Source organism: Perna viridis, chromosome 9 (assembly GCF_037379345.1).
Source record: "Perna viridis isolate PV_CMFRI_1.1 ecotype Kerala chromosome 9, ASM3737934v1, whole genome shotgun sequence".
NCBI lineage: Eukaryota > Metazoa > Mollusca > Bivalvia > Mytilida > Mytilidae > Perna > Perna viridis.
This window is the reverse complement of record NC_142453.1, coordinates 33,317,596-33,461,774: the sequence shown is the minus strand read 5'-3', so window position 1 is coordinate 33,461,774 and position 144,179 is coordinate 33,317,596. Positions and strand designations below refer to the sequence as shown.

The 144,179-nt window shown below is 33.5% G+C and overlaps 7 protein-coding genes across 14 annotated transcripts in view; 3 read left to right on the top strand and 4 right to left on the bottom strand.

Annotated features, from left to right (window-relative positions):
• The window catches only part of LOC148607907 (carbonic anhydrase 1-like), an 18,434-nt gene extending 18,033 nt beyond the window's left edge, over window positions 1-401 (bottom strand). Inside the window, exon 1 of the mRNA XM_088545365.1 lies at window positions 279-401. Coding sequence (XP_088401491.1) covers window positions 279-351 — 73 coding nt within the window. The 5' untranslated portion in view covers window positions 352-401. The remainder of the gene's footprint in view (window positions 1-278) is intronic.
• Window positions 402-13,061: 12,660 nt separating this feature from the next.
• On the bottom strand, window positions 13,062-27,316 carry LOC148607906 (carbonic anhydrase 2-like). Of its 2 annotated transcripts, XM_088545364.1 has the most exons (10): window positions 27,184-27,316; window positions 24,482-24,546; window positions 20,891-20,920; window positions 20,489-20,659; window positions 19,012-19,169; window positions 18,018-18,113; window positions 16,879-16,942; window positions 16,254-16,411; window positions 13,957-14,091; window positions 13,062-13,763 (listed from the first exon to the last, which is right to left on the bottom strand). In XM_088545364.1, exons 2-10 carry the CDS (start codon window positions 24,534-24,536, stop codon window positions 13,158-13,160), a joined length of 1,473 nt encoding a protein of 490 aa, XP_088401490.1. In that variant the 5' UTR covers window positions 24,537-24,546; window positions 27,184-27,316; the 3' UTR covers window positions 13,062-13,157. The 2 variants fall into 2 exon arrangements, with proteins under 2 accessions (XP_088401490.1, XP_088401489.1); XM_088545363.1 differs by lacking the exons at window positions 24,482-24,546; window positions 27,184-27,316 and having other exon boundaries at window positions 20,891-21,017.
• A 13,884-nt stretch (window positions 27,317-41,200) lies between these two features.
• LOC148607905 (carbonic anhydrase-like) lies at window positions 41,201-53,371 on the bottom strand. The gene is made up of 9 exons (XM_088543570.1): window positions 53,296-53,371; window positions 48,192-48,221; window positions 47,251-47,421; window positions 46,938-47,083; window positions 46,136-46,228; window positions 44,728-44,794; window positions 44,167-44,324; window positions 42,006-42,584; window positions 41,201-41,317 (listed from the first exon to the last, which is right to left on the bottom strand). The coding sequence occupies exons 1-9, from the start codon at window positions 53,369-53,371 to the stop codon at window positions 41,201-41,203; spliced, it is 1,437 nt and encodes a 478-aa protein (XP_088399696.1).
• A 15,246-nt stretch (window positions 53,372-68,617) lies between these two features.
• On the top strand, window positions 68,618-76,846 carry LOC148607904 (uncharacterized). The gene is made up of 2 exons (XM_088546836.1): window positions 68,618-68,779; window positions 73,424-76,846. The coding sequence occupies exon 2, from the start codon at window positions 73,647-73,649 to the stop codon at window positions 75,303-75,305; it is 1,659 nt and encodes a 552-aa protein (XP_088402962.1). The 5' UTR covers window positions 68,618-68,779; window positions 73,424-73,646; the 3' UTR covers window positions 75,306-76,846.
• A 2,717-nt stretch (window positions 76,847-79,563) lies between these two features.
• Window positions 79,564-91,663, bottom strand: LOC148607903 (uncharacterized). 6 transcript variants are annotated; one of them, XM_088546837.1, is made up of 9 exons: window positions 91,192-91,663; window positions 89,839-89,972; window positions 86,227-86,460; window positions 85,419-85,718; window positions 84,617-84,757; window positions 84,187-84,285; window positions 83,279-83,353; window positions 80,977-81,012; window positions 79,564-79,699 (listed from the first exon to the last, which is right to left on the bottom strand). In XM_088546837.1, the coding sequence occupies exons 2-9, from the start codon at window positions 89,963-89,965 to the stop codon at window positions 79,656-79,658; spliced, it is 1,056 nt and encodes a 351-aa protein (XP_088402963.1). In that variant the 5' UTR covers window positions 89,966-89,972; window positions 91,192-91,663; the 3' UTR covers window positions 79,564-79,655. The 6 variants fall into 6 exon arrangements, with proteins under 6 accessions (XP_088402963.1, XP_088402965.1, XP_088402964.1 ...); XM_088546839.1 differs by having other exon boundaries at window positions 86,227-86,448; window positions 91,192-91,659; XM_088546838.1 differs by lacking the exon at window positions 91,192-91,663 and adding an exon at window positions 90,999-91,161.
• A 24-nt stretch (window positions 91,664-91,687) lies between these two features.
• Window positions 91,688-122,918, top strand: LOC148607902 (uncharacterized). 2 transcript variants are annotated; one of them, XM_088546834.1, is made up of 22 exons: window positions 91,688-91,949; window positions 99,073-99,127; window positions 99,442-99,471; window positions 100,585-100,727; window positions 101,750-101,891; window positions 103,499-103,624; window positions 105,503-105,625; window positions 105,809-106,084; window positions 106,490-106,604; window positions 107,581-108,730; window positions 108,991-110,182; window positions 110,838-112,165; window positions 112,729-113,401; window positions 114,370-114,486; window positions 114,895-115,196; window positions 115,459-115,569; window positions 116,278-116,434; window positions 116,991-117,174; window positions 117,759-119,362; window positions 119,669-120,919; window positions 121,339-121,851; window positions 122,571-122,918. In XM_088546834.1, the coding sequence occupies exons 1-22, from the start codon at window positions 91,884-91,886 to the stop codon at window positions 122,831-122,833; spliced, it is 9,921 nt and encodes a 3,306-aa protein (XP_088402960.1). In that variant the 5' UTR covers window positions 91,688-91,883; the 3' UTR covers window positions 122,834-122,918. The 2 variants fall into 2 exon arrangements, with proteins under 2 accessions (XP_088402960.1, XP_088402961.1); XM_088546835.1 differs by lacking the exon at window positions 91,688-91,949 and adding an exon at window positions 98,402-98,464.
• A 4,560-nt stretch (window positions 122,919-127,478) lies between these two features.
• LOC148607901 (cilia- and flagella-associated protein 251-like) lies at window positions 127,479-142,648 on the top strand. Its single transcript, XM_088544246.1, has 22 exons — window positions 127,479-128,161; window positions 128,857-129,003; window positions 129,370-129,473; window positions 130,459-130,567; window positions 131,150-131,308; window positions 131,953-132,121; window positions 132,509-132,599; window positions 133,182-133,250; window positions 133,560-133,628; window positions 133,971-134,100; window positions 134,770-134,825; window positions 135,292-135,351; window positions 135,676-135,755; window positions 135,970-136,109; window positions 136,645-136,818; window positions 137,932-138,158; window positions 138,546-138,779; window positions 139,472-139,600; window positions 140,012-140,117; window positions 140,391-140,481; window positions 140,948-141,082; window positions 142,095-142,648. Exons 1-22 carry the CDS (start codon window positions 127,604-127,606, stop codon window positions 142,316-142,318), a joined length of 3,261 nt encoding a protein of 1,086 aa, XP_088400372.1. The 5' UTR covers window positions 127,479-127,603; the 3' UTR covers window positions 142,319-142,648.
• Window positions 142,649-144,179: the final 1,531 nt, after the last annotated feature.

Below are 144,179 nucleotides of genomic sequence, written 5' to 3'. Positions count from 1 at the left end.
ATTACAAGTTGACTTCCTAAAAGACTGAAATACGTTTGGCTGTTGAATAATTTTCTCATGGAATAACGCATGTTTTCTTTTCTTTTTCATTTTCTTTTTATTTTATTCGCAAAATATCTTTATTAAAGAATAATTTAATGCGTCAATTTAGACGCTGCATTTAACTATATATGAAACATGAAAAACTGAGAGAAAAAAAAAGTGTTAATTATAAGACGTAACCCGCAAGGTGCATGGCCAGCACCCATGAAGTTACTGATAAGTAAATTTTACAGTACCTGCACCACCGTACACGACCGATGTCTCAGCGAACAGTATCAGAGCCACAGAAACCACTGTGCACACCACCATGCCTCAAAGATTGGATGGGAGATCTGAATGTTCTTTTACTTGTATATACAACATATATTACAGATATCATTATATAACAATGGCTGAAATAACACAACCACCAATACACTTGTGACATATATTATACATGCAGATATTCTATAAGAACATGTATATGTCTTTTTCGACATAATATATAATACTGATATTAATCATTTAAATTTATAGAAATATACCAATGAATATATTAATGTACTTGGAAGGTTTAAAATACATTAATAATGCAAAAATAAGTGATGAATTAATATAGTTTTGTAAACACGAATAACTAGATGATATATAACTTTCAAAAAAAGACAGTCAAGATAATGATGCAGCGTTTTTGCAATCATGATTCTCATCAGTTATATGAATTTAGGTAGAAGAGAATGTACTATGAGCTCTAAATAATACACGTTTCCTTTTAGTATGTGATTGAAAGATAATTCTCTTCCTCGATCAAAATCGCCATGATGAAAAAAATGACACACTTTCATGTTTCTACCTTATTTAAACTATTTTCAACCGATGGGTTAGTATTTTACTACCTTACAATTTATATGTCTAAATCTTAAAGTAACTTTTATTGAATGATTAGTAGTTCATGGGCTGAGAGGATTCAAATATGTAGGTACCATTATCGCATTGCATGTCCCATGGAGGATACAAATATATAGTGCATTTTCTTTTTGCCTCTTTACAAAATAATGTTTTGTCAAAAGATATGAACAATGGCATATGAAATAGACCAAAAATAACACTATTAGATGACAGACTTTTTGTTAAGAAAATCAAACAATATAACATAAAAATGTTCCACTGAAAAGGTTGGTTTGATGAGTGCAAAACGAAAGTGAAAGTAGAAAAAATGGCTATATAGTTCAAGACTACTTTTATGTCCGATGTTCATGGACTCACCTACACTTTTTAGCGGGAAATATTTTTTTTATGTGTCCTTAGAAAGGCTACATAGGTGAAAGTTTTATTTAATCAATTTACATATATTTTTTTAATCCTAAAAATATGTACTTCACTATAGAAGTATATGGGAATATTAATACGATACTGAGACTCGTAACTCTATTCGACCGAAAAATTGCTTAAATCGATATATATTAAAATTGTATGCTTCTGTGAAAAATGATTTATTTGATATTTTCTGTTAGTATTATTTCAATTGATACGCCTAGGGATCTTTTGATGACTTGAAGAGATTTTCATACTGTTATTTGTTTTATGGTCTCGAAATTACCATTTTCGTTGAAGCATAGATACTCCTTGGGTGGTTTGACATGAGAAAATGTGTCAATTAAAACGATTTTTCGGTGGGTAGGGGTAAATATATTGCACATAACTCAATAACTCAATAACTGGCATTGTTATCGCAACTGGCGTGATACCTTTGATAGAAAGATGAGACATTAGACTGTCTGATAAATTTACTTCTTTCTGCCTTTTTTTGCCTCCACGAAGTATAACAAGTTGCAAAAAGAAATACTAAAATGCTTCAGTTAAATCTTTGGCGACAAATTATTCGTGAATGGGAGGTATAAGGGAACCTGACAATCATATTGGCGTTGATGGGTGGGGGTGCAAAGGAAGTGAGTGGGGTGGTATCTTACCCCATATAATATAGGGTGAGACTGAAATTTGTATATAACGAGAATTAGGTATGGAATGAAAACCCATTGGTCTTCAATAAACGACGAGGAAACCTCACACCACAGGGCAGGCTGCAGCTGACCCAAAAACATCCTTATACACGGATACAGCGCAAGATTTGCCCCTATATACTCAAATAACATTAAAATAAACTAATGTGAGAACGAAACAAGACAAGCAGAGGTAAGAAATTCTCGACTTGGACAGGCGCAAATATGCAGCGGGGTCAAAGAACTTTGGTATGGTCACAACCCTCTCCCATTAATATATGTCCACTGGGGAAAAAAATTACAAATTTAAACACACATCAGTTCAAAAAAGCCTGAGTCCCTTGTTACAACGGAAATAAAGAAACAGAATATAAATTACACAAATATACAAACTAATGACTATTAGCATAATTAACTAAAATGTCAGCTCCATACCAGTTTAAATCTGCAATAAGTTATGTCCCCATCGTATGTAAAATCAATCCCAATTCTGAACCACGGAACATCATAAGCCGGACAATAAGGACACAACCCATGTCATATCATACTTACTTTGTTTATTTTTCATACTAGCACTTATTGATAAAGTTCACAATCCTTTCAATTAAATTTGACCATTTTTTTTTTCAAATATGCGTAGTATCATAGTTATTAAAATTGTTTTAACATCGAAAATGTTTTGCAATGAAATACTAGTAAAGGTTTGTTTCAGTTACTAGTAGTTTTAAGGGACGACCATTTGATATTACGAGGGCTTTACCGGTTATCAAAATAATTATACCATACTAACAGTTAAAATATTTATTTTTCAAGTACAGCTTATCAAATTATTTATCTTTATATGCGTATACTGAAGAATGTTCTTTCATCTTCAAGATTGAGATGATATTTACAATGCGTTTTTTAAAAAAAAATTAAGGTCGGAGTTAAAATAAAAAAGTTACATGTTACAACTACATATATAAACAACTGCAATGTTCGCAGTACATAATAAAATTAGGATTATACATTTTCACATGCATCAAGGTATATATATTTTTTTTCATCAAATTTGACTTATCAGTGATATGGAGAAAAAAATTGCGAAACGGGTGACTCGCCGGTGTACAATGTATGCCATATACGTAGATACCAAATTCGCCTTGTTATTTATATGATAGCGACACGATGTAAAATTTGCGGTGCTATCAGTTGAAAGCACTTTGGCCTGTCAAAGAAGTATTTGTTCTGGACAATTATATGATATCATATAAGAAACATGTTTTAGCTACAATATTCTTATTTTTCTATGTCTTGAACAATATTACATGTAGTGTACATGCAATAAACCAGGCAGATCCTGTCATATGGGCAAAACAGGATGAAATCAATCCCACCAATTTCTTTGTTCCAATGCAATGTTTAACTCCATGCAAAAGACATGCATTTTTATATTGAAAGTAGATATCCAAAGTTCTCTAACAAGTCAACTAAATAATGAACAGTTCATTTTAAAGAAATTGTACATTTGTATTTGTGCGTGTAAATTGTATGTAATCAACGTATTGCGTGTAAATTTGTTTTTTTATTCTAATAATAACTTTAAAATTGCTGTGATAGGACAGTGGTTAGACATTCTTGATTAAATAATGTTAGTCTTTGAGAAAGGAGGGAGAGTGTATGGACATTTTGCGATTTTATAACTGATATTTTGTCATGTGAACTTTTGATTCAATTAATATGTATAAGGGGTAAAACAACTATACAAAACACGAGAACAGGTACAAAATAACTCCCAATACATAATGAAATTGCAATGTGGACAACAGATAATAAAACAAATTATAACCAGTTACGTGTACATATCAAAAAGGTGTTACATGTACACATGACATACCCATATACATAAACAACCATTAAGATGACAAAGGTGCATGAGAAAAATGGTAGTTGTACAGGTTCATTTACAATTAAGAGCGTAATATCAATAAATAAATGACAAATTAAAAGGGTGGAAATAAACATAATGAATCAATGATAACATAGACATGAACACGGCCATGGAAGGTAACAGGAACAGATCTTCATACTGTTATATTGTAGGTATTCAACATGAACCGTAATTAAATATCAAAGTTACTTGTACCTTTTTAAAAGAACCTCCAATACTGCACTGATGATCAGCTAGACTATATTGGAGTGTATCACCTGATGACTTGTATATTGAAACTTAAGAAAAAGAGGTTGTAATACCGAACTAACAAAAAACTGTATACTGCTCCCCTTAAGAATCAAGTAATGATATAACTACACACATTTCTACAGATAATAGACATAAGTATCACCGCACCCAAATTAATAGACATAAGTATCACCGCACCCCAATTAATAGACATAAGTATCACCGCACCCCAATTAATAGACATAAGTATCACCGCACCCAAATTAATAGACATAAGTATCACCGCACCTCAATTAATAGACATAAGTATCACCGCACCCCAATTAATAGACATAAGTATCACCGCACCCAAATTAATAGACATAAGTATCACCGCACCCCAATTAACAGACATAAGTATCACCGCACCCCAATTAATAGACATAAGTATCACCGCACCCCAATTAATAGACATAAGTATCACCGCACCCAAATTAATAGACATAAGTATCACCGCACCCCAATTAACAGACATAAGTATCACCGCACCCCAATTAATAGACATAAGTATCACCGCACCCCAATTAATAGACATAAGTATCACCGCACCCAAATTAATAGACATAAGTATCACCGCACCCAAATTAATACAATCCATTTTAAAACAATGATTATGCATGTACAAATGTACATGTATGTATGGGGAAATTGTTGTTTATGTACTTTTAAAATTCGCATATCTTCATTTAGTAACTTGTGAAGTGTATTTTTAAAATTCGTTATTCGCGTAATATCAGTTTGTAAATTGTTGCTGACATGTGTAAAAATTGCAAATTTGAGACATTTACAATTTGTAATCGTGTGATTTTCTTTTCTTGCTATTTGAAGATCTGTAATTGAATACTAAATTAACAATATGCGTATTAGGAATAAACAATTTTAATCTGATGAGATTTTTATGTTGACCTTTGACCATGGATTCATAAAATTGCCTAATTGGAAGCTTGGGACAACGACAGACTGATTGTACCCGTGCGGTACTTCGTTCCCTTAATCCCTTAAAATAAACGTCTGCTGCTCTAGAATCACGAAATGCGCATGAGTTTATTCGCCAGCAAGCGTTTTCACATACACACACACGGTCCCCAGCATATGGTACTATCCACAGCCTTTTCTTAGTAAATAAGTAGAGTAGACCGCAAGAAGCTCTACGGATATGTAATCAAATTGATAGATGCGTAGTAATAAGAAAGAAGGGATATGGATTCCACAAGAATGCATATGAGACGCAGAATAAGTCAAAATTATCATATTAATTTAAGGTGGAAACACAGGTCCTTATATATTTGTAGTCCTCCATAATTCGATTAAGGACCTCCACAATTTTGATTTCAGGAACTTTTTAAATATTTCAGAACGTCCTGAAATCGAATTGGAGTGGTCCAGAAATACATAGTATTTGGAGAATTCCTGGAAATCGAATTGTGGAGGTCCAGAAATGCACTAGTAAGTAAGATTGTAAAGTTGTAACATCCTATTAGACCTCTGATATGTGGCTGTATTTGTATACCGTTGCAGATCCTCTACTATTTTAACCGATACCTCAGAGGTTGTCCTATCCAGTTACATCACGTGCTAACATTCGCATTTTATGTTGAAACGACCAAATTTAGTTACCTAACTCAAAATAGATGGTCAATTTGATAACTGTCTTCATTACAAATGTTTTTTAGGTGTTTAATAAAAAAATTAGATTTTTATCGCATGATTTCCGGTGGGTTGTACTTCTTTTATGTAAATAAAAGAGCTAAAATATTTTAAAACATATGTTTCGCTTATTCACACTTGCAGTGGCTTTCGACATGTCAGATGCTAGGGGTTAGGATGGCACCAAGTTAAAAAAACAGCTTGCCAGACAACCTCTAGCACTGCTTGAGTACTTAGACTGGTTGACATTGGTGCTTGATACTTAACTCTAGTGATATAAATGTATCATACAACTTTTTTTTTATAAGTAATTATAATTGATGTCAGGGCCATTCGATATTAACGATCAACAATAAAGAAACTGTCTATTTTTGACCTACTGTATAATAACGTTTGCAGGTGTTGTCAATCTAACTTTCGTTAAGGTCAGAATCTGGGACGCAACCTTTTTTTATTTTTTTAAATGAACAGTCAAGGTTAAAAGATATCTCCTTCCAATTTTTTTTACTTCCTGCAAAGTCATCTCAGTCTTTGTTTACGAATATGGGGTGCGGACGAATTTAAAGTAGTGAAATTACTAAAGATGCTTTTTTTTTTTTTTTTTTTGATTGATTTTGTTTGTTTGTATCGGTTTTGCATTTTTTTTTTATTTGTGTATGATTTTGTTTTGTTTTGTTTTGTTTTGTTTTGTTTTGTTTTTATATGAGTGCATTACTGTCCTTGTTTTTTTTAATCGCAAAATACATAGAAAAATCAAACTATTTCCTATTTACTCCAAAGATGCTTTATTCACCATGTGTTCAGTTGGGTAAGCCTTAAATCAGCAGTGATATACATAATAGGGGTATTAGGTATTACTTTTTTTGCCAAGATTTTCTGTGGTTTGTGAGTGAATGGTCCGGTTTTACATATCCATAAATTCTGGAAAATGATATTTAATCATTGTAAATCCAATCACTTACTATCTTAAATGTATGTATAGTTTTTATATTGTTTTTTTTTTTTTTTTTTTTTTTTTTGTTTGTTTGTTTGTTTGTTTTTTTTTTTGGAGGCTATAATTCAGGAAAATTGACACACGAAATTGACATTGCTAATGGCGGCATTCAACCGACAACGTGACATGATTGGCAATTTCAATATTCAAAGTATTTACGGGCTACTGATAACTGCAGAATATGAATGGAATAAAGCAGATAATACTGTTAAGCTTCTAAATGGCTTTATCTGTTGCCGAGGTGATGGTAGACATATACATGGAATTTACACTGAGGTCGTAAAAGGTGAACAGCCAATCATAATGCACGAAAAAGGCATAATATGGTAATTAGATTGGAATTATACTGTTGTAACAAAGCTCGTAAAAGGTGAACAGCCAATCAAATAGTAAGAAAAGGGCATATGCTAATTAGATTGGAAATATCTCAATAGCATGATAAAAATGGCGTAACATTTTTTTATCAATTCAATGGAGATAATTATATCTTTATTACTCAAACACCTTAATCCTCATCCTTCCAAGCACCAATGAAAATGGATTTATCATGTAAAGTCAGTGGACAGATAAACAATAACACGGGGTAATGGACGGTCCAATGTAATAACTGATAGTTGAAAGATGTCACAAATGATTCAATATGAGCAAAAATGATAACTGTAGATTATGTTTAGAGTCTTTACTGAAAAAAATAGAAGTTATGTGTAGCCAGTTTGTAAGATATACCGAAGAGTTTCTACTACGAGTGATTTGATTGGATATTTCATCCGGATTAAATTTAGGTAACTCACTAGATGGCTCTGGGCGATACCCGCTATATATGAACGGGCGATGTCAGGGGTTTAAGGGAACGATTGTGGAGTCAAAACCCTGACTTAGGAGGATGCATAATACCATGGTACTGAGAACAAATTCAATACAATTTACATAGATACATAATTTGCATAAGAAGTTGATTAGTGTTCATGTATTGAAAAGAATAATATTGAGTCACACTCATGCTGAGTTTCTATATACATACATTTAGAAAACTACCCTGGAGACAACATCTTTATAATTTGTTATATAAGTTTATTTAAATTGTTGAGAACAGAAGGTGAAGAGCTATTCATCAAAGCTTTAAATTTAATTATATGTTGTCTTTAACAAGTTTTTCAGCGAGAAGGATTTTTCTGTCAATATCAAACGATGTGCACTTAAACAAATAATGGAACTCATCCCCAATATCTCCCGAATTACATAATTAACATTATCTGTTTTTCCTTACTTACATGTATATTTTGCCAACGCCCACTTTCAATGGGAAGATTATTATTCAAGGTTCTAAATCTACAAAAGTAATTATATTTTTGTCATATAAAATTCTGACATACTATAAATAACATACTGTTAGAATTTGAATAAAAATATTTTCTACGACTTTATTGACACCTACCGTCGTTTTAAATTGTCTTAAATGACTTGCTCATTCGTTTAGCCAAACGGCTTCTCCCTAAACATTGAATCGTTAAATTCCGGTCAGATTTTAATTATCGGAGCCAATATTTACAATGTAAAAAGTCGGCCATGTTTACAGTGATCGGGTTGCTAGGAGATGTAGTTTACGTTTATATGGTTTGTCCAAAAACCGGAGAACCCAGAATGCATTTCGGCGTAATTTCGGATACCTCGGATTTATTTTATGCGAACAACTTACAGTACCGAGAAGTTGATCAAGCAGACGATTGTCACCGGAGTTCGACGGGAACTTACGAACTTCGTTTGTAAACAAATCGTCCCGTAGAAACCAACATGATATTAGTATGCCATTGGGATTTTCCCGTAAGGATTTGTTACGCATGATTTAAGCTAATAAGCGACTCGTTGGTACAAACACGTCATGCATATATGCGAACTATCTTCATATTAAATAAAAGAGAGACAACTCTAGCGGTAAGTCCCGACGGTTTAAAAGGTAGAGCTTCAATTCGAAAATGTGTTGTATGTGACGTCGAGTATAGTCAGAGTTATACTGTTCAAGTTGATGGGAACGGCATATTTCATTTGAAATCTTATTAATTATCAGCAATTGCAAATGGTAATCAGAATAGAACTTGGTTACGCTGATTACTTCATTCCCTCGAACATTTTACAAATCCACCCCGAAGTTATTTATTTCAGTCCTAACTTACAAGTTAAAACAAAAAGGGGTAACTAATTTTTCATTCACTAATACATTGTAGTAAGAATATAGAACAGTTTCAATAATAGTAGCATTCCAAACTAGTCGAGCGGGAGTTATCAAATGGTTGTTGCCAGTGGAGGTATTCAGCGGCTGGAAGCCCACCCCATGTTAAGTTAATTTCGTAAACACTTTTAGCAAAAAACCAGCATGCTATAGATTGGAACACCCTACCATTTTATTGTCTAGATTGGAAACTCTAAGTGTATAATGTAAATTCCTGAATACTCCCTGGCTGTTTTTAAAGTTTTATACCATTGTTGTGACGTCAATCTATTGTTGTAACAGTGGATTCTTTTTTACGAATCAACGGTTAACAAACAATGGACAAAACTTTCCAAAACAACTTATTGAGTAGTTTTCAGAAAGTGTAAGCCGTTGTTCGATTTATCAGTACGCCACTAATTACCATTAGTCCAAAAAAGAACTAACGAAAAAATTCAGTCATTTTATCAAAGTTTAATTCTGAATGTATAGCCGCGAATATAAGTTGGGTTTCCGAAAGTCCTTTCGCCAGTTTATCACGAACTTGCGTTAACTGTAAATTTCGCTTGCTTCGTTGTGATGACTTGCGATTTCAAGATCAATAATCCAGTAAGACCGTGCATGGTACATGTATGTGCGTTTCAGCTGTTGGACGGAAGAAAACCGATTTTTCAATCGCCCAGCGTGCTGGACTGAAATTCAAGAAAAAAAAAATAACCGAATACAATTTATTATTTTATAATTTGTTCTTGTCATGGCAGGTTGACTTTTTACCGCTGTCTTTCACAAAATCATTTTAAAATTCATTAACAGTATAAATGTCCTAAAAACATTTGTTTTCATACGATAATTAGGAAATTTTAAACTGCCGTCATTAAAATCAAAATGAAGCTGCCTTTATTATAGAAACTTGATCATTTGAAAGGGTATACATTTTTCGTATATCGGCCGTCTGTTTCGTGTAGAACATTATTACTTACTGCTGGTGTGTAATGTCCTTTGGGGTCGTTTGTCTATACAAATCGGCCATTCATGTTTTGTGTTGGTCTATAATTATTCAGTCATTTTTTTTTTTTCAATGTTTACTTCTGAATGTATTTCCGCGAATATAACTTGGGTTTCCGACAGTCCTTCCGCCAGTTTATCATGAACTGGTGTTTAACTGTACACTTCGCTTGCTTTGTTGTGATGACTTGCGATTTCAAGATCAATAATCCATTAAGACCGTGCATGGTACATGTATGTGCGTTGCAGCTGTTGATCGAAAAAAAAAAGATTTTTCAATCAACCAGCGTGCTGGACTGAAATTCAAGTAAAAATAATTGAATACAATTTATCATTTTATATGAGGCTGACTTTATAGCTGATCTGATCAGAAAGAAAGAACATTATTTGGCTAGATCCTTCAATCTCAGTTTCCGCTATATAGATGACGTGTTATCTTTAAACAATCCTAATTTCGGGGATTTGATACATCGCATCTACCCAAACGAACTTTAGATAAAAGATACTACAGACACTGTGAAGTCAGCCTCATATCTTGACCTACACTTAGAAATCGATGGTAAAGGAAAACTATTGACCAAACTTTACGACAAACGTGATGACTAATCATTCAGAATTGTCAACTTTCCTTTCATCTGTGGCAACATCCCTTCGGCTCCTGCGTATGGAGTGTTCATATCACAACTCATACATTATGCCAGAGCTTGCCGAAACTACGCAGACTTTTTGTATCGCGCTAGAACTCTAACAAATAGGCTTCTGGAACAGGGTTATGTTGCTACAAGATTGAAGTCATCACTACAGAAGTTTTATGGTCGCCATCATGAACTCGTGGATCGTTATGGTGTATCCATCAGCACCATGAAAACTGATTTATTCAACGGGTCAGTTTTCCTTTCCTCGTTTGTCTACCCCGGACTTGACTTTTTATGAGCAACTCGGCGGGTGTTTCTAATAAAGCAGAGGACGCTTACCCTACCGATGCACCTGGTCCGTGCTCCCAGTTTTTAGTGGAGTCCGAGTTGCTCATTTACTTTTGTTACTTTGTATGTATTATTTTAGTTACTTTATGTTCTTTGTTGTGTATGTCTGTTTTCCATGTCTGGTCTTTGTCCCTGAATTACATTCTTTTGATTACCGCTATAACCTTGGTTCCCTTGATTACTCTTACAGTTAATTTAATGATAAAAAGGGTAAACTTAAATTGAAGACTTTTTTTCGAGAGAAACGATATTTAAAAAAAAACTGCTACGAAAATGCCTTGGTTGTCTGTCTTCCGTTTTCGGTTTTTAAAATCCAACTGCAAAGGCAAAAAAAAGGAAAGCAAGAATGGTAGTTTCTTTTCATCAAAACAACTTTTAGACTTTGTGCATACTAATTCCATAAAACTTCTCGAATCCATGTTACCGGGCGAACATCCGGCCGACCAAACTTGTACCGTAATACTTTCATATGAAAAGGGCACAATACACTCATCCGCAAATGAATACCTAACGAAAATAATAATTTAAAATATGCATATAATGAAGAATAAGTCTTTGAGAAAGTCAGACAAAATGGGAAAAGTTTGAAACATGAAAGTCAAAACTCCGACGATCTGACAATATAGTTTCATTCACATAAATCTTCTCTGTTTGAAAGGAACATTTTGATCACTGCATTACAGCGTAATTGGTACTTTTTCAATAGAATATTAGGATATTGAGGTTTTTGAGAGCGCTTCGTGACCTTGAAATGTTCATTTGCAGTGCATTTTAATGACATTTAAATTCATTTTAAGAAGATAAAATAAAAAATGGCGTCTTTCTTTTTGATTCTGATGGTACACATTATCAAATTACAGTGTCTTTATGATGGGTTCTTGCATAACATGTTTCACACACAGACACTGTTTAATCCCTACATAAAGACTGATACTTACATGTAACCATATATCTATGATGTACCATAGTTCACGGAAAATTAGATGGACATTTTGCCAAAGTAATGCACGAGAAATTGCAAGCAGTCTCCTGTTTTCACATGCCCGGCTACAATACAAACCCTTTTCAGTGCGTCATATTTGTAAATAGGACTACACGTCAAAAAGAGTACATGCACTTGTTTTGTGTAATATGATAGCAACGTTTGAGGGTCACATATGTACCAATGATTTTTTTTCAAAATAAGAAAGAAATGAAGACAAACCTTTTAGCTTTTTCATTTGAAAACAATATGATAAAAATGCAGATCGCAAACTAAAAAACAAAGTCAAATTGGCGGTCTGGTTCTTGGGTCAGGTTTAGGCTAAAAACCACTAATTCCACTTCTCATAGGCTTCTATGCTAATTTCATAATATTCAATGGCTTCTCTAGACTTTACCTTAACTTTAACCTGCAGAGGACTATATATCAGCATGATTCTACATATGTCAGCTCACAATCCTCAGAATGGCATGTGGGGTAAGCAGACTTGCAGTGCAGTACTGGTCACCGGAAGTGAAGGGTCTATAAATAGCATGGGAAATCCCAGTGTTTTCACAAGATAGGGGTATATTTAAAAACCAATTATGGAGATTAGGCTTCACATCACAAGAAGCAAAATGCACCTATAAAATGTACAGAAATGTTTTTCCTTTCAGAAACTGTTTAAATTTTTTAAATAAGATGAGAACTTTTTTCACAGCACTATGAGGAACAGGGGTAATTTCTGTGTAGGACTATTTTTGTGCACGTTCCAAATGCTCATTGGTTGAATTGGTGGTCTGTAATCTGAAGCGAATTCAGCTCACTTGAGCATCACAGAAGACCTAATTGAAAGTCAAAACAGATTAACTCGGAGACCGTCAAAACAATAGTTCAAGCAACAGAACAATGAAATGCTGCTCGGGCTCGTGGTTACTTTTTTACGAATCAACAGCATTTCATTGTTTATCTCTATCATGGTTATTACATAGTCAACATTGAACAGGAGAGCGTGGTTGCAATTGACTTAGTAATGTAAGAAAGTTTTTTTTTTGGAAATGACCATTTTTATTATTATTCTTTTCACTACCAAAAAATGAGTATGATACGTTGAATATTTGTAAATTATTGAATTCTTTTCTACTTATTTCCTGGATTGCCACGATTTAATTTCTTAAGTAACGCTAGCACATACGTCCAACGTTTATCATTATTTAAGTTGGCACTGCTTGTCTTTTCTGTATCTTGATCTTTTGTTTTATCTTGTTTATTTTCAGTGTGATCAGATTTTGGCTTGGTGTTCTTAGCGTTTGGCTTTGTTTCGGTTTCCTTGGCGTTTGGCTTTATTTTGTGTTTCGAAGTATTTGGCTTTGTTTCGGTTTCCATGGCGTTTGGCTTTATTTTGTTTTTCGAAGTATTTGGCTTTGTTTCGGTTTTCTTGGCGTTTGGCTTTATTTTGTTTTTCGAAGTATTCGGCTTTGTGTTGGTGTCCTTAGCGTTTGGATATGTTTTGGTGCCCTTCGCTTCAGGCTTAGCTTTGGTGTGATGATTGGCACGTGTCAGTTTCTGCTTAGAGTTCTTAGAACTTTTTTTAGCTTCAGTTTTGTGAGAACCAGGTTTCGGCTGAGCATGTTCAGTACTTTGTTTAGCTGCACTCTTTGTTTTAGCATGCTGTTGGTGGTGAGTTTCATGCTTCGGTTTGTTCTTGTCATGACAGGTTGACTTTTTACCGCTGTCTTTCACATTCTACAACAAAATCATTTTAAATTCATAAAGAGAATGAATATCCTAAAAATATTTTTTTTATACAAAAATCAAGAAATTTTAAATTGCCCTCATTAAAAATAAAGCTGTCTTTATTATAGAAACTTGATTATTTGAAAGTGTATACATTTTTCTAATATCGGACTTCTGTTTCATGTAGAACATTATTACTTACTGCTGGTGTGTAATGTCCTTTGGGGTCGTTTGTCTGTACAAATCGGCCATTCATGTTTTGTGTTGGTCTATAATTATTCAGCAGGTGGTGAGATCCTTGAGCCTGTTCCTCGCATAGTTTTCGGTACTCATTTATCTGTAACGAAGAGCAAAAGTCATAAATTCTAAACACACATTAATTTATACAGTCCATAAAGCTTACTTTCTCATCTACTTCCTCGAGTTTACATTAAAATCAAAGAAGAAAAGAAATGTACTAAATATCTAAGCATCTCCACCAAAAAGCTGAAAAATGTTTGTTATAAGAAAGTGTAATGGATGGACGGATGGACAATATAAGGTGATTGCACTATGGGGTATAATGTCTAATGTTTTACACAGTAGGAAAGAAATAAGGGTTATTTCCCTTTGACTGAGTTTACAATAAAGAGTTGCAATAGTGTAATTGATTTGGAAGCTGATGGGGTGGTTTATGTATTTGATTGGTCATGCTCAATATAAATCAAAGTGCTCATGCACTAAATCACTTCATATCGATCGTTTGAATTTTTAAGTCTCAAATAATTGTCAAATTGCATTCTGATTACGAAGGACATTACAAAAAGCACACATCAATTTTATAATGCATTGTAGCAGTGCGTCAGTTTGCGTAATATTCAGGTTCGATGTCGGTTTACATGGAACACCAAGATAAATGAACACAAAACACTCCCAACATACTGCGTAATTGGACTACAAACTACTAGTTGACCTTTCCCGGTTTCTAATATTTTCAAGTCGAATTTCAATTTATCGACCTCCACGTCGAACTGTCTGTCAAATCATTCAAACAATCATTTAAATTGCCACAATCATAGAAATAAATCATATCTTTAGATACATGTCTCCCTCAACTAGCTACATTCTTCAGTTCATAAGCTTTATAGCTGAAGTGCTACACGTTATCGTATAGACACCTATGTGTCGTTTAAAGTGCTTAGTTTTTGGCTTCTAGTTCCAAACACACGTACATGTACATTAACATAAACCCCGAAGTCCTAGAATACAATTTCAACAATTATGTATGGTGCAGACAACTCTAGCCATGCACTTTAAGGCCCTGGAGTACATGCAGCTCTATTATCTTTACACATGGCCAAAATAGCTCAATAGAAGGATTATTACAGAAAGCAATATCATCAGACCAGACTGACACCATTCCCGATAAATGCATTACCGAAATTCCTATGCCATCGTCTAAGTCAAATTTTATTTGTATTTGGCATCTCCGGGCTTCCGATGTCGCTGGCGGTAACCGTAATGAAAATACACCATACAGTGAGTGATGGTTTCGGGGGTTATGCTACTCTTTTGTTAAACATTTGGCAGAAAATTGAATGGCAAATGGTTGCATGGAACCCCTTTCTTTATATAAGTTTCTTGATCGGATCCACTGCCCCTTTTTGTAAATATATTTGGATCCGCCAGGGCCTGCATGAAATATCAAAAGACAGATTCATCTGTCCGACTACTTATAGTTTCGCAGGGTGTTCGTTTCTATCTATATTATGCGTCTAAAAATAAGTAGACAACTTCAATATATCAACATTGAACGACCGATTGCATAGGAATAAACAGGTACTGATCACGTGGTACTGATAAGGGATTAGAGCTCAACTAATTTTAATTGGATCTCTGTTAATACAAACGTGCAATCCTAATTAATCAGTAAATTAAGTTCGCGGTAAAAAATATTTACTGAGATTGTTTATTGATGTAATTAACATAGAATTAAATTTGATATATAAGAAATACCTATAAAACGGACCTAACTATCCGCATTTGAACCTAAATAGGGTATGCCAGTGGGACTATTTTACTGCGGTAGTGTAAGATAATTGCAGATGATATCAGGTTTTGCAAATCTAAAGGTTCTGGCGACTGCTATATCAATTCTGATCTTCCATCTAAATTGATAAAAAGTAGATCTAGAGGTTCCCCAGAGATCAATATATTGGTCTTTGCCATCTTTTGTATTGTTACATGTAAATGTAGTAGTCTTTCAAGGACATTCTTCTGTCAAGCTCTTTGAAAAAAGTAGTCTTACATTTCATTGGCAATCGCATCACATCACATCTCATATTTTTATAGGTACTTGATTGTGAATATTAAAAAAAGATTGGCATTGAATTTCAGAAGATAGTCTTGGAGGTGCCATGTAACGTAAAAAGTACCATAATTCTTGCAGGTATAGATCCCCTATATATTTGTTTGCGAGAGTAAAATCAAACATTACTGATACTTGATAAATTACTTTACCTGCCTTTCTGATATTGTAATAGGATTCATAAACACATTCCAATCCACACTTTCAAAGCATCCTGGAGTGGTCAAACTTCCTGGATAAGTGTAGTATACATACGAGTCTTTTGGAAACAATGCCGCAAGAGAAAACGATGTTATATATGCAGCTTCATCTGCAAAAGTAAATTAACTAGAACATTTTCTTGTTATAATGTTTTTTTCATTGCTTTAGATAAGAACTTGAAAGGCAATGATGTCATTTAAATGAAAAAAAGGTCGAAATAACGTTAGTGGCAAAAGTTAGAAAAAAAACTCTCCAATGTAAGAGCCTCAAATTCAACAAAGTCGGAAAATAGCTTGCTAGACCACCTTTGGCATTGGTGTAGTGTCCAGTAGTTCTGGAGGAACAGGCCGTGTCAAAAATAAGGAATTTAGTGTATGTTTAAATACTACATACAATGCAATTGTATCCTTAATGTTTTTTTTTAAAGTTCTAGATACATATCATATATCATCTACAAGCAATGACGTCAACTCATGTAGAGTTTAACATCCCCCTATGTCTGTAACCTAGCCTAACTCCTAATACATCATGGGGCAATGAAATCAACAGTCACTATGAATTTTGTTAATATCCTACCTTTGTACACAATATTATGCATATGCTTGATGATTTCTTGGAAAGCAGGATTTTCTTGGCCAATCTATAAGTAAAATGTATAATAATTTTGTTATATTTATCTAATATTTATAGAAGAAAACATGGTCCTTGATATTCATGTGTATTTGAATGCCTTGATAATTGTTACGTTTTCCTCCTGTAACAGATGTTTTGGTAAACTTGATATCAACTAAGGATATTTCAAAACACACTATGGTAGTACACATTCACAATACTAAGTACTTCCCAAATTCAGAATATGTGGCCACTGTCTGGCTCATTTTTGGTAATGGTACGACTAAAACACATTTAGGGAATAATAATAAAGAATGGCTAGGACGACATTTTTTCCCCGAAATAAAAGGCAAAACGGACCTTAAGGAGATAAAAAAAACACAAGGAGGAGGGATCTCTTAATGGCCTTATATGCTAAAGGTTCATATTTCATAACGAATGACGCCAAGCAAAAAAACGCAGGACCTACAAACGCAGGATAAAGGAAATCATCTGTGCCCACCCCAACCCCGACAGAAAGAAAAAAAAGCTTCACATTATATGTCTAGTAATTCCCAGGTTGTAGACGGTGGTATGTTAGTATAGACTCCTAAATGGGACCTTTCTGTAAATGGGACCTTTCTGTAAAAAGTCAGTAACTCATTGCATGATTTAGTAGTGACCAGCTACAGCAGTACTGAGAGACATTGCTATTTCATTCTCTGGACCCGTCTCCAATATTTACCTGTATTGGTCCTCATTTGTAATTAATTGTAACAGATTCACAACTGAAATGATTATTTTACTTGCATATGGTCTGCTGGATTACATGCAAGTCCTGGCCAATGACTATGTGTTACCATATTGAGCTACATGTACTCATAAAAATAATTGGCATCTTCAATGTCATTGATATACGTTCTAAAAATAAACTTATTACATTTTTCTAAAATAGTCCCAAAATCGTAGTTCTTAAATGGGTTAATTTATTCAAACTTAAAGCTGGAAGGCTTTAAAAAGGATGACATGTGCCAATTTCTTTATCTATCTTACTCATTCCCAATGGATTAATAAATTTGTATGAAATACAAAATATCATGTAGAATGTTTATATTAATACTTACTTGAAACATGAAAGCAAGAACAGCAAGTCCTGACGGAGTCTTTTTATAGGCATCGTGAAATTTACTGTACTTAGATGAATACGTCACAACGTGCATCTGTAATATTATTCCATGTACAAAATAATTTAAATGTTGTAGAAAATCATTTCGATTCTTATATAGACATCAATTTTCTATCAAAACATTATTTTAAAAAGCGATACATTCACCAATGTAAAATTATATTACATATATGCCATTTACTTGGCCTGTCTAAATCTAAACTGATCACTTAAATTAATCAGAAATCAAGTCCCATCATACAGGTAACAGTTTCACTTCATTTTGAACCTGTGGAAACTAAATACCTTATTGTGCAGGCAAATTATTCAGTCCAGCTCTGTTTTGTTCAAAAAACGTTTCCCTCCATCAGATTTATTGCAGTATTTTTTTCTGGTATTTTCAAAAGGTATTTTCAAAAGTAATTTTTATTTCTTGCTTTTTTTATCTTTAATTGATAAGGCAAATAAATACAGGTGGAGGCATCAAAGCAAGAGGTACATGTACGATACGTTTGTTTTCATTTCCAAAAAGTATCACGCGGATGAACAAACGACTTTTCATTTTTGTTTAGTTTAAACATACTTTATAATTGCTCAATGCAAAAGGGATCAGACACAAGTGAATCACTTAAGATGTCCTCTCCAATATACAATATTACAAATAACTGAAACTGAGCATGCATCATAATATAATAATTGAAATATATAGATGTGTTATAGAGAAAGTGAGTGATGGCGAGTGACGACCATGTCAACATTCCGGTGAACAGATGGAAAATTATACAAAAAGAAATCCTTTTGAATGTTTTATGAATTCTTGGACATGTTTAAAACCACTGACATTTTCTTCATCAGAAAGGCCATGATTACCTCTGATTACGAGTTCAATAAATAAAGAACACTTTGCAACCCTCCTCATACAACTACCCTTCACAAAAAAAGGCTCAAGATACCTCCATGGGATAATGGTGACCGTTAATGCTGTGTTCTGAGCCATGACTATCATTAGAACCCCAGTGAAAGTGGAACTGCTGAACGATGTAGGGTCCTTTCAGGTCGCCTCCTCTCACGTTTATAATGCCTGGACTAGTATTGCCGATCTCAACTTTCGCTGCAGAAGTATGATAGAAGCCCCTAATCAGTTATAATAACACTTTTAACTGTTCCGATTAATCATTAAGAACGTGTCTCGAAAATATAGGGTTATCAATGTAGAACTATGTATTTATCAATGCCAAATATTTTTTTGAAATTGAACCATTTTACTTCTGTTAACGGAACTGATGACTGTATTTTCAATGTTCAGTCGTACCATACTGAATTATGTCGTTTTAAGGAACTTAAAATCAAAGGTAAAGATTAGGAAATACAAGCTTGTAGCCCAAACTATTTGAGTGTCATTTACAGAGTTATCTCCCTTAATTTTGAAATCTACAGTGCATTCTATATAATTTTTATCTCTTAAGAGCACAGGTTATATGAAAAACCACATGTTAATTTCTGTTTACTATGACATTTCAAACAAAATATCAAAAATAAAAATATGTAGGCTTTTTACCCATGAATCACATTTTGCATGATCCTTAGCTGGAGTGCTACTTAAATACAAATACATTTTTTTCATGTCTAGGGATACATAATGTTTTTGTCCTTGTGTATTTAAAAGAGATCCTCCCTGTTGAAACCAAGCTCTACATCTACCATCAATAAATAAAATGTGATTTATTCCATGTGAATTCTTCCTCTTTTTTTCTTTTTAAAACCATTTTTCTATTTCATTGACTTCTCATTTTAACAAAATAATAGATCTTCTAAATACCAACAGCTACAAATAACAAGTACAGTATTTTACTAGTTCTATAACATAAAATTTCGCATTTCTTTGTTTAATCGTTCATGTTTTCATTGCATATTTTCATTTTGTTTTGTTTATTATAAAGTCCCTACATAGTATTATGTTATAGAACTAAACATCTCATATGTACATATTGTTTGTACACCTATAACATTGCATGGGGTTATTTGTGTTATTTATGACCATAGTGTGTATGATCGTCCTTTCTGGGCTTGTTCATTGTTCTGCGTCTTTCATCACTTATCCTTGTATTGATTATACCACTTTGACATACATGTATTCTAAGATCTCTGTAATTTAAAACAGTCACATGTTTCAGGTCAGGAAATTGCCCTATGATTGTCTAGTCCATGTACCTTATTTTTGTATACTACATGTATTGTATATAGATAGTTGATTTGCCTTGGTACAACTAAGTGGACATTTTTGGTGCCCAAAACAGTTTTTTGCTTCAAGTCATACCAGTGTTGATAGCTAGTAAGTGCCATTTTGGTTTTTTTAAGTCATAATGCTGAGTGGTTGTCTCATTGACATCCACCCTTCCTCGTTTCTGTCCCACTATTAAAAAATATTACCCGTATGACCGTTGTTTTCAAGCAGGAGCCGGAGATTGTCGATCTTTTTCAGGCCACTGAAGTTGAATGGTTTAAGTTTTTTATTAACAATGACCTTGCCAGTGTCAATGTCAATTGGAGATTGGTGCTTTCCTCCACAATCTGGATATTTCTTTGACCATAAGTTAGGAGCTGTAACAATTAAAGATACAAATGTTACTTTGGCCATACAACTTGTTCTGGTGAATAGCAAACATGTAACGGAGATATGATTTTACATGTACTTGTAACTAAAATAATATTAGGTTACTGTATACTAGTACATTCATATCTATCACCACTTTAAATTGACAAAAAAGAAGTCCTGCGTGTATACAAGTATGTTTGATATTAAAATGTAAAGTACTGCAGTAGTATACTTACGAAGGTGGCCATGGTAACTCCAATGAGCACCTGAAATATGCAGAAAAGTATTATTGAGTAATACTACTAACCAATGAAGCAACCTGGGTAAAGGTATTTTAACTTTTAACATGTAGTGCTGAATTAAAATTGGAAGTCAGAAAATTTACTGAAAAATAAAAGGAAAGCTTTTGAATGTATATATTACTTTATTAGTATATTAAGTTTTTGTTCAATTATGTATCTTTTTATTAAGAGTTAGTCAGTCTTACTCCAAGCAATAGGCTAGGCAGTTATTGAATGATCATAATGCTCACAAATTCTTGTATTTCATTTGAACAATACTACTGATATGATGTCGTCTTACCTTCACCTCCACAATTTTTATGCTTTGGAAGTATTAGTATGTACTTAAAAACTGTGAGCAAAGTTCATTAAAAAATACCCCCCCCCCTAAAAAAAAACAAAAAAAAACTAACAAACAAACAAAAAACAAAACAAAACAAAACAAATAACAAGATTAATTTTTTAATCTTCAAACAGGAAGTTCAGTTTTGCTGACGTCGCTCGCTCTAATCACGCGATATGGCGGAGACATATATAAATAAAGCTTCTGTCAAAATGGCAATTGACTGTGATAAGTAGTTGCCGGAAAAAAACGCTGCAATTATTGTAGTAAAGCAACATGGTCAATATGTTTAGATTTGTCAACTGGAAGTTGACTTTGCTATTCAACGAAATGGCATTTCTTATATAAAGTGTCGGTCAAAATATCAAGTGGTTGCAAAGAAACATGTGGCGATACCGTAATCACAATATTATAGCTCAATGCTTAGAGTAAAATGAACACGTATGAAGTACCATTCAATGTAAGAATCAAGCAATTGGTGGCACATTATAATTCTCAATTTAGTCTTTTGTGCCTCAAATATATACATTTCATCTAAAAAAAAACAGCTGAAAAGATATTTAAGTTCATCCTGAGACATCTGTAATGTGGATATCTTTTGACTAATTATATAAAGAAAAAGTGCGAAAAAAGTTTCCCGCCATTTTTTCATAGCCATAGTGCATTTCAAGTAAATTCATCCTACAAATATCTTAAAATCGTAAACTTTAAACACGCTTTTAAAAAATTTTTATTTTTGGAGGTAATCAGTTATAAATAGTTGGTTTAATGCAATAAAATCTCTTTGTATTTTTTTCCTTTATATACCACACTTTATACACATTTTGCCCGATTCTTAGGCGGAGAAGTACTTATATAATCCATAAAAATAGCTTACTGCATTGTTGACTTATCTCTAATATATGATAAAATCACTCAAGAACATAGATTTAGGATAAAGGACGTTATTACAGTCAAAATATACATGGTAAACTGCTATGTCAAACATACTGGTCTTGACTCTTGAGTAATAATTGTTTAATTTGTACACATATACGTAACAAGCGCAAAAATTTTGACCCTGTCAGATTGTTTTGGGGAGAGATATCAAACTTGAATAATACAGTTGTAAGGACATTTGATTGCACAGGATAAATCAATGATAACCAGAATAATGCAGGTTCCTTTACTTAAATTTATAGAATTTGTGGAAGACCAATGCATTGGCTTAAGTTTACAACTATTACATTATAACTCGGAGTGTCTGAAAAAAAAAGTGGTATGTACACTAAGGCCTTCCATTATTAAATAAATTGTTCAGGACTACCAATAATATAAATACAGAATTGTGGAGCAATTTGCTAAAAAATCAATCTGAATTGAAAATCTTTCTCATTCACTTTTGAACATGATAAAAGTAAAGAGCTTTGCCTAGCGCGGCATGCGATCGCACCGTGTTGAACTCCGTTCACTGTTCACTTTTACCATCTGTTGTTTGGGGAACGAGAGGTATGAGGTATATGTTTATATTCTTTAATTGTCAAATCCCGAAAATGAAAAGCACGTGTACTTGTTACAGACGACACAAACACTACTCAAAAACTAATGAACAAAACGGATGACGGAAAAATGCCGTTTCCGGAAAATAATAAATTGAAGAGAAATCGAACTCAACTCGTGTATATAATATCACTTGCGGCAAGAGTGGACACAATATAACTTTTCAAAGACACTTGACATTGGAACTTACAGACACAACGACTGGTTTTGACATATTTTTTTCACAAAATTTGAACTTCAATTAATTTCCTTGAATCCATGTAACTCCAAAACCGTAGAGATATCTTTAATCAGATAGAAACACGTAGATAAGGGTCCTCATAAGGCCATACAAATTAAATGCCAGTTTTCTGTTACCCGAACGGTCCTTTTTTCCCTCGACCCTTAGCCATTTTATCAGCAAGATGAAAGTAAACAAAAGAAAATCTGTATTTTCCCTTTAAAAACTAAAGTACAGTTTATCTTAGTCAGTCCGGTGTTTGAGTTAACTGGGTGTTTTCACGTTTGTCAAAGCGTATCGGCAACCAACTCGTTAACATTAAGTCAGCACGACACGAGGCTATAAGTACGTTTATATGTTGTCATATGGAAAACAAGTCTGTTATTACAGCGATTCCTAATAGACAGATTTATATAGGAACCAGTAACAAGGGGAAGTGGACAGCAATATTTCACACGACTTACGATTTGGATGTATTAAAAACCTGCGCCGAAAAAATAAAAGGAAAAAAAGGAAATAAAAAAGAAAACGCCGACCTTTTTTGTTTAGAATGTTACCGTGAACAGGCTTAAAGAATCTAATGAGAAAAATATCTTAATCTGACCAAAAATGTAAACAAATTAATTATTTTCGCGTGGCCTACTTTGCCTAGTATTACTCGAAAAAACGTATTTGATAGCTGAAATCGTATTGAAAAACGTAGACATGAATTTTTATGAAGAATATAAACAAAATTTAGATCCCATAACGTTTCTAATATGTCTAATAGGAGACAGTAATCAATGGAACCAAGATTCTAGCAGAAATCAAAATGAATGCATTCCTGTGACAAAGACTAGACAGGGAAAACAACGGAAGAACATGGAATAAGCAAAAAGATACGTCCAAAGAAACAAATGTAATTGAGCAACTCGGAATCCACTTAAAACCCGAGAGCATGGATCAGGTACACTGGTAGGGTAAGCGTTCTCTGCTTTTATAGAAACACCAGCCGAGTTGCTCATAAAAAATCAAGTCCGGAGTAGATAAAGAGTAAAAAAGAACTCCTAATACAAACCTTTAAAAATATACACTGGCAACAAAATCATCAAAATCCAATAAACAAAAAACAACTGGTTTGGACACAGTATTTAACAAAATTTGAAATTCAATTAAGGTCTCTATCAATTCCATAATTACATCACCTTCATTTAAGTCCCTCATTTTCAAAAAATGGGACCAAAGTTATCGTTATAAACGAAAATTAACGGGCGTCAGTAACAACGAGGAAGACAGCAAAAAATAATTACTTTTTATGGTCGTATAACAACCTGATGTAACATATTTAGATCGTACCTTATATAAAAATGGATTTTGATTTTTAAATGCTATTTGTTTGGTTTTTCTTCTTATGTTTATTGTTATAATTTGTTTGTTTTTATTTTTTGTTATACAAAAGTCTTACCTGCATAAACAGTGGTGATCACAGATAATACGGCTACAGCCGCATAAACAATCATGTCCAAAGCACTACAATTGAAAGAAAATATGTCATTTGTTTATTAATTACCCCATCACATTGTCAAGCGAGTTAGATGCTTGCTTCCACGTTTTTTTTCCAGATTTGATCACTTGGGTACGGTCATCACGGATATACATGTACATGTAGCTGGTCATGCTTTGTTGTAACATCTACATGGATGTCTTATGTTAATTTGAATAAGTAAAGTGCAAAATACTTTTTAAGATTACAATCGACTGTATGGTTATCCATTATGTCTTCTTTCCTGATATTCGATGATTCTCCAATTCCGTGGAAATGACAGCCCATGACATGTTCAAATCACTTTGGACCAGTATATTCACACAATGATATAATCTAAATAAATAAAAATAACGGTTCCGCGGTTGTGTAAGCTTGTATGCTAATTCTACTGTATCTGTTGTACAATGCAAGAACGTTTTGAATAGATAGTTAAACAAAAAGAGAAAGGAACGTAAAATATGCCCACATTTAGTACCTAACCTATTATGCATAAATATGCTAAAATAATGGAGTTATGTACCTGCAAGGAAATTGCGAAAGAGCTCATAAGGGACTTCTTTATGTTGCATTATATTGCCATATATCGAATATGTGAGAAATGAAAGAGTATTTTCTATATCTACAGCGCCGTTTCAAAAAATGAGTCGTCATAGAATCTATACAAAATTGTTTCTTTTCAAAAGACAAATGAGATGCAATAATACAAGAATTATTCTCTTTATGAACGAGAAATTTCTAGAGACTGAACCATGGTTATGGTTTTTAGTCTTCATTGCCAAGTTCCAAAATACTAGTGATAAGATAATCAAATTCATGGGAATCTTTCAACTTTGTTATCTTTTTTTCAAACGAATTCAACTTATCGTAAAAATCATTCAATTAGGCCAAAATTAATTGTCTTGTTTCCTGCTACCAGCAAGAAAAAAATAGGGTAGGTCGGTAGGGAAGTTAATTTTCAAAAACATTTAGTTAATGGGGAAATAATTTAGACTTTAATGGTGCTTGGGTCAAAATGAAAAAAAAATACGGTAGTCAGAAAAGAAAAGTAGGCAGGGAAGCTGACTTCAATCAGGAAACCGACATGTCTTTTTGCCCTTTACTAATCTTTTTTTTATCTCCCTTTTGATGAATTTGAAACTTTTCATCCAGACTGATGATAGGACAGCTTCACAAATGTGTTTTTTTTTTCTTTTTAAGTGGCACGGTGTTGTTCTCTATTTCAGTTATAAGGAAATAATCTGTGTAGAGAATATGTTCAACTTCTTTCAAAATTTGAAGATTTAAGTGATACAGACCTTGTATGATATATATTTTTGAACTTGAGGTTATTTATGGTGTCTTCCTGGAATGCCAACATTTTATATGTTACCTATTCCTTGAATGCCAACAAAAATACTTCAATAGATGTTTATATTATAACAATATGTGTTTTTATAACAATTAAAATGTTTTTATATGTATTTAACTGTTGAGACTAAGTAGTGAAGTTGATAAATGGAACATTTTATACCTTATATCACATGGAAAACAGCAGATTAAAAAAAATATGTAAGAATATAATAAACTTGAATTATTAAAATTGTAAAAATAAAATGAATTTTAACATTTGTTTTACTTTTATTTTAAGAAATGTATGAATTATATACAAAAATATTAATGATATTCAGAAATTTAACATCAATAAATATTACCCTACCGGTGCACCTGGTCCATGCTCCCAGTTTTTAGTGGAGTCCGAGTTGCTCATTTGATTTTGTTACTTTGTATGTATGATTTTAGTTACTTTATATTCTTTGCTGTGTATGTCTGTTTTCCATGTCTAGTCTTTGTCCCTGTAATTTACCTATCTGTTAATTAGTATGACTGTTTTGATAAGCATGCACCATTGTTGTGAAAACCACTGGCACCTATTCCTTGAAGGCCAACAAAATTTTACAGGTAAATTGTGGGTAGATCAAAGAATGTTGGCATTCGAGGAATAAACCTTATTTATTACTCTTTTTTAATAATATTCATTCTATTTTAGAGAAAAATATTACCGGCATTACATGCAGTGTAGTAGTTTAAATAAGAAATGATTATGGTGGGGCTGAAAAAAGGTAAACACAATGAGCAAGGAGAATTCCATGCTGTGATGGTCAGAGAGTCGATTTCACCGTTTTCAAGGCAGAAGCAGTCATACCAGTCTTATTCCTCAATGAAAATCGATGCATGAAAGCTTATTTTTGAGGGCACAATATCTGCAATCTGCATGCAGCTGTTTTTCGTAAATTTTGAGAATGAACTTGTTTCACTTGAGATGACGAAAAATCGGTGGTGAGAATTACTTGCAGACGAGAACTACTCCTTGGGCAGTACATGCACATCTCTCACATATTTCGGAGATTTTTTTTGTTTTGGTTGGTCGATTTTCTCATGTTTCTGGACCAGCATAATAATAAGTTGGTATTTAAGTCTTCTTTTCTCCATTGTGGAGCGACGAGCCGAGCAGTGACTGACGTTGGTTAGCAAAAAATGATGTCCAAGAAAAATGGGGTCAAAGTTACTATAACTTTTTATAAATTTAACGTTAAAATCGTTCAATTGAATATTTAAGATTGACGAAAATATTCAAGACTTACGAGGCAATAACTTTAAAACTTCATAATGTGTTATCTTTTGACTTTGTTTTCAGAATTGTCTTCTCTATCTGTGCGGTCAAAACTAAGTACACCTCATCCCATAATAATTATGTAACACTAGTTATGATTGGATATGATAATTTTATGACGTTCTTATCAACGTCACAATTAAGAAATCGTTGAGGGGTTTCCCCATGTTCTAACAGACAAAAAAACTTTTGAGTGAAATGAAGTCTTGACTTCTCAATTTTCCATTTGTGGGATCAGAATATTTATTTTAGAAATTTTGCAGGTCAGAAAATTTATTTTCAACCACATCGAGGCAACCTTATTTATTTCAATTTCATATAACGGTGTACCGGTGGTGCATCGGGACAACGGTCAGAATATTGAATATTTTCTGTAGTCCTGAGGTGCATGCCAGAATGATTTATTTCCAAATTAGACAATGGAAGTCTAAATATTATCTTGAACAGTATTGTGTTCAAATACGTCTCCGAACATAATAATATCTTAAATGCTTCTATAATAAATGTATCATTTAAAGTGCTTTGTAGTAATCGAATAAAGTCTCTTGGCTTGTTACGAAAACCGAAATATTGCTATTAGAATGTGGAGTTATCAAATCAATATAGATATTAAAATGTTCGAAAATGGCTGTTGTTTTAGTATTACAATCATTAATCTTTGAAAGATGCCGTTGATTGTGGAGGGAAAGCATTATACGATCACAAAAACGTCCATTTTCTTATGTGGACGGGTAACATTAAGAAATGCTTGCTTCCCATTTCACCAATATATCTAAGTTGTTTCTTGGCGTATTTTGATAAAACAAACTTTTTTGGAACGAGAAGTTTGTGCTGCAGATGATGTTATGTTTTTCATGACGTAATGATAAGATCAAAGCGTATTACAATATCACAAAAATTCCCCTTTGATGTGGACATTGTAAAAATGGAAGGGAACCGATTTGAAGACAAAATGTTAGGCTTTTTTTTATTTAAAGTTATGCGAACAGCTTTTTTTAATCGGGACTTTCATTAACTATATTGACATTTTATGACATAACCCCAATGAAATTATACATAAAATGTTCAATCAGTCTTTTCGTTAAAAGCCTTTTTGTCCGTATTTCAATTATGTCACAAATCTTAATTTGTTCAACGTTGGCCATTGGCTACACTCTTGCTTACTGTTTTAAAATATAACTACGAAGAGTATTTTTACCAAAGTATAATATTCACGCTTAAAGGACTGTATAAGTATTCAGAATATCATTTTTATTCTAAAATTGATACAGGGAAGATAATGTAAACTTATAGAAGGGTATGAAAAATTCCCAACGATGTTAGAACTCAAATTTGCAAAGCAAATTTTTGTCGTTCCCTCCACGGGACTCGAACTCGTACCGCTGTGACATCTATGGCAACACCGCCTGCACTAAGTCCAGCGCCCTAGACCACTCGGCCAGCTAGGCTATATAAAAATTTAGCTTTCGCTGGTCGGCTGGCTGTATCAATTTGATCCGATGGAGCAGTGTAGAGAATATAGTCGTCACATTCTGAGACGTTGTATAATATTGATTTGTTGTGACATGCATCATTAATTTGATCCTCTATCCTACATAATAACACCTAGATGAACTGTCCCGTACTACCATACATCGTGTACTAAGTTACAGCCCTAGATTAATCCTACGAGGAGGAATCACCCGGCCAGCGAAAGCTATATTTTTATATAGCCTAGCTGGCCGAGTGGTCTAAGGCGCTGGACTTCGGGGTGGCGGTGTTGCCATAGATGTCACAGGAGTTCGAGTCCCGCGGAGGGAACGACAAAAATTTGCCTCGCAAATTTGACAGTTCTAACATCGTTGGGAATTTTTCAGACCCTTCTATAAGTTTACGTGATCTTCCCTGTATCAATTTGATCCGATGGAGCAGTGTAGAGAATAGAGTCGTCACATTCTGAGACGTTATATATATATATATATATATGTAAAACCGTGTCTAACAAAAATGTCACAAAGTGCATTTTTGACGTTTCCAAAGTAACGTTCTTTATTGCGACGTAAAAACTCTTCACGTAAAAATTTTAAAAATAATAAAAAGTATTGAAAAGTTACGATACTAGATTAAATTATTACAACAGTGGACGTAATGAATTAAAAAATACGATTTTAGCGAATCTGATAAAATAATGAAAGAATGTTGAAAAGAAAAAAGGAAAAAGAACGTGCGCGCACTACTGTCTGTTTATATGCAATGTTGTCCTGGTGAAATCGGGATCAGTGTGTTTGCATCAAAGTATTTTGAAATGTGTAAACACTCGCATGCACATTCGATAGTGAAATTTAATTTGATTTTTTTTTCAAATCAGACCAAAAACAAAACAAAAAAAAAGGATTTATTCTGGTGTCGCCTTTTTGACCCCTTATGACTCGAAAACCGTAAGAAAATCATGTGTAAAGAGACCAACTAACTATATATAGGTACATAAGTATCATCATCTAGCCCAATGTCTCAGCTTTCTAATGGTACCAAAAAAGTTGAGGTAACACTATGAGTTTATTGATGAGTAAAATGAAAATTATGTCCGCCTACCCCACCGAATATTGCTTAAAATGACGTATTTTTCAATGTCCAAACCCCTTGAGTATTCAAGTTATGCTTCAGTAAAAAATGGCCTATGGGGTATTTTCTATTAGTACGATATAATCACTATTGACACTTCTAGGGTTCTTTTAATGATTTGTGGAGATCTTCATAGTAAGAATTTAATAACAAAAATTGGATTTTCGATTTTCCCATATGATGTCGCATTGCTCAACAAAAACATTTCAAATTTTAGTTTTCTGTATAATAAAACCACGAAAACATAAATTTCATGTAAAAAATTCATAACAGTTGAAAAATATTACCCCCTACCCCTAGAAAACTGGTCTCAGTATTAAACAAAATTCTCCTTCGGAGCATACCAACAATGTATAAATGAATCTCGTGATATTTTAGGTCTCTGATTTTAGGCATACATAATTAACGGGTATTTTTTTTCTTCAAAATTTGAGTATGCATAGAGGTTACATTAGTTTTCAATGAAAACTAATTCATTTCTGCTAAAAAAAAATGCCAAGTTTTGACAAAAATGCGTATCTCGATTTTGAGGAGTAACGTGACTTTTACGCTTAAAGGCGATATGTATGATTACCATACTACAAATATCGCAGTAACCTACCATGACCTTTAATTGCCGACGTTTATTTGTGAATTTCTAAATTTAACTATTAGTGAGTTTGTTTGCCAAATGATTGTATGATGCGCACAATGTGTGTGTTGTTTCGCAATAACACCGTTGGACAGCAGCTTGCTGTGACAAGGAAACAATTTGTCAGTCTTCCCTTCCAATTATAGCCTCTCATACAGTAAGACCTATGTGAATCAGATATGGGATCCTCCACGAGGTGGAAGATGGTAACTGGGTACTTTGTGGCCCTAGGCTAAATCACAAGGTCTCGGAAGAGTCTAGGCCCCTAGATGCAAGGTATGCCAAGCCCACCGGCGTATGGGTATGCCCTGATACCTGCAAACCTTGACCCCAGCTATGGGTTAAATAGTTCTACTGCCTTGTAGATGACTTGGGAAAGTCATAGTCTATGGGAGCAAACCCAGACATAAAACCCGGACAGATGGAGTTCATCAGCGTCTGAGGGAAGGAAAACCCTGAAAGAAAACACGAGCCTGGAGGTACCTAGGTTGAGCGTAAGGCTAATAACCTCATCTCGGAAAAAAGATGATTACGGAAACCAAAAGCAAATCGAAATATACAGGAAGGGATGGATCAGATATCAAACACAATTCAGCTCAGCAAAGTGAAGATTCACAATGACGCGTGGGAATGAAAGCTCAACGGAAGTTCACACGCAGAAAGACACACTGGCTAATCCCAGGATCACCAGGAGAATTGGTACATGGAACGTCAGAACCATGTATGCCACTGGGAAGGAAATGAGAAGGTACCGCCTCGACATTTTGGATATAAGTGAATGCAGATGGACAGGATCAGGAAAGATCAACACCCAAACCGGAGAGACCATCATTTACTCTGGTAGATCCGATAACCATCACAGTAATGGAGTTGCCATCGCTATGACAAATGATGCATTCAAATCGCTTCTAGAATGGACGCCAATTAGTGACAGAATAGTAACAGCCCGATTCTGGTCAAAATACATTGAAACAACTGTTGTACAAGTATATGCACCAACCAACGAAGCAGAGGAAGATGATAAAGATGCATTTTACGAACAACTGCAAAAGGTCATTGACAAAACACCACGTCATGATATTATACTCCTTATAGGAGATCTCAATGCAATAGTTGAAAACAAGCTGGAAGGAGAAGACGGCATTGTAGGCAGACACGGAATACAATGTGAAAGGAACGACAATGGGGAAAAGTTTGTTTCACTCTGTGGCCTAAACAACTTTGCCATAACAAAAACAATGTTCCCTCAAAAGGATATCCATCTTCACACTTGGACATCACCAAACAGTTTGTACAAGAACCAAATCGACCATGTTGCCTTCAATTAAAAGTTCAAGAGATCAATAAACAATGTCAGAGTACAGAGAGGTGCAGATGTAGGAAGTGACCATAACCTACTAGTCATCAAGCTAAAACTGAAACTGCACAAAATTCAAAGAAAACCAATAGCATCTAAAAGATACGAATCATGCATGCTAAAGATATCTGAAATCAAAGAAAGATTAACCATAGAATTGAGAAACAGATTCGGTGCCCTAACTAAAGAACATGATGTACAGAATCACAGGGCAAAATTTAAGAGCATCTACAACGAAACAGCACAAAAGATCATCGGTCCAAGAAAGAAATCAAATCAGGAGTGTATAAGTGCAGAGAGTTGGTAACTTGTGGAGGAAAGAAAGGCATTTAAAAACCAGATAGATGGAACAAGATCGGAGAGGGTCAAAGAGAAGCTACAACAGCAATATAGCAATAAAGACAAAGAAGTGAAAAAGAATATGAAGAAAGACAAGAGACAATGGTTCGAAAACCTTGCAACTGAAGCTGAAACAGCAGCCAGCCAAGGAAACATGAAGGCAGTTTATGAGATCTCCAAAAAACTTGTCAAAAATAAGACAACACAAATTGAACATATAAAAGACAAAAATGGGACACTTCTAACTAAAGAAAGTCAAGTCAAGTCAAGATGGAGGGAGCATTTCAGTGAAGTTCTCAATAGACCAGAACCACCAAATACAGCTGATATAGTAGCAGATGAAATTGAAACACTTCCTATCAATAAAGAACATCCAACTTTGAACGAAATTAGATCTGTCATTAAAGAGCTAAAAAAAATGGGAAGGCACCTGGATATGACAACATCACAAGTGAATTGATACGAGAAGACACCGAAACATCTATAAAACACATTCACAAGTTCTGACAAAAATATGGGACGATGAAGTAATGCCAAATTACTGGACGAAAGGTTTAATAGTCAAATTGCCAAAGAAAGGGGACCTCACTTGCTGCGGAAACTGGAGAGGTATAACACTAATACCAACAACATCTAAAATTCTCGTAAAAAATATCATCAAAAGAATTGCTGAAGAAGTAAACAAACATCTAAGGGAAGAACAAACTGGATTTAGAGAAGAACGGGGGACAACAGAACAAATCTTTATCCTGAGGAACATAGTCAAACAAACTATTGAATGGAATTCCAACCGATACATTTGCTTTATTGATTTTGAGAAAGCGTTCGACAGTGTACATCAAGACACACTCTGGAAAATTATGAGACACTATGGCATTCCAGACAAACTGATACAACTAGTGAAATGCATGTACAATAACAATGAATGTGCTGTAGTAACATCCAGCGGCACTTCTGAATGGTTTAAAATCAAAGCTGGAGTCAAACAAGGCTGTAACATGTCCGGTTTGCTGTTCCTCTTAGTTATACATGTAGGTTGGGTAATGAGGAAATCAACATCAGAAAATAACACTGGAATCCGATGGAATTTTACCACCATATTAGACGAGTTAGATTATGCAGATGGCATCGCTCTACTATCAAGTACAAAAGAACAACTAAAGAGAAAATTTGATCATGTAAGCAAATTTGCCCACTCCACCGGTCTAAAGATCAATGCAGGAAACACAAAAGTGATGAGGTTTAATGCCAGTACAACTCAGCCTATCACTAGCACCAACGAATGGGTGATAGAAGATATCAATACTTTCACATACCTAGGAACCATTTAACCACCTCAGGAGGCGCCAACGAAGATATTAGACGAAGAATTGGCCTATCAAGGTCAACCTACAACAGATTATCTCCCATTTGGAACAACAGTCAAATCTCAAAAAGAACTAATTCTGTCTTTTCAATTCAAACATCTCATCTGTCCTTCTCTACGGAAGCGAAACGTGGAAAATGACCAAAAAACGATGAAAACTTGGTGGACACCTTTCTCCATAAAAGCCTAAGGAGAATCTTAAAGATCTAGCCAGCACTCCACAGTTTAGTTTAGTTTCGCACTTTTGCCAGCACTCCACAGTATTGTAGAACTGCCTGATTTTGGTCTTGTAATCTGATGCTTTGTAACATTTATCACTTTAAAAAATTGTCAAGCATCTGTAAATCTATATATCTAGAAATAGCTCAAGCCAAGGCCTTTAGGATGCAGTAAAAATTTTCTGGAAAAAAATTACCCACAGAATATAGGGTTACCATAGAAACCATGCAAAAATATGCGAAAATTTGCAAAAAAGTTCATAAAATCAGGTTTAAAAATATCAAATTTCCCGCAAAATATCTGAAATTTTTATTTCAATCCCTGAAACTGTTCAAACTTTTCCCTTCAAAAACCCCTTCCTCATATGGGCATCGCCGGTTAGATTTTGAGCTATTTCACTTTGTAATCCACTTATTAAATTTAGCATGGTAAAAAATTGACTTACTTTCACTTTCACAATGAAGTCAAATTGTCATTGAAAAAAAGCCCCTTCAACATTGAATATATATAAAACATTGCAAAATACTTTTAAAAGTCCCCTTTTTTCAGAAAATGTTTTATCAACAATAGATTCTTCATTTTTAATCACTATAGCAACTACCGGTTTCCATTCATGTCATTTTTCATCCCTAGCCAAAAGTGCGAAACTAAACTAAACTGTGGAGTGCTGGCTTAAGCAAAATGCAATATTAAATTTTGTAATCTTCTAGTTATTTCTTGAAAGCTTACCTTCTTACGAGTAAAATGATACCAAATTTATCATAATTGGACAATTGATAACAATTTTAGAGGCATTCTCATACTAGGCTATCTCCTCTTCATTAGTGGAGAACTTTCCTTATACCTAAGTACAGATATGCATTTCACTGTTTTGCTATAATCATCTTTTAGATGAAAATTTCCACTTAAAACATACAAAATCACAACCCATATTTACTTATAAACCCTAAGTTTGGGGTTTTGTAAGCTTTTAACACAGGTTTTATGCCAAAATAGTGCATTTGAAGCTCATCACATGAAAAATCACAGAAATCTGAATGAACTGAAAACCAAATACTAAAAAGCCCACTCCAGGTCTAAGGTTATTAAACCTTTGCTTATTGTGCACTTAAAAGTTGCCCGGTTAACTATTTTACATGTAACCTGCGCAAATATTTAGCTTTTAAAAATATATTTCATTCTTTGTGATGGCAAGAGCCATATTCACACATGAATTAGTTCAATGATTGTTCTGTTAACTTTGCAAAAAATCTGCATACTTGGTTGCTAGGGACTTATTAGCTAACAACAACATAGGTCCATACCATAAGTTACATTGTTTTAACCCTTGTATCAAAGCATAGCATAAAAACACTAGATTCTAAGGTGTAAAGCAATTTTTTAAATGTGTAGGGGTATAGGCAGTTCCCTTTAAGCCAGCACTCCACAGTATTGTAGAACTGCCTGATTTTGGTCTTGTAATCTGATGCTTTGTAACATTTATCACTTTAAAAAATTGTCAAGCATCTGTAAATCTATATATCTAGAAATAGCTCAAGCCAAGGCCTTTAGGATGCAGTAAAAATTTTCTGGAAAAAAATTACCCACAGCATATAGGGTTACCATAGAAACCATGCAAAAATATGCGAAAATTTGCAAAAAAGTTCATAAAATCAGGTTTAAAAATATCAAATTTCCCGCAAAATATCTGAAATTTTTATTTCAATCCCTGAAACTGTTCAAACTTTTCCCTTCAAAAACCCCTTCCTCATACGGGCATCGCCGGTTAGATTTTGAGCTATTTCACTTTGTAATCCACTTATTAAATTCAGCATGGTAAAAAATTGACTCACTTTCACAATGAAGTCAAATTGTCATTGAAAAAAAGCCCCTTCAACATTGAATATATATAAAACATTGCAAAATACTTTTAAAAGTCCCCTTTTTTCAGAAAATGTTTTATCAACAATAGATTCTTCATTTTTAATCACTATAGCAACTACCGGTTTCCATTCATGTCATTTTTCATCCCTAGCCAAAAGTGCGAAACTAAACTAAACTGTGGAGTGCTGGCTTAAGCAAAATGCAATATTAAATATTGTAATCTTCTAGTTATTTCTTGAAAGCTTACCTTCTTACGAGTAAAATGATACCAAATTTATCATAATTGGACAATTGATAACAATTTTAGAGGCATTCTCATACTAGGCTATCTCCTCTTCATTAGTGGAGAACTTTCCTTATACCTAAGTACAGATATGCATTTCACTGTTTTGCTATAATCATCTTTTAGATGAAAATTTCCACTTAAAACATACAAAATCACAACCCATATGTACTTATAAACCCTAAATTTGGGGTTTTGTAAGCTTTTAACACAGGTTTTATGCCAAAATAGTGCATTTGAAGCTCATCACATGAAAAATCACAGAAATCTGAATGAACTGAAAACCAAATACTAAAAAGCCCACTCCAGGTCTAAGGTTATTAAACCTTTGCTTATTGTGCACTTAAAAGTTGCCCGGTTAACTATTTTACATGTAACCTGCGCAAATATTTAGCTTTTAAAAATATATTTCATTCTTTGTGATGGCAAGAGCCATATTCACACATGAATTAGTTCAATGATTGTTCTGTTAACTTTGCAAAAAATCTGCATACTTGGTTGCTAGGGACTTATTAGCTAACAACAACATAGGTCCATACCATAAGTTACATTGTTTTAACCCTTGTATCAAAGCATAGCATAAAAACACTAGTTTCTAAGGTGTAAAGCAATTTTTTAAATGTGTAGGGGTATAGGCAGTTCCCTTTAAGCCAGCACTCCACAGTATTGTAGAACTGCCTGATTTTGGTCTTGTAATCTGATGCTTTGTAACATTTATCACTTTAAAAAATTGTCAAGCATCTGTAAATCTATATATCTAGAAATAGCTCAAGCCAAGGCCTTTAGGATGCAGTAAAAATTTTCTGGAAAAAAATTACCCACAGCATATAGGGTTACCATAGAAACCATGCAAAAATATGCGAAAATTTGCAAAAAAGTTCATAAAATCAGGTTTAAAAATATCAAATTTCCCGCAAAATATCTGAAATTTTTATTTCAATCCCTGAAACTGTTCAAACTTTTCCCTTCAAAAACCCCTTCCTCATATGGGCATCGCCGGTTAGATTTTGAGCTATTTCACTTTGTAATCCACTTATTAAATTTAGCATGGTAAAAAATTGACTTACTTTTCACTTTCACAATGAAGTCAAATTGTCATTGAAAAAAAGCCCCTTCAACATTGAATATATATAAAACATGGCAAAATACTTTTAAAAGTCCCCTTTTTTCAGAAAATGTTTTATCAACTAAGAAGGTAAGCTTTCAAGAAATAACTAGAAGATTACAATATTTAATATTGCATTTTGCTTAAGCCAGCACTCCACAGTTTAGTTTAGTTTCGCACTTTTGGCTAGGGATGAAAAATGACATGAATGGAAACCGGTAGTTGCTATAGTGATTAAAAATGAAGAATCTATTGTTGATAAAACATTTTCTGAAAAAAGGGGACTTTTAAAAGTATTTTGCAATGTTTTATATATATTCAATGTTGAAGGGGCTTTTTTTCAATGACAATTTGACTTCATTGTGAAAGTGAAAGTAAGTCAATTTTTTACCATGCTAAATTTAATAAGTGGATTACAAAGTGAAATAGCTCAAAATCTAACCGGCGATGCCCATATGAGGAAGGGGTTTTTGAAGGGAAAAGTTTGAACAGTTTCAGGGATTGAAATAAAAATTTCAGATATTTTGCGGGAAATTTGATATTTTTAAACCTGATTTTATGAACTTTTTTGCAAATTTTCGCATATTTTTGCATGGTTTCTATGGTAACCCTATATGCTGTGGGTAATTTTTTTCCAGAAAATTTTTACTGCATCCTAAAGGCCTTGGCTTGAGCTATTTCTAGATATATAGATTTACAGATGCTTGACAATTTTTTAAAGTGATAAATGTTACAAAGCATCAGATTACAAGACCAAAATCAGGCAGTTCTACAATACTGTGGAGTGCTGGCTTAAGCCAGCACTCCACAGTTTAGTTTAGTTTCGCACTTTTGGCTAGGGATGAAAAATGACATGAATGGAAACCGGTAGTTGCTATAGTGATTAAAAATGAAGAATCTATTGTTGATAAAACATTTTCTGAAAAAAGGGGACTTTTAAAAGTATTTTGCAATGTTTTATATATATTCAATGTTGAAGGGGCTTTTTTTCAATGACAATTTGACTTCATTGTGAAAGTGAAAGTAAGTCAATTTTTTACCATGCTAAATTTAATAAGTGGATTACAAAGTGAAATAGCTCAAAATCTAACCGGCGATGCCCATATGAGGAAGGGGTTTTTGAAGGAAAAAGTTTGAACAGTTTCAGGGATTGAAATAAAAATTTCAGATATTTTGCGGGAAATTTGATATTTTTAAACCTGATTTTATGAACTTTTTTGCAAATTTTCGCATATTTTTGCATGGTTTCTATGGTAACCCTATATGCTGTGGGTAATTTTTTTCCAGAAAATTTTTACTGCATCCTAAAGGCCTTGGCTTGAGCTATTTCTAGATATATAGATTTACAGATGCTTGATAATTTTTTTAAAGTGATAAATGTTACAAAGCATCAGATTACAAGACCAAAATCAGGCAGTTCTACAATACTGTGGAGTGCTGGCTTAAAGGGAACTGCCTATACCCCTACACATTTAAAAAATTGCTTTACACCTTAGAAACTTGTGTTTTTATGCTATGCTTTGATACAAGGGTTAAAACAATGTAACTTATGGTATGGACCTATGTTGTTGTTAGCTAATAAGTCCCTAGCAACCAAGTATGCAGATTTTTTGCAAAGTTAACAGAACAATCATTGAACTAATTCATGTGTGAATATGGCTCTTGCCATCACAAAGAATGAAATATATTTTTAAAAGCTAAATATTTGCGCAGGTTACATGTAAAATAGTTAACCGGGCAACTTTTAAGTGCACAATAAGCAAAGGTTTAATAACCTTAGACCTGGAGTGGGCTTTTTAGTATTTGGTTTTCAGTTCATTCAGATTTCTGTGATTTTTCATGTGATGAGCTTCAAATGCACTATTTTGGCATAAAACCTGTGTTAAAAGCTTACAAAACCCCAAATTTAGGGTTTATAAGTACATATGGGCTGTGATTTTGTATGTTTTAAGTGGAAATTTTCATCTAAAAGATGATTATAGCAAAACAGTGAAATGCATATCTGTACTTAGGTATAAGGAAAGTTCTCCACTAATGAAGAGGAGATAGCCTAGTATGAGAATGCCTCTAAAATTGTTATCAATTGTCCAATTATGATAAATTTGGTATCATTTTACTCGTAAGAAGGTAAGCTTTCAAGAAATAACTAGAAGATTACAAAATTTAATATTGCATTTTGCTTAAGCCAGCACTCCACAGTTTAGTTTAGTTTCGCACTTTTGGCTAGGGATGAAAAATGACATGAATGGAAACCGGTAGTTGCTATAGTGATTAAAAATGAAGAATCTATTGTTGATAAAACATTTTCTGAAAAAAGGGGACTTTTAAAAGTATTTTGCAATGTTTTATATATATTCAATGTTGAAGGGGCTTTTTTTCAATGACAATTGACTTCATTGTGAAAGTGAAAGTAAGTCAATTTTTTACCATGCTAAATTTAATAAGTGGATTACAAAGTGAAATAGCTCAAAATCTAACCGGCGATGCCCATATGAGGAAGGGGTTTTTGAAGGGAAAAGTTTGAACAGTTTCAGGGATTGAAATAAAAATTTCAGATATTTTGCGGGAAATTTGATATTTTTAAACCTGATTTTATGAACTTTTTTGCAAATTTTCGCATATTTTTGCATGGTTTCTATGGTAACCCTATATGCTGTGGGTAATTTTTTTCCAGAAAATTTTTACTGCATCCTAAAGGCCTTGGCTTGAGCTATTTCTAGATATATAGATTTACAGATGCTTGACAATTTTTTAAAGTGATAAATGTTACAAAGCATCAGATTACAAGACCAAAATCAGGCAGTTCTACAATACTGTGGAGTGCTGGCCTAGTGGCAACAGGTTGATTGATTGTTGGGGTTTAACGTCCGAGCAGCACTATTTCAGCTATATTCAGACGGTCTGGCCACAGAAGGTAACAAACGATGAGGTTAGAAGAAAAGCTGACATGGAAAAGATAAGAAATGGCTCGGACATGCAGTACGGATGGATAACACAAGGCACGCAAAGACAGCCATCTCATGGACACGAGATGGTAAAAGAAAGAGAGGCAGACCAAAGGAAACCTGGAGAAGAACGATCGAAAAAGAAAGACAAGATCTAGGATTTCAGTCATGGACCAAGCAACCAGGGTGGCGAACGAAAGAAACAGACAGAGAGGACTTGTTAACTCTGCTCAAGGGGAGACGGAAGTAAGTCAAGTAAGTCAAAGTGTTTAAGCAATGTTTGCATACATTAATATTTAACAGATTGTATTGGTCAATATGAACTTAAACTCTTATACGTAAGTCTTAATAAACCTTTAAATATTTCTGGGACTAATAAAACAACAACATATCAGTAATATTTAATCCAGGATATTTGCACGATTTTTGTCGTCGGAAAACTTGTCATATGACTTTTTCTGATTTATGCATGTTATAAAGAGTTCTGGAAACCTAAAGTGTTATACTAAACCCATGTACATGTATACAGTTAAATAATTCACATTACACAGACGTGTCAGCTACCACTTGTATATTGTCACCGTGCTATCACACCTTGGACCAGCACGCCAGTCATATCCTAGCTGTATATTTCGATTAACTACCGACTAAATCAAATTATTAAATTGATGACCAAGCTTATACACAAATAAACTTGTACAATTTTAAGAAGTTTTGAAATGAAACAAATACGAAAAATTATATAAAAGAAAAAAGAAAAGATTTTTATGTTCTCACAATTTCTTGTTATATCCTTTAATAGTTTTAACATATTTACATGTAATATATTAATTATTATGTATCCAACAGATCTGATCAATTAAGGCGCTATGATATAAATTTCCTTTTGGGTTTGCAGATATTATAAAATCGTAAAAAGAGGAATTTTCATAATTTCATATTTTCATTTATATCACTCGTCATTGTCATTTTTTCTTATAAAATTATATATACATGTATATATATAATAAGTCTAAGCTTTATCCCACCCTGGAATCGGTGCAAGCAAGGTTGCGAATTTGCGATGCAAATTTGATCGTTCCCTTAATGGGATTCGGGCCTTCTTCAGTGCAAGGCTTAAACTATGTAATTATATATTTGAATTTTGCCGCAACGAGGAATAAAAAGTGACAAAAATACAAAAATCAAACGCATGTGACTTTTATGCGAGTCCAAAGCTAGATCTATATCATTATAAATCACTTTATCAGTTCTTTATTCCCACAAATGGTTTGTTCTTCTATCTTTGATTTTGAACTCTCTGCACCTGGTTATTTGCTAGCAATCGCCCTCTTGTGATACCTCGAGAAGAAGGGCTCCACCGGATAAGTTTGTCCCCATATAGAAGAAGGAGAGGCTACAATTATAAAGCAAATAATTCGATAGTTTCTTACAAATATCTGACACCATGCAACTAATCTTTCTCTTGACTCATCTTGCAGTTTAAGTTATGCGTTACGTATACTGGATTCCATTATGGTATCTTGTCTATGCATATTTTGTCCAGTATATGTACAAGTACTCTATCTAAATATTTGCATTCAATTCACTACTTTCAAGTTATCTACTATGTATACGCTTACAACATGATACTTAGTTGAATGATAACACCCTAAATGTCAATAGTGTTTTACACGTGTCGCAGAATTCCATTATTGTTGCTAGATTATTACCGGATTGTACTCACGTACAATCTGGTGGGTGCCACTGGCGGAGCAGGACATGCTAACGTACTGGGGCACCTGGCGTGCTTCAGATTTTCGTGTGACGTCTTGTTTCCCTTATCTTCAGTTTTATGTGTAATTATCTTTGATCGGTTCGCTACATTGTGTATGTAGATCGCCTCTGTTACATGTGAGAACGTTTAGGCCACGTTTGTTTTGGATTTTGACATATTTGAACAATCCCATGTACTGTTGACGCTTTTTTTTGCCGATATTCATTGGAGATATAAACAAATGGCTATTTTATTTTTATACCACACCTAAATTTGTCCTACCTTTGAATTTAACAGTTTTATTTTCTGTTTATTAAAGAAATCTTACCTTATTTTCTGATGCTGCTATCCTCGTTCTCTGTGAATTATCAGTTCTTTGAATGACTGCCTGATCACCATTGTTAATACCGTTCACTTCAGTTTTTATTTGTTGACCAAGTCTTTGCATTAGTTTATTAAAATTTTGCAAATTTCTAGTATTTGGAGACCTCGCCCTTGAAGATCTCGCAGTAGTACGTCTTTGTTGGTTTGCGGTTCGTACATTATTATTTGGGATTCGACGAAACTGTGCTGCATTTATAATATTGTTTGAAGATGGTCTACGGTGAAGACGTGCCCTTGCAAGATTTCGGGTGTTTGCATTTGTTACAAGCCGTCGGGAAGTTTGAGGCATTTGTCTTTGTAGGATTTGACGTTCGTTCGGTTGCAGAAGTCTGATTCTACGTCGTGTTGATGTCACAGTCCTTGTAATTGTCCTTGGTTGATTGGCGGCAGTTCTCGGGTAAATACCATTGATGTTATTGGTGTATACTTTGCGTCCATGCAGCGCTTGTAACGGTCGGAAATTATCTTTAATATCTTGGTGCTGGTTGATATAACGGTTTCCAAGAACACGGAAAGCGTCTATCTAGCAAAAAAGACACAACATAAATGAGAAAAAACCGACGATTTTTAAAAATAAAATCTTTCTGAATTTTTAGCTCATTTGGGCGTAGGCCATGAGAGCTATTGACATCACTTGGCGTCCGTCTTCGTCGTCCTCGTTAACAATTTCTTCAAACATTTCCTCCTCAAAAACTACTGAATGGATTTGGATGAAACTTAAGATAATTGTTTTTAAGAGTATCCTGAACAAAATGACTGTTTGGATATTTGATCGGTTAAAAACATGACCGTTGTTACTAAAAAATAAAACATAGTGGTCAGAAAGCGGTAGATTTAACAAACTTTTGACACGAGTACAAGTATTAAGCATCATGAGATCTATCTGTGGTCAAATTTGGGTGAAAATATGTCAACCCATGTTGGAGTTAATGCCCTTTTTGCAAGATGTTTACTATTTTTGATGTTATCAATTTCAAAAATATTTTTCTCGGAAACTACTAAATGGATTTGAATGAAACCTAAGAATTCAATGAAAGTTGGTATTTTTATTTTCAGTATAACCTGAATAAAATGACCGTTTGGATTTTGAATTGGTGAAAAAAGATGGCCGCTATTACTAAAATAGAACATAGGGGGTCAGACAGTAGTTTTTTTTGCATATAACTCCAAAATTATAAGGCCTACAAAAGTCTCTAAAGATCAAAGTTGTCAGACGACTCCGTGAAATAGTTATTGTCCTTGAAATGCAAAAAAATACGCTTCTTGCAATTTTCAGCCAATATCTTGAAAACTATGATAGATAGAATGAAACTTTCAATTGAAGAAATGATCTTTATGACAAGTCCTACCAATGTCTTTTGGATTCAAAATTGTCGGACAACTCCTTGTTAGAGTTATTGCCCTTACAATGCAACTTTCAACAGGTGAGCGATTCAGGCTCCTGGGAGCCTCGTGTTAGACATCAACAAGAATTCATTAAGGTTACAAGAATATATTATTTACTGCAGTGTAACAAAAAGTAATGATTAAATTAAACATAAAAAAATCAGCTCTTTAAGCGTGCTTGAAAGTTACCCTGAGAAACCATAGAATATACCGATGAGGTCGAAAATCGCGTGTGAAAAGCGGAACTATGTCTAAAATTGTCAACGGCTCCATTGAAGTTCGTACAAGAAATTAAAAGTTGTCATTCTAGTTATGCGAGCATACGGCAACACAGAATAAAAAATCTTTCAATGAAAAGATAAAACATTTGATTTTCCCGTTTGATATCTTGGTAACTAAAAATTTTAATATTAATAGTAATATACCTTTTTTTCCTGTACTTTTATTTCTGACATGAATTAAAGGTATACAGTAGATGTACCAAACACTCTTCATCGAAATAAGGTTTAGAATGATTAATTAGAGATAACATTGGCAAAATGTTTCAATGCAATTCAAGCAATGCCTTTCTTCAATGTCTTAGCTAATATTGTATAGCATTTTCTAGACTCTTGCTTTTTTTCCCAATTTATTTTTGTGTATACTACATGTTTCTCACACGAATTTGTACTAAAATGTTTATATACAAATGCTATTGGTTAAACATCTTTGTTTTATACCTGTGACTTTGATATAATGATCGGATACCTGAACACAGTCCACATCACACTCTCGTGGCAAGGGGGCGTGGTCAAACTGCCATAGTAACGATAATATATACCCACATTTTGTGGAAACATCGCACCCAATTCAAAGTTCTCTATCGTCACATTTTGGTCTTCAATGTAGAAATACTAAATTAGATGTATTCATAAAACACACGCATTTACAGTTAAATGTATATTGTTATTGTCTTGCCTCCAACACCGTATATCCATCGAATTACATGTACGTCTTGATTTTGGGACAAGCTCTAGTTACTCTTTTTTTAGGCCGTACTAAAACTACATGAAAATTAACTTGAAAAAAGGGCAACACTAAATTTATATATGTATGTACATGCTGTGTTGGTCTGGAACAACATTATCGATCTCGGCCTTTGTCGGCGGTTCCATATCATTCATGATCAGTGCAATAAACGTTTTAATAGAAAATGCCGAGTGGAACCATGAAGCTGACACTGTTTTCTTGTGAAATTATGATACAATATGTTATTTCATATTTTACATACCACAACATACCTTCTCTGATTATCGTGGCAAAATTATGGCACACATCTTCAAACACTCTATTTTCATCATTGCCGATCTTTGGAAATATAAACAAAATTATTAAATACACATATTTAACTTACGACGATGTACAAATAACTCATGTATGTAATAACAGTCTCATGTATGTAATCGTATAACCACTGATGTTCATAAACTTGATAGTTCATGTTAGAAAAAGCTTCAATTTGACACCATATGATTCATTCCTCAACGTCCATGTGCTAGGTACTGTTTAAACTGAATTATTTTTCAAATTGAAGAAAGGCTTATATAATGAGCACTTTTGCCAGAGTACAGTTTATGTTGATAAGTTTTATTGTACGATTTTGCGTTGTGTTGAACACTTGTGATTGGATAAAACCATTCGTCCAAACAACAGACGCAGAAATATGCAAATTTTTTTTAAATGAAGAAATATCCATCCGCCATTGAGGAATGACCACAATATGCGTTTCTTAAAGACTGATGACACTTTTTAATAACTAATTATCGTGGTATTTGGTTACACGAATTACTTATTTACATTATAAGTTATAAGCTTCCAGGGACCGTCTGTGGTTATTTATACAGTTAGTATATTCTGTAGGACGGTGAGTCGTTAGCTGAGCCCCGCCAACAGATCTACTTACTGTCTAAATCATCATAGACGGTTACGGAAGGTTATAACATTTTTGTATGATTTTGATTATCTATATAATGGGAAAATAAATTAATCTTTGTATCGAACCATATTTCTTCGAAGTTTTCTGGAAATCATTGTGTGGTTACTACGTAAATCTATTTTTGTCTTGGCGTCCAGATCAAATGTACACACTGGCTAATGGCGTGATTGAACTGTCTTTGTGGCGACATTCAAGTCAAACTGATTGAAAGTGCTATATTAGTCTCAATGTTATTCTCATTGGTGGATGGATTTTTCTTTTATGGTCATTTGCATATTATTCATTCAAATATTATCATCAGTGGCGGATAGATTTTCTTTGTATCCTCCTCAATTTCATAGTGCCGCCTCGGTTATTTGGACGAATGGTTTTATCCAATCAAAATCGTACAATATTAGTTTTACATTGGCCTTTTCGACTTCTGTGTATTTATTCTTCTTGTCTATGCTTGGTCTCCTACTTTTAATATTGCTAGCTTTAATTGTGATTATTCACGATTTCACCTGGGTATACCTTCCATAATTAGGTGATTTTGATGCAAACTAGAACAGCATATCGGGAAGAGCTTTGACCTATAAATCAAAGAATTTCTAGAAACTTTTGACTATTTAAAACTACCCTCAAACATCAATATATTAAGCTTTATTTCTGTTTTTATAGCATGAAAATCCGAAAACAAAGGAGAAAAGACAACACAGAAAAAAAAACCAAACCTCGATGAGAAAAGACAACACAGAAATGCCACCTGTAGAATTAGCGGCGTCGTGAAAATTGGAATATCTGGTATTGTACGATACAATGTGCATCTGAAATAAACATGAAGAACTGTCATCAAACATGTAGAAGATAAAATAAATATACATTTCGCACTCATAACATACTATGACCTAAAGTTTTAATTGTTCTTATTCTGAAATTTCTTAATTTGTTTCGTGTGTTTCATTCTATTTATTACTACAATGTAAATGCGATATAACCTAAATATCTTACCGTTTAATCTGTGTTAAACTTTGATAATGATGTATCAGAGACAGACCATTTTCTTCTCGAGAGTAGGTGGGCGATGGAATTTTACGATGAATTACAAAAATTATTTTAGCAGCAGCTGGGTTAAGAAAATTTATTTGAAAATCTACATTGTTAAGTAATGGGAGAAATATTGAATCATGAATAATTTTCTGTCCATGGCTTAATAAAAACAATTGTTTGCCTAAATTTGATTTTTTTTTCAAAATAATCCCAATCCCCTTTCCCCCAGTATAAAAATGGTCTGTGAATAATTGATGAAATATTGGCGATCATGAAATTGCCGTAGCGGAAAGGCAATCCTTATAAAAGTTAATACTATATAAACGAAAAAAACTATACACAGGATGACTCTAATACGAAAAGAGATTGCACATTTTGTTGGTTCTCGTACACATTTACCATTGCACGGCACAGTAAACAACTGGTTTTCTTGAGTAACAGATCAGATAAATACATGTATAATAAAGTGTATATCAATCCTCATACCTCCATCGGATATTGTCTCCCATTCAGGTCATGTTCACTACCTCTCTTGTCCGCTGTCCCCCAATGAAAGTGAAATTGTTTGATTTTGTACCTCCCCGGTAAACTTCCTCCATGTAAAAAATGATCTCCATGCACATCTATCTCAACTGAAAAAAAAAGATACATGTATGAACTTTTATATGCAGTTTGATAAAATATCTGCGGTCCAGTATCTTTTTATGATTATTTAATAGTATTCATCATGTTCTTAAACAATTTATTAAACTATTAGAGTGTAAAATATATTTGACGAAGCACATAAGGCTATACGTACCAGTCTTTCCATGATTCTGAATGGTCATTACACATTGTCTGAGTGACCTCAGCTCTCTTAGGTCAAACAGCTGTAAATTAGGTTCATACTCTACTGAGGCTGTGTGTATGTTAATAGGCGACTGTCTCTTCCCTCCACATTCTGGATAGGCTCTAGGCCAGCTTTGCGGGGCTAAGATTAAAGTAGTCACATAGAACATACGTAAAACATTTACATGTGCATATATACAAAAATTGTCATGTTCAACACTAAATATAAATAAGATGTATATAGCTAGTTGTAAGAGGGAGATACAGCAGCAGTTTTTCCATCAACAAAATTATTGTCACTCCGACGCGAAGCCGAGGTTTACAATGTATTTTCAAGGGGTAACAAATTCTCTTTTGTACGTTTTTTTTTATCATTTGTCTTTTTGCTGTATTTACTTCATTGAAATTGTCTTGTTTTTAAATTCGATATGGGCAAACATTTCGTAAATTGTACGTCTGCTGTTTTGATCGTAGTTATTCCTGTTATTTAAATGGATGATGTTCCTTCAACAACGTAAAACTGATTCGAACAGAACTGGTACTTTTGCTGCCAGAAATAGTGGACGAGTCTTCACGAGACTGTAATTGATAAGTTAACTATTACCCTCTGATATTACCCTCGTACTGTACCAATCAAAATACAGCAAATTGACATGAATTATAATGAAATGTCACATTTGTGTCATAATATTAATTTTCGTGTACGATTGTATTGTCTAGCGTACATGCATGTTCAGTTTAAAGTCTTAGAGAATCTCAGAAAATTATGAGTATCATTTCAGTTTTAAAAAAGTAAGATTCTAGAAAATTAATCCTCATAATATTGCTTGATTTCGTTTGGAAATCAGTTTGGTTTTGAGAAACTGCCTTGTATAAAAAAAATGAATATACGCATTCTGAATATTTACTTACGCAGTCCATCTGAATAGCCCCATACATTTCCTGGAATTTAAAACAAAATCTTGTGTAACAGAACAAGGACGACGTGCATTTTATTAAGAACTTAATATTGCGCAAACCCTCTTGATATTCACGTGAACCAAATCTTCAATACGGTGATTTTCCATAAAAGTCCATCTTAATTTCATTTGGCGGATAATTATACATGATATACATGCATAATACGGGCTTCATTGAAACTTCATAAACATGTCTATCAAATCTAATCATTAAACTTCCTTTTTTTTCAGAATTTTAAAATCGTTCATATGAACTCATTGCAACCTTCATTACACAAAAGCCCTGGCTCGATAATAACCAGTTAGTGGGCAGACGAAGTTTCTAAATCAAACAAAAGACACCCAATCTATTCAAAAAGACAAAAAGCACCGAATCCTTCATTTGAAATTTATATGTTTTTTTTCGGTTTCCGAATGTGTTGATAATTATCCCGGTTCCAATGAAAGTGCACTAGCTGTCTCAAATGTTAAGTTCATTTAAACTGATTTTGCAAAGGATTTCCAGGATTGCTTGATTTTCTCATCAGGTAGTTTTTTTGTTTTGGGTTTGTTTTGTTTGTTTTTTTTTTTTTTTCAGTTTAGTCACCTCCTCCTGTGTTAGGGTAAAGGAAGTCAATGAAATGCGTTAAATGGTAGTGTGGACAGATGTGTGTGTACTGGGATGTGTGTTCCTTATAAATTATTACACTGAAAGGCAATTTAAATCCTAATTTTCACACGATCCAATTTTCGTCGTTTCACAATTTCCTGCGTTACCGTGTATAGAGGGGATTTTTTTTGTACTTGGTGATGAGTAGACCCAATAGTGTATTAGTCACGTGACAAGTACGGTTTGCCATTGTCTTGCCATCTCTTCACTAGTTTACACGTTGAATAAATTCATTTTACAAGTACAACATGTGGCTGTTGTCATTTTTTTTAAATGCAAGGAATGTAACTAATATCTGAATATATTATTTTTCAACTTGTATAAAGAACTTTTGTTCGATTTACGCAAAGTTATGCGTACATGTAAATCGAACCGGTTTTAGATCTGTATACAGTCAAGATAAAATACAACGTCCGCATTCTTTTATAAAAATAAAAATAATATATTCTGTTGAATGAATTGTGATGTGTTTCCATTTATACTCCTAATTTGTTTTCTGACTGATGAAATCAGTTATTGTTCCTTTTTTCCTCGTATTGAATTTATTCATTAAAAGAACCAAAATGGATCATTTCCCTTTTTTGGAAAAGAGTTCGTGCTCATAATGCTATTTTTTTTTCTTTTCCTTTTTTAAGATCTCTTACGTCTAGACTGTTAAAGTCAAAAATTAAAAGAAATCCCAGTACTTATGCGGAATGGTACAAATTTAACAATACGTATTCACTGGAAATTGGAGACAATACGTATTTACCGGAAATCGCGTTAAAGTTATTCCGTAGATATGCTGATTATTTAGGCTTATAGAGCTTTCGCCTCATGGGTTCAACTTTTATAAACCCTTTTCCCCGCTCCATCGAGATTGATTCCTTATTTTAGTTGATACAATAATCACTTTTCTGAACGATGAACAAGTACGCATTTGATTGACATTATTTTCTCATATTAAATCAGTTTTACATTTTTATTACCGTAGTTTATGTTCATTATGATAAAGTCATTCACATGTCTTGTCCATCCACAGGTGATATTTAATACACATTCAAGAAATAAGAAGGCCAAGCAAAAGAAAATGAAACAAAAAACGAAACAGAATAGTCATTTTCTCAACCATAAGTTAACACTTCGGTCCAGGCATTTTAAAATCTACAATCCGCTTTTTGTTTTAATACATGAATGTCTTAGATTGTGATAGCAATGTTGCTTTGCTAGTTAAAAATAACCTCAGTCATCCCATCCCTCTGCCGAAAAACAAAACAAATGTTAAAAGGTTGTTTAGGCAATGACTTAAATTGAAATTAATTTTACACTTAAAAATGCATTTTTATTGAAGAAATAAATCACAGAAACTCCATTTTATCATTGTTTTTTTTTACCACGGGCTGGCCTATCAAGTCGCACTGTTCTACTCCGAGTGATTCTAATAGGACTAGTTTCTTTAATATACGCAGCCTATGAGTTACACGGAATGTTGGTCATGTGTTCAAAAATCACTATTTTACTATGGTTGTTGACTAAAAATCTTTGAATCACGTCAAATTAGAATTTCTTATCATTTTACAATTTCTGGAAGTTTAAATTTACAATGTGCATGGTATATTGGCTTGTAATTGCAAATGGTTTCAGACAATCATTAAACATGGCTTTAAAAAGATTGCTTGAAGTTTGATTGAATACGCCCAGAAACTTGTTCTGATATAAGACACTTTCACACACTTATGGTTATAGCATAAACAACAACTGACATCAGACTTTTTATGTCTTTCTAGGTCAGTCATCATGCCCTGGCAGAAATATAAGTAAATTAACTTATCTCTGACGACGACATATCCGTATAGATCTTTTTCACATTCCCGACTTTGACTTCGTTTTTCTTTTAAATTAGAACGAAGGGAAGTAACTCTTCAACCCCGACAGACAGGTTTACTGTCCGATTGGAGCAATGAACACCAGTAGACATATTTGACTTATTGTAGCTGTGGTAAATACTTGGATACTTTTAAGTAAATTACCTACTTACCAAAGTATAAATAGGTTAAGTTTCAAAGAAAATTAACTGTTCTTCTTCATGAGACCGCCAACCAGTTGTCATGTGTATGTGGGTTACGTCCTTTGAAAAACTTGCTAAAATCGCTTGCTTTCCGTAAATATGAAAACGAGTCCTTTAACCATTTTGAAGTTCATTAAAAAGGTATTTTAGTGTAGGCGATAGATTCGATTTAATTGATATACTGTTTTTAATTATTTTATTTATTTATTAATCATATTAATCAGATTCATATTCATCTTTATTAAGGTTTTATATATAGTACAATTGCACAGTAATTTTTAAGGCGTTCTTTGGCATTTGTATCCTTTTCGCAATGTATTCTTCTTTAATAACAGATACTAACATTCGGTGAGCTTCTTACAAAATTACCATGAAGAGGCTATCGATGGAATCCAGGGAGTGGATGGCCAACTTTTGTATCTTAAAATTCTTTACCCATAAGATATCACTAACTCGTGTTTTCTTAACATAATGATCGAATGCATGTTTGTAAGTTACTGAAATAATAAGATGACAACAAAAAAGGCACTTGAAACTTTAAAATAACAGGAAACCCTCACATTTGTTTATAATTATAAGTTGGTGTTTTGGGGAAATTTGGAAAAAATTACTCTGAGTACACTTTGATACTTGAAGAAAACATCACTGTTCTCTTTGACACAATAATGGGTTTAACATTACATTGGAGAAAACTGATGGGATAAAGTCTGTACCAACAATATAATAGGATCTGCCTGGTCTTAAAATGGACAGTCTCTTACAAGTTATCGATTCTACAACACAAGTCCATTAATGAAAACAAAAGAAATAGATTTATGGCCTAATTCAAATCTAATACAAAAAGTTAGATAGCTTACACGCATATTCTTCATGATTATATCGTAAATAAACATGTTTTACCAAGTTTTTATTTTTTTTCAATTATATCATAGTGTTCTGTGGTGTGTATAGCCTTATATTTAAAGTAAAACTTCATGTTATCGCTTAGTTTTATGAATAGCAGTATTTGGTCCTCGTCTAGCTGCCATGGACACACAATAGAAGAACCTCTAACCAATACAATAGAAGAACCTCTAACCAGTAATAGAAGAACCTCTAACCAGTAATAGAAGAACCTCTAACCAGTACAATAGAAGAACCTCTAACCAGTACAATAGAAGAACCTCTAACCAGTAATAGAAGAACCTCTAACCAGTAATAGAAGAACCTCTAACCAGTACAATAGAAGAACCTCTAACCAGTACAATAGAAGAACCTCTAACCAGTACTAGAAGAACCTCTAACCAGTAATAGAAGAACCTCTAACCAGTAATAGAAGAACCTCTAACCAGTACAATAGAAGAACCTCTAACCAGTACAATAGAAGAACCTCTAACCAGTAATAGAAGAACCTCTAACCAGTAATAGAAGAACCTCTAACCAGTACAATAGAAGAACCTCTAACCAGTAATAGAAGAACCTCTAACCAGTAATAGAAGAACCTCTAACCAGTACAAGACGATCAATAACGCTTATTATGTCAGTGATCGAAACAACTTATCTTGTTTCATTCATAATAATTATTGTTCGTTGAGTCGGTTAATACATGATTAGTTAGTTTTGATTTTAAGTTCTAGAAATACTGTAAAGATTCAAAATTTTGACAGTTTAGAAGAAAAAAAGCTCTATGAACCCACATGTGCAATGAATGAACATGTTTATTGAATCCTAACTTAACTCCTGCCTCGAGTTTTAAGAAGGTTCCGATAAATTCTAGGAATGACGCTCTAAACTTACCTTGAATTAATGTTACGTTAATCATGTTCATACTAAAATTGTCAACTTTCGTGTGACATTATAAACTGCTTCGTTCTTAAGAAATTGGGGACAATAAGATATGTAAAAAAAATCCAATGAAAGCAACGAATGAAGATATGTGTATATTAAGATAAAGTACGAACACACATGAACAAAATGTTAAAAACCCTCAAAAACCCACAAAAGATATAAATATACAATTTTTAATGGGGTTTAAGATTCGGATTCCGGAAAGGTACTCTATATATTTTGTTTATTTGGATGGTATCAGATTGCACGTTGTGTCCTTACAGCTATCCTGCCATGGCAGCATTTAATATATATTTTTCTATGATTAATACAAATGGCAGTAAAAGGAAAAACATTGTCTGATACTGGAAACTGCTCCTTTAATACGTAGTTGGCGAGCTTGAATAAAACCCATACTGTATCCGGACCCAAAATCGGTTTAATTAATACATACACTGCATATACCATTCAAATAACGTTACTAAAAACGGAACCAAATAAGAAAATACTTTATAATGCTTAATGTCATAAAAAAACAACAAATATTCCACTTACCAACATTTCCATAAACTTGGAGGGAATTAAGATATACTGAGAGGAAGAAAATAACACAATTGTAAAGTATATCCATGACTGACCCCCGCAATGCTGATCACCGAAGTATAAATGGTGACAATAAGACAGCATAGTAGATTACTTTATTAGTATATGTGTTATTAGGACGAACAAAGGTAATTTTTTGTTGGCTACCTTTGTAGACAGGTTGCCTTAAGGATAGTTCGGAGCACGATGTATAGCTACATGCGAGTAAGTTTTTTCAGTGTCAAAATACGGATTTTGATTAAGGACTGGTACGTGTGAAATATCAAGCACTATCGTTTATTTAGTGCCAAAATTCTGAAGAACCCTGTCTATGATAAGAGCACTGTCATACCTTCAACTCTGCACATAATTCGACCTGAACAACATACTCTTATACTACATGTATAATGCACATGTTTCATACATTTGTGGAGAATTTACACGGACACATATCGGAAAATGTAAGAAAAAGGAGACTAAGTCCGAATAACACAAACTCTATCATTTGGGGATATTTGAACTGCTGTGAATTATGACAGAATTACACGTTCATTTAAATCAATTACACAGATTTCAGTGCAGACGCAAAAAAAAAAATGCCAAACCAATGTAACAGGACTTTTCTGGTTACAATCTGTATTGTTTACAAGCTAGAATAGCAGCGGTCAAAGACACAGAAACAAATCATGATTCTGTCTTAATTTCAGTTTTATCGCATTTCGATTATTCAAAAATTACTTTTTTTTTAAGAATTAACTACTTTTTTGCAATTGTACATGTTCTATCTTAGTAGCATTATCTAAAACGAGTGACAGGTGCTTGCCCTAATTTTTATCCAATAACTACTAAAATATCAGACACCTGAACTGATTATGTTAGTAAATGACAATGTTCTTCATAATAAATTTGTCATTTAATTCGTTTTTCAATCATTAAGTAACAAAGAGGGTTAGAGTGATACATCAATTTACAGTCAAATATGTTCCAACGGATTTTATAGCTTCGAACGAACGTCATGGCATAATAGAAAACAAGCTAACGTAAAAACCGATTTTTCTTATTATTACATGAAACATGGAACATGTCGTATGTCATAAAATGGTTATAACGGAGCTTGTTTTTATACTGACATCATACTTGATTATTAAAAATAATTTAATGCTTTAATAATGAGGTTGTTTTGTAATAGTATGTGTAGTATTTAAAAGATATGCTTTAACATTTTGATTGTTGTCAATCCTTTAATGGATAACTTTCTGTCGCTTTTAAATATATTTATCCAATGTACACAGGAGATGATATTATATTGATATGTAGATCATTTTATGAATTTATAAAAATCTATATATCTAACAGATACATGCAATCGTATAACTTTGTTACAACCTAAAGTTTCAAACGTTCGTGAAGTAGTACAGTTCACCGCTGTTTACGCATGTACATGTAGCAGACTTAAGATATACAAATGTATTAAAAAATCGAACACCTAGGGTTATATACACAGATTCTGTCTCAACCCGTGGGTGAAATAAGGTATAAGTAGAAGTTATTCAGTTTTTATTGAGAAATAATTATCAAGCTATTGGTTACTTATTTATGTAGGGAGCTGTAATGATTTATAATGCTTCTTGTGTAAGGAGTTATTGATATTATTGCTTTTAAATGTTGCTCTCAATGCTTTCACAGTTCATTTGGTTTATAAATACTGCAAGTCAGAGTATGTAAAAACCAAACTGTACGTAGTGCAAGCCTGTGGAAAAAAGTACAATCAAGTACAATTATAGTCATGTAATATCGTCCGTCATTTGGTCCCCAGAAGTCTGAAATTAAAATCTTCCGGTTAATAATTTATGTTACATTTTAGTTGCAACATGTAAGATATGATTATAAGAAAACTATAATCGCGGGAATATTAGACGGGACAACCTCACGCCCCCTTTTCCCCTAAAAAAATGAAAGCATGAACATGATGTTTAATAAAATACTACACAATTGTTTATATTATTCGTGTGCTGCCAGAAATTTTCTGTAGAAGAATTAAATGTACATATAGGTACATGTATTCTCGGGATAATCATTGAACAATGTTAAAATTTAAAAGTGTGATCATCATGGGTGCGAGAGTTGAATTCGTCCTATTTTTAAGAGCCATTCTCTATACGGAAGAATAAACAATGTGGAAATTATACTTTCAATTTTCATTATTATACCCCACAGTTATGGGAATCACACCGTCTGTCTGTCCTTCCTACCGTCTATCCACATTTCTTGTTGGGACAACTCCTCCTAAACCGCTCAAGAGATTTTAAGAAATTTTATAGGAAAATTGGACATGATATGTAGATAATCTAACTTAAGGAGTTTTACATGTTAAAACCTCGTCAGCGCAACTTTATAATGATATGCTTTAAAAGTTCAACAAAGTTGCGGGATATATTGTTAACAAACAGAGTTTATTTCCATGACAGGTACACTCTCCACCTAAATGACGTATTAACAAAAGGTTTTCAACCGTGAGGCAAGTTCCCATTCGTCATCCAAGCAAACAAAAATATTCACAAAAAATTACAAATCTACAATATTCTTTACTTTATGTCATATGTGTATACCGAAAATGGCAGATTTAACTTGTTGCTATGGAAACAAGCTGCATGTAAAATCTACCATAACAACCAAAAGTTAATTTCACTTCTTTATTGGTCTTGTTGCCAAGGAAACCACTGATGTAGACATTGTAAATGTTTGAATAATTTGAATGTTTATGTTTATATTGTTTATTGCGCGAAGTGCAAAAAAGAAAATATGCACATGGAAAATTTATGTTTTTTTTTCAATAGACACAATTAATCAATTATCAATTAATTTTAAAACATATTTTTATCTTTAAACATGAGAAAGAGTAATCAAGGGAACCAAGGTCATAGCGGTAATCAAAAGAATGTAATCCAGGGACAAAGACCAGTCATGGAAAACAGACATACACGACATAGAACATAAAGTAACTAAAATCATACATTCAAAGTAACAAAAGTAAATGAGCTACTCGGACTCCACTAAAAACTGGGAGCATGGATCAGGTGCACCGGTAGGGTAAGCTTCCTCTGCTTTTCTAGAAACACCCGCCGAGTTGTCCATAAAAAGTCCGGGGTAGACAAACGAGGGAAGGAAAACTATGACCCGTTGAATAAATCAGTTTTCATGGTGCTGATGTATACACCATAACGATCCACCAGTTCATGATAACGACCATAAAACTTCTGTAGTGATGACGACTTCAATCTTGTAGCAACATAACCCTGTTCCAGAAGCCTATTTGTTAGAGTTCTAGCGCGATACAAAAAGTCTGCGTAGTTTCGGCAAGCTCTGGCATAACGTATGAGCTGTGATATGAACACTCCATAGGCAGGAGCCGAAGGGATGTTGCCACAGATGAAAGGAAAGTTGACAATTCTGAATGAAAAGTCATCACGTTTGTCGTAAAGTTTGGTCAATAGTTTTCCTTTACCATCGATTTCTAAGTGTAGGCCAAGATATGAGGCTGACTTCACAGTGTCTGTAGTATCCTTTAACTCAAGTTCTTTTGGGTAGATGCGATGTACCAAATCCCCGAAATTAGGATTGTTTAAAGATAATACGTCATCTATATAGCGGAAACTGAGATTGAAGGACCTAGCCAAACGATATTCTTTCTTTCTGATAAGATCAGCTATAAAGTCAGCCTCATAAGAGTGAAGGAATAGGTCAGCAAGTAAAGGAGCACAATTTGTTCCCATTGGAATGCCGACCGTTTGTTGAAAAACACGTCCACCAAACACATACAAAAGTAGCACTGAATTTAACTGAATAGGGGGCGTGTCAATATTTTTTTTATCCATTGAGATATAACAAAATTATTTTAACCAATCAGATTTTAGTATTGATCGCAATTAGTTTATATAAACATGTGAGTTATGATCGTATTGTAATTATTCTCGTATGTTCATTGTCTGATTGTTGTCGCGAATGTCATGTAAAGGTCAATTATTCGTTAAATGAGGCAAGAAAGATTATTTCGAAAATATCAAAGTGCCAATGAAAATTCAATATCAAAGAGGATAAATCCGTGGTCAAAACACAAAACACAGGAATATATAGACTGACAAGGACAAACCATAAGATAAACTAAAGAAAATAATAAGCAGAAATGAGCAGCATGATCCCCTTCGAAAAACCTTGGTTAACTGAAGAGCTCATAGTACCTTATTTTTGTAAGACACACGTCGTAAATTTGTATTTGAAAATACATCTATCTGAAAGATTCCTCTTTATCACATGTTCCAAATATTTACCAACATGACTTGCTCATCAAATCATGAAACTTAAGGAATGACTGTTATATATATTTTTTTCGATCTATGAAGAAATAACCCCAATTACATGATGCACACTAAATGACCTGCTTAGTAGGTTATTTTCAAATATGCACCACGGACATTGAGGTTATTTAAAAATAAACCGAAAAAATGTAACAGTCACTTCTTATAATTTATTTTAAGTATCAAAATTCAACGAACAAAAAACTAAAAAAAAGGTTGATGACGTCATAATCACATAACAAAGTTTGGTTTATGAGATGATGGACAAAATTTTATCTTTTATCCAATCAGAAAGCGTGTTACTTTTGAAATTGAATTATCTTGAAATGGCAAAAATCAGTTATTTGTAATCAGCAGCATGTCTTTTGATTTATTTCCTTTATCAAAAGGTCCATACTATATACTTACCATTGTCTGATGAAACAACGAAGGTTAAAGTATGCAATGCAACGTTTTCTATTACGAAATAACCTCAATCACGTGGTGCACACTAAATAACCTGCTTAGTAGGTTATTTTCAAATATGTACCACGGTTATTGAGGTTATTTCAAATAAACCGACAAAATATAACAGTCAATTCTTATAATGTATTTTAAGTATCAAAATTCAACGAGTGAATAACTGAAAAAGGTTGATTGCGTCATAACCACATTACAAAATGTGGTCTTTGAGATGATGGACAAAATTGTTTATCCAATCAGAAAGCGTGTTTCTTCTGAAATTAAATTATCTTGAACGTAAAATGGCAAAAATCAGTGATTTGTAATCAGTAGCATGTATTTTGATTTAATTTTATCAAAAGGTCCATACTATATACTTACCATTGTCTGATGCAACAACAAAGGTTAAAGTATGCAACGTAATGTTTTACTCATTACATTGCGTGTCGGAGATTTATTTTCTTTTTCATCTTTCTCTGGAATTTTTTCTATTTTCTCCTGAAATGCAAGATAGTCTGCATAAACTAAATCTTCTAGATGTGTAAATAAGATCCATCTAATTCCGATGTTCCCTTCACTTAATCTTGACCTCATAACCCATTCAATTGTTATTATGAAGAGGAGAGGTAACATTCAACATCATTAAAATACTTCAGATTTTAAAAGGAAACTGGTGTCCGTTGTGTCTTTAACAGAGCATCCAAATTCTGCGTAAAACGTTTAGATAAATTAAACTATCTTTACTGGTATTCCATAATTCCTTAAAATTTTCCGTAACTGATTCTTGTGTGGAACCGAACTGTGTACGTAATTGAAAGCCTTTTCAAAGGCGATGCAATTTATCATCAGTTGTCTCTGCCATTCTGTGAATTGCTTGATGATGTTTCTGAGTATACAGATTTTATCGCAGCAGATCTCTCCTTTTCTGAACCCTGCTTGTTCTTTTCTTAGTTGTTTGTCTACAGTAGTCTTTATTCTATCGATCAACATTCTACTGAACACTTTGCTCGGTATTGAGGGTAAGGTGATGTCTCTCCAGTTGTTGTAGTAAGAGATATAATCTTTATTGGTAGCTTGATGTTGTTATCTTCTGTCAAGGTTCTTGGGACTGTGTAATTTTGCCAGATTTTCAGGAATAGTGGACGTGATACATCAGAGATTAAAGATGGATCTTCTTTAAACAAAAAGTTCCGCTTGTTGTTTTTCAGACTTTCAATTGCTTTCAAAAGTTTCGTTGGTTGGTGTTTCTAAGTCGACATCTATGTCTATCTCAACCTCTGCAATGCTCCGTCCATCTTTTCTTTCTCTGACGTCAATAGTGTACCCTGTTTGTTCCTTTCCGGCGTATTGATATTACTTTTCTTTTTACTTAATTTCTTTGTTATTTGGAAAACACACCCCCTTCCCCTTGCCCCCATTTCAGCTTCTTTTGCCATGTCGTCTACAGTTTTGTAGAAATTCCTGTTGGCTCTCTTAACTTCCTTGTTGATTTTGGAGTATTGTCCTTTCAGTCTGTCATAAAATCACTCTTGGGTGTGTACTGCATATCCTTTTCTTAAATCGTTTTCTGTCGTCAATAGTTTTCTGAATTGACGGTATGGTCCACTCTTTATGCTTCTGCCTTTTGAATCCAAAGAGGTCTCACTAGCCTTGCTGTACAATTTTTTTCTCTACTTGATGTCAGTGTTCCTCTACCGAGGCTTTGTCTTCCTAATTTATTTCTATTTCTAACAATTGATGTAACAATTGAAATCTGTTCTATGTTGAATTCTTTTGAAGTTCTTCTATCCTTAATTTGCCAGTGTCATACCTTTTCACTCTGTTTGAAGTTGTTGACTTTTGCAATTTCAGTTTGATGTAAGCTAGTGATAATTTTCTAAATCGTTTCTCCGCCTTACTATCACTTCTTGAACAGATCATTTCCGTTTTCCATTCATAAATAGGTTGTGAATTTGAATTGGTGTTCTTCCTCCAGGTAAAACCCATGTAAGTTTTAAGTCTTTTTGTGGAAATAATATTCCTCCTTCGACAAGATTGATAATTCAACAGAAATTGAGATGTTCTCCATTCTCATACATACTTCCAGTACTATATTTATTCTTTCAAATCCATTTTTGTTATTATCTACTTTGGCATTAAAATCTCCTATTATGATTGTGATATTATGTTTTGGAACGTTTTCAATTTTTGCATGTAACATTTCCTAGAATCCAGTTTTGGCTTCATCTTCAGTCTCGTTTGTTGGTGAATATACTTTTTTGATTGTTGTTTTGATTTGTTTGGTGTTAATTCTTGTTCTTAATACCCGTTCGTTAGTAATATGATATTCTATCTGTGATTTTGAAACTTTTGTGCTGGGTATGATGGCAACTCCTTCTTGATAGTTGTTGTCCTGTCTTCCAAAATACTTTACACCTTAAAGCTGTATTCAGAAAATGTTTAAATTGCTTTTTTTAACGTTTGCACACATTAACATTTTAACTGTCCCCATTTTCCTTAACCTAACCAGAAATAAATATGTAACTAATTTTTAATTAAGACGAGTTAAAAACAAATGATTCGAAAATACGGCATTGTGAACAAATTTGGTCTAATTATGGAAATGGCACATCATACAGATAAACAGGTTCATAATGCCGACCGTTAACCTTTCGAAGTGAGGACTTGCTTTTTGGGGCAACAAACCTAACGTTCAAATAGCTTATATATAAGAAGTTAAAGCATATTACTAAAACAATCCTTGGAACTTCGGCAGGATCCGACGTTAAATATGAGCTGTGATTTAAGGAGAAGCTAAAGGTATGTTGCCACAGACAAGTGGAAAGTGAAAATGTTATACGACAATTCCTTTAATTTATCATATGCATTACAGTTTACTTTTTTGGTGTTTTACACGGCCAGGCTAATTCTGTTATAGTATTGTTTTAAGTATTAATGCTTGTAAATTTCGGTGACTTTTTAATCTTTCTAAAGCAAACCAACAGATCTAGTTCCTTATGAAAAATCAAATAAACAAACAAACAAACAAACGAACGAAGGGCTCGTTCAAAAAATTCCATATTGCCCCTAATATACATGTGTGATGCATTTGTGATGTAAAATAAAAATAAGATACTTTGATTTTGTGTTATTCAAGGACCTACAGATCATATTTCATCAGGCATTTTGTGTATCCAACTTTTTATTTTAAAATACATATATAACTTTAATATAAATACTTATCTAGTTTTAAGAGTGCTTTTTACCAGTTTTGGTTTGTGAATCAACGAAAAAGTACAACGTTTTATCTGTTGTGTCACTATAGTCTACAATTTCCTGGTATAAATCATTCCTGTTTATTTGTTAAAACGTCGCTTGCAAAGTTAATCATTTTCTCTTGATATGATTTGTAATTATGGAGTTTGTGGGTCTGTAATATTCTATGGGTCTCTTTTGAGAATGCCTGAGTGTTGAGTGGCTGGAATGTACAATATTACAGTTTTACTCATGGAAGACAACCTAACAACAAACTGTCATCATTCATTCCATTCCAGTTAATCCTTTCATATGCATTTATAATTTTATCAGTGTTCTAAATGAAAATGTTATTTGATTAGTGGGTTTAAAAAGAATTCATGAGTGACTTATGTTTATCTATTCATCACCTAATTCTCAAGCTTTCATTATGAGATATAGGGGTCTAATACAACAAGATCACGAGCACAACTTGTTATAAAACAAAACAAAACAAAAGAACATAACATATTGAATTAAAAAATCCAACTTAAACTTGTTTTATCCAAACAAGTTTTTCTTACATATGCAAAGAAATTTCAATGATTTCAACTATACCTCGCTCATTTTCTTAGCATTTTTATCTAGGAATAAATATAAACCCAAATCGTTAGTTTGTAATATTTACATAACACCATTTCTTTGCGACATTACTTCAGACGAATATGTCAGAACAGAGATCTGGAAAATGGAATTGAAATCATATCAACGGATTACTTGGAGTTACAAATACTACCACGTGAGTTAAATAGGAAACATTACATTCGAATGATGGGTTTTATAATTAAACAATAATAAAACAAAATCAGGAAGTTTGCACGCATCAACGTGATTGGTATAACTTTCAGTTGGACCCTATGAACATGACACGTCCGTAGTGGTATAAGTATAAAAAAATAAGAGATGTGGTATGATCAGACACTCATCCTTAAAAAGTCAAGGAACGAACAATCAAATTTCTACAGGTCACCACATGGTCTTCAGTGATGGGCAAAACTCTCATCCCATTGCACGCTGTAAAAGACCCCCAAAATATGAAGTCAAATTATTCCTAAAAGACGAAAATTGACCTAACTTTACAATAACGTAAAACGAATAAACATAAAACAACGACAACTACTGGACTACAGGTCCCTGGCTTGGGCAGGCAGATGAAGTATGTGGCGGGTTTTAAACATGTTTGTAAACGCTCAACCCCAACCCCTAACCTGGGACAGATTCTTTAATTCAAACCAACGACAAGCAATCTTATATAAGTATCAATGTTAATGTAGGGACCGACACGTAACAGGTTATACTGATACAAGGAGTTAGTGAATTTAGTTCTCAATAGAACTAAAAAAAAAAAAAAAAAAACTCAGTATGAGGATCAGTGAGGAAATGTTATAATTGACTGCAAAAAAAAACTTTTCTCACATCTTTAGTAATAGTTATAAATGTAAAAGAACGGAACATCAGCTACATCCTTTGCTGCAAACGCTATTGCTCGGTCACAGAAAATTGACCCAATTTGGAAATAAATATTTAACCGTTACACGCAGACACTATATTATGTTTAAACGAAATAGAAAGGAAAACCACAAATTACAAACTAATTGCAAGACTGTGTAGCATTACCCACAATGACATGAATTAGCATCTCCAAGAATACTATCAACGACATTTTACTATTGATAAAAGAGAAGACAATATTGACAACTGGCAAGCTGATCATCCCCTCATTCTTGTTAATGACCCACGGGACAGACAATTATTCAAAATAATGGGACATAATGAAAACACCAGATGGTATTCTGTTTTAAAAACATTTTTGCCATTTAACAAGGAAAGTTGAAAAATTCTAGAAGAAAATTACTTAATAAAAAAAAACAAAAATAATTCTTACCAACAGTAGAGAAACAAGCAATCAAGTTAAACATGCTAGATGGATTCACGAAAAGTCAACATCATGATATGTACACTTGAGTTAGCTTTGAAATATATGGTAAGATAATCAACTGTGTTGTCATGTCTTTCAATAAATACACGATTAAATATTCAAACAACAGAAGTACAAGGCCAAACTTCTAAAAAAAACAATACCGTAATAAAAAAGGGTGAAAATAGTAGGTTTCAATATGGAAAAAGACATCATAAAGTTTTGAAACCAAACAAAGATACAAACGATTATGGATACAAAGAACAAGGGGGAAAGACGTTGAATGAGAAATCATCTGTAGATGCTTTTACAGATATACACAGGTTAGATTACAAGAAGATAGGAAAGGGGATGTCAGATAAAAACGAAAGATGAAGATAAAAAGCACAACCAATTAAACCAATAGAGAATTATAGAGATATCACAACACAGGAACTTAGAACCTCTGCAAAAAGAAGAAATGTCCATGCCCACACAATGTAATATGATACTTCAGCACCTATGCAACACGGCAATCATAAATTGTCTAAATGATATAACCTTAGCTTATAAACCATTTCTCTTGTGTGTGGAAAGGAGCAATTATGAAACAACCTATCAAAATTCATTAGTTATCTACCCATATTGCCTAACTAGCTGTTGTTGCAAAACCTAGGACAGAATAATCGACAAACGCATGAAGATCAAGAAGATGTATTCCTAGGTAAGAACTTTTATTGGCATATAAATGGCAGTTGACAAAGAATGAAAAGACGGTTTATTGACCTACTCGATAATCGGATCTGTTGTAATGTTAGATGACAAATATAGTGCATGGGAAAAAATACTTCTCATATAAATGTAAGACATTCTACAAGGTGGAGTGTTGTCACTTACACCGTCAAAAGCTACACAAATGTGTCTACTCAGCTCCTCCGACAGACGATATGGTACTATGATGCTAAAAATACACCAGCACAGCCAATTACAAAAAAAAACAATGTGCCCTTAATAACATTTCAGATTGAACAAAAGGTTGATACAGCTCTTGAATGGTATAAACTTCACACTTACACCATACTAATTATAATATCTCTCCATTCTACCAATATAATCCCAATTGCATAAGTACAAATATAAAGTATAAAATTAGCTTTTAATATTTTAAATTCTTCAACATTTAAGCTGTTATTTGTAATTAAATTTAATACATTTTTTCATATCAATATTTTTTTAAACTAATTTCCCCATTATCCCTATCAAAAAATTCTTCTCCCCCAGCATGGAATACCCATCATTGATGAGACACAAGAGAGATTTGAAGACAAACAAACCTACTTTCGATTATTATTGATGAGTTATAAGTTAAAATTTTAAGACCAACAGAAATACTTTCGATTATTTTCGATATGCGAATGACATAGAAGCATCATATCACTAATTCAACTAAATTAAAAAGTAAACTCAAAATTACAAAGAGTAATCAAGGGAACCAAGGTTATAGCGGTAATCAAAAGAATGTAATTCACGGACAAAGACCAGACATGGAAAACAGACATACAGAACAAAGAACATAAAGCAATTAAAATCATACATACAAAGTAACAAAAGCAAACGAGCAACTCGGACTCCACTAAAAACTGGGACCATGGAGCAGGTGCACCGGTAGGGTAAGCGTCCTCTGCTTGTCTAGAAACACCCGCCGAGTTGCTCATAAAAAGTCCGGGGTAGACAAACGAGGAAAGGAAAACTATGACCCGTTGAATAAATCAGTTTTCATGGTGCTGATGGATACACCATAACGATCCACGAGTGCAGATGACGACCATAAAACTTCTGTAGTGATGACTTTAATCTTGTAGCAACATAACCCTTTTCCAGAATCCTATTTGTTAGAGTTCTAGCGCGATACAAAAAGTCTACGTAGTTTCGGCAAGCTCTGGCATAACGTATGAGTTGTGATATGAACACTCCATAAGCAGGTGCCGAAAGGATGTTGCCACAGATGAAAGGAAGTCATCACGTTTGTCGTAAAGTTTGGTCAATAGTTTTCCTTTACCATCGATGTCCAAGTGTAGGCCAATATATGAGGCTGACTTCACAATGTCTGTAGTATCCTTTATCTCAAGTTCTTTTGGGTAGATGCATTGTATCAAATCTCCGAAATTAGGATTGTTTAAAGATAATACGTCATCTATATAGCGGAAACTGAGATTGAAGGATCTAGCCAAACGATAAACTTAAACTTGTAGTAAGTCTAATTGAAACTCTTTAAGGAACCAACGTGTCATTTAAATATAAATGTATCAAATAGTGTATGCCAAGAAGTCATAGACCTCACCATGAGCATAATTAGACTTTTGATGATTTTTGCACTAGATAGAGTTTAAAACCAACCATTTAGAATTATTATAATGGGCAAAACGACACCAATTCAAAAGTGGAAGAATTGTGATTGTATTCAAGCAATATCATTTGCAATGAATCAGATGTTCCTAAAATCGAAAAAAAAGTCGATCCGAGCACCATTAGAAACAATTTACCGATCTGAAGTTTGATTGAAAAGCGACCGAAAAAAGTATTGATAAGAATCGTTCTGCATTTTACACAACTTAGAACGATAGCATTTATATATAAATTGAATACCTTAATTAATACCTTCAATATTATGTAATACCAACAGCTTGTGACACCTACTGCTACAGCTTTAAAGCTGGGATACAAGCAAAATGACAACAACAAATACAATCAGACGCATAATATACGTTACAGATTTCCCAACTAATTCCCTATTTGTACTGCCAATAATGACATACAACGAACTTCTGACGTTGAAGCTAAACAAATATCAAAAATATACAAAAATTAGTACAAAACCCATCCCACTGTACATATGGTTTTTATGCAACGAGAAAGCGAACAAATAAGGAAATGAAGATGGAAACCAGCATACCAAGACAAAAACATGACCTGGTCACTGAAGCAGAAGAGACGGTTATGAAACCAAGTTTGTATTCAGGTCACTGGTAAGACCAATTTGTACAAAATGCTCAAATGTCCGAAAATTTCATTGGAACCTATAGAAAGAACCTTAATTTGTCAACAAATGTAAATTGATGGGAAATCAGATGGTACCACAATTACCAAACACATAATTGAACATTTTAGAATATTTTTCTCTAGATCAAATTGAACAATTTGGGTTGGGAATTTCTAAAGAAGCACCGGGATAATTAAATGTATTCGTAATGATTATGAAGTATTAGTAGGAGAAATTAAAACTGTTTGTAGAAATCTTATTTTAAATGAGAGTGCGATGCTAGTAATAGAAAATACTCTTTACCTTGTATAACATAACTTTTCAATTGTGTGTTATTGAAATTATTTACAAATGAACCAAATGCTGTCAAATATTGGTGTGAAAAGTTTTCTTGTTTTGATATAGTTCAGATAATTTTGAAATTTCTATTTCTACAAAGTTATTGGATTGAGTCATCATTCAAAATTTTCCATGCTTATATGCATTGCAAACATAAAGAGAACTATTTCTTGTTGGAAAAATTTTACTTGGAAATCCTGTATTACGTATCAGTGATGAAAATATTGATAAGATATGGAGTTCATTATATGATATAAAAGACTTTCAGACTTTCCATTTAATATCAAAGAGTAATCAAGGGAACCAAGGTTATAGCGGTAATCAAAAGAATGCAATCCAGGGACAAAGACCAGTCATGGATTACAGACATAAACAACAAAGAACATAGAGTAACTAAAATCATGCATACAAAGTAACAAAAGCAAATGAACAATATCCACTAAAAACTGGGACCATGGAGCAGGTGCACCGGTAGGGTAAGCGTCCTATGATAACAAAAAGTGATATGAGATTTATTGGGAGAAGAATTCTTTATGTATGTACCTCCGTGATTGAAATTTTATCAAAATAAAAAAGACAGTCGTACCCCTGCATGCATTATACATGCGTGTCTTTCCCTGGCATCCTGGAATATTTTTTCATCTTTTGTTTGTTTGTTTGTTTGTCTGTTTGTTTGTTTTTGTTTAAATGTTAATATTATGTTATTTCTTTGTATTAATAATCGATAAGCCTTGTTTTGTCAAAGGACATTTCGTAGTGTTGTAAATCATATATTTCCTTCGGTGTTTCCCAATCAGTCAGAGTATTTCAATTGTCTATGTATATCAATATATCGTCAGTACTTCTATATGAACAAAATACCGGGGAAGTTGGTCCAACATGAGAAGGCAAATATGGACAAAATAAAAAAAATATATACATGAGATGTTATATGAATACATGGGACACAAAACAAGCAGATTCAACAAGCTATCCAAAACCGTTACTGAAACATGAGCCACGTATGAAAAGACAAGGAGAAGCTAATTTGATTACATTTTGCCTTTGCCTTGGTTGAAATATTTGGTTTCAAAAGTGATCGATTTAACTCCTTGGTGACAGTGGTAATTTCTCCATGTTTCAATAGCTAGCCTCAGCTGTGGATGATAACGCATATGTATAGTACTAACAAAATATCCGAATAGACTATTATGATATGTTTTAAAACGTAATACATACCACCTTTTGCGTCCTTGTACATGTAACTTCATTAGACCCCTTATTTATTACTATCAATAATATTTTGAAATAACGTTATCGTTGTATAAATGCTTTTATACATATTCGAAAAACTAGACGGAAAACTCGAAACTTATCACTGTCTTCTCGATTTGTGTTATTTATCAACATTATCTTTATCATAATATATTTTGTGTCAGAGAATAAATTTATCTTCATAGTACATTTATTAAAGGATTGTTTCTATTTTTTTGACAAGATAATGCGAATACCCAACTTTTGGGCACTTTACGCTTCATGAAACGCTTCATGGGAATCGCTGTCTTTTAAAAATCAGTGTATGAAATGAGCAAACCGAGAATGCATGTCCTGTCTTGTAATATGAGGGTTTCCTCGTCGTTCATTGAAAACCAATGGGTGGCCTTGGGCTGACATTTTCATCCCGGTGGAGTTGTTGTTTCTTTGATATAATTATACACCATACATATACTCCTTATATAACTGTAAGAAACGCACCCAATCTAGAAATCACAGTACTAGAATCAACACAGTTGATAAATTTATTATCAGTCAAAAATCCTCTGAGGACTTGCAATCAATTTATTTCTACAGAATATATCGTCGAAATGCACATGCCACGCATTGTTATTTCTTAATTTTTGCCCTGGCATCTACTTTTCATTGGTTGACTAATCATATGCAATGAATTGCATCTATAGGTCAGGTGCTGATTACCTCACATATTTCAAGAGAAATTGAACACAACTATGGTACATTTGTAAAGGATATTAGTCTGTTTTATTTTAACAACAATACAAACTAAACTCTGGTGGTTTTTAACTATAAAACCTTGTTTAGTATTATGATTACCCAATAAGGACGTAAACTGACTTGGTATGTATATAAATAATCAATTTCTACTTTCAGTAAAGCTACTTTCGATATTGATATGACATTGTGTTTTTCTTTTCAGAAAACACTTTCACATTATTTGATATGGCTATATTTTGATATGGTAAATTATTACATTGTATAAGAATAAAAAGCTTTTTGACAGGAGTTAATGGGTATACCATGGACATTTAATAGAAATTAGAATGATATGTTTGTGACTGACTTTGTTTAATATATACCTATAATATTCCTTTAAAAAGGCACAGAGTCCGAAAAAAATTAGAAATTAAGAAAATAAATCCTTATTCGGAACCTCAGAAACTCATTTATTATATATTTGACGGAGCTCAAATTGCTTCCCTCTTCCTGTTCTTTCTTTTTTATGATATTAGAAAAAAAATAGAAAAAATATATAGGGAACATCTCAAAGATGTTTTGTACAAATAGGATGTGTTTGTAAGTTCTAATGAATCCTGAAACATCCTTTGATGGAGAGAGAGAGAGAGAGATGTTCGGGAGAGACTGAGGCGAAATATTTCAATATTCGCCATTTTAGGCCACACAGGGCTTGGAATGATCATGTTGGATTGGGGAAGAGTTTAAGGTCAAACTGAAACAATTATATTTCTTGTTGAAATTTTCATTTCAAGGTATTGTGAATGATCGCAATCGACTCTGGAGGAATCAGAAGTCTCAAATCAACAGTTATCAAACTGTTCAATATTCTTCTTAATATTCGCAATTTGATGTTGCAAAGAGTTGGAAATGGTCGCTATCTATTCGAGAGAGATATTTTATTTCAACAATAGTTGTTGGAATATCAAAATGGTTTGTTGGAAAATTGGGCCTTGCATATAAATTTGTTGTTTTAGGAACATCCGCGACTTTTTTTAAGCCAATCAGGCAAAAAAAAAACGAATTTCCAAAAAGGTTTCTAGATATTGGCAGTATTGTTTCGCGGGACGTAGTTTTATATGCCTTTAGATGTTAAACCCTGAAATAGTAGGGACGAATATGGGCACAGCAGGAGATATGGTTTTAAAATGGGATAAAGGTAACATAATTTGGCCAGAATAGTCAAATACCGAGATGCTTGCAATAAAATAGCAAAAAGGCAAACATAAAATCGGACAATGTGATTTCTTTTAACCACAAATTTTGCTTCAGGGTGATTTATTTGATAAGTAAAAATCAGAGGGAGTTTAAATGATTGGGTCGAAACAATTAACCGAAGTTTCATGGCAATTATTGGAAGTGTTTTTGAGCAAAAGACAGAAAAGAGGAAAGCACCCAAGTCGTGTATGAATAAAATCTCATTCATAACTAGAACATAAGGTTTATGATCAAAAATTTATAAAAAAAAATTAAAAGGGATCTGAGCTAATATCAACAAAAATAAAGTATTCCTCAAAATTTCATAAAGAAGTACATGCTTTTAGAAGTCAAAATCTTGAAATAAGGGTCCCCTTTTAAGCTCACTTTGCTGTAGTCATGATTGTTCCTTTGTACATAACATGCGTTTGGATTTTCGATCCGCAAACGCATGGCTGCCGTTACAAAAAAATCATCTGCACTGAAATTGAATTATAGTTAGTTAGGGTATCTTTCCTAGATGTTGTCTGTGTAGTACAAACATGACATTTGTACCTAAAATATACCGTACGGGGTTGAACAACAGTTTTATTGTTGTTACAAATATTTGGAAAGCCATAACGAATAGACAGATTCTAATGTGGTAAAATATTCAACCAGATGGAGTACATACGATGAGACATAACTTTTTGTAGGTTTAAACTGGTCTGCAGCTGTCAGTGAACTGCTAGTAGTCCTAAGTTTGTATATTTGTGTAATTTGTATAATTTATATTCAGTTTCTCTATGTCCGTTGTGGAAGGTACTCAGACCTTTTTGAACTGATTTTTAGGCGTGTTTAATTGTGTAGTATTTTTTCCACAGTGGCCAGATTTTAAAGGGCGAGGGCTGTGATCACGCAAAAGTACCGCAACCCCGCCGTATTTTTTGCGCCTGTCCCAAGTCAGGAAATTCTGGCCTCTGTATGTCTTGTTTCGTTTGCACTTTCAGTTTACTTTTATGTTTTTGGAGTCTGTAGTAGCAACTATTTCGCCGTACCTGTGCAAAATGTATAATGGGGACAGCTGCAGCTTGCCCGGTAGTATGATGGTTTCCTCGTTTTCACCTTTAGTTTATTTCTATGTTACTTATATAGGGTATATAGGTGCAACTCTTTCGCTGTGCCTGTGTATAATGATATTTTGGGACCAGCTGCAGCCTACCCTATGGTGGGAGATTTATTGTCGTTCATTGAATACTAATTGGAAGCCTTGGGCTGGTATTTTCATCCCGGCGGGGTTATTGTCTTTTTGACATATTCACCATATTTTCGTGGTATCTACTATATATTGCAAGATTTCCGAGAAATAATGTTAACTCTTGTTGGAGTAATTGCCCTTTAATGGCGTTTTTGTTTGTTTGTTGTTTTGGTTTTTTTTGGGGGGGAGGGGGGGCAGAGGGGAGGTTGCTGCTATATTCGTGTTATTATTTCTCAAAATATTCCCCTTGAGAGCTGCATGCCAGTAATCAATTGAAACCAAACTTTGTATTAATTTTATTAGGGTAGGTTTCCAAGAACCAATTCGGGGATTTGTGATCCACTAAGAAACACAGCCGCTGCTAGCAATTACAGCAATTATAGACCATAGGGGATCAAACAGCAGTTCATTGCAGTAGTTTTAATAAGTTTTAGGCTAAAACAAATTTTGTTGAGGTAGACGAGTGTTCATCAAGATGACATCTATAATTGACAAAACTTTCTTGAAATTTTGTTTTTGTAATTATTGTCCTTTTTTATTGCTCTTTGTCATTTTCTCTGAACCTGTAAGACCTATTTTACCAAATATATAAATATGTATTATGTATATGCATTATGGTATTACGCACAGAGGTAATGTGTCGATTTCATCGGATTACAAACAAACGGCTACCGGTACTAAACCATACCTAAGGAGTCAAATGTTAAAAAAACTATTAAGTTTGGGACAACGCTAATTAGGCTAAAAGTGTTCAGCATGATGTGATTTAACCATGGAGATATTCTGATGAATATTCTATTGAGGCGTGTGTGTCTGACAGCAATGTGTTCAATGATTAAATAACTACAAATAATTATGCGATTATTATAAAAGATATCGCCTTTTAAACAGAAATCTTGCTCCGCACAATCGTATCATCGTACGATATCATACTAGATGTGTTGTATGGTACGCCTCCTCCGTAGAAAATACAAATTGTCTAAAACGCGAATATTTAGAAGATCTCGTCTCCACACCCACTGTAGGAAACTGATATATTAAGCGAAAATATACTTAAAAGATCTCGTCTCATTTTTTTCCAACACAATATGTTTTTTTATGTTCCTTCTCACACAACCGTAAAACCCTTGGAAGCATGTTTCGTTTATGAAGGATTATATCATCTGGGATATCAGACTTGGAAAAATACATATGCATTGTATTTGAGTAGTACAAATGTTAGCAGAATTCAAAATGTTAACCATGAACGGAAAACCCAGCAAGTGCAAAATAAAATGTTTCTCTGCGTGGAACTTCATACGAACGCACACGTAGGAACCTAAACATTGAATAATAATGATTTAGACAATAGTGAAAAAAAAACTCGCTACAGCTTTGAATTTGAGCAAATGTTGGACATAGGTGAAATTTTGAACGAAATGGAATTTGTCAAAGAGCCATTAAAAATACTTGTTATGAGACTTATAAAGGATAACGTAGAAAGACAAACAGACGGACGGATAATGTGATTTCTATATACCACAACATTTGTTTCTGGATGGTTCGATGAATAAAAATCTGAAATCAATGGAAACAAGAAATATGTGAGCTAAAAGCCCTCTAATATAACCTCCTGTCCTTTCCGTCAGTAAATGCTATATATCACATTGTCAAACAAAACTTTGTAGTTGACTTCACCGTGGATCTTATCGCACGTACAATATGGCATACTCATATAAAGCTTGTGTCAACATCTAGTTACCGAAAAATGTGTGACGAAATTGTCATTAATTACGAGGAATTGAATATGCACTACGATAGTGATCAGAAACTTGGTTTGCAAAATGGCATCATTACATGCATGGCCAATATTTATGTTTAGTTGTAAGAATGAAGATATTTTATTATGTGATTATATATATGTTTTAAAAAGTACAGAGACATTATGTTTGAATAATGCTGCATCTACATGCTCATTTAGTGCGTTAAAGTTAGCATGTTATTTTGCTAAATAATATATAAGAATTGAATGTTTCAATTTTGATGTTTCATCGGCGAGTACAAGCGTTGACCGGTCATACATTTTGTTTTTCATTACTAAAATGAAAGTTGAAATGAAAATAAACATTGATATGATACATTTGACCCCTCAGTTTCGGCCGTCACAACGTCCAACTGTTTGTGACCTGAAATGGCGAGGATCAAATAAAAAAAACACAAACAAACACAAACAACTACCTCTTAAAAGTCAGGCCATAAAATATAGATAAGCAATATTGCACTTAGTAATTATCGAGAATTATTGAAATATGTATTATTTTGTTTTACTATTGCAGACAATGAGCAGTCAACAACTTCTGAACATAGATTTTCAAAATGGAGCTGAAGCCATCCGAAATATTCTTTTCACAAGACTCAATTTCAAACACATTTGGTATCAATACAAGACATAGCAATTTGACTTAAGGAGAAACGTTAGATCAGCTGCTGAATGGATCATGTACCTTACGCAGTATTCCAGAGATATCAGTAGTCTTTCGAAGTGGAAAATATTTCACAATGGATAACAGACGGCTGTGGATTTTCAGGAAGGCTGAAGAGATTGGTTTTTTGGATACAATTAAGGTGTGTGTGACGTCAAATGTACAAAAGAGGAAATTCACGTCTTTAAATGGCGGGGTTTCCATCCGTGTTCGGAGAGATCCTGGTGGTGATATTTGGAAGACGTGGAAACCACAGACATCAACTTATTGTAATAGTAATTATGATAATAGTAGTGATGGAAATAGTAACTTAATGAACATGTTTGTTGAACACTTTTGCTTGCAAAATGAAAATACCGAAGGTTCCTGTAATACTTTCAGTGACCTTTACAATTCACGTTCAACACGCTCAAACATTTCTGATTTTGCAAACTTGAACGAAAATAGTACAAAACAATTGATGTCTGAGCAGTACAAAGTTACCAGTCGGAATTCCATCTACTGCAAACCTAAATCCGATAGCTCAAAATGGCGAGAACCAAGTACGATTACTCACGAGCAGGTACCGTTACAATCTCTTCGGCATTCAAATCAAACTGATTCAAATCGACAAAACTCAAAACCTGCTAACTTTGCGAGATTTTTATCGACTTACAATCAACCAAGTCAAAATTTGGTAAGTAGAAACCAAGTACAAACTACTCCATCCCAAAATCTCAAACAGTCAGAAACAATTAATATACCAAACCAAGGGCAGAGACATTCTGACGAATTTCGTCTACTCTCAATTAATCGTAGCTCAGTCTTAAGTGACAACGATTTAGAGTTCTCACACACAAGCACTGAAACAAGCCGAATCCCAGAACTGCACCAAGTACAATCTCTTCGTGATTCATACGACACTAATTCAGATCATTGGGTTCCCTTTCTTAGTTCGGATTATCACCTTGCTGACGTAAATCATCCGAAAAAGAAGTTAAAAATGGCTGAAGAAAAAGGGGATGTATCTAGGGATTCCCCTAGCGAGCTAATACATTCTGCAGGGCAATTCGGAGAACAAGAATACTTTACTATAAGTAAAAGCGAAGAACACAGTGACAAAATTGAACATAGTCAACAGTCAATTAGAGCTGCTTGGAAACGTGAAGAACTTTGTGATTTTACTGAACAGACCATGAGGTCTGCCAGTAAATTAGGAGGGCAAAAGTACCCTAGCCAGGCCCGCCAAAAGTCTATACGTACAAATAAAGGTAAAGAAGTCGAAGAATCCACTGCAAAGTTTATAAATTCTGCAAGAAAACAACGAGAACAAGAATGGGTTACTCAAGTTCATCCAAACTCCAAAAATGCCACAAGTAATAGCATAGAACTGCATCAACAGTCCAGTGGAGCTGTATGGAAAACTGAAGAACTTGGTAATTCCACTGAACAGACAATTAGGTCTGTATGTAAATTCCGAGAGCAAAAACACTCTAGCCAGTCCTGTCAACAGTCTTTGAGTGCAAGTAAAAGTGATGAACTCGATGAATCCACTGAATCCGCAAGAAAAATACGAGAACAGGAATACGTTACTCGAGGTCGTCCACGGCCCAAAAATGCTACAAGTAAAAGAGTAGTACTGCATCAACAGCCTAGCAATGCTGCTTGGAAACTAAAAGAACTTGGCGATTCCACTGAACAGACCATAAGCTCTGAAAGTAACTTCCAAGAGCTAAAATATTCTAGCCAGGCCTGACAACAGTCTTTGAGTGCAAGTAAAATTGAAGAACTCGAGGAATCCACTGAACAATTTATAAATTCTGCAAGAAAAATACAAGAACAAGAATGCGTTACTCGAGTTCGTCCACATTCCAACAATGCTACAAATAGAAGTGTAGAGCTGTATCAAATACTTAGTAGAGCTGCATGGAAAAGCGAAGATCTCAGCAATTCTGCTGAACCCAGGCATTCAACTGAGCAGAGTATGAGTTCTCGAAGAAAATACCGGGAGCAAGATAACTCGACACTAGCCCGTCAATTGTCTATGGGGGCAAGTAAAAATAAAATGCTTGGGAATTCCACTGAACATCCTACTAATTCTGCCAGGAAAAACCGAGACCAAGAATATTCTGCTCAAATTCGTCATCTATCTTAAAATTATGCTAGTAAATACGTAGACCGTAGTAGAAAAGCTGAACTGCGTCAAAAACTCAAAATAGTCAAAGAAATATGTGCAGAACATGGGTATTCTTCTGAACAGACTATCGTTATTGTAAATAGAATTCTTAAGCAAGAGTACTCTACTATGGAATGTCAACAGTCCAAAACTGCTACAAATAAGATCATTGATCAAATAAACTCTATTGAAATGCATCAACAACCAGTTAGGGCTGCATGGAAATATGACGAGGATTAAAAAATCAATCTATAACTTCTAAAAGAAAGTACCGGGAGCTAGGGATAATCTGGACCGTCAGCAGTCTATAATTGTTATAAGTAAAAAAGAGGAACTCTGGAATTCCTGGAAACTTACAAATTCTGCAAGGAACATTCGAGAACAAGAATATTCTCCTCGAAATCGTCAACTGTTTAAAAATGATAAAAGTAAAGACGTAAATGAAAATAAAACAGCTGAACTACGTCAACAGCTAATAAAGGCCGATGCAAAGTTTGAAAAATCCTTTTACGATACAAGTACATAGGTTCAAGGCAAATACATAGAAAAGTAGGAAAAATACGTATACATTTAACAGTAAATTTAACCTCGAGAAGAGGCAAAGAATTAGGGGATTTTAATGAAGTTTATCAATTGTCTTATTTCTATAAATAAAACAAAATCACTGTTTCTTGAGAAAAAGTAATCCAGAGAACCAGGATTCTAATAGAAAACATAAGAATGCCATCCAGGAATAAAGACTAAACAAGGGGAACAGCCACATATATAACATGTACAAGGAAACAAAAATAAATGGATGACCCGGACTCTACTAAAACTGGAGCATCCGTATGGTAAGTGTCTTCCGCTTTTCATGAAAATCCCGACGAGTTTCTCCTAAAAAGTCAACTCCGAGGTACACGGAAGAGGAAAGGAAAACTATGACATTGTGAACAAAGCATGCGTTTCGCATGGTACAGATGGATGCACCGTTACAACGAGTTTACGACCTTAATGTGATTGTAATGATGACTGAAGGTTATTACAACATAATCCTCTGTAAACAAACAGCCTACTTGTAATAAGTCTAGGGCTGCGCAAAAAGTCTGCATAGTTACAGAATTAAAAATTTACACCCGTAATGGTATTAATTCAATGTGGATCCTGAAAAATTCGAAAGAACTTTTGGAGACAATCAGTTAAAGTCTATTATCAGAATATAATAGCATTAAAACCTATGATTTTTCAACACTGTATACTTCTATTCCCCATACTCAGTTAAAATCCCGACTTAAAACATTATACATTGTTGTTTTTTCCAAAAACGATGGTACATCTATATACAAATGTATAGTTCTTGGTAGGGATTCCTCATACTTTGTAAGAAATAATTCGAAATCATCTTCAAAATATACAGAGGAAGATGTGTAAAAAATGCTGGATTTTTTTATCGACATGTTTGTCCAGTGTGATGGACGTGTTTTTCAACAAACGGTCAGCATTCCAATGGGACCAAATTGTGCTCATCTACTTGCTGACCTGTTCGTCACTTTTATGAAGCTGACTTTATAGCTGATCTGATTCAAGAAAAAGAAAATTATTTGGCTAGATCCTTTAATCTCAGTTTCTGCTTTATAGATGACGTATTACCTTTAAACAATCCTAATTTCGGGGATTTGATACATCGCATCTACCCCAAAGAACTTGAGATAAAAGATACTACAGACGCAGTCAAGTCATCCTTATATCTTGACCTACACTTAAAAATCGATGGTGAAGGAAAACTATTGACCAAAGTTTACGAGAAACGTGATGACTTTTCATTCAAAATTGTCAACTTTCCTTTCATCTGTGGCAACATCCCTTCAGCACCTGCGTATAGAGTGTTCAGATCACAACTCTTACATTATGCCAAAGCTTGCCGAAACTACGTAGACTTTTTGTATCGCGCGCTAGAATTCTAACTAATAGGCTTCTGGAACAGGGTTATGTTGCTACAAGATTGAAGTCGTCACTACAGAAGTTTTATGTTCGTCATGAAGAACTCGTGGATCGCTATGGTATATCCATCTGCGCCATGAAAACTGATTTATTCAACGGGTCATAGTTTTCCTTTCCTTGTTTGTCTACCCCGTACTTGACTTTTTATGAGCAACTCGGCGGGTGTTTCTAGAAAAGCAGAGGACGCTTACCCTACCGGTACACCTGGTACATGCTCCCAGTTTTTGTATGCATGATTTTAGTTACTTCATGTTCTTTATTGTGTATATCTGTTTTCCGTGTCTGGTCTTTGTCCCTGCTTAAAACAGTATACTAAATGAATGCATGTTTTCGTCTATAAGACATTTAATGTTCACAACTGACTAAAATTGGAACCATTTAATAATGAATCCTTTTAATAAACAGTTACAATATAACTACATTGTGCACGTATTACTATATCTTATGACAATACATTATAAATCCAATGTAAGTATAAAACGTTTTAAGTATCACACAAATACACAGAGAGAGAGAGAATGAGAGAGAGAGAGAGAGAGAGAGAGAGAGAGAGAGAGGGGGGGGGAGTGAAAACCCAATAGTTTGTTAGTACTTATTTACATATTTTATTATCCTTGAATTCATGCCTAAAGCATAAATGATTCATTGATATGGCCAAAGAAAATATTCATTTCAAGAATGCTTTTGAAAAATAGTTATTTTTTTATATTAAAGCCTTCCCAACTCTGATGTAAAAGATAAATGCTCAACTATTTCCTTTCTAGTTTTACAAAAGTGCATAACTTAGAATCCACAAGGATATTTGAATACAGGAAGAAAATATTTGTACGAATAACTGTAAGAAAATGATCTTAATATATATATATATATATATATATCGTGATATTAATGACTTTCAACCTATCTTCTGCATGTTGCCAGAAATTAACAATAAACTTCTTTGTGTTTTAAAACTAACTTTACCTTGTTTGAAATGAATTTTCCGCGATTATAAAAAGAACCCGAATGCTGAGTATATAAAACAAACAACTAACCCACCAGAATGAAAACTGTTAACTGAAGGCCATCCATTGGTTTTCTACGAAAAACGAGAAAACCCTCATACTACCGGACAAGCTACACCTGACCCCAATATACATTATACACAGGTTCGGCCAAATAATTGCTGCTTAGACTCCGAAAACATAACGGTAAACTGAAAATGCACAAAACACAAGAAATACAAAGGTAAAAAATTCCTGACTTGGGACAGGCGCAAAAAATTCTCCGAAAATTAAAGTAGTTTGGGGTAAGCACAACTCTCATCTTTGAAATCACTGAGGCCACTGTGGAAACATTATACACAATTAAACATACCTAAAAATCAGTTAAAAACCTGTTCAGAGCCTCTTATAAAAACAGAAATCAAGAAACGTTACACAAATGTACAAACAACGGACTACTAGCAATTAACTGACATGCAAGCTCCGAACCACTTTAAGCCTACAAACATTTATGTTTTTCATAGAAATACTCATCCCAATTGTTCCAATAATGGGTTGAGAACCATGGTACATCATGAGTCAAACAATAGCTTTTCACGTGTGGGTAATAGACAACAAAACTATCACCCTCTGAGCCATACGGTAGAGCAGAATATTACTCTTGTATTGAACCAATTAAACTTCAGCAAATTAATTGACATGAAGTATAATAAATCATATTATCACATATTATCACATGGCAAAAGTTCATTTCTATACATAGACATGCTCCTCAAGAGTTTGACGTAAATTTGCAGTTGAATCTTCTGTTCCCGCAAAATATTTGATTATTTGACACGTTTTCGCTTTTAGCATATGCCGAAGAACATTTCAGACACAAAACCACTTTTATTTTATTTTTGGGATATTGATAACATTTTTAATTGTTTAGTCGCGAAAATGAAACAGTAATATCCGATGCTAACTACTAGTTTATGTTGCTACTGCTGTCAGGTGAATGTTCCTGAAATCCTAAAATGTAAATTTAGAAATCAACAGAAAACGGATAACTAAACCAAGACCCTTAAAAGTTCATTTTTTTTTTTTTTTTTGTGACTCATTATTTTAATGCATTATTAAAGGGTTCGATATAAAACAGACACAAAAATAACTGAGCATTAATGTTTATCATAACTATATTCATATACATATATGTTATATCTCTATCAAGTATCTTCTACATATTTCTTGATTTGTATTTGTGTCCGGGAATAATAAGCGTGTCTTTTTGTTTTGTCTTATTCCTTCCTGTTTTGACTTGCATCCTTTTTCTAAACGAGTCAATGAGCAGTTAACTAAACAGAATAATTATATATGCTCTATGAAACGGTTTCCCACTTCGATATTTTTCTACCTTAAATAATGACGTACACTTTGCAAAGGTAAACCTTGTTAGATATTTTCACTTCTACTTGACCTACACTTAGAAATCGATGGTAAAGGAAAACTATTGACCAAACTTTACGACAAACGTGATGACTTTTCATTCAGAATTGTCAACTTTCCTTTCATCTGTGGCAACATCCCTTCGGCTCCTGCGTATGGAGTGTTCATATCACAACTCTTACGTTATGCCAGAGCTTGCAGAAACTACGCAGACTTTAAGTATCGCGCTAGAACTCTAACAAATAGGCTTCTGGAACAGAGTTATGTTGCTACAAGATTGAAGTCGTCACTACAGAAGTTTTATGGTCGTCATCATGAACTCGTGGATCGTTATGGTGTATCCATCAGCACCATGAAAACTGATTTATTCAACGGGTCATAGTTTTCCTTTCCTCGTTTGTCTACCCCGCACTTGACTTTTTATGAGCAACTCGGCGGGTGTTTCTAGAAAAGCAGAGGACGCTTACCCTACCGGTGCACCTGGTCCATGCTCCCAGTTTTTAGTGGAGTCCGAGTTGCTCATTTACTTTTGTTACTTTGTATGTATGATTTTAGTTACTTTATGTTCTTTGTTGTGTATGTCTGTTTTCCATGTCTGGTCTTTGTCCCTGGATTACATTCTTTTGATTACCGCTATAACCTTGGTTCCCTTAATTACTCTTTAATCTACAACATGACAATGGCTAATTCTTTATCTAAACGTCCTAAACTATCCTATTGCTTGAAGTTTGGGCCGGTTTATAACACTGATGTTTGTCTTTATTTATCTATTATTACAATATTTATAAAATAGTGTACGCTCTTATCAGATTTTCCTTGTAATGAAACGTCCTTATTACAGTATATTTCATACTTATGTTTACCTGAATCCACTTGACATCGAGCTGTGATGATTCTGTCTGTTTATATTCGTAAAAAACAAAAGACATTAATGTTAACTACTTAGATTCAGGCGAATTACAAAATAAGGGTAACAACAAAATTACCGAACACTAATCCGATCCATAATCAAGTCAAGCCCAATATAAATCTTGCAAAATAGATATAACACCACCGGAGCAGCTGGTACCGCAATGGTCCTGATTTGATACAGGAACTTCAAACGAAATGGAGGGTTAAATCTAGGTTTTGCAGCGCGCTAAACCTCCCTCTTCCATTGCGACATGACTATACCAGTTGCATGCTATTGCCAAATAAGTGGTCATATCAGCACAAAGAACATTTTACAAAAAAAACATTGTTTTAGAAGAAACTGTGTATTTTTCAATCAAGGACTGATAACTAAAAAAGAATTTGGTGAGAGACCTTTTAAGACGCATTTCCTCTTATCATTGATTCAGGAGCCTGTTACGCAGATATTTATGACATTCAAAGAAATCAGAGTAGTTAGTACTTGCTCTTGCGTAATTGTCAAATATAAAGACCATATGCAGGAGATGAAGGTATATTGCTGCACAGGTAATGATAATTTATGATATTAAAACTAAAATTGTTTCGTTTATCATAAATCTAAGACCTGAGATGACCACTTTTGTCAAATTCGGGGTACATGTCCAAAAAAGATGCAGAACTTGCTATTTCTGTAGTCTCCTTTATCTCGAGCTCTGGTGGATAAATTGACGGCAACCATATACCAAAAGAAGGGTTGGTAATATCTGAATAACTGTATGTTAAGTTAAAGAATTTAGCATCTTTTAAATTTTTATTCTTTACGAGGTTCTAAAAAAAGATAAGAAGTCTTTTATGAATATTAAAACAAATTGGCTAGGTGAGGAGCACAGTTTATGCCCATTTCAATGCCAACTTGTTGTTGACAAGCTCCTCTAAATGTTACAAATATGTTGTCAATGAGGAAATCAAGCATATCGCAAACCTGCTTTTCTGTGCAGCATTCTTTGCCCTTCTGCGATGTTAAAAAAAAATATGCGGATTTGTAACCGAGAACAACATCATATATTTAAAACAGCAAAGGATTTACGTAGAGGTCCTTTCAAACGATATTTTAATTTATCATGTGGTAAGGCAGTGTAAAGAGTTTAGAAGTCAAAAGTTTGGAGAGAACTAATTTCTGAAAAACTGCGGGATTTTACATTTTGTAGTAAATCTTAAGAATGTTTAAGTATCTCTCATATGACTAATGTCACTACGAGAGTAGGTGGTATTGCAATAAGCTTGCTGTCAATCCTTCACTGCGGACAAGTCATTGTAAGATGAATTGACAACTCCTACGTGGAGCAAGATGAAGATCCTGCAATATAACTTTCTTTGTATGTGTTCTTATGAAGTTTTGGAATCCCATACAAGTAAGTAAGTCATCACATTTTGTTTCGATGTTAAAAAAAGACATGAACGACTTGTGGTTGGTTAGGATTTCATCTTTTGATAATGTAATGAAAAAGCATGTGTTAAGATTTGATTTAAGTTTGCAAGTTTTTTTTATTATTATTTTTAAGTTAAATCAAGGACTACCCAGTCTAAAGCAAACATACCCAAAAGATTATACTAACTAAGCAAAGAAAGAAAACGAGCCTAAAAAGAAAGGAAAAGAAAGACATATATCATATATGGCAATGGCATTGATAAATAGCTCTTTTATTTACAAAACAAAACCAACCAACGAGTCGCACATGTCATGGCCGCACAAAACGAAGTAGGAAATATTACAACTGCTTATAACAAAGTTACGCATGATTTCACACCCACCATTTTCACACTCTAACGTATAATGAGTGTTGATAAAATGGTAGTCCATATAAAATTCAGAAACTGCTTAAGGTAAAGGTAAAGGTGATTCATGATGTAGAAAAACCCACCGAACAATGTTTTTTTTTCGGTCTTCAGATGGCACTTTTAATAAAATCATACATTCATGTCACACTAAAATTAACCAAATCAAATCAAATCAAGAACGATAACTTTTGTAAAATGTTGATTTTATGTACGATCTATATAAATTTTATCTCAAAGGCGCAATACCCAAGTGAAAACCAAAACTGATTATGTGATTCTGAATTGGAAATAAAAGTAAAGATGGAGGGTTTTTAATATCACCTCCTGTATGATTTTTTTTTATAAAGAGTGATACTCTAAACCTTATTACATATATATATGCGTTCTAATGTTGTAAGTTATTTTTTTTATTTTTTATTAACATTATAACAGTACCTGAAGTTGGAGGTATGTCAGGAGTTTGACAATGTAGGTTTGCATCTACTGAATGTTTCCTCCTTCTTATGGGAGCTGAAGATAGTAGTTTAAAACATTAATGGCACATTAATCTGTTAATGTTTATCTTGTTTTTGACATTAAGACTCGGCACCGAAATAAGACGAACACGAATACTCGATTTGTACTTGTAAACTTTGAAATGAATTGTCCCCCAACACAAAGTATGTACAAATTTGGACCGATTTTTTTTTAAAAGCATTGTCAGTATTTTATAACACAATGTAAATGATTTATTCATTTCATAAACTCCCTACTGTAAGAAGCAACGCCATATGAATTGTTATTGCTACGATTTTTACAACACAAAATGTTATATGACACGACTTCGACAACTTTCAAAACAGCATCTGTACTCTTTCGAAACAGTTCATGAAACAAATATATATAAAAATGTGTCCTTTATGATCTTTACACGATTAAATTCAGTTTAGAAGTACTAATATATACACGAAATTATCATTAGTCTGTTGTTTCGTTCATTGGCGTTCGTTAGGTGCGATACAACTGCTCTTGATTGTGCTTTGTCTAACAAATGTCAAAAAGAGCAAATCATACCAAGTACTGATGTATTCAGGTCAATGTGAAGATCTTGCGGATGCAGTAGTGATTTTGCTTTGTTTTGTTTATGAAATGAAAAAAAAATGGGAAAAAAAATGCAAATGTTTCTCAGATTACATGCATTGATCAATCCTGTTTCTCCGATTTTGCAAGATTCTTACATTTTATGAGTGTACTGACCACAGGGTTAAGAGTAATTACGATCGTTAGACGCTGTACGGAGCTCGGTATTTTAAGGAAAAATGCTACGTAATACAATGTACATGTATAATGCTTTGGATACAAACGTTTTGGTTTCGGTTCAGATGACTTATTTACACTTTCAATTCTCCTTTGAAATCGTTCTATTCTTTCCAACACGCTTGTAAGCTCCGGATGATCATTACCTAAGGTTCAAAAGATTGATTAATTATTGATCAATTATCAGTCAAATGTGGTGAATATAGTAAAAAACACATAGAAATTAAATGCGGTTCTGTTTAATTTTCAAAACACCATTTGACATGAGCCGTTTTGTATACAAAAAATATTGCCGCAAATATATTGACTGACCATTGGTGGTACTAAATCTTATAAATATATTCAACTTTAATTAAATTGGTACATAATAAGTGTTAAAATATCAGATCTAGCATTTGGTTCTATTACAAAAAAAAATTTAAAAAAAAAGAGTTGGGACAGAAATTACAACGCCATATTCAGATACCTTTTACCGACCTGATACATGAATCATTGCATCCCTTCTACTTGATTCTCTCATGAACCTTGATGGTTCAAACATTTCATCTGTTAGCGATTCGGATCTGCAATATGCACCCTTTTCTTCGGTTTTTGATTCGTTACTTTTGGAGTCACTGGCTGACAATGGCAAACATAGGAATTTATCATCACGTTGTATTAATGAATTAAATAGCACTCCCGCTAAGGATCATGCAAAATGTGATTCATGGGTAAAAAGCCTACATATTTTTATTTTTGATATTTTGTTTTAAATGTCATAGTAAACAGAAATTATCATGTGGTTTTTCATATAGACCATGCCCTTAGGAGACAAATATTATTTAGAATGCACTGTAGATTTCAAAATGAAGGGAGATAACTCTGTAAATGACGCTCAAATACAATAGAATCTACTGGATTTTCAATGTTGATTATCTCCTAAGAGCAGGCAGATTTGAATGAATAATTACACAATTCATAGTATAGACCAATAAATCAACTTAATTACAAAAATAAAAATATGTAGCCTTTTTTAGGGTTTATCACATTTTTCAGATTTTGCATGATTCTTACATAGACAGCTACTTAACTATTAATGATATTTTGATTATACATTACCTTTATAGAGAACATCACGTGATCAGAATGTCAAAATTAAGCAAACCAAACTTGATATAATAGGGAAACGTTTTGGAGAAACTTAGACAGAGTTTTGTTTTAAATCTTAGCCCCTATTCCGTTAATGAAATAGGGTTGACCGAAATTTTCAAAGAATAGTCATCAGAAAAAAATAAAATACCTGGTCTTCTAGTTCCTAGTTCAATAAACTCTCCTCCTTTTTTCCTATATTTATCTACATCTACAAATACTAGTTGTTCCCATTTACAACGATTTAAATTATACAGAATGACGTTACACATTTCAGGAATCTCTAACGTTATAATGAGACTGTGTGTTTCTTGAACACCTCGAACTGATACTTTCTCTGGTGGACAACATAAGATCCGTGCAACTGTGTCTCTGAGTTTATTTAAGTAATTCAAGTCACAATTCGCTGTATGACCACGTACATGAAACTGCCAAAGATTACCATTTCTAACTGTAAAAAATATATATTATTATTATTTAAGTCATACGATATTAATCTTTGTGTTTGTTAAATAAGAATCATCATCAACACAAAGATAGCATCTAAAATGTACTGAAAATGCGCATGGTAAAAAATCAAACTTTTAGACATAATTTAAGGAGGTAGACCTGGCGTAAGGGATACCATTCTTAAAAATCATTGGAACGTTTGTATTCAGCATTTTACGCCAATCTTATGTAAGCATCTAATTAACTTGGATTCATTTTATTCTGTTTCAAACGGAAGCTTGAGAGGCTTTGGAGAAATTGAATATAATACAAACATATCTCTGATTTCACGAGTTATGTCTTTACCCTAGGACTACCTCCTTAATTCCTCCTTTTGATATCCGTTTGTCATAATATAGTAAATTCGATTAAATATATAACCCATGGTTGACAATTTACATCCAACATATGAAGAAAAAACCGAATAAAAATAATAACATTTTGTGAAACAAGTAAAATGTTTAAAATACCTGACTCCTGTGACGGCTCTTCGAAAAAGTATAACGTTTTGTCCATTTGTTCACAAAACGCTACAAAATCTTCATACAAATCCTTCCTGTTAAGATGCCAAACCATGGCTTGTAAGGTCAGAAGGTTTTCTGTTGTAATCACTTCTTGCTCCCGGAGTTTTGAGAACAGAAGAAGCGCATCTGTTATATTCTCTCTGTCTCGTTTACAAAGTCCACCATTGCCTGAAATATTTTCTAGGAATAAAACTTAAAAGTCATTTTCAAATGCACATTACATTGCAAATATTCAAATTCTACGCCTAACCTATGTTTTATTGTTGTTACGTTTATAAAACCCTTTATTCGCTCACCTGACCCGTAGGGTGTAGCTTAATTCTGACATAGGATTAATATGATCAGCATGATAAAATCTATCTGTGGTCAAATCTTTGTTTACATTTGTTGAACAATGTTGCAGATATTGCCGTTTTTGATGTTATTTTTTTTATTTATTTATTTATTATTATTATTATTATTTTTTGCTATTCATAGTGCTATAACTTTACAGATTTTCTTCTCTGACAAAACCGTTTTAATTAAAAACTAGGTCAGAATCTTTTTCTTAGGACATCCTTCTTCGAAATGATCTAGAGATTTTTATCTGTCGATAAAAATAAAATATGGCTGTTGTTACTCAAAATAAACCATCAGTGTTTGTCAAACGTTTTTGTTTGTTTTTTTCTTATAAATCTATCTTCCCTACAAATGTCAAATAAGTCTTACGAACCGTTTAGGCATTTTATGGTTAATAACTTGAAAAGTAAAGCAGTTGACTTAAAGAGGTTAATTTTCCATCATATAGATATCATCAGTCGGCAATTTGACAAAGTCGTGATATGACCCTTGAAATAGTTACTTTTGACTTATTTTTATTTGCTTTTTTCTTGTTATAAGGGACGCGGCAGAAGAAACCTCATATCGTGTAGATCTTCTGTTAAAACATGAATGGCTAAAAATCTTACTGTCGGAAGTGACGTACACATCAAGTCTCGCATATTTCCGTTGGTCGAGTTATCAGCAATGTATCAACATGACGGTGTATTAGCAATCAATAAAGTCAAATGTAACTTGTACAAATAGCAATGTCCTTAAGTGAAAAGCGTAAAATAATATCGTTTCTAAAACTCTTCTCCTCCTCAGACCGATTAGAACGAAACTAGGCATAAATATTTCTAACGGCACTCTGCCTAGAAAAATTACATTCAAGAGGTAAATCAGGTTTCTCGAATTGAATGTCAGGTCTTGTAGTGTATGACTGATAAGTTAGGTTACTGGTTAAGTTTTTGTCACTAAACAGAATCTTACAGGATCTGAAATTTGTTTATACTGCACTTCTAAATTAACCCTTGTAACTGGTGGTCTGTAAAATTTAAAACTTCGTCAAATAATATAGAACATTGGTGTATATTTTGAGAAACTAAAAAAGAGCTTTAAACTGAGCTGCTAACTTTGTGAAAATGTCTTGTCCGTTGATATTGAGCGTTGGACACCAGGCGTCGGTTTCACAAAAAGTCGTAAGTGTGAAATTGATCGTAAACTATGACGTCACAATGTTATTTTAGTTAATGACGTCATTACTTACGATCAATTTCACACTTACGACTTTTTGTGAAACCGAAGCCTGGTGTAAAAGGTGATTCCGCGTCCGTAGATTCACCAGATTGGAAGGAAACAAATATGATATACATCCACAGTGTAAAGAACCAAACAAAAAAAAAGATAACATAAAAACTGAAGATATGGAAAACAGGACGCAAAAAAACTAAATCACTAGAATAGGGCCTTCCACAATACGGGAGTTGAGTTACATAAGGACTTCCGGAAAGATTAGCATGTCCTGTTCCATCAGCGCCAACCGTCATGTTACAATTAAGTTTAATCCGGTTATAGTCTAAATAGCCCTCGTCAAAAACAATTGATATTAAGGCTTTATCATTCAATTCAACAAAGTTGAAGGATGTAAATAAAGTAAATAATGCGGAAAAGGTGAAAAATTTTCCAAAAAAGAAATTGTAAATTAAAAAAAAAACACCACCAACATAAACTAGGAAAAATACCAACAATATTATCACTTATGCCTGGATTTAACTTAATATTACAGCCATAAATCATACAAAAAAAATCTTTGTGCCGAAATTTTACTTGAAGATATTAAAGGAAATGAAATTTACCTCTGTGTAATTTCAAAGTTCTTACATAATATTAATGTGATTTACGATTCAAATTGAGAAAGAAACAGAGGTGAACAGCACGATCTAGCTCATATGAGTCATTTCATCACTGCAGCTAGGAAGTGTCAAGTTCGGCAGGTAGTCAATCCGGTAAGACGTGGAATCTAATTAAAGATATTGAAGTCATCACTACAAAAGTTTTATGGTTGTCATCATGAACCAGTGAATCGTTACAGTGTATCCATCTGCGCCATGAAAACTGATTTGTTCAACTTGTCATAGTTTTCCTTTCCTCTTTTGTCTACCTCGGACTTGTCTTTTTATGAGCAACTCGGCGGGTGTTTCTAGAAAAGCAGAGATCCCTACCGGTGCTCCTGGTGCATGCTCCCAGTTTTTAGTGGAGTCCGATTGCTCATTTTCTTTTGTTACTTTGTATGTAAGATTTTAATTTCTTTTTGTTCTTTGTTGTGTATGTCTGTTTTCCATGTCTGGTCTTTGTCTTTGGAATACATTCTTTTGATTACCGCTATAATCTTGATTTCCTTGATTACTCTCTCATTTGTGATAAAGAGACTTCATATCGGTAATCAAATAGTGTAAAATTAAGAAAGTCCGTGTACAGATAACAGGTTTGACAGTAACCGAGTAACTGTGAAATGTATAAATTATTGGCTGGGGATGTATGTATATTGCCATTAAAAAAGTGGGAGTTTGCTTTCAGGGAGTCAAAATCATCACAGTTGTCATAACGTTTCGATTTGGAACGTCCTGTATCATCAATAAACAAATTAAGGTCAAGGTAGTAAGCAGACCAAGGTGTACCAGCAGTGTCGTGTTCGTTTCGGTAGATTAGATATAGGTTATCCTTGAAACTAAGATTAATAAGATATAATGCATCATCTATATTTTGTATATAACGGCAACTGTTTATGTTCTTTGTTATTTGTGTCTATTTTCTCCGTCTGGTTTTGTCCATGGATTACATTCTTTTGATTTTTGCTAGAATATTGGTTCCCTTGACTGCTCTTTCATTTCTCCAGATGGACGATTCAGGCTCTCCAGGATTCTGGAGCCTTTTGTTTAGTCGCATCACTACATACGCATAACCACATATTATATGAAATAACGAAGAACTTTCGGTATCTATACGTTAAACAGGAGTTTCATTATGTCATAACCTTGAAAATTTGAAAATTTGAAACACTTTTTCTCTGTACATTTTGTGAAATGATTTGTATCTTTGCTCTAAGCTTTTGCGCGAAAACAGAACCTTTACCTTCTAATAAGTTTACCTATCATTGAAAACTTGCTTTATAAAGTTGGAATTATTGACTCTCTTGAATACCCTGAATAACTGCATATGTTGATGTTTGAATATACAAATTCATTATTATTAACAAACCTGAACAAATAAATTTCAGTGTATTCAATTCGTCATCACGTATCTTCCGTGCCACTTTTGCCAGAAATATATTTAATTCATAATCCCTAGTGGGTAATTTTGGAATTAATCTGTTTCCTTGAGACATCTCTTTGCTATGGCAAGAAAAATATCAATTTAGGTTTCATATCCAGTTCGTTATGATCATTAACATAATATTTCTTGAATTTTCTATATACGCTTCGCTGTTATTTATTATAAGATATCAATTATCAATAATATAAAATTATGTTTTTCAAGTGTGGAAGAATTTTCTGAGTTTTAATGTGTTTAAGCTAATGCGGTCTATTGCTTTTAAATATATCGACATGGCTTTTATCGTGTAACACCAGCAAAAAGATAGATAATTCGGATGATTTCAAGGTCCATATTTATGGTTTTTTATGTTTTGTATATTTTAATTATTATTGCTAATATGGGTCGTTTTTAGAGAACTAACAAAATTACATAAAACATATATTACGATATCAATATGTTTTATATCAAGTAGAATTACAATATATGTTTATAATAATTTAATTTCTTTTAAACAAATAGAGTTAATGTAAACATGTTTATGTGAGTTGTTAGAGTTTTTATTCTAATTTAAATGTGTTAATATTCATTTAGTTCGCAGGATGAATATGTGTATACAAGTGCTTTTTTTAAACAGTGAGACTTTTTCATAAACAAAATTGAAAATCTAATTATACGAATCTATTGTATGTATATAATTCAAGATCATTCATAAAACAAATACAAGATTTAAACTATTGTTGCACGTATATGCATTACGTAATTTATTTCAATTTTAGAATGTGGGCGGGCACAGATATGGAATACAATGTTAAGGGTATACTCATGATTGTTGATGGGGAAGATTGGAGTATGACAATGGAGAATGAAAGTGGGTTTCTACTGTACCCAATTTTAAAGCAATAAAAAGAAGTTTGACAAGTCGGAAAATTCAGGAAATTTTAAGTCGCAGAAAGTATGGTAGAAACCCTGAATAGCTAAATCGTAGACGGAAATAAAGGGATAGCAGATAAAAAAAAATAATCAAGCGGAGATCACAAAACTTTAGAACAGTGTTGTTTGTTTCCATTCTTTCTCAATATAAACTAATTATCTAGTATGATAACCTAGAATTTGACAGGATCGTGTCTCAGAGTGAACGTGGAAAACAGAAGAAAATAACTATTATCCTTTGTGTTGATTTTTCAAACACTAGTACACACAATTTGGAGACATATAAGATAAGTGATAAATATTTAAATGAAATACTTGTACAACTAGTTCGTTAAATGTATCTAAGATAAATATATATATATTTACCTTTTGGAAATTCAAACTGCTTCCTCATAAGGTAAATAAGCTCTTTTAAAATACTATTCAATATTTCAGTAATATGATATGTGTAAACGTATTTTCTATTATTTGTAGTAGTGAGCAAAATAAAACTTCCTTAAAACGCGTTAAAATTCGAAGTGGATAACAAATATTTTATGTGTATTTGTGTACATGTCGAGTTAACCAGTTTAATGATCAAACAGATCAAAAAGACAATCACGAAACAGACAAATTTGGAAAATTAAAGACGCAAATGAAGATTGGAAAAATTCGAAAGTTAAATAAAAGTAAAGTAACATTTTAAATCGGGTTCTTAATAACCCAGATTGTGGAGGCTTACTGTAATTACTGCACTTTACTTTATTTTCATAAAGAAACATTCAGCTGTATTGCATAAGTATTGAGTTGTTCAACGCCTTTTCCTTCTTTACTCTTTTTTCATGAGAAACAAATTATATATATATTTTTTTGTATTTTCGAGATAAGACTCGGCAAATCTGTTCTTAGATATAGTAGCGACATACAGCATGCAACTCAGTAACGTCAACAGATATTACGATGTTTAGACTAAGTAATTTTACTGCTAACCTCGGCCTATTACGTTTGACTGGTAACCTGGTACCAGCTGACCACGTCAGCATTTGCACAGACGCCTGTATACATACTAAAGAGTGTAAATGCTTCCTATACTTTTCAACTTGGAGCAAAATCACCTGCAAAGATACATGAAAATATTAAATCAGGTAATAATTAAGAAGAGTGAACCACCATATTTTTGTAATATATTTTAAATTCGCCCTAACCTCAGGTTCCATGTCTTTATCACAAACGAAAGAAGACAGTAAGCTTGCTTGGACATGGCCCACTTATTTTGACAATTAAAGAGTAATTAAGGGAACCAAGGTTATAGCGGTAATCAAAAGAATGTGATCCAGGGACAAAGACCAGATATGGAAACAGACATACACAACAAAGAACATAAAGCAACAAAAATCATACATACAAAGTAACAAAAGCAAATGTGCAACTCGGACTCCACTAAAACCTGGGAGCATGGACCAGGTGCACCGGTAGGGTAAGCGTCCTCTGCATTTTCTAGAAACACCCGCCTAGTTGCTCATAAAAAGTCAATTCCGGGGTAGACAAACGAGGAAAGGAAAAGTATGACCCGTTGAATAAATCAGTATTAATGGTGCAGATGTATCTAATTTTTTATTCTTACTGTATAGGTATCGTCCGGAGTCGGTAGAAAAAGAAGAGGAGTTCCATATTTCTAACAGAAATCTATTAGTACACAAATCATGTATAGTTTATTTTCAAAAGTTAGCATTGACTCTTATCATATATGAAACATTTTCCCCAACGGAATGCTCTTTTAAACATTTTCCCAAAACCATCTACCCCACATCAGTCACTAGATTTTGGATCTAGGACGTCAAATGTTTAAAATAATTTCAAATTCTTATATTGATGTTCATTTTGATACAATCATACAATACGTTATCCATATTCAACAAAGTTGTTGTATTTGTCATCACTAGATTAAAAGTCTTAAAAATATATGGACATACTCGTGATTGAAACGGACTGGAGCCGTATGAATGTGTTAAAATATTTAAGAAATAATTCGATTTATAATAAATGGAGTTTTTAAGTTTCAACATATGGGTAAAAAAGATGTCTTCCCCAAGTATTCAGCATCCAATGCAGATGCGTTTGATTGGAAACTGGCGAGTATGAAGCATGCTTACTTATAACACTACTAGACAAACAATCACTGCTGTTACCATTTACAATCGTTTTATGACTGATACTGACACAAAATATCTCAACCAACGTTAATTTACCTATGAGAAATACATTTTGTTTATCACAAAGTTAAGAAATGTTGCTTCAGTCATTTTTTGTCGATCTGAAACAAACTAAAATATTTAGTTAGAAATTTAGTGGCTATGTAAACACTTTTTGGTTGAGTCAGTTAAACAATTATAATGTCAACGCTTTTTAGGTTAAGTAAGACCAAAAGTGTCTATCACAACATTTTTTGATTTGAGGTAGAGAAAATGTGTACACCTCGACGCGCAAAAACGTTTGATTAAAAATTCAGTGTCTTAGTCGATACTAAATTTGCATTGATGTTTTATGGATGTCTACTTCAACGCATTTGTGTCTGAGTTAGACAAATTATGTTTTTAAGGAACATTTCAACTGTTGATTTGGCCAAAATGTTACCGAATAAAACAAATTAAACGTTTAAGTTGAAATGACTTTTGCACCAGTTTTATTTTGACTGTCCATGGTCATCATGGTCATTGTTTTAATCAGCAATGTATTTGCTTTGAAATAATTTTAAAAAAAAATTTTTAGATTGAGGACTTTTTTTTTTTTTTTTTTTTTTGATTTTAAAAAAAATATGAATTCCATAAATAGCTAAATATGCCAAGCGCATTATGGTAAATTCTAAAGTTATAAAGAAATAATCATGTTAAAATCTATAATAAATGAGTTGGATTGCATTTCATGGCGTGTATTTTTCTGCGAGTCATTTATGTAGTGCTGGAAACTTTATCGAAAAAAATTATCAAAAATGACTGAAGAAATAGGTGATGTGTGTATGTAGTACAGTCATTGTTGGACAAAATAATCACATTTGGATTCATGACAAAAGAACCTTAACCAGTTCATTGCAAATTTTAATCAAAATGAAAGAGTTATCAAGGGAAACAAGGTTATAGCGGTTATCAAACGAATGTAATCCAGGGACAAAGTCAAGCCATGGAAAACAGACATACACAACCAAGAACATGAAGTAACTAAAATCATACATACGAAGTAACAAAAGCAAATGAGCAGCTCGGACTCCACTAAAAACTGGGAGCATGGACTAAGTGCACCGGTAGGGTAAGGGTCTTCTGCTTTTCTAGAAACAACCGCCTAGTTGCTCATAAAAAAGTAAGTCCGGGGTAGACAAAAGAGGAAAAGAAAACTATTACACGTTGAACAAATCAGTTTTCATGGCGCAGATGGATACACCATAACGATCCACGAGTTCATGATGACGACCATAAAACTTCTGTAGTGATGACTTCAATCTTGTAGCAACATAACTCTTTCCAGAAGCCTATTTATTAGAGTTCTAGCGCGAAGGGATGTTGCAACGGATGAAAGGAAAGTTGACAATTCTGAATGAAAAGTCATCACGTTTGTCGTAAAGTTTGGTCAATAATTTTCTTTTACCATCGATTTCTTAGTGTAGGTCAAGATATGAGGCTGACTTAACAATGTCTGTAGTATCCTTTATCTCAAGTTCTTTTGGGTAGATGCGGTGTATCAAATCCCCGAAATTAGGATTGTTTAAAGATAATACGTCATCTATATAGCGGAAACTGAGATTGAAGGATCTAGCCAAAAGATATTCTGTCTTTCTGATAAGATCAGCTATAAAGTCAGCCTCATAAGAGTGAAGGAATAGGTCAGCAAGTAAAGGAGCACAATTTGTTCCCATTGGAATGCCGACCTTTTGTTGAAAAACACGTCCACCAACATAATAAAGAATATAATTCAAATTTTGAATTCACGTTTCTTTTTTGTTCGTTTTAACTTGCATAGATTCAAAATAGTCAACCTTTTTGATGAATTTTAATTTTGCTATATCAGACGTTTGTTCTTACATAGACTTGATGTTTACCGGTTCCAATGAATAAATTTGTGTAGTTCGTTAAGGCAACAACAAGGAGACAATGATTTGAAGAATATTTGCGTATTCGTGATCTAGGAAAAAAACTAGACCAAGAAAACATTTAAAATACCATACAAAATATACATTAAATAATATATACTCACAAAATCTCAAGGAAACAGTTAAAACACCACCAACAATACAAGTTATCAAATATATAATCAAAAAAGGTAATTACTAGGAACTTATTTAAAGCCGATTTTTTTAAGTATGCCGGAATGACTTTCTACTATACAGAGTTAATTTGTGGAGTGGAGAACACTGGTGTAGTTTTTACAATATGTTGATGTCCAAGCTAATTCGGCTTTCTTTCGAGGATAGTGAAAACTCTAGTAGTAATGGAATGATGGACTAATATTCGACCATTTTACAGGATGTGTCGGTTTGCCGACTTTTTGATGATTAACATTAAAATCCAGAATTAATTGATAACATACCGAAATCAAATGAGAAACTTAATATTTTTGTGTTTCATTTTTTAGGAACCAGTTACAATAATCGTGTAGTATCAATACTTATTTGCCAACCCTTTGGAACACATATTCTACCTTTTTCGCGGTAGCTAAAAAAAGTACTGTTTTAAGAAATTCAACTAAGCTAATGAATATCAATAAACCTGCTTCATTCTTGTGCAATTTGTAAAGGATTAGAGTTTTAAGTTCATTCACAAGTGATGACTAATTTTGGCTAGAAATAGAAAATGATTTTTTTTTAAATAAGTTATACCTGTAATTTGATATTTCACGAAAAAAACAAATGTTTATATCATGAGCTTAAGTTGTAATAATTTGCTAAAATATACTGTTATATATATATATAGTATATAGATGACGTATTATCTTTAAACAATCCTAATTTCGGGGATTTGATACGTCGCATCTACCCAAAAGAATTTGAGATAAATGATACTACAGACACTGTGAAGTTGGCCTCATATCTTGACCTACACTTAGAAATCGATGGTAAAGGAAAACTATTTACCAAACTTTACGACAAACGTGATGACTTTTCATTCAGAATTGTCAACTTTCCTTTCATCTGTGGCAACATCCCTTCGGCTCCTGCGTATGGAGTGTTCATATCACAACTCATGCGTTGTGCCAGTGCTTGCCAAAACTGCGCAGACTTTTTGTATCGCGCTAGAACTCTAACAAATAGGCTTCTGGAGCGGGATTATGTTGCTACAAGATTGAAGTCATCACTACAGAAGTTTTATGGTCGTCATCATGAACTCGTGGATCGTTATGGTGTATCCATCAGCACAATGAAAACTGATTTATTCAACGGGACATAGTTTTCCTTTCCCCGTTTGTCTACCCTGGAATTGACTTTTTATGAGCAACTCGGCGGGTGTTTCTAGAAAAGCAGAGGACGCTTACCCTACCGGTGCACCTGGTCCATGCTCCTAGTTTTTAGTGGAGTCCGAGTTGCTCATTTACTTTTGTTACTTTGTATGTATGATTTTGGTTACTTTGTGTTCTTTGTTGTGTATGTCTGTTTTCCGTGTCTGGTCTTTGTCCCCGGAATACATTCTTTGGATTACCGCTATAACCTTGGTTCCCTTGATTACTCTTCTACTGCATTTAGAAGTTATTACAATTACATTAACAAAATCGATTTGATTTTTGTACATGATGTAATTTATCAAAGAAAAAAATGATATAATAATTTTAAAATAATACAGGTTATAAATACTCGAGAACAATGTTCAAATCTTTTCAAATACCCTTCGTATACTGACAATAAAAAATATTTTGATATTTTGCTAAAGGAGTAAAAATAGATTGAAAGAACTAGTGTCATTATAAATTAAAAGGCTAATCTCTATATTTTATATTACAACCCAAAGTAAAATAAGAATTATTCACACGTCTCGAACAAGGAGAAGAAAGTAAAGTATGAAAAATGGATAGACGGTACTTACATGATAAATAAGACTAAAATCCAATCAATGAACCGATTTAAAAACTGTATAGCATTATGAGATTGCCATTGTTCATGACGTTTCCCGTCAGTCAAAACGTATTTATGAGCACGCTGCGACGAAGCAATATTATTTACGAAGACGCAAGTTAAATATCTGAATTAGTCCATTACAACGAATAAACTGGCAGGACAAAAACTAAGAATTTTCCTTGTGAGACAGAATACATATCATTACGGCAACACACAGATAAAAATCAGATTTGATTTAATGAAATATAAGACAGTTAACCCAGCCAGAGTGTCGACTCAAAGTCAGATACAATGTTACAAGAACACAGACAAGAGAGCAACGAAAGACAAAAAATAACAAACTAATATCGGGAGAGGTGTCGAGTGTCTTCAAATCAATTAACACGCGTGTTTGAAGAAAAACTGCAGAAAAACTAATATAATTAAATGATTGTATTCGTTTTCCTCGTTAACTTATTAATTTTATTCGAAGCAATCAGAAGGTGCATTCATGAGAGATTATAGTCATAACAAGTTATTTTTAAAGTAATAAACAAACAAAGTCAGATGTTTTTGGTTCTATGTTCAAATCGGTTATCTCGGCAGAAACTGAAAACTTTAATGATATCAATATCCGACAATATATTTTGTTATATATCTCATATTGTTTACTCCTGTCAGACAATGTTTGTTTTCAGGCGTCGTTTTTTGAAATCTTGAAAGTTCCTTCCATTTCCTGACAGAAAATCGATGTTAATAACATATACGTCATTTTTGTTTCTTTTGAAGAAATATGAAACGTTCTTTGAAATCAAAAGGACACAATGTAAATTTACTGATATGTGTCAACCTGATAAACAGTATCACTTAAGCATACCTTATATCTTACATATGTATATGTCACAAAAAACCGACCAAATATGACTTCTATACATTTTCTGTGATTAAAACATTGCTTTAGTGCTAAGTATAGTACGATAACAATTTTGTGTTCACGTCTGTTGTGTTAAACATACTGTATGCGTACTAATTTTTGCGGTGTACTTATATTTTCGATATTTTCACGGAAGACAGAAAAGTGCGAAAAATTGTACCTGCGATATTAAGTTTTAAAACTATATAAAGCATTACCATTTTTGAAATTGCTAAAATTTATACCTACCGCAAATGTGTTCAAATCATAGAATTCGTGAAAATTAATATGTTTACAGTATCTTTTATTAAAGAAAAATAAGATCGAGATAAGCAAAATAAGTTAAGAATTGTAAATAAAGCAAATATATATGACCTTTACTACATAATACTTAGAATGATAAATTATACAAATTGTCATTTAGATATAGTCTTTTTTTCTTTATTACACTTTTTTTCTTAGAAATGATATAGACATTCACCAACGTTATCAAGGACAAGTATTTTTATTGTGAATTGTATTGATTTTATTTCAAATATTTTCAGCATATGATAACGATAGAAGGTTTTAATGTTTGTACATGGATTTTTATCTAAAAAAGAGTCTACTACGCTAAACTTACAGTTAAAATAAAGTTTAAAAGGATCAGAAAGAACCTTTACATGATCATGGTAAGGTGTCGTACTTACTACACATTTAGTTTATAAACAAATAAGAAGTTTTTTTTAATGTTATATTTAATTCATTATGGCAAAGCAAAATATAACGGGTTTAAATGATTTAACCGCTGATCACGACGACTTAACCATTTCTGTTTATGTGAGAGAAATGTATCTGAGTCAGAAGTGTTTTATATGATATGATCGTTTTGTATTTTGTACATGAATGATCATCTTTATCAACACTGAAAATGAATATCTTCAAATAAATAAAAGGCACCAATACTCATAGTAGTAAAGTAGTATGATAACTAGTTAGCTACGCATGCAAAGCTGTCAAATATGATGCAGATGGAAAAATTGAAATTCTTTGTAAGTGCTGTGGAAAACAATATAAACATAACGTGATTTAATGCAAGACTATCTCTACCACAATCGAGGATCATATGACTAAACCATGACAGTTCTGCGCCTTTCTTTCTCAGAACAGTAATACTAACTCTTATACAATAATCCTTTGCAGACATGCAAGGTAGAGCCTTTCTCGTAAGAGAATATTTTATTTGATATAATTTTTTTCATTCAATACATCTTTTTATATTTATTTTTTTTATTTGTAGATAAGTACAGAAAGGGTTTTGGTGCTGCTTATCTACGTACATGTATTGCCTTTTCGTAAGCTCTTGAAACTAAATTTGTCAGGAAATTTTCTGTAAACAAATCATAAAGAAGCATATGACTCGAAATCTAGTCATTGTTAAAAGTCAGTTATTTTAAGGTTCGTTTCAATTTAAAATTACTTCCACAGATCGAAATTGTGACTGTTTAACAACATCAAAGTCATTAGTAAGTAAAACAGAAGGTGGAACTAAATTAACATTTTTTCAATACCTTTTTACAAAAGCCAGTTCTTTTGGATTGTAACTGCTATTGTTCAAAAAACATTTAGTCATATGAATATGCTATATTTCTTTAATATCATTTTGTAGAATGGAAAGTTGAAAGCACTTCACAAAGAGGTAGATCAAAATACTTAATTTATAAGTTAGAATTCTGTCCTCCTTGAACTTCACCGCTGATTTAAAAAAAAGTTTCTTATAAAGGGCAATGGGGAAAAAGGAAACCAACTGCAATTGGTTATATAAATTCACAGAGAATGTTTTGTAGACAATTTTACTACAACAATATCTATCAAATCTTAACTCAACAATGCATGTTTCTTTTATCTTAATATACGCATTATTCTATCAATAATGTGTTCAAAGAAATACACAGTGACGCAAAACTTAACAATTATACTGAACAAATGAAAATCTAGGGAACCAGGATTGGACCGTTTATCTTAACAAATATTTTTAAGCATGTTGAATTGTGTAATATTTTATCCACAGTGGCCTGATTTTAAAAGGGGGGTTGTGGTCATGCCAAAGTACTTTAGCCCCGCCGCATTTTTGGCGCCTGTCCCAAATCAGGAATTTCTGGCCTATGTATGTCTTGTTTCGTTCTCACCTTTAGTTTAGTTTACGCTACTTGAGTATATAGGGGCAACTATTTCGATGTACCTGAGTATAATGAGCTTTTAGGGCCAGCTGCAACCTGCCCTGTGGTGTGAGCGTTTCCTCGTCGTTCATTGAAGACCAATGGGTGGTCTTGGGGACATAGGGCTGACATTTTCATCCCGGTGGGGTTGTTGTCTCCTTGACATATTCACCATACCTATTCGCGTTATAAATGAAATCCATGGTAACAGAAAATACATACAAACAACATAGAAAAGAAAATAACTAAAATAACAAACGTTCATGGGAATAAATTTTAATAAGCAACCTGGAATCAACAAAATACTGGAAGCAGGAATACGATAAACATATGCAAAATAAACAGGGAAGCTTATGTTAGTTAAAGATGTGTTAAAATCAATTAGTCTTTGTTGCTATCAACGTTCATTTAAACAAACGACTCTTCAACACTTTCCAAATCCTAAACAAATAAATGCAGAACAAGTCGAATGGTCTAAAATACGTTAAAGCCTTGATAGCCTGTGATATTTAAAAACAAAATAAATTACAACCATTTGTTTTAACCTATTTATTATTGATTTATTTATTAATTCACAATTTCTATACTTTTAGAATATGTTGGTTGTTTTATCGATGACGCAGAGCGAATGTATGATTACCCTGATAAGAGTCATGGTTTAGTTAGCAACATTAGAACTGTAGAAAATTGTGCATCTTATTGCCTAAATAAGAAGCATATCTACAGTGCAGTACAGGTAAATTGAAACAAGGTGTATTCATGGGTGATGTAAAATAAATTTTGTGTAAATTCCATTCTCACTTTATGTGCTGAGAAGGTAAACAGGAGAATAAGCTAATACTGGTATGATACAATATCAGCCATTTGTAACTGTAAAGTATACGACAAATATAATTATGTATTAAAGAGATTGTCCATTTAAAAACCAGGCAATGCGTTGCAGATGAATATTTTTGTTTTTAAAACAAAATCACCCATTTCATATCACAATGCATCCTTTCTCAAGGTTGAATGTTGGTTTTTGATTAACTGCAACCATTAAAGAGATATGAATTACATAGATAGCATTTGAATTAATTGAACAAAGGGAGATAATTCCTTAGTTTGAACATAATTTGGTTGTTTTGTTAGTGAATTTTAAAATCATTTTCTGAGCCACCCATTTTGGTTTTAAAACAAACTTTATAATTTTTGACATACATATGATATATGCATTGAAACAAAACATTCAGTTTGATTAAATTTACCATGTGCCACAAATATAATAGGATTTGCCTGAGTTTTGCATTGACAGTCTCTGAAGTTTTATACTTATTGACAGAATAGCACATATCATACTGTAAACTTAGCTGTTTACTACTTCAAACTATTTTAATATTCTATATAAATCCCACAAATACCATTAAGCGTACTAACAAACCAATCATCAAATAAATATGTAATCAATTTATTCGTAAAATTTTAACGTGTTGTAACTACTGTACCCCTAAGAAGTTTTGGCTTGAATAAATATATTTAGTAATTCTTAAGTTATTCCGTACTGAAACGTTTCGATCCATCGTTACACTTTATAACTATGAAAGTCAAAGTTAATGGTGATACGAATATGATATTCTAGATGATATTTCCTTTATTTTGTTTGCAGTACACTTTTTGTAAGAAAATTTTTACGGAAATGTATTGTGAGTTTATTATTAGTCTGAATGATGTTCAGATAATGACATAATCAATGTTTTCTGTCGTTGTCACTTACCGCAGTATTCCACATCATGTTTTTGTGGTAATGTAATTCCTGGTAAGGACCACTATAACAAAGTAGCTGACAGCGAATGCAACATGCATTGTGGGGGAAAAAGTGAACAAATATGTGGTGGTGCTTGGCGTAATTCTGTTTACAAAGGTACTGTTTATACGATATATCTTTTATATAAGTTATCACATTATAAAACCCCTTTAAACACTGTTTGTTGTATATGGACCCGGAAGGAGACTTGATAATTAATTGTGCTATGTATACTTATCAGCCCTTTAAGCATTTGTCTGTTAGCTGAGATAACTCCAATGCACCACTATTCATCAAAATTGCAACTATTTTGTCGTAGAAAAATAAACTGAAGCATCTTTGTATTTCTATCAACTTGTTATACCTCATTGAGGTATTTGATTTTTTAAATCTCTTTACATTTCTGAACGAGGTAAATCAACTTTTATAGGTATCATTATTTGGCGCAAAACTGGCTCAAGAAAAGTGCGATCAAACCTATGTTTTAAAGTTAAAATCAAACTTATAGCACCAAGATTAAATTAATATATTTGTGAAATGTCAAACCGCCCTAAATATTTACAATAAGTGAAAAAACACGGCCAATAACTGGTGAAGTCGAAGAAAACAATGAAATTTTGAAATTTCTGAAATAAGCAGATACTGAAAATGATAACAAGGGTTAGACAGTATTGTTTTCGCACAATCGATAGTTTAAGTCAAATTCTGACATGGGGTAAAGTGTTCAGTATGATGAGATCATTTTTTTTTTGTGTGTAAAAATCCATTAACTCATGCAAGAGTTGTGGCCTTTTTTTAGTTTTTGTTGTTATTTTTATGCTAGCACATTAAACAATCCCTTCAGAAACTGCTGAATTTTTTATCCACGAAGAAGCCTGGTCGCTTTTACAAAATATAAAATGTAGCTTGTCAAATAAGATAAGTGGTTATGGCTGTTTAGAACCTCTAGTTTAATGAAGCATAAATACTTTAGAGGTTTTGATAGAAAATGTAAATTTCAGCAATTTTTCGAATCGGGCAGTGCTTCATATTCTGCAATTTTGCATTAAATGAGCAAAAACATAAGTGTTACCATAGTTTTCGTGATACCATTAGATGACTCAGACAATGTGCTACATGATGACCTATATATATAACTATATAATTTTGACCCTTGCAGGTGCGGTTATCAAAGAATAGGTCTGCAGCAGCGCTAAACTTGTCGTAAAAGGCGACTAAATAGTGCTCAGAACCCTAGTCGGGGACTAGAGCGCTCTGCCCACAGAGCAACTGGGTTGTGTGCCCCAGGTGGGGGAATGGGGTACCCCTGGCGTGTTACATGCTGGGGTTGTCAGGTTATAATACGGAAAACCTGACCGCAAACCATAGTGGTGCACCGTGTTGGGTAAGATGTCATATTCCTCGCACGTTAAAAATACCCTACTGTGGTATTCTCCCGAAGTAGGAACCATAGGGCTCCGCCACAGGAGGCTTAATTGCCCGACCCTACCCACCTCTCCCTATTTCCAGTCGACCCCATTATCCTTGTGTCCCATCCCATTTTCCATTTTATCATCATTTCATGTTCATTTTATCATTCACTTCATGTTCATCGCCTGAATATAGCTGAAATATTGCTGCTCATGCGTTACACTCCAACAAACAAACAAACAAACAAACAAACAAACAAACTATATATATTTCTTTGATATACTTCATTTCTGTTTACGTGTGATTATATCTAGATTGTAGCGTATTACCAGCGATACCATATCCCTGTCTAGAGTTCGATTGTGACACACCTTCAGAAAAGTGGTGCATAAAGTGTAATGAAGCGACATATTATAAACTAATTGATAACGCATGCAAACGTAAGATTTTTAAGATTTTCGTATCTTCGTAATTTCTTTTCTGTTATACCAATTAATTGGTACTTCTCTTTCGACTACCCGTACCTCTGTTCTTTTTGTCTATCTGTGTCTATTACAATTTGGTTTCAGCATTCATGCCTCTCAATTTTTTTTCTATGACATCTCGATTGATAGTTAGTTTGAAATTGAAATGCACTGGTGTGAAGTACTTTTTATATAACAATGAGTATTGTAGTTCGTAGATACAACACATTATTTACCAAGTTTTCTGGACAATACTGAACAACATGCTGCATCTTAGTGCAAGTTTCAGGAACTCGATATCAGATAATGACAGGGAGTTTTGTTTTATGGTTGAATTCTCTTAAATATTAGGTTTTTAAGAATATTCAAGGGAACCAAGATTATAGCGGTAATCAAAAGAATGTAATCCAGGGACAAAGACCAGACATGGAAAACAGACATACACAACATAGAGTAACTAAAATCATACACACAACGTAACAAAAGCAAATAAGCAACTCGGACTCCACTAAAAACTGGAAGCATGGACCAGGTGCACCGGTAGGGTAAGCGTCCTCTCTGCTTTTCTATAAACACCAGCCGAGTTGCTCATAAAAAAAGTCAAGTCCGGGGTAGACGAAAGAGGAAAGGAAAACTGTGCCACATTGAACAAATCAGTTTTCATGGCGCAGATGGATATACCGTAACGATCCACGAGTTCATGATGACGACCATAAAACTTTTGTAGTTATGACTGCAATCTTGTAGCAACATAACCCTGTTCCAGAAACCTATTTGTTAGAATTCTACCGCGATACAAAAAGTTTACGTAGTTTCGGCAAGCTCTGACGTAACTTATGAGTTGTGATATGAACACTCCATACGCAGGTGCTGAAGGGATGTTGCCACAGATGAAAGGAAAATTGATAATTCTGAATGAAAAGTCATCACGTTTGTCGTAAAGTTTGGTCAATAGTCTTCCTTTACCATCGATTTCTAAGTGTAATTCACGTTTGTCGCAAAGTTTGGTCAATAGTCTTCCTTTACCATCCATTTCTAAGTGTAATTCAAGATAGGAGGCTGGCTTCACAGCGTCTGTAGTATCCTTTATCTCAAGTTCTTTGGGGTAGATGTGATGTATCAAATCCCCGAAATTAGGATTGTTTAAAGATAATACGTCTTTTATATCGTGGAAATTGAGATTAAAGGATCTAGCTAAACGATATTCTTTCTTTTGGATCAGCAACGTTTTAAAAACATTGTTAAAGTTCGCATAAGGGTATCAGTTTTGTGTCCACTACTCCTCATCTAAAGATACCAAAAGTAAAAACGAGGGAAAACTCTTGGACAAAACGAAACCAGGAACACTGAAATATCATAATGATACTTTATGTTTACAAGTGATTCCAAGATTTGTAATCGAAATATCTTAAACTTATTTAAACAAATTTTCTGAAGAATATATTATATGTATCGAGTTAAACAGTTGTCAACTAAAACTTCGATCTAGTAGCTTAGTAGTTTTCATTTCCGTACATGTATAACATGACGTTTGTGTTATTCTGATAGAAACATCCTTACTCTGTTTGAGGTATTCTTGATTTCACAACTATTTACAATAGAAAACAAAATATTGGTGTAGATATGTGTTTTCGTACTGAAAATTTTGTCTGACACGAGAACCTGAGTTAGAAGTTATTTGGAATTTAATGTATTCATTTTGAAGATCTATTAGTTGTGTTTTACATTTTGTTTTAATTCGGGAATACTGAATTTCAAAATTAGACACCAGTAAATATTTATAGGTAAATTATGACTTTTTTAGGAATGGTTTTCAACAAAATAAATACTATTTGTCATGTGTTATTTTCACAGACAAGTGTTCTTCAAGAAACCGTTGGTGTTGGCCTGGAAGTTGTGATAATGAATTGGCATCAAATTGTTCCTGTATGACAGGATTCGAGAGGGTTGTTAATTCAAATCGGGCTATGTGTCAACGTAGGTATACAGTAACCATTTATAGTTTTGGGTTAAGGAAAGTGTTTCTTATGAAATACAGTGTTTGTTTAAAGCTATATTTTGCCAAGAATCAACAAATAAGCTAAGTTTTAGGACCTATAAGTGTGTTTTAGTGTAACTACTTGACAGTAAATGCTTGACCATTTATTTGACTTTTGTCAGCTACCATTCCGCCACAAATAGACAGTTGCAGAATAACTGCAGTAGCAGATGACGGGACTAAAACAAGTTCAAGTACTAGTTCAGAAAAATGTTCTGAACAAACAAATTTTTATGGAAAATTTAATGTCAGCCGATTTCAAGTCACAGTCAATACCTTCATCCACATTACCATTGAAAAACATCTTGAAAGCATTAGAGCCATGCTTCCGTTTAAGCCAAGAGAACACTTCAGAATTTCAGATGTTGTTTTGACTGTTTCGAAAGATTCAATTAGTCGTAAGTATTACATTTTTTGAAAGAAAAGTTTTATAGTTTGTGAATATCATTGTTGTCTTGAAAAAGCAGCACATCTCCCCAGTCTGGTAAATTGTCAGCAATACATTTTGATTTGATTTATGGAAAAATTCTTATTGATATTTACGGAAAAAGTCATGTCATTCAAACAATGGCTGATTTTCTTGGGAAAGACACAAAATGTTAACTGTAGTAAATCTAAAGTTAAATTAATGTATAGTTCTTAAAAACGGACTGAAATTACATACATGTAGCTATTTTAAAGTGTGATTTAAAACTGAGACGAGTATATCAAAATGTATAAAATAGATGAAATACTAGGTAGATTTCAGCATCTAACACTCGACATTTCTTTAAATTTACATATATTACATTATATGATTTCAGAAAAACGACAAATAATAATGCACGAGAACATACATGTCCCCAGCAACAGTGGCAGAGATTTTGGAGCAAAGGATGTGAATATGACCAACACAGTAACTGTAAAGAATGGCGATAAGTAAGGAGTTAATGTTATCAAAAAGGGGGTTTATATTTCATATTCATTTATATTTTATAAAGTTAATCGATAGGAGAGACAACTTAATGAATTTATATAACCTGAAAGTTCAATTGAATGTTTTATTAGAAATAACATTATTTCAAACGTCATAACATATTTATCTAAAAAGCTCAAATCTGGTTTGCTTCACAGATATTCAATTACATGCCACGTATGAACCCTTACACCTACATAAGATAGGCTAGGCAAACAATATTTCAAAATCTTAATACAGTAGCGAAGAGAAACCAGATTCGAGCACAAATAAAAAGAATGTATTCCAAGGTTAAAGACTAGACATGTAAAACAGACATACACAACAAAAATTTAATAACCAAAAATAACATGTGCAAAGAAACAAAAGTAAATGAGCAACCCGGACTCCACTAAAAACTTGGAAGCATAAAACTTCTGTAGCAACATAACACTGTTCCAGAAGCCTTATGTAACTTTATTCCCAGTGAATAATGAATGTCATTAAATATCAAAGTGGCGTTATTATTTTTGATACTCTACGAGTTATTTTGTAAACTTGACATTAATATAATAGATACTTAATACATTTGGTTTCGTTTGAGATAATTTACCGTTTCTGTCATTTTTTAAATATTTGTATAATTTTCTGGAAGACAATAAGCTTCAAGATTTCTTTCATGATTTTTGGATCATAAGATTTAGGATTATTTTTAACGGCGACTAGAATGTAATTAATTTGCACTTTACTGTATATTTTAAGGTATTGTGTCGACAGTGTTCTTGTTTGTTTTGTCGAATCTGTTTCATCCTTATTCATTTTGAGTATTACAATATCTAAGGCCTGTACACTCGATAATCCATACCCGGTATTAAGCAAAATCTACATCTATTATATTCTTTATAAAACGTGTTCATATTATTAAACTCAAAATTTTTTATTTCTTCACTTTTGTTTTAGATTATGTGTGACCATACAGGTTCAAGCAGGTGGAGACCTTGAATATGAAAACGAAATAAATCATGTACAGTCCTCGAAGTCTTACGATAAAACAAGAAATGATAAGACACTTTGCTATATTTGCGATAAAATGATACCAAAACATTGCTCAGTGGCATCTTCATGTGGTAAAAGCCCACTTTTATTGTCAAGAAGAATAACAAAATCAAGGTATTTAAAACTACGATTTGGAGGGTGGTTAGATCCCTATCCCATAGGTGGAAGTGCTGATCTTGCGTCTGGTATAGAAAGCTATGGAATAAGTATCCATGAGGTTGAACTTGCTAATGATATTTTAATGAGACGTAATGATGCCGTTGGAAACCCCAAAACCATAGTCGTCAATAGCTCGTACACTTCCTTGAATGTGGAACTTCCCGAGAAGTCTCCAATGTTGTATGCAATTTTGATTGAGGTAAAAGACAAGGCGAACAACGCTAGACAAGCTAGGAGATTTGTACTGTTTGATAATTCATCAGCCATCTCCATCAACCAGAGAAACGATTTCCGAGTCACATCAGCAACAAATGAATCCAGATATGGCAACTGGCAGACGAATCATAAGCAATTTTGTTTTTCATGGCACGATAGATTTTTTAACAATGAAATACAAACATTCCTTCATCCAATTCGGCCTGATAAGTACACAATATACGGAGTTTATGATCAAATCGATGGTGTGCTACCTCATAATGGTACTAAGAACATAAACGGGATATCCTTATTCCATTACTTCTTAAACAGAAACAACGCAACGGTGTTAAGTGGGTTAGTTTATGACCAATCTGTCTGTCTCCGTACAATGATGTCTGACGGTGACAGTTTTACTTTCACTGTGGAAGCTAGCGACATTTCTGGTAATAAGATGAATGACACAGTAAAAGTCTATATCGATCGATCTGTTCCAGACATTAATGATGCCTGGTTGATGAGAGATAGCAAAGAGGAGTTATTTGTACATCACAGTACTGACCTTTCTAAGATAAATTTACAGTTTAAGGCGTTTGATATCCATAGTGGACTAAAGGAAGTTAAGTGGGCATTTGGATTGTATGAAAATCAAACATCTTACATCGAAAAGGCAACTGCAGTTATAACAGTGGACGAAGTGGTAAATTTATCTACGTGCAAATAAAACAAAACAAAAAACAAAAAACAAAACAAAATAAACGTGATTGTGAAATGCATTTGCATCTATTATATCATTTCGGAGAATACATAACACTTCTACATGTATCAGAGTTTTTATCTTTGTGTTCCCTTTTCATGTTCCTGTCTGTTGAAATGTAATGTACGCATTGAAACTTTAAAAGATTCTTTCTGTTTTTAAGTTATTTCAGTTTATTTATTTTGTTTATTCTGTTTTACCAGGCGCAATGCGGCAACATAACTGACTGCTATTGTCCAATACTCGGCAAATGTAGTAAAGTGATATATAATGCTGAACTTAGAAAACTGTTGAAAATTGGAAATCATAACAGGAGATACTATTTTACAATAAAAGTTACAAACACGGCAAATTTAGTTGCTATTGAGCATCTGGACATATTAGTGGACGAGTCTCCCCCAGAGGTTGGTACGGTTTTGGAAGGTTCTGTGGGAGATCAAGACATTGACTATACAAGCCAGAAATATATCACTATTCACTGGCATGGATTTATTGACCATGAAAGCAGAATTAAGCTGTACAAGGTAGCCATAGCAAGATTCTGTTTATCTGACATAAAATACTTTGAATGGAAAAATCACTCAAGTGTTGCAGTTTATGAGACTACTTTCGAAGAATTACGCGTGGAGTTTCCAGACGGTGAGGGCAGATATATTGCTTCGGTTGTTGCTTTCAATAATGCAATGTCACCGTCAAAAATTGTCTGTAGCGATGGTATAACGTTTGATAGAACCAAACCAACGATACGTGGTGTCACCCTAAAACATGCAAACATAAAGGAGTCTATAGCTTGTCATGAAAATAAATCATGGCTTATTACAGAACAGCTTTACAAAGTCCAACTCTCTGCTGAATCGTGTATTAAACGGTGTATGGATTCATCGTCTCATAATATCACTGGTTTTATCCCCGAGAAGCACCACCAAGATAAGAACGAAACAAGTATCGGTAATTTTCTCTGCAGAACACTTCCGATGTATGACAATAATATTATTTACACATCTTCTGATTTGTTTGAGATTTCGTGGAATGCGTCAGACCCTGAAAGTGAAATAGATCATGTATACATAGGATTTGGTAATGATGTATCGTATGCTGATGCACCAGATATTTCCAATTATGCCGTAGCCCATCAAAACAGTCATTATATTCAGCACCACCCGAGTCTGATAGGAGAAAAGCCCGTATACATCTTCATCAAAGTTCTGAACAAAGCCGGTCTTGTATCCAGAGCATGGTTGGGTCCCATCTTACCAGACGAAACTCCACCTATCTGTGACAATGTTAAACTAGTACCATTTGTAGACGGTCGATATTTGATAATTAACTGGACTAAAACAATGTTTTATGACATTGAACAAACGGAAGAGATCGGGAAGGTCCTGTTTCGATTTGGTAAGTTCAACTAAAGTTCAAGCCAGTTATATATATAACTGCGAAAGCTATATTTTTATAGCCTAGCTGGCCGAGTGGTCTAGGGCGCTGGACTGTTTGCAGGCGGTGTTGCCATAGATGTCACAACGGTTGTGTACGTTTATGTATCTTCCCTGTATCAATTGTATATATAGAAGGGTCTGAAAAATTCCCATCGATGTTAGAACTGTCAAATTTGCGAAGCAACTTTTTGTCGTTCCCTCTGCGGGACTCGAACTCATACCGCTGTGACATCTATGGCAACACCGCCTGCACTAAGTCCAGCGCCCTAGACCACCCGGCCAGCTAGGCTATATAAAAATATAGCTTTCGCTGACCGGGTGATTCCTCCTTTTAGGATTAATCTAAGGGTGTAACTTAGTACACGATGTATGGCAGTATATGTGTGTGTGTGAGTGTGTGTGTGTGTGTGTGTGTGTGTGTTAAATTATTAGATATATATAAACTTTACTCTAAATTGTTGTATTTGCTTAATTTTATAACAATTTAGAGTTCTCGACATTATTCTTTCCGACTTCATGAATAGATAGCTAATGCTGTTTAAATCAACGAACATTTAGCTTTAATCTTAATTTTTTTCAACATTTTAAAGTACATAATCTTCTACAATCAACAGGCGTAAGCGATTACTTATTTACCCCTTTCCATGAATGGAACATAAAATTACATGGTGGACAGTGTGAAAAAAGCCAACAATGTATCAAATACCCAGTCCGAAAATTACAAAAATATGACTCCAAAGAAGGATCTTTGTTCTATGCACAGCTTCATATTTACAACAATGCAGGACATTTTTGTAGCCTCAATACATTACGATTTAGACTTCCGTCATTATTTCCCCCGACACCGGGAGTCGTCATCGATATTCAATCAATTAATGCACAGTCATTTGACGACGTCGACGTCTTACTTGATGCCACCATTTTCTGCTTCCATTGGTCAGGATTTAGTCATCATGAGCATGTTGAAATGCAGGTTGGATTAGGTAGTAAATTAGAGTCGGACAACATTATACCTTATCACAGAATCAATTCTACAACAGAACAAGTTGCATGCGAGAACTTACAAAATATTAAAGAAGGTTATCGCTATTTTGCTACTATCAAGGCGTCATGTTCAGGTGGCACAACAATTGTTTCTTCTGATGGATTCACAGCTTTAGATAAGAATGACATAATGTCGTCTTTGCAAGTCGTACACACGGACACATGTGAACATTTAAAAATAACGTCACACCAAACAATGAATGGAACAATTGAAATAACACTAACTGAACAACTACTGCCTTGGAAAACATATACCCTTATGACAAATAGTATTGCATTGGTCATTCACGAAGATATGATAATAAAACGGAAACTGTCTGTCAGAGATTCCTTCGTTACCGTATTCATACCAAAGCAATTGACCGATAAGTTAGTGGTAAAACAAATTTCTAAAAAAATATTTGATCTACAACTATATCGCTGTGATTTCGGGTTAGTAGAGCAACAATCCACCAAAGCGATCTCGGTGCTGTGGTCGATCGGTAGCCAATATACTCGTTTCGTAACACATTACGAAGGTGCTGTGTGCAAAGTAAACAATACAACCTCGTCTTGCTCAGATACGTTACTGTTAGTTAACCTTGGTAATGTTACCTATCATACTTTCCATGGACAGTATAATGGAAAATATATTTCGTCAATAAGACCATGCTTCAGAAATATCTGTTTGGGATCTGTGGTGTCTAATGGCGTGAACATTGAAATGGAAATGCACCCGATTATTATAAAGGCGTTTGGAAAGCAAGAAAATGCATGCTACAGAATTAACGTAACTGTTGAAAGCATAGAAAAAGAGACCCTGCTGATAAAATGGGCTGTATTTCATGAAAATCATAAACGACTGTCAGAATGGAAGTTCATCACACAACAAAATTCAACGAAACACAACCTAAATCAGGTATTTTATATACTAGGTTTATAACTTTTTCAGTTTAAATACTATTACGTGTTATTGCATGTGAGGGAAGAATACCCTATTCTTATTGGCTAAAACATGGTCAAGTGGTATTCATTAGTGTGTGCTAAAATTTCAGGAGGGCATTATCACACAATGAAGCCCTCTTCAGGTAAACCTAATAGTTGCTTATGTAGAATGCATTATCGATAGATTGACTGCCTTTGGAAAGTGATATTGCCTTCAACATTTATAAAGCCCTCGCTTGCGCCTCAAGATATTTCCAACGTTTCACTGTCCCGTTGGCAGTCAATTTATCATGATAATGCCCTATTTATTAGTAATTTTTGTGTAATTAGCATTTCAAAATTAATGACGTATTGTGTTTTCCCCTATTTAGATGATATAGGATTGCGTTGATTAGTTTTAATTATCTACACTTTTACTCTTCGAACTTGTTATATTTGATTTTATCATTTTAAGATACTTAGATGAGTCAAGAATGCTTGAAAATGTATTTTAAATAATCAATACTCTTTACTTACTTTGATTTGATTATCTTGCAGGACAGTGAATGTATTATTTTGCCGGTTTACCAACATAAACGACAAGTATTGTGTGTTCAAGTACTTACCATGTCCGGACGGACATGGAATAACTGCTCTGTCATTAAGTCATTGGATGATCCAAATTCATTTGATAAAAATGTGGTGTATGACCTCAATATGAACCATCCATTCACAACATCACTGCGGGAAATAGCACATAGTTCCAATCTTGGCAATAAGTTAACAGTCCTTCATAACGAGGAGATGGACTTTGCCAATTCAAGCGTGCGAGTGGGTGGGTTCATTGTTGGAAGATCTAGTCAAAAGATAATTTGGTACCTTATGAAAAAACCAGAAATTTCTGGAAAGCCATGCAGCTTTGATCTAAACTGCATTTTCATAAAAAATACAACAGGTGGTTTCGTCGACTTTGAAAATCCGCGCCTTAAGTTTTCCGGTTTACTTTACATTTGTTTGGAAGTCCAAACTTCTCCAATAGAGTCTTATTGTAGTAATGGTTTCCTGGTTGATGACAAACGACCAAAGGCTGGAGTCGTCGAAATAAATTCCCATAATGGCTTTGTTACGGATGGATCTATCCTTAATGTGGAGTGGTCTGGATTTACTGGTAACAAAGAGGCAGTACAGCTTGGATATCTCTCAGATCTTTCATATTATCTATATGCGATTGTTATGTATATATAAATTTCCGCTTATTTTGGTCAGGGTTTCTTTGTTTTTGAGCAACACAATATGTGTTTCTAGAGAAGCAGAGGGTGCTTACCCTGCCGTTGCACCGGGTCCATGTTGTCTGGCTTTAGTGGGGTCCGGTTGCTCATTTTTTGTTATGTTCTTGTTATTTTCGTTTTTTAACTTTCTTTTTGTATTTGTTTATATTCTTGATCTAGCCTGATATATTGATTATGTTGTCTTTTTGTTTTGGTTCCCCTGATTTTCCTTAATGAAAAGAAGTGGTGAATCTAACTCAAAATAAATTTGCATAGTGACTTCATTTTAAAACTCCTTGAAAGTCAAAAACCCAGATAGTGAAACAGTTGCTCAATTTACAGACAATAATGGTGTCTTGACTTCACATAAAAGGAATAAAAGGATGAGGCGAAGAAACGGGGTAACTGCAAGGCTCCGCTGAGCAGTTACCCCGTTTAATGACGAATCCTTTTATTCCTTTTATGTAAAATCAAGACATTATCATTGTGTTTATACTGCAATAAAAAAAATATTTTCGTGAATGGGGAATATAATTCCCAATACGAATTCTATAATGTGTTCCCTGTGTGGCGATTCCCGTATGGGCGGAGTAATATAGATTACGTAGATTACGTAAATATGATAATCCATTCGCGATCGATTGGAGTGCGACAGATTGTGCTAATCATTTACAAATAACTGACTCATGTTTATTTCTAGTCAATATACCGTTATTATCAAGTTTAATTCTCATATGACGAGTTTATTACATTTATTTACCAATAGTTGTCCCCTATAGTGACGTTACGATAAACAAGTAGTTCATGCCGGGAGGAAAGTAGGCGGAGCCAAAGTATTATATACTGTCACTGACCGTATATCATCAATAAATATACTGTCAACGCATTTCGGTTGCTCTAATAGAATATTGTAGTATAAATCTATTTTTAGGTACATCAGTTGGTTCAGATGATATTCTTGATTTCCAGCCAACGGAGTTATCAACTTCTGTTTCAATAACAGGTCTCAGGCTAAGTAATGGCGGAGTATATTACGCATCAATCAAAGGTAACGTCTTACGTTGTAATTCTCTGTATTTGAATTTCAATATCAAGAATGTTGAAGTGTTGCTAAACGTTTATGAAAATATATAAACGAAAAACATCAGTATGATCTACCGCAGTATACACGGAATATTACTGGCAGCCTATAGTTCCTTTTCAGCTTGAGAGTAAAATCATGTTGTGTAATATCTATGTGATACGAATACACTCTTTAATGTCACCATCCGCCTAATTAATTCCTTAATCCATCCAGCAAAAAAGAATGGTAAATCGTTAATTTAAGTTAGTGTATGGGATATACCGTAAGGGGATCTGCTTGTATCTCAAATAATTAGGCGTTGTAAAAGTATCTCGCATGACATTAAACCTATACCAGAAAGCGTAAATGCTTTGATTAAATATGTCGTTGTAGCTTATGATCACTTTGGACGACACGCGGATGCTCATTCAGGCGGAGTGATTTATGACGTGACACTACCAACCATGGGTAGAGTACTAGTAGATAGCCACAATGGCTATATATCATCACATCGAATATTGGTGGAGTGGGAAAATGTTGAAGACAAAGAAAGTGGGATACGGGCCATAGAAGTAGGGATCGGTTCCAGCAAGAATTCTGTCGACATTCATCCATTTACGGAATATACAAGTCGAGCTGAAATTGCTAAACCTCATTTGTTCCAAGATGGTCATGCGTATTACGCAATGCTTAAGGTGATTGGGCTTATATCATATATTCTAATTACTTTATATACTTCATACTGGTTGCCTTACGCTCGCGTCATCAATTCATGTACTGTTTACTCAAAATACAAAAACAATTAGGTTGATTATATTTCTAGGTAACAAATAGATTGAAAATGTTTCATATCATCTTCGAATTACTTTAAACTTAGCATAGTCGTTTTAACCTTGCGTTGCATTCCGGAATGTTTAACTCAAAACACACAAGAATTTCTGTTTGATGTATTTTAAGGTAACAAATGGAGCAGGACTTGTTTCCCGTTCTGTATCAGATCCGTTTATTGTTGACAATACACCACCATCGTCGGGTCATGTGATAGAGGTTAAATCCCTCAATTCTATGGTAAGACGTGTTAGTGTCAGTGCACTATATAAAGAGAAAAATACATGGCAAATAATGTGGCAAGAGGCCTTTGTGATGATATAGATATCTCGGTATAGTACATTTGATACAGATTTTACCATGTAATGTACATTTAATTTTGCATACACTTAAATAGGAGAGTATAACAGTATACAAACTGTCAGCTGGACCCCGCAACGAAAATTCGAAATAGGGATGCGATCAGGGTTTAATCATGCGATAAAGGGGTGTAATAAAGGTTAGTCATGTGATGCAGGGTTGTGATAAATAGTGTGATGACACAGTGTTTGATATTGTACAAAATATTAGTCTTTGTCAGATATTCGAAACTGCCGTATTTACTTAGTCCATGATGAATACAATTAACTTTCTGCGAACTCCCGTTTCCTTTTCTCTGCATGTGTGATTTAAACAGTGAAATAATCCACACTTTGAGACTGAGTATTTTAGACAAAATAATTGATGCAAACTGAGGTCAAAAAAACAAGATTAGCTATGAATATTACAGCATGACCAGCACATACATAATAGCTAGTTAAAGAAGATGATTAGTTTAAATGGTATGTCAGGATTTAAACAGAAGATAATAGTTTTCCATTTGTAAGCATTAAGTAAAACCTATGACCGTTTTCCATCACTATTTCCAATTTTCAGTGGACTATTCAGTATTCATAGAATTTTTTTCAGAATGATGTGGATTACCAGATAGATGTTAATACCATTATTGTGAAATGGTTTGGATTCTTCGATCATCACTCTAATATACAACATTATATGGCGGGTCTTGGTACACGTCATGGTTCTGATGACATCATACAATTAGCCAGTGTTGGTTTACAAAAACGTAAGCGTGTTCAGGATACAGACATTATGCAACGCACATTTGAATACAGTTAGATTAGATTAACAATACAATGTGTTTGCATTATGATTGTATTTATAGGTATCATAATGAGTGAAAGTTGAATATTGCAAAATATCAACTTAAGTTTTTCATAACAATCCATTCGTGTCAAGTTTGTTATAATATTGAAATTAAATGAAGAGAGTAAATATTTTGCAAAATTCTAGTTTCTCGAGTTTTTAAAGTTTTCACTCAGATTTGTCCAATCTGTCTTTGCGAAAAATCAGGCAATCGCCCGTCTATTATGACACCAGTTATTTCTGAAAAACAACATTAGAAACGTCAAATTTTTGTGACGCTGAACGTCACAGCATGTCTTTCAGCCAATCAAATTTTATCGATAATGGGATACAATCCCACAACAGCCAATCGTAACAGCGATGTTTTTATCAGTTGTTCGTATCGAATCACCCATGGTTGAATATCTCAAAATATCTAGCTGGCAAAGAAGAAGATAAAACGCCAAGATCATAGAGAATACATTTTTTTCTTTTAGATAAAACGTGGAGTGGACAATTGTTTCAAGGAGTTCGATATTACACTACAGTAAAGGCTTGTAATGGTGCAGGATTGTGCACCTCGGTATCAACCAACAGTGTAATCATGGACAGTTCTAAACCGGTTCCTGGAATGGTGGTTATAGGCGATCCAGGAAAACATTCCAGATACATCAGTAACACGTATGGTTTATAATTTATTTTTCCAAATTAACAAAGTAAGGTTATAATTTATTCGTTTCCAAATTAACAAAGTAAGGGATATATTTATGTTCTCCATGTGTGATTGTCAACTTTTGACAACGTCGGTGCCTGCTTACATAATTATACTTTTTTAAAGAGTCATTGCATCATCATCAAAAATCTTGTGCTACAGGTAAAAGTATATTAAAGTTCTGGACTAATTGTGTCGATCCGTGTTCTATTATTATTCGTTCGTAGTGATCATTGGTTTCTGTCCGTCCGTTCATATATTTTGCTACTGTTTTCACCGAAACTACTTTTCACATTAAATTGATTGAGTATGGCGCAGATGGATACACCGTAACGATCAACGAGTTCATGATGACGATAATAAAACTTCTGTAGTGATGACTTTAATCTTGTAGCAACATAATCCTGCTCCAGAAGCCTATTTGTAAATAAAGGTTGTCATATAGGAGTTTACTTGTTCATTTGGTTTTTGGTGGATGACTGTCTCCTTTGCAATCATACCACCTCTTCTATATCTATCCTTTATATATATACCTCTCCTATCTATATTTTAGAAAGCGAATAAAAGCTTCCTGGATTGGCTTTGATGATCCTCAGTCTGGTATAAGTCATTTTGAAGTATGCATTGAAACAGTCAATGATAGCTGTAACATCAAGGAATGGTTGAATGTTCAGCTATCAGCACAAATCATCAGGTCCGATCTCAACATGACAGATGTCGAAAAGATACGCATAATTGTAAAGGCTTGCAACAAGGTTGGTCTTTGTTCGGTTAGGTCTTCACCTTATTCGAGGATCGATACTAGTCCACCAAGTCTGGTCGAGAAGCCATTTGTTGTTGGTGAAACATTTGATAAATCAAAAAGTCGAAAAGTTTTAATAGACTCTTCATTCTTCACTATCAAATGGAAATTTGGAGACGAGGAAAGTCCGATTGTAAAAACTTTACTAAGTATTCATAGCGAAACATCGACGCACGTTCCGGTAGAGAATCTGGACCTAGAGAACATTGACTTCTGGGTGTTCCAGCTGAAGGATAATCATATATTAAGACAAGGGGATATCTACATTGCTCAGGTTACGTCGTGTAATGCTGCATCGCTTTGTACAACAGCTGTCACTGACGAGTTTATTGTGGATTCAACACCTCCTCAAATAGGAGGTTTCAACTTTCCGATTGAATTCTCTAAGAAGCCATCGAGTAATGAAATATCGATAACATTATCATGGTATGGGTTTTTCGATATCGAATCTGACATAAAGTCATATTTCCTGTCTATTGGTCATTCTTACAGTGAAAACCAAGTACTAAGCAGTTATGTTTTGAATGACTCAGTCACTATAAGCCTCGTTTTAAATGCTACTGCGTTTATGCAAAATTCCTTAGTTTTGTCAATACGGGCTGAAAATTACGCTTCATTATCAACACCTGAGGTAAAAGTTACAACTAGTGTTATATCAGATAGACATGATCAGAGTAAAGGACACTTGTTACTTCAGAGACATTCGTGTAAAAATTATTACTGCGACAGTGAATGCAAATTCTGCGACTGCACATGTGCAGCAGTTGGAAAGAAGTGCGTAAATGATAAACATGCGCAGTGTAGTTGGCTAGGTTTAAATGCTACTAACTCGCCGTTTAAAGCAAATATAACAATAATTACTGAAAATGCCAAAGACAGAAGTGGATCTTCTAAGTGTCTTAAGGTTATGTGGAAAACGCCGTCTGGAGACTCCGTACTCCGCTACGAATACAGTTTTGGAGTATCAGGGTCAGCTATCGGATCTGGCGTTTACAACCTCAGTCTAGATAACCCATGGCATGATGCAGGAATGTTGTCAGAAGCAGTGCATTGCTTACCTCCTGGAATGGAGTTGGTCCATAAAATGAATTACACAGCGTATATCCGTGTCTGGACATCATACGAGCTTTCTTATACATTCAGCTCAAGTCCAGTCATTATTGACCATACTCCACCACATGTTCACAAGAGACGGGTGATTAAGGATATAACCATTCCCTCGTCGTGCAGTAATGGTGATGATGTTGACTATATCGTATCCAGACAAGAGATGGAAGCCTGTTGGGAAGATGTCTTTTATGATGAAGAGTCAGGAATACGTTCTTACTCGGTTGCTCTTGGAACTTTGCCTTCATGTATATATATATACATACACACACACACACACACATTTCATAATTTCTATCAAGTTTCCATCTGACAACATTTCTGCGGGTTCATTTATTAGTTTCCATTTAACATTATAAGACCACCTTAAGTTATCTACTGACAACATTTGTCTTCTCTTTGATTGTTTAAATGGTCCATAAGAATTCTCTTAACTTTTTCAATTATCTTATTCTAGAACTTATAAGTTGGTCGGTTGCACTAATTCATCAGAAAGTCAATACGGTGACAAATATCTCTGAATCTGACTTTGAAATATTTCTTGTTCATTTCAGGGGATGATATTGTTCAGTATAAAGACGTTGGAGGAGCTACAAGTATTGAATGGTTAGATCTAAGGTTCGAACCAGGAGTTAGATATTTTGCCTCAGTACGAGCTGTAAATAGTTTAGGTCTACAAACAGAATTAAGCTCCAATGGCTTTGTCTTGGACGTAATAGCTCCGACAACAGGTGTTATATACAATACACGTCACCATGGTGATGTATTGTATCAGTCTGTATCGGAACCGATCGAGTTTTCATGGCACGGATTCGAGGACCAACACTCGTTCGTAAATTCGTACCAGATTGCCATTGACGTTGATGGTAGTATGCAAGGGAATGTGTCGTTTATAGATGTTGGTTTGGTAGATCATTTTCGTTATAAGCAACCAGTTCAACACTTACAAAAGATCAAGGCTATACTTAAGGCTATCGACAAGGCTGGTCATGAGAGCATGATTATACAGTCACAACCTCTAACCGTAGATGGAACGGCGCCAATTTCATTTACTTGTAAAAAATTCGAATCTTTCAGTAACTTAACTACTAAAATCACTGACAAAAACGAATTCCAGTGGAATGAACATATTGAGTTGGCACGGCATGAATTGATAAGACTTCAAATAAATGTGTCAGCAATCATGTTTGGATTCGAAACTTATTTGTATATTGGAAATGTTGCAATGCAGTTGCCATTTGTAGTAAATGCCGATGATTCTGTCGTTTCGGATTATACGTACTTGTCCCCGGAAAATTCGACCGTCAATGTTTCTATAACTTCTTACGGTATCCCGCTTCATTCTATAGTCAACGTTCTTGTCTCGAAATGTGAACAGGTCGAGACAGTTGATACCAGCTCGAGAAGCATTCTAGCAAAGCAGATATCAACAAATGCTCTTTCTGTTTGCGTAAATACTATAGACCCAGAAAGTGGAATCAAATATATGTTTTTGAGTGTTGGTAGCATTGCTAACGGGCATGAGATTGTGCATCATCAACCGTTAAGTCATGGTCTTCATGCAGTTTTACAAGCCAAATTTACTCATGGAATGGCTGTTTTTGTACAGGCTGAGATAGAAAATCAAGCTGGAATACAAACTGTCTTTACATCAGATGAAATAGTAATTGATCACACAGCACCCGTTATTAATGTTTCATCCAGTGGTCTTTTGAAAGAAACGAATTCCAGTATAGTTCGTGTTATTTTACAATACATAGCTGAAGATCCTGAAAGTGGCATTCAGTATTGTGAATACTGTCTTGGTAAGTTCCATAAATATTGATTAAAAACTTAAATATTTCTACAAATAATTTATGCTGATATAAAATTTAATAAAGAATATCGAATAAATATATCTTTGTTATTACAACGATTTTGTAAGAACTGTCCTATTCCAAAAGAAAATCATTGCTAAACCGAGGGCAGTTTGAAAAAAAAACTTTACATAAGATAACTTTATGAACAAAGACGAATTCCGCAAAGATAAGGTAAGGAATACAATGGCATTTGATATCTTCGAAGATTGGCGTCCTTTTACAAATAGAGTTAATCTAAAATAAGCTAACTCAACAAAAATTTCAATTTCCGTTTTGACATACTTCAGCAAACTATTTCAACTAGGCATGGTTTGGTTGTTAAGCAAATCAACTTTCAACGCTTTAAACATATTTTTTTTGTTCAGGTCCTATTAAAGAGACATGTGAGTACGTTCCTTGGACAGTGCTGCACAATGTTCATTCCCTTACTTCAGTGGGATTTACAGCTCATCATGGCGCAAATGTTTACGGAATTATCCGTTGTATAAATGATGTACAACTGGCTGGAAATGCAGGTTTTGGACCACTTACGGTTTCTATAATTCCACCAACCAGTGAAACGTCACAGATCGAGTTTATTACTGATACGGGTATCAATTTGGATTCTCAGCAGGATGCAAGTTCCTTGTCTTTCCGATGGAATGAATTCAAAGATGATTCTGAAATAACTAGTTATTCCACACGAGTTATCGGACAAAATGGTCGCGTCTCAAGCTGGGTAGATGTTGAGAAGAAAAACTATGTGCGATGGAGTGATTTGGGTCTAACCAACAAGCAATCATATGAAGTATCTCTCAAGGCGAAAAACACAGGTGGACTCGAAAGTACTTCAGTTAAAAGTTCCATTTTGGTTAGTGATGAAACGCCTTATTTAACAGGTAAAACCAAATGCTTTATATTGTTAAGATGCTTATTATTTTGGTACAAGCAGTCGTCTTGCTGATTTGAGCAAAAGTGGGTAATATAGCTAATTTTGTTCTATGGTGGATATTTGAAAAATTTTAAAATCCTCTGATGTTTGAATCTTTTCAAAAAGTAGAAAAGAAAACAACATCCACTAGTAGTTAACTCTTTTAGATAATTTTACTGTTAACAATTAAAACAAACATCTGCGGGCTCACAAAAATTGTCTAAGGTACGCCGTATTTACATTTGTTCCAATTTGTAGATATCATATATAATTTAGTTGATATCTTCTAATCCTATACGATATCATTTTTTTTCTATTATTTGACAGTAGTTCTTGACGCATGCAAAATTTCAGAAAATTCTAGGATGCGATGTTTACGTATCTCCTACGTTAAAACATAGAAGTTATCTCATTAATTTCATGAGTCTCTTAAAGTATATAAGATATCTCATAAAGTATATAAGATCTCCAATAAACTTCATAGAAAATGGAAGATGTCTACTAAATTATATCAGATGTCTACAAATTGAAATAAATATGAAAACGGCGTGCCATAACCGTTCGATGAACGATAATGCAATAAATTATACATAAGTTCATAATGATTGTAATTGTTGAAGACTGTAACTCTAATAAATGACAACCGCATCAAGGATTTAAATTTGATAACTTACTTTCCAATTTAAGGCGCCTCCGTCCATCTACAGCACAGTAACGTTAACAGCTATCGTTTATCTTGGAAAGGGGTCTTTAACAGTGACGTCATAGACCGGTACCAAGTAGCAGTCGGTGCTATTGAAGGTGGAACTGGTGTTGTTATGCCAACGACGGTTACAGACGATAGAATTGACGTCAGTTTACCACCTGAATTGACGCAGGTTTTCGTTGTTATCGATGCCATATCTTCAAACGGACTGACCACGACATATCGAGAAACTATTATAATATAAAATATGTAGATATATTACGTTAGTATTTTTATAGACAAACTAGATTTGCAGATAGCTTTAGTTCAAATAAATATTATGTGCCTTGTTTTCCTTGTCTATATAGGACTACATCTCGTCCAAGATATTAATACCCCAGGTATGCTACATACAAACGTACTTCTTATGACAAAGATGATATCCTAAACAACCATATGTCATTCATGTCTTCTCTCAACATGGAAACAAAACTGGAAGATTACCTTAGTTGTATTGGATTCCCAAACTTCATAAGAATCCATATAAAAAAAAGGTATATAGCTGGATCTTCATCTTGCTCCAGATAGGAGATGTCAATTCACCTTATAAACACATGGTCGGCAGTGAAGGGTGCATGGACAGCAAGCTCGTTGCAATACCAATAGCTCTCGTAGTGGCATTAATTATATCTGGGTACTTAAAAACTCTAAAGATTTACTTAAAACCTAAAATCCCGCAGCTTTCCGGATATAAGTTCTCTCCAACTTTTGACTTCTCAAATCTTTACACTACGTTGCCACATGATAAATTGAAATCTCGTTTGAAAGGATTTATTCGTAAATCTTTTGCTGTTTCGAAAAATTGCGTTGTTCTTGGTTACAAATCCACATTTTTTTCTAAAACATCGCAGAAGCGTAAAGTGTGCTACACAGAAAAGCAGGTTTGTGACATGATTGACTCCCTCATTGATAACATATTTGTGATATCTGGAGGAGCTATTTTTCAACAAATTGACATTTCAATGGGCACTAACTGTGCTCCTCTCCTAGCCGATTTTTTTTTATATTCATACGAGAGTGAATTTAATTCTTCAGAATCTTGTAAAGAGTAAAAATATAGAAGTTGTTAAATCTTTTAACTTTACATTTAAATACATTAATGATATATTGTACATTAACAACCCTTCTTTTGGTATATGGTTACCTTCAATATATCCGCCAGAGCTCTAGATAAAGGAGACTACAGAAACAGCTTGTTCTGCATCTTTTTGGCAACAGTGGTCATCATAACTTAGCACTAAGATTTATGATAAAAAAGACGACTTTAGTTCAAATATTATAATTTTTCCTTACCTGTGCAACAATAAACCTTCATCTCCTGCATATGGTGTTTATACTTCACAATTGATTCGCTACTCTAGAACAAGTACTAACTACGCTGATATTCTTAAATGTCATGCATATCTGCGTAACAGACTCCTGAATCAGGGGTATGAGGAAATACGTTTCAAAATTCTTTTTTAGATATCAGTTCATGGTTGCAAAATACTCAGTTTCTTCTGAACTAATGAGTAATGATTGTTTATTATTTAATCACCACCAGTATTTTCATACCGCCATGGAAGAGTGAGGTTTGGCGTGTTGTAAAACCTAGATTTAGCCCATCATTTTATTTGAAATGTCTGTACCAAGTTAGGACCATTGTGGTACCGGCTGCTTCAGTGGTGTAGTACCTATTTTGTCAGGCTTGTTTTGGACTTGACTTGATTATGGATCGGATTAGTGTTCGGTAATTTTGTGGTTACCCTTGATCACACGAATTATTGAATAGCTCTTACTCTCATTTACTTATATAATCGTATACTTGTATAATTTTTTTTTTGGTGAATTGGACGGGTTTATTCTTCCAATATAAATTCGATATGATAATAATGATATGTGGTAATAGTCGGGTTCATTTTTCATTTCAAACAAAAGATTCTTTCTTCTGAGTATAAATATAATCCAAAATAAAAAAACACAAAGAACTTGATTACCAAATCATGTTTTGGTACATGTGTCTGATCTAACAAAATCAGAAAAAAATCTCTAATTGAAGAAACAAACAGAAAAACAAACAGCAAATGGAAAACAATAAATAAAAGACGTGAAAAATGGACATTTGCAAGGGAAAGGTTATTTCTGTGACTAAATGAGGTCAGTCTGGTTCTGCATATTATCGGACAAAAAGACAACAGATATATCTATCATTAACTATGTTATTAGCGATTGAGCCAGAAACGAAAGCAATTGATGGCCCGGGGTAAATCGTATACCATAAGTTATTCATTTACGAAAAAAAACTAAGATTTGAACCGCAACTGGGCATCAAAGCAAAGTTAATTACCCTTAGTCAAACGAAACATGCTCAACTTGGCTTTGAATACATTTTTTGTATGTAAACTAGTGTTATGCCATATTGAGCATGAATGCTTCTTCAGAGGTTGTCTATGAGATAAACATGAATAACTATAAATATTGTCGGAAGTCAGTCTATTATCGAAACGCGGTAAATTTGTTACTTGAAATGGCAGAGGGTCATAAAATTTAAGACTCCGATGTTGTGATTTAGTAACAGTCGTTTTGGGTAGGAGGGATATTTTTTTTAGGATGCGCTTTTTTATAATGAAATTTTTGTAATTTTCATGAACTAAAAATGGTGTTACACCTCGTTCAGTGACAAAATGTTTATGCAACGTATTTAAAACATTTACGGTACTTTTAAAGCCGACCTTATGTGAAATGGCTACATGTCTTCTTGTGGTCTTGATCTTTTCTCAAGATGTGCCTATCATTATATCTACTGCTCGTGCATATGCTTTTCTGCTTGCATCTTGAAAGTTATGGATCGATCGAGTTTTTGAGTTTTTGTTGGTTAAGCACAACGATGTCCAATCAAAGACTTGTGTATGTATATCTTTGATTAAAAAACTTATTTCCGACCTTTTTTTATTTTCAAAACTGCAAATCGTCATTTTTCATCTTGAACTTTTGACGCGTTTTGGAGCATGTCCTGGTTCAAATGAGGCTAATCCCGGTTCATACCTTTAGATTTATTTATAATTTTTTAGTAAATCTCGTATCTCTTAAATTATAAATGGAAGCACATCTTTCTTATTTCGCAGGGAGATTATATAGTTCTTATGCCCCTCTGGCTTATAAACCTGGATCCAATCAAATATAAATTCTGAAAATGCACCTAACAAAAATAAATATGTCTATATAGTTTATATATATTTGTAGGTAGAAGCAGCAACATTCTGTGCATTTATAAAGTAGTAAATGATTACCCATTGCAATTGAGCCTTTTCACCAAGAAGAAATTACGGAAAACCTACATTAAGTATAATAAAAATTAAAGGACTCAGAAAAGGTTTCTGCAACGAAACAGTTTAATTTATACATATTTTTATACACTTTAAAAAGTATAATATTCAGTGCCTGTAAACGAAAAATATACATATATAACACCAAGCAATATAGTCCATTACTTGATATTATAAAGCAACAACAACCGATTGGGGAATGAAAGGACTGACTTTACGCATGCATGCTATTGCATCATATGCGGTAACGTCGAAATTCGACGTTTGAATGGCAACGATTTTCGTTTATTGCTTGCTTGCTTATTAAGACCCGTGTACAGTATAGCGAAATAATACAATAATTACATGATTGGTAGCAATTGAAACTTCTTAAACATTTCTTAGAAAATCGAAAATAATAATTAAATTGATTATCAGTACTACCAGTATATTAAAATTGCACATGAAGGTGCACCGCAGCGTTGAATGTATTCACAACATATATGCACACTCTGTCTGTCTAGGCATGGAAAATTGCTACTTTTAGCTCAGATAAATTCAAATGTGCATTTTGATATACATATCTGATTGTATATTATATGTACCAATAGCAGAATATGAACTTAAAATTTACAACTTAACATTGCGATTGAAAGAGCTTTCTGTTCATAAGAAAATCGGGCTTTCATCAACATCCTATTAGATAGCGGCTCATTGATGAAGGTTTTCATTTATTTTGCTCATTTGCGCTTTCTGAAATGCACAAATAAGTTTATGACTGCCTTTTTCTATTTTCATTCTATCTATTAGAATTCTGTTTTTCTATACTTTTTTTCAAGTTCTGTCAACTCTACGTTGTGTTTTAGTCATTCCTCTCAGATAAAATTCCTTGTGTCTAAACTAAAAAAGTATTGAATTCTTTTTTTGTTTATTTATTCTTCCGTTTATTAATAAGAGTCTTGTTTATTTACCATCGATTTCAATTTTTTTGTATGTATTCACGCATGTGCAGAAATATCCGTTGTATTTTTTTTTTATATTTTTTGGAGAAAAAAAAACATTAATTTGAACTATTAGATTATGTATGAAATGACCGCAATTTCTAAAAATTTTGCTTAAGATGAGAAATGTTACACAATTGGGTACGTGCTCAGGTAGAATTCGACATGTGGATGTTCGATCAAAATGCAGTGTGTGTGTGTGCTGTACTGTAGTCATTTAAATGAACGCGAAATGTTTACTTTTAACCATATAAAAAATATTTATACACATTTATACACATTAGAGTATATCTAATTTTGACCTGTATAATTGCACTAACAGGTCTATGATGTAAACAAGGATGTAAAGAACCGAGTTTAAAAAGAAAAAAATCCATATTCGTTTCATATTACCTTTACAAAACTACGCAAGTAATGTTAGGTTGTCAGAAACTTGTAGATGTATCTTTAATTTAAATGTGACTGTCGCCGAGTAAAGAACTTGAAAACAAATTTTATAAGCACCTGACCGGAAATTTTAAATTCAACCGTACTTGGTGTTAATATTTACTATTTACTATTTTCGACGCATGCGTAAAGAATGTAAACAGAAATTGTTGCTATGGTCGGAAGCATGTGAAAAGTTAGATAGATTTACTGAATTTATCCGTTTTTTTTAAGAGTCTTGTGTACTAGAGTATATAAGATAAAATGGCTGATACAGAAGGAGATGTTCCGAAAGAAATTGGAGAAGTAAACGAGCAACAACAAGAGCAAACGAACGAAGCACCATCTGTAGCTCAAAATGGAACTGGTGACGAAACCAAAGACACCGAACAGCCGGAACAGAAGGAAGTAACAGAGGAAAAGAAAGATGAACCTGAACAAGATCCTACTGAAGATAAAAAGGAATCGGATGAACAACAAGACACATCAGCTCCCCAAGAAGAGAATGAAACAAAAGAAGTTGACCCTAAACAATCAGAGCAAACACAACAAGAAAATACAGAATCACAACAAGAAACAACAGACACAGTACCACCAACAGATTCCCAAACTCTTGGCAATCAGACACAAACCCAAAGTACACGACCGTCTTCAGCTAGTAAAAAAGTTCCATCTCCACCACCCCCAACAGAAACTGGTAAAACAGCGAGTATTGCAGAAACTAAAACAATTGACACTGTTGTTATTCCAGAAGCACCAAAAATTCCTTCACCTGATCGACCACAATCTGAGCAAGAAGAAAAGATTCCAACCACTGCACTGGTATGTTAACCTCTATGCAATCTACTAATTGAGTCTTAATTTGCATGTACATGTATATGCTATATGTATTGTACATAACAGTCCATGATTTAAATCAAAGTTCTGTTTATATCATAAGGGTTCAAAACATTTCATTTCCCAGATTACTGCAGAAAGGACACATATGAATGAAGCCTTATGACATACCTGTTAATCCTCCCCCACATTACAGGGTGAGACTCACCATCTGGTAAAGCATGTCTTTTTCTCTAAATGAATATACAAAACTTTAGAGTTTCTGCAATTTAGATACCTACCATGAAAGTGTGATGACTGTAGTCTTGAATAAAATTGGTTGTAAGGAGCCAGTTTTGGTGTATGACACTAAATTTTATGTCCACATAAATTTATGCAATATAATTATTAGAGGAGACAGATCAACCTGCAACCAAAGTGACAGGGTCAATGTGTTCTATACAATGTTATCCCCAGGCATTATAGGTCATGGATTTGCTATGGCATTGCCAGCCAGAAAATTGGTATTTCACAAATAGAAATGAAACAAACCACAGTAGAAAAACCATTCAATTGTTTTATCATTCATGACTTTTTATTAGTTATCAGCTATCTTATTGCTCACATATTTTGTTTACAATTTACCACAATTTGATAAAAAAAAGTTACTTGTATTTCAAACACTTATTTCCTTATTTCAGAATGTAATATGGTCATTTGGATTAAACAGAAATATACAAGTACTAAATCTTACAGATGAAAACCGTAAACTGATAATGTATGCCTGCGCCCATGTTGGTGTTTTATATGACTTTGAAAATAATAGACAACATATTCTGCAAGGACATGTAAGTTTTGGTGAATTTAAAGAATGGAAAAAAAACACACACTCGGTTAAAGTACTTTTTGTTACGAGTCAGATTTGAAAGTTTACATGGACTCATAAAATTTTAAGTCTGAAACAGAAGAAAAAAAAAGGTTTAATAGTGCAGTATCTATGTTTTTTTTTTGTTGGTCATATTGTAATTATAGTTTTTAACTTTTTACATATGCATAGGGCATACATATAATAAAAGCAGACATAGTGATCAGTAGAAAAAAAATACATTATATTATAAGTTTATAAACAGTTCATTGCATCAACCATGGTAGGCTTTAACATTAAATCTACTGCAAAGCTTTGGTTTTGTATAACATGAGAGCACCTTTTTTAGTCCAATCCACTTACATGTACATGTGTAAGTGAAGATAAAAGATGGTTAGCCACAGGAGACAAGGGAACAGACAGCATGGTCATTATCTGGGACACATATACAGGGTTGGTATTACAAAAAAGTATTGCTATTCAGAACAAATTCATGCCATATTTAGCTTAGCATATTATGCAGATTGTTCACTTTCATTGACACACTGTGGTTCTTATCTTAGAACGTTCACTTACTATTCCAAGTTTGTACTGCTACAAACACTATGACCACATAAAAGCTTATATACATGTATACTAAACTCAAAACTCAATATTGTTGTATGTTTCTATGGAAATAAGATGTAACACAATAAATGCATGCAATGTGAAAAAAGAATCAGAATTGACAAAACCTGTCTCTATGTTTGCTGCAAAGTAATATTTCAGTATGTATTTTGACATGGGAATTTGTAGCAGATATCTAGTTGCTGTTCTCCTTACCAACAATAGTGGGCAAACTGACAGGTCTTTTTCCTTACACTGTCTGAATATGGTTCAAATGCAACATGTCTAAGACTGTAGTGTGTTAGGTTTTATTGGTAATTGTGTTTATAGCTGTGCAAACTTATGAAATTTATCTTCCAATTGTTCTTTTGCTTATACATTGCAATACATGTTTGAAAGTTATTTTTAATAGTTTGAAAACTTGTCATCTCTTAAAGAGTAATCAAGGGAACCAAGGTTATAGTGGTAATCAAAAGAACGCAATCCAGGGACAAAGACCAGACATGGAGAGTAATCAAGGGAACCAAGGTTATAGCGGTAATCAAAAGAATGTAATCCAGGGACAAAGACCAGACATGGAAAACAGACATACACAACAAAGAACATAAAGTTACTAAAATCATACATATAAAGTAACAAAAGCAAATGAATAACTCGGACTCCACTAAAAACTGGGAGCATGGACCAGGTGCACTGGTAGGGTAAGCGTCCTCTGCTTTTCTAGAAACACCCGCCGAGTTGCTCATAAAAAGTCAAGTCCGGGGTAGACAAATGAGGAAAGGAAAACTATGACCTGTTGAATAAATCAGTTTTATTAAAATTATTATTTAAGAATACCAGTGCAGACAATATTTAACAATGAACAAGATGGAGGAGTTGTAGCTATGGCAATGACCCCAGATGCTCGTTACTTAGCAACACTAAGTTCAGGTGCTAATCAGGTATGGATGTTGTTCTTACTATCAAATTTGAAACACCTTATAGTTGTGTATTTATGTTGTTTTATTAAGTACCATATCAGATTAGATGGATTACTGTAGACACATGCCTGTTATCCATGATCCATGATTTTTTTGAATTTTGTCATACTGTAATAATAGTTTTTCAAGGGTCTTCATTCAGTTTTTATGTCTAAGACAGAAGTGTATAAACAGGATTATTTTGCTGGCTTGGTACTCCTGATGAAACCTGTAACATTCCATATCACATACATGGTTGCATGATGTACGTAACTAAAACCCAGTAGTGATACAATACATGATTTGTTGATAAATCAAGAGATTAAATAATATTAAGAGAAACAAGTGGTAAATAAAACAATTATTCTCAAGGGCATTAATATTTACATCTTCTGTTATACAATGCATGCATGTAATCTTATATGCACCAGACTGACTTGATGAACACACAACACTGGGATGATACACACCATAAAGGAAGTTTTATGTATTTCAAGGGCTAATCCATCTTCAAAATTAAAAAGTAGAACTTAATTGTTATTATGACAACCTAACATATTACAGGTTCTGTCAATATGGAACTGGACAGTAGATGGGGAGACCCCTATGTGTACAGCTGAACTGAATGTGAACTTTGGACTACAGAATTACATACTATTTAACCCTGATGATATCCACTACCTTGTTACAAACAGTGAATCTCAGGTTATCTTCTACCATTGGGTAAGGAATCAAAATTTCCTTATGTCTAATGAAGTAGTAATTAAATGTTAGATTTTACATTAATTTTAGTAACTTTAAAAAAAATCAAAATTATAATGCATGAAACACTTAAAAATCTGTGCTTATGGTAGCATACTGTATGTTTGTACTACATATATAATTCTATTCTACACTTTGATTTGATGGCATATTAAACCTCCTGTTCTTTACTAATATACCTTTCTCTGGGGGAAACCATCCCTCCTTATACTAATATACCTTTCTCTGGGGGAAACCATCCCTACTTATACTAATATACCTTTCTCTGGGGGAAACCATCCCTCCTTATACTAATATACCTTTCTCTGGGGGAAACCATCCCTCCTTATACTAATATACCTTTCCCTGGGGGAAACCATCCCTACTTATACTAATATACCTTTCCCTGGGGGAAACCATCCCTACTTATACTAATATACCTTTCTCTGGGGGAAACCATCCCGACTTAAATATGATGCCAATGGTACAAAATCAGTGCCCAAACTGGTTCATCAATGAATGATTTGGTTAAAACAAATTCCATGTCTACACATATCATTTCAATTAAATTGTGCAATTATTACAGTATATTGTCTTTTTCTACTTTAAAAATATTTTCTTGCCAGAATGAAGGACAGATGGAATACTATGCTCCACCACTGACTGATCAAGATTTCAACAAACAAGTAGGAAGATACAGTCAGTCTATCTTCCAGAGGAACAGCTCAAGAGTTCTTACTGCTACACACATAGGCAACCTTGTGGTGTGGGATAATAATAAACCTCTCACTAAATGTAAGTCTGAGGCTGTTTTTGCCCACACGCTGTTTAGAAGTATCGTTTATAAACTATGTATGTTCAGAAATATAATTTGGTGTTACAGATATGTCCAGATATAAAATTTGCTATAAAATCATTTAGTGCAGCTGCTGTAAACTTGGGTATATAAACACATAATTTTTTTTTTCAATATATCATTCTACCTATAGAAATTTTCTGTCATATTTTAGTACAGAATTTCTGGTAGGTTGTGCTGTATATAAGGCAAGAAGAGATTATGTAGTCTGAACGTAATTATGCAATTATTGATGCGATTGTATTTATAATTTATTTTCAATATTATTTAGCAGTATTGTTAAATTCTTAGTTTGATGTTGAAATAAATTCCTGCATTCTTTATAGTGGTTAGCAGTGAACCCTCAGCAGACAAGAAAGCCTTGAAGATAATCAAGTTACAGGACAGGGGTATCAATGTCATAACCACCACAGACAAGTAAGTAATCTACAGATACCATTTAGCATGCTTCATATCAAAAAGTGTGAATGGTCAATACTTTTACATGCTCATGTAACATCCATTTCTTTAATTACATTTGATCTATTTCTTTTATCTATATCAAAGCAAAGGTGGTGGTGAACATAGTGTTGATGAGTTTTACATGTATTACATAGAAAATAAGCAATACACAGTGATCAATTAAAGTAGTCCAATTATTGTGGTCATGACCTTTATAAGTAGCCAGAAATGTGTTTCATTGACTTTCCAATAAGATTAGCATATTTTAATGAAATGCACAGTAAATGTAATTATACTCTCTTGCAGTGATCAGGAAGCTTATGAATATTAAACAGGAGATGGAAGTTACTAATGCTTTATTAACACTGTACTCTTTATATGGAGATAAAGACTCTTAAGGCTGTTAAAATTAATACTGTTAAATTCATGTAACTTAGAATCGGTTTTTTTTTCTTTAAGTTCTAGTAATGTTTCTCCCCTTGCGGCTAGAGACAAAATTTGTATTGATTCTGTCTGTTATTTGCACGTTTGGTACTGTTTTTATGTTTTTGTTTTCAGGTTTATTGTGCTTGGTGATATGGCTGGACATGTCAAATTCTTTGATCAGAGCTTGAAATTAGTTCACTGGTAAGTCATGCTTAATTAACAACTATTAATCCATCAATAGACCACATACTTTCACCTGGTCTTTTTGGACAATTTGTTTTTTAAGCAGACTTGTTATTCAATAAAAAGGATTGCTAAATTTTTTGGCACTACGCATGCATGGATCACTATTGCACCTATGAATGACTGACACATGACATACTTATGTATGGTAGAACTTTTCATACAGTTGGGCTGTGTAATATTCATAATGAACAAGTTTAATCTTGTAACCTTGTAGAATAATCTGTCGTGTATTTGTGCTTATTGATGTGTTTTGGTAATTTTTAGGTACCAAGAATTTCATCTAGGACCAGTAACTGCCATTTCATTTGCTCATAATCCAGAATTTCAAACTGAGTAAGTATTTCCATATCAGAAATGTCTAGCTATTTCTTATTGTTAATGTACTGTTTTAAATGTATAGACGTTTACTAATATTTAATTACAATTCTGTTGTAAATAGTCATTCAAAGTTTTTTTATACAGTTATTATTTTAAGTGTATTACTCAATTGCTAAATTTGATATTTTTGTTTTACATCTCTTAAAAATTACTGTTTTCATATATTTGGAAAAATGAAGGCTCTGTCTTTTAAAAGAGCAAAAATTGTGCTTCAGGGTTGATATAGATTTTTGAAAGCATCATGTGTTGAAAATAAGCTGTTGCTCAATACTTTTAAGGTTAGAATTTGTTTTGTAGAGCCAAAGAAGGAACCAACTATCCACCAGATGCTACAATTGAAGCTAAAAAGTTTGTTATCCGAGACTTTGTTGTTGGCAGTAGTATAGCAGTGTTTGGTAACATTACAGCTGATGGCACTAAAGTAGACGTATGTACAACCTCATATATATAAGATTTTGAAAATAAATAGATTATATTTGATTCTAAGCATTTCCTTGTTTGATGAGTATTTCTATACCAATTAATAACAATGTTCACTTGACCTAAATGTTTAAAAAGCTAACTGCCACATTACAAATGTTTTGACAACTCAGATGGAAGGTTGTTACTAAGGAGAAATTCAGTTCATAAACATATTTATTTGACTCTTTTCCCTTTAAGTAAATGCTTCTTGTATCATTCTTTTTATACATTATACATGTGATAATCTTTAATAGGGTATGTAAGTCTCGTCATGTGACCCCATGATTTCATGAGAATTGGTCCTAGTCTACCATTCAGTGGCGTAGAGATTTGTCATTTAGAGAGAGTTGAGTTCATTGTTAAGGGCCAAAATCTTTCTGTGTAAAAAATACAGATAAAAATGACAAATAACTATTTCTACATGATAAATGTTGTAAGAAAAAACATAAACTAGAAGATTTTGCATTGTTATACAGTGTTTCGAGTACCTGGAAGTAAACAATAAAATACAGATCGGTCTTCGATTTTCAATGTGTTCTACATTGGAAATTCTGGTGAAGAAAATGAAACTGGAATGAGAAATACATATCTTATACCAGTTTATTTATAAACCTTTGATATATTTCTATTACAGTTGATTCACAGAGAACATGATGCTGCTATCCACGCTTTGGCTGCTCATCCAACAAAGTAAGAACTGCTTGTAATTTCATTTTCTAAATGACTTTACTTTCCAACAAATTTAAAGTACAAATTTCTTTTAATTTTACTTCCTTAACAAATTTACAATTAAATGATGCTGAATAAACATGAAACATTTTAGTAGTTATAAAAACACATTGAAAAAATTACCACTAGACCAGATTTAACTGGTTATTTTCTCTTATTTTACAAGGATTGATTTGGTTGATTTCCTCCATTTTTTTGTAGATTTCTGTTTTTTTTTTCCAATCTGTGTTTCACTGTGAAATGATTATTTATTACACTTCATATTTACTTCTGATTTTTCCAGTTTCGACTCCCCTGTTCTTACTTGTAAAACCATGCCTTGACTTTAGGAAGTACTTTTACATGTTTCAATGTCATAAAATGATAAATAAAATAAGATAAAGATTATATTTGTCAAATAATCTCTTATTTCTTCCTTTATTTTCAGACCATACTTAATAATTGGCAGCTATGCAGGACTGATCAAAATATGGGATTATGAAAAGAAGTACGTAAAGATCAACTTGCCTGTACTTAAGATTAGTAGCTTAGTAACAAAAGAGGATGGTCGATGGAATAATTTTCTAAGTCATAAGTGGCTAATGACTACAGAATAATGCATCACGTTTCAGTCTATTCCTTGATAAAATGTAACTGGAAGTAAATGTATAAGGGATTATTTTCAAGACTTCTAGAACCCATTTTGTTTGAATTAAAGTTCGAGGAATTACTCTGGCATGTGAGGAATATTCGAACTTGGTATGATTTCTTCTGAAATCTTTCCTATATCACCATAAGTGATTTATTTAATGCATATCTTCTTTTTTTCCAGACAAGTTGTTGTGACAAGACAGTTTGAGAGGGGATGTTTGATCAGATGTTGTGCATTTGACCCAAAAGGACAGTATATAGGTATGTAAAGATAATGTATATTTCGTTGATTTTGGTGACGAGATTGTGTTCTGTAAAGTGTAATTGCTATTGATAAATGATAAATCAGAGAATCTTGTTCAGTATTTTTTTTAATAAACAGATGGTAAATAACAAAGTTTTTTTGATTAAAATACAATGAAAAGCAATTTTGGAAATCTTTACTAAAATCTGGATATTGCATCTTCTATTTCAGCCATAGGCTTTGTGAATGGCCAGCTAAGAGTAGTGGACTCAATCACACTGGAGGATGAATTATCTGAACCATTCCGTTATGCCCGATATGCCATTACACATCTGTGTTTCTCCCATGATTCACAGTACCTAGCTACTGCTGTAAGTGATATTGGTATGAAAAAATCAAGCCTTAAAATCTTTAAATTGCTGACCCATTACAAAATAGTTACCTGTCATTGCAATACAGATTAACTCTAGGAGTTGAGGTAACATAAGATACATGTACAGTACAAGACTTACCATGATTAGAAACCCAAAGCTGATTATTGAGTATGCTTAATTTTCTAAACATCTTATTCTTTTGTTAAAGAGCCATGATTCAATATTTACTGAATAAGTTTTTTACCCACTTAGAGGAGGCAGGACAAGACTAAGCAAGGGAATAGTTATTTGGGCATGGTCTTAGAAAAATAAAATTTTCTGGTCCTTTGAAAGACAATGCTGGAAACACCAAAGACAGCACATGAAAAACAATACAACAAAAATGGACCAAAAAATATGCACACACACACAAAACAGCACAACCCTCACTAATAATTGAAAGGGGTGAAATCCTTGACAAAATATGCCCCTTTAATCAAGCTCTATGTACATGAATAGTAGACCATTAATTGTGTATTTACCTTATTTACAGGATGGTGAGTACACAGTATCAGTATACAAGAGACAGAGGGGTATTCAGGTGGACCCTTACATTTACCTGGGTAGATACAGGGCTCACTACAAGGAAATCAAAGACCTGATGTTTGGTATACATCTGGATAATAACCAGCCAAGACTACTCTCACTTGGTATGGATAGAGTCCTGGTAAGTCTTGCTTTAATTACAACATGTATTTTCTTCTTTTATTGAAATTCATCATTTGGAAGTTTTTCCAGTGATGAGGCCTAACCTAACCTATAGAAATACAATGTATATGTATCAAATTTGCTGTTAATTCACAATCATTGTCATACAGTCAAACCTGTATTAAGCAGTCACTTCTGGGGAATACTCAGTGACCTTTACAGAGGTGACCTTTGGAATAAGGTTACCAATTGTTATATAGAAAGACTATGATGTCAGCTTATTATCCCATATATTAGATTGTACTTTCTCTGATTGTCATAATATAACATGAATTTATCTTTCAATTTCAGAAGTAGATTCATGTATTTAAAAATATATTCATTCAAAATATCATTCAGATAAAAATGTATGACAGTAAAAACAAAGTATTTCCTCATTTCCCGTTTTATGTTGTTTTCACTGTCTATGTTATTTTCAATGTCCTCTATTATTTCTGCTTTTCTTTTGGCAATTTTAGTGATTTGTGTTTTTCCGACATCCATTTCCTTTACAATGGCATGGACACCTTTTCCACTATTTATTTTTTTAATTGCCTCATATTTTTCAATTTTCCATTTCTGAGACATTTTGTCAAAACTCATACTTTCATAATTAAACTGAAGACTGAAGTTTTTATGACTTAATCACTGACCAGCAAGTCAATTTCACACCTTAACTATTGAATCTTTAATTTTGTTTTCATTGTAATACTGATTTAATCCCTTTGGCAACCTATTTATTTATTTTTACATGTTCTAAATATAATTAAATCATGTGATATGGTACTGTTATCGGATCATGTGATAAACTGTATGTTGACAAAATGGCCAGTATAAGGAGTCAAAAAGACGATTTTGGCCGAAAAATAGGTGACCTTTGGCCGTGTTAGGGAGGTGACCACTGATTTGAGTTAAAATAAATAGAGAAAACAGTTGGGCGGGTTTTGAAATGACTGTTCAGTGAAGGTGACTGGTGATTTGAGGTGACCGGCAGAGTAGGTTTGACTATATTCTAATTATTTTGAGAACTGGGATTTGATTGTTAAATTTTAGTCAATTGTCAACAAATCCTTCATTTGTATTTTTTTCATAGGTGGAATATGACCTTGAAAACAGTAGTAAGGATGACCTTAGGATAACTAGTTCTGACCGTATAGAACAGAGTGCTGTACCCCAGTGTATGACATGGTATCCACCAATCACAAAAGAGCATTTTGTCCTTACATCTAATGACCAATTTAAATTTAAATTGTATAATGCTACCACTAAAATGTGCAGGAAAACATTACTAGGACCCACATATGGTAGCCCTATCAAAAGGTATGGTTAAGTGTTACATAGTTCTTTGGTAATGCAATTTTTTGGATTAAAATTTGTAAAAAGTCACATATTTTCTTAGAGTGAAAGTAACATATACAATAAAATGTTGGACTGCTGTGACTCATCAATGATCTCTTGTAACGAATGTCTATGTTTTATAAGACATGTAGCATACATGTCATAGTTTTTACTCTGACATGATATGGTACCATTATATCCTGTCAAAATACAAACTATCTTAGTTTTTACAATGCTTGACTTTCTAATGAGTATTCTTCTTAATGGGAGATGTAAAAAATGATCAAAAAATTTTGACCTACATAAATACATGTATTAATTGTTTCAGTTGATACTAAAAGTCTTTTATTTCATGCTGTTTTATTTTAGAATTGAGGTTGTTCCAACAGCTGACCCAGTGAAGGACAAAAGATATCTGGCCTATGTCACAACAGACAAAGTAGGTCTGAGTATACTGCCCCTGGATGGTAATCCCCATAACGCCATGGCATTGATCACTCATCCTGGGGGTGTGGAGAACATGGTGTGTAGTTATGATGGGAAGTACCTGTTCACTGCTGGTGGTGGAGATGCTACTGTACATATGTGGGAAATCAATGTTAGGTTAGTACTACAGCCATAAGGTCAAGAATTGTTTGTAGGGTAATTAATTGGAGAGGGTGAATAATTAAAATAAGATCACGAGTGCTGAATAATGCTAAGATTTATTGAGTGTACTGTGCTCAAGTTACATCCCTAAGCATTCTCAGCACAAGTAATTATACTTTGGTTATTCAAAATAACCAGCTGATTTGCCTGTTTTTTTATATAGATTTGAATTTTGCAAATCGTCAGTGACGTCAAATAAAGTTCACATCATAAGAAAAAACTGTTGTGACATTTTGGCGAGAGAAAGTCTGTGAGTGAAACTGCAGAATTTATTTCATGTGTGAATCATCAAAAGTAATTTCATAACCCACTGTTATTATACATCATTTTTTATATATTTTTTAAATTGCTTTAAAGTTTTTGAATATGTTTTTATGGAATTTTAAATATTTTTAATGTTTTTTTCATGGAAGAATGCTGCCTTTTCATATTTTTCATTTCAAGTACAAATATATATATGATTTTTGGGTCAAAATTAGAGAGACAGACTCACATGCTTCAGCACAGCCATTTGTTTCTCATTTACGAATCAAAACAGTTATTGAATAGAAAATTGCTGATCATACGAATTGAAAATTTTTCTGAGTTAATTTAATATTTTACATAATTATGGTATGATAAATATTTATACATATTTGTTCTTGCAGTGTCTTAGAAGCCCAGTCCAGATTAGGTGGAGAGGACTTGATACCATTCTATGGTTTGTTAGAGGGAGGACGAGAGGGTGAACTCTTCAGGGAGTTAGAGGACTACTTTTATTATGCCCAAATCAGGAGGTAATTTTCTATAGATTCTGTAAAGTGAACAAACCTTGGGTATTATTTCTATCATGATTTTGGAAATGTTGCACAGTAGCATTATAGGAAAAATAATTTTTATGGGTTATTTTACATGCCTATTTATCCAGTGGACAAAATGCCAAAAAAACTATTACTTCTTTGCAAATCTTTTCTGTTGTTAAGATTTTATTTTTAAAAATATTGAAATAAAAGTAATGTGCAAAAGTATTGTAATGTACACAGAAAAACAAAATCTCACTTCAAATTTAATTGGCTGACAGACTGAAATGTATTTGTGATAAGCGTTTAGTTTTGATTATTTGCGTAAATACATGTACATCCATATTGAAATGTGTGTCTTATACTTCCTTACTGAGTACTGACATTGTCATTTTCCTTGCCTTGCAGTCAAGGTGTAAATGCTATGGAGAAGAGAGAATTATCCACGAAGATTTCACTGACTGAAGTACCTTTTGTAATGAGAGCCATGGGATTTTATCCTTCTGAACAAGAGGTTAATTACTATATTTAGAAAGCAAAGAATACATTTGATTAAGGGAGACAACTTTGGTAAAACAAACAGACTTTCACCAACATTTTTTCTACAAAAAATTTTAAAAGTTCATATTATGTTTATTTCATGATTAAATTGCATGATCTGTGTAGGTAAAACTTAGTACATTGTATGTTTTTACTTCAACATTAAAATGTTTTGTACATGTATTTAATATGAAATGTTTGTAAATTTTCTGGTCGTCATTGTTGATGGTATTTTATCCTATTGCAGATTGAAGATATGTTAAATGAAGTGAAGTTCAGTAAATATGTTGAAACAGGGCAATATGTGGAGGACATTGATCTGGGAGATTTTATCAAATGTAAGTAAACAGGAAAAATAGAAATTGTCACTTAAATGACTTGTGTTGGATTGAAAACACTTTTATGGCATATACGTGATGTACTTATATTCAGTGCCCATTTTAATGCAATATTTTAAAAACACCACTTTCAGATTATATTATCCTAAATATTACTACAGTATTCTAATAAGTAGGAAAAATAGGAATGGTTGTGATTCCTTTAATTATGAATATATTTGAAGTATATATGAATCTTTTTACTTTGATACGGAGTGAAGGAAAACTTAATTGTACACTACAATTTCTTAATTTACTGATAAAAATTAAAAAGAATTCATTACATATAAAGTGTTGAACCTAATTTTGTCAAATATTTAACATAAATGTAATTCTTTCATTCATGTTTTTCCTTATTGCAATAAAATATTTTTACCATCTGTCAATGACTAATATGCTATTATGTACAACTCTCATCTTCTTCAAGTGTACATAAACCACAGGCCAGCATTTGGTTTAGACCCAAGCAAACTGATAACAGCATTTGAAGCTCTAGGTATACAGACACCACAGGGGAGTGCTATAGAAAGAGGAGATCTGTTGGATATGTTACAAACCAAAGGTTGGTGATGTCTCTATCACAAATCCAATTTGTTAATACTTTGAATTCTTTCTATTTGATAAATACTGTAATACATTGGTTGTGTATTACTTTTTACATTATAAAGCAAAAGTGAGCAGTGCACACTAACTTGATATCCCCCACTCTCCCATTTGATAAATGCTGTAATACATTGGTTGTGTATTACTTTTTACATTGTAAAGCAGAAGTGAGCAGTGCTCACTAACTTGATATCCCCCACTCTCCCATTTGATAAATGCTGTAATACATTGGTTGTGTATTACTTTTAACCTTATAAAGCAAAAGTGAGCAGTGCTCACTAACTTGATATCCTCCACTCTCCCATTTGATAAATGTTGTAATACATTGGTTGTGTATTACTTTTTACATTGTAAAGCAGAAGTGAGCAGTGCTCACTAACTTGATATCCCCCACTCTCCCATTTGATAAATGCTGTAATACATTGGTTGTGTATTACTTTTTACATTATAAAGCAAAAGTGGGCAGTGCTCACTAACTTGATATCCCCCACTCTCCCATTTGATAAATGCTGTAATACATTGGTTGTGTATTACTTTTTACATTATAAAGCAAAAGTGAGCAGTGCTCACTAACTTGATATCCCCCACTCTCCCATTTGATAAATGCTGTAATACATAGGTGGTGTATTACTTTTTACAACATAAAGCGAAAGTGAGCAGTGCTCACTAACTTGATATCCCTCACTCTCCCATTTGATAACATGCACATTATGACCACCAAATTGATTGAGATCGAAGTTTATAATAGGAGATTCACAATAGGAATATGTAATAGATTCTAGGGCCCAAAAAATGTACAAACAATTCAATGAACCCTATAACGATGATTCTTGACGACCAACGTTATTTTTTGCTATTTGCAAGTAAAATATATTTAATCAAAAAAATTAACTGTGTAACACTTGTTAAGCTGACACTTAAGTTCCTATCAACATGCTAGACTTATAAATTATATACAAAACTTTTTTTAGGTGAACATATGACCGAGTATGAATTAGCAGAGTACCTTACAACTTTACTGGGATTTAATGCTGAAGGTGGCAGTAGTGAATTACAGGAATTTGATGTCAACACAGCTGGTGACATTATAGACCAAAATCTTCCACACCATATCACTGGAGAAATGTTCGCTAATGAAGTGCTTGGGTTTTCTATGTATAATCGTGAACTGCCTTCAGCTGGGTCACAATCTTAAATAACTTACAAGCACTGTGTTTTTACCAGCTTGGTTCTTGTTTTTTTCTTGTAAGTTTCTTTGATGGCCATGGTTACAAGCTTCACTATATTTTTACATATTGTGAGACTACCGTTCAAGATTACCATATCAAATGACTTTCTAAAGCATGAAATGTATTGAAGCCGTCCTTTTTATATAAAGTTAATAAACAGTGAAGACTATTTAATTCTAAGAACTATCTCTGTTTTGTCTGTGATATTATTTTTTGAATCAGTGCAGATGTACATTGTTTTTATATAAATTATATGAACTGTTATGTGATAAATGAAGTAAATAACTGAACTGATACTTTCATCACTCGTGTTGTCCAGACATTATGAAAATGCTTGTTTCTAGCTGCTAATTTATAAACAGTTCAAGTCCTAACCCCCAAAATCAATCCTAGCTTTTATTTGTGGTATGGCACCTTATGATACTATTTCAAAGAAATTCATTCCCTTATATTCAAGTAATTGTTTGGACAAAGGGAAGATGCTTGTTGCTGGCCTCACATTCCTAATCGGTTTGAGTCACTTCCCCAAAACATCGATCTTTGCCTTCCTTTTATATACAGTTTCAAAGAAATCTATTCTGATTTAATTAAGTTATTGTGCAGATATCAGGAAGATGCTTGTTTCTGGCCTTTAATTCCTAAATGGTTCAAGTCACAACCCCAAAATCAACCAAAGGCTTCTTTTAGTGGAATGGCACCTTGTGGTATAGTTTCATATAGATCTATACACTTATACTCAAGCTAATGTCCAGACAACAGTAGCATGATACCATTATACAACTGCAAATCTTTCATGGTGACATAAAAACAGCTCAAACCATAAAACTGCCTGTCAAAATCAAGGACTTCTTTAATGGTGTGGCTAACAATGTAAAAGTACACTCCGTATTAAATGATTAAGCAGCTGAATATGATTATTGCGAAACTTATTTCAATTCTTTCTTACAATTTTCTTCCTTAAAAGTATGTTTTAAAATGAAAAATTGCAAAATTTGAGTTGCAACAAAAACTGGAAATGTCCAACTTTTGATTTAGTTTTGTAAGCCACTTCATACATCCTGTGTAAATTTTATCATGGGTTGGAATTTAAAATTATTCTTTTTATGTAGCTACTAATCTTTACATAATGTTTTATTCAGTATACAAGTTTCTTTCCTTTATATTATTGTAGGAAATACCACATCAAAGTAAACAAAAACTGACCTATTAAGTGTAAGATATCAATCTTTTGTCTTACAAAATTCCATTGCAAGCTTAGTCTAAAAAAAAATCTTTTCACACGTTTTGACTTTCAAAATTTCAACTGCATACAATACATAAATGCGTATCGTACACACCAAAATACAGTATTTAAGTGTTTAAGTGTATCTTGCTATATGTAAGTGAACACTAAAATTGCATAGCTTCAGGTTTAATGGTGGTGTTAGGCTCCCTTTTTAAGCCCATATTCTGGTAAACTGCTCTCAGTTTATTCATCGATTCACAATACAAGGACTCAACAAAAAAAATTGTGAACATTTTTCTAACAGTATTTTCTTCACCATTCTCGGGCTTAATACCATTGAAACATGTACACTAAAGTTCCCTTTTTCATTAAATATTGACCCCCTCCTTAAAAATCATTTTATCATTTTTAATTATTGCACACTTGCATACAAGACACTCTGTCAAACACACATTCTAAACTTCTCTGAATTTGACACACCATATAATGAAAACCTACTGAATTTATCCAGTTACAGGAAATCAGAATGAACTTAATTTTCATACCAGACAAATATTTATCTTTTTTTTTTTTTTTTAGTGGAGTCCGGGTTGCTCATTTAC

Coding starts and splice junctions, on each gene's coding strand:
- LOC148607906 (XM_088545363.1), bottom strand. CDS start 21,002: ATGTTAAAAGTTAAAATACCTTTACCCAGGTTGCTTCATTGGTTAGTA. Junction 16,412..16,878: donor GCATAATATTGTGTACAAAG/GTAGGATATTAA, acceptor TTACTTTTGCAG/ATGAAGCTGCATATATAACA. Junction 14,092..16,253: donor TTACAATATCAGAAAGGCAG/GTAAAGTAATTT, acceptor TCTTCGTTACAG/ATAAATGAGTACCGAAAACT.
- LOC148607905 (XM_088543570.1), bottom strand. CDS start 53,371: ATGGATATACTTTACAATTGTGTTATTTTCTTCCTCTCAGTATATCTT. Junction 47,422..48,191: donor GGGCTATTCAGATGGACTGC/GTAAGTAAATAT, acceptor CTTTAATCTTAG/CCCCGCAAAGCTGGCCTAGA. Junction 44,325..44,727: donor TGCCACGATAATCAGAGAAG/GTATGTTGTGGT, acceptor TCTACATTGAAG/ACCAAAATGTGACGATAGAG.
- LOC148607904 (XM_088546836.1), top strand. CDS start 73,647: ATGGATAACAGACGGCTGTGGATTTTCAGGAAGGCTGAAGAGATTGGT.
- LOC148607903 (XM_088546837.1), bottom strand. CDS start 89,965: ATGTCTCAAGGAAACAGATTAATTCCAAAATTACCCACTAGGGATTAT. Junction 81,013..83,278: donor TGACATACCTCCAACTTCAG/GTACTGTTATAA, acceptor GAATATAAACAG/ACAGAATCATCACAGCTCGA. Junction 79,700..80,976: donor TCGATGTCAAGTGGATTCAG/GTAAACATAAGT, acceptor TTTACATTTTAG/GATTTCAGGAACATTCACCT.
- LOC148607902 (XM_088546834.1), top strand. CDS start 91,884: ATGCTTCCTATACTTTTCAACTTGGAGCAAAATCACCTGCAAAGATAC. Junction 116,435..116,990: donor CAGTGTTGGTTTACAAAAAC/GTAAGCGTGTTC, acceptor TTTTTCTTTTAG/ATAAAACGTGGAGTGGACAA. Junction 120,920..121,338: donor GTATTGTGAATACTGTCTTG/GTAAGTTCCATA, acceptor TTTTTTGTTCAG/GTCCTATTAAAGAGACATGT.
- LOC148607901 (XM_088544246.1), top strand. CDS start 127,604: ATGGCTGATACAGAAGGAGATGTTCCGAAAGAAATTGGAGAAGTAAAC. Junction 130,568..131,149: donor TAAGTTCAGGTGCTAATCAG/GTATGGATGTTG, acceptor AACATATTACAG/GTTCTGTCAATATGGAACTG. Junction 136,110..136,644: donor CACAGTACCTAGCTACTGCT/GTAAGTGATATT, acceptor CCTTATTTACAG/GATGGTGAGTACACAGTATC.